Genomic DNA, 144,179 nt, shown 5'->3' with positions numbered 1-144,179 from the left:
CCCGTCTGTTATTGAGTACCTCAAAGTAATCTTCCCGTTACTGACTTCTTGCCTGGGGTGTCTGCAGCGCGATGCTTATTGCAACGTTGTCGTGGAAAAATCAATTAAACCTAGAAGGACAAACAGAACTTATTGTGGCTCATTATGTTGTGTTGTGCAGCTTGGGATGCGTTCACGACGGAGACGGTCCAGACGCTTTCCTCGCGGACCACCCCGGTGCAGAGGCGTGCCCATGGTCCGATGGGTACATCATGAGCTATGTAACGAACAAAGGCAATGAGCACCGTTTCTCCCAGTGCTGTGCGAAACAGATTAAGCATGTCGCTAAGTAAGTATGTATTAACCAACTATCCATAACGTTGCCACCATCGTTGTTTCAATAAGACATCATTCCATTGCACCGTGAGGTGGGATTTCTTGAAGCTCGTACTGGGGTTGCAAATCAAGAAAGAGAAGCACCGTTGGGGTCTATTAACACGATGCAACTTTCGTCGCGTGCAACTGGGTTGCTCAACTGGGTTGCAAAAGCTGCGGGACGGATTGGCCCATGAGTGATTCTTCTGGAAACCATCGGGCGGAACCTGTCCATCACTTCCTCCTCCTCCTCCTCCTTCGAGGGCGTCCAATGGCAACCAGAGCATCAAACCATTTTTTTTTTCGGTTAGGGCCCAGGCATAATAGTTCGGTTCCGGTTCAGCCACAGGAGGACACACATATCAGTTCCGCACCGGTTCAAGATGCTCGAAACCGGTTCTGAACCGGTTCACTGCGCAACGTATATGCTCTAAAATAAACGTCAGAGAAAGTCCCGAAAGCTTTATTTCTCTTCGCATGTCCTAGGGTAACAGTAAAGATATCCATATCCAAATGCCCTTTAACGAGATCTCCTTTTTATTTTACAATCGGTTCAGGTATGACCTTCCATATCCCTCCAACGTGCTGGCCGCAAAGCTATGACAAGAACGCGTCTACAGAAAAACGAAACTATAGAGCGCGGTTGTGCGACGTTGCTCCACCGTTGTGGGCGTCCAGTTATGCAGTTCCGCTTGTACTGGAGTCTCGTTTTGCAAAAAATGTCGCATGAACCGGTCACTTTTGGAACAGGTTAGACACTTAAGGTAGGCAAGATGAAAAACCGTGAGTCTCGAGCTCTCGATGCTTTGGAACCTGTTTTGAAGCGGCAACCGAAATTTTCTAAATCGGTTCGGTTCCGGTTCAGCTCCAAGATTGCGTCGGCCATTTCGGTTCGGGTCCGACAAAAATAACGGTTCTTTCGGAAGTTTTCGCTTCCGGTTCGGTTTGGTGCTCTGATAGTAACAGCTTAGAGCCATGGCGTCACGTCCCAGACGCAAAGTCCGGAGCCTAGCCGCGTGGGTTACGATGAGGACAGTAGCAGCATCGAGGTCCCTTGATGGTTCATGTAGAAATATTTCACGAGACTGTGTTTTTGAATAAATCATTGCAAACTCTTTAACAGTATTTTCAGTTCTCGCCCTCGTGCGCTCGGACAAAGATTACAATGACGCAACTTTTTCCCACCATGTCACTAGTCCGTTGGACACTACCATGCGGCGAGTTCCTGACCCTGTGAAAGGTGCTTACTCTCTGGAACTTCAATTACTCGCAAACCTTGCTGGAGAGAAGTTGCATCAAAAGTTGCATCGTGCGAATCAACCCTTATATGCGGTGCTAAACACATTTTGATGCCGAACTGTAGTATATCAACTTTGAGGCGAGAACACCCTCGTCATACACACACACACACACACACATATATATATATATATATATATATATGTATATATACGCTACAAAATTTAGGTTCGAACGACCAGGATGTTGAATATAGATAGGGGAGAAAAGACACCAGAGACTGAAGTAGGGAGTAGGGGAAAGTTATTTATTAAGCTGGCATTTAAACTAAGGGTCTGGGGAAGTCTACGTTTCGGCGGAAGCTCCGCCTTCTTCGGGACTGAGACGAAAATCCATGTACAAGGTCTTTTAAAAGGTTACGACACTTTTGTAACCTTTTAAAAGACCTTGTACATGGATTTTCGTCTCAGTCCCGAAGAAGGCGGAGCTTCCGCCAAAACGTAGACTTCCCCAGACCCTTAGTTTAAATGCCAGCTTAATAATTAACTTTCCCCTACTCCCTACTTCAGTCTCTGGTGTCTTTTCTCCCCTATATATATATATATGTTTGTAACTCAAACGTCGCCATGCCAGCACTGGACAGCTGTTTCGGCCTTGTTGGGCCTCATCAACAGTACGCAGGCAGGCAACGTTTGAGTGGATGGCGTCAGGAGGTCACGTAACACGTGATTCCTCCCGTCAGGGTGAGATAACTCACTCACTGAAAGCCCAGTGCAAAGCCAGTGAAGTATAAAATGAAAAAAAAAATAGCCGGAGCTCTTTGGCTGCACGTATAGCATATGTTTGTAACTCAAACGTCGCCATGCCAGTACTGGACAGCTGTTTCGGCCTTGTTGGGCCTCATCAACAGTACGCAGGCAGGCAACGTTTGAGTGGATGGCGTCAGAAGGTCACGTGGCACGTGATGCCTCCCGTCAGGGTGTCATAGGACACCTCTGAAAGCCCAGTGCAAAGCCAGTCAAATGTATAAGGAGGAAAAAAATTAGCAGGAGCTCTTTGGCTGCACGTATAGCATATGTTTGTAAGTCAAACGTCGCCATGCCAGTACTGGACAGCTGTTTCGGCCTTCTTGGGCCTCATCAGCAGTACGCAGGCAGGCAACGTTTGAGTGGATGGTGTCAGCTCCGGCTATTTTTTTCATTGTATATATATATATATATATATATATATATATATATATAAGTAAAATAATAAGACTTGGACTACAGATTGCAGGAACGTTAACAAAAACTAATTTATTTAATGGGCAATTTAACACATAGATTAAAAAAAGAATGGTCGACGTTTCGACAGTGGCACTGTCTTCGTCAGGACAAAAGAGGTACAAGGGTTGCATATTGCTTAAATAGGTTTCCTGGGTGACGTCACAATCGGTGCAAGTATGCCACGTGGAAGTTGTCTGAGTCATATTCTGGAACATTCATAGTAAGCATTCATTCATAGTGGCATACGTGCACCGATACTTTTACTTTAATTACTTTTTATCATTATTACTTTTATTCAACTTCGTAGCCGTCTGATATATTAACCTATTTGTTCTACATATATATATATACATATATATATATATATATATAGAACAAATAGGTTAATATATATATATATATATATATATATATAAAGAGGGGAAAAAGCCATTAAAAAAATAAGAAAATGACGCTAGACATGTTTGATATTCAAACTTACAGATTAAGATGGCTTCTATGGCTGCACGTAGAGAAACAGATACTCATAGAACGATGCAACAGCACCAGAGGACACGTGTTTCGCCGTGTTTGCGGCTCGTCAGCCCTGGGTAGCTGCGCATCGTTCGGGATTGGCAAACCAGGGGTCACTCAGCGAGCGACATACACCTGGGAGGGTGACTGAGCACTCCTCAATGCCACAGTGCAAGCCAGTGCATTATAAAGAGGGGGAAAAGCCATTAAAAAAATAAGAAAATGACGCTAGACATGTTTGAAATTCAAACTTACAGATTAAGATGGCTTCTATGGCTGCACGTAGAGAAACAGATACTCATAGAACGATGCGACAGCACCAGAGGACACGTGTTTCGCCGTGTTTGCGGCTCGTCAGCCCTGGGTAGCTGCGCATCGTTCGGGATTGGCAAACTAGGGGTCACTCAACGAGCGACATACACCTGGGAGGGTGACTGAGCACTCCTCAATGCCACAGTGCAAGCCAGTGAATTATAAAGAGGGGAAAAGGCCATTAAAAAAATAAGAAAATGACGCTAGACATGTTTGAAATTCAAACTTACAGATTAAGATGGCTTCTATGGCTGTGTAGGGTACAGAAGGCCCAGCAGACAAGGCTGAATGCGAACTGTTTAATGTGGCAGCCAGGCCACAACTGAGAGAATCGATGGTACGCGCGCTCAATAGAAATCATGCGCGAGATACGCGTCGTGACGAAACGTCCATGGCGGCGCTCGTCGTCCATTTCCGTCGGCTGCTACATGGCCCCCCCGCTAGTGGCAGCTTGAAGCTGTCGCCCACGTGACGTGTTTCTCGATGGGCTTCGGGCATGATGGGGAAGAGTTGGCTGATGCCGGGAAACCAAGCGTTGGAGGGAAACCGTTCCAGGCTGACGAATCAGTGGTGTAGGAGTCGACGGTGGCTAGATCCATGTAGGCCGGCTTCAATCTGTCGACGGCAACCACGTCCTCGCGGCCGTTGATAGAGATGCGTAAGTTCTTGCCCTGGCGGCCGAGGACGGGATGTGGACCGGAATAGGACGGCGTGAGCGACTTCCGCGCGGCGTCCGTGCGCAGGAAGACGTGCGTTGCGGATGACAGGTCTTGGGGGACATGGGCACGGCGGGAGGAGGAAGCGCGGGTGGCAACGGGTCGGAGTGTGCCGAAAAACTGATGAAGGCGGTCCAGGTTGAGGGATGGGGACGGGTCGGGAGAGGGTGGCACGAAGAAATCGGCTCGAAGACGCAGAGCACAGCCATACACAAGGTCAGCCGCACTGCACCCGATGTCGGTCTTGACGGCTGCGCGGATGCCGAGAAGCACCAAAGGCAGGTGTGGTGTACCCAATGCGCCCTATCTTTGTGGGCGACGAGGGCGGCCTTCAAGTGGCGATGAAGGCGTTCTACGAGGCCGTTAGATGCAGGGTGATAGGATGTCGTTCGAACGCGAGTTGTCCCGAGGATGTCGGTGAGGCCCTTGAATAAACGGCTCTCGAACTGTGGGCCCCGGACCGTAGTGACCTGAGACGGCACGCCGAACCGAGAGACCCATGAAGCGACGAAGGTGTTGGCGACTGTCTCGGCGGTGGCGTCTACCATGGGCGTGGCCTCGGGCCAACGCGTGAAGCGGTCGACAGCGGTTAGGATATAGCGGCAGCCATCAGATGGTGGGAGAGGGCCGACTATATCAAGATGTACGTTGTCGAAACGCGCGTCGGGAGGCTGGAACTTCCCGAGGGGGGCGGAGGTGTGGCGGTGGACCTTCGCACGCTGGCAGCGGTGACAGGAGCGAACCCAGGCGCGGACGTCTTGGTTGATCGAAGGCCACACGAAACGGTCCGCGACAAGCTTCTGAGTTGCCCGGATGCCAGGGTGCGCCGAGTCGTGTATAGAAGAAAAAACGATCCGGCGACACGTGACAGGGACGAAAGGCCTAGGTTAGGTTGTCGACGTGTCGCAACAGATGGTAACGGAAGTGCCGGGAATGGGGAGGTCTCGCAGCTTGAGGGAGGTGGTGTTAGCTGTGCGCAAGCGCTTCAGCTCTTCATCGTGGAGTTGGGCAGCAGCGAGGGCTTCGTGAGAAAAGCGCTGCGTGGTGGTAGAAAGGGCAGAAACTCGACTTAAGGCGTCGGCTGGAGCGTTTCCTTCCCCCGGTACATGCCTGATATCTGTGCACATTTCAGCAAGATAGGCGAGCTGACGAATCTTCCTTGGGGAATACCGGCTGCTGGCAGAGTGGAAAGCGTAGGTCAAGGGCTTGTGGTCGGTTAGGATGGAGAAATTGCGACCTTCCAGGAATAAACGGCTGTGCTCAGTCACCCTCCCAGGTGTATGTCGCTCGCTGAGTGACCCCTGGTTTGCCAATCCCGAACGATGCGCAGCTACCCAGGGCTGACGAGCCGCAAACACGACGAAACACATGTCCTCTGGTGCTGTCATATCGTTCTATGAGTATCTGTTTCTCTGCGTGCAGCCATAGAAGCCATCTTAATCTGTAAGTTTGAATTTCAAACATGTCTAGCGTCATTTTCTTATTTTTTTAATGGCCTTTTCCCCTCTTTATAATTCACTGGCTTGCACTGTGGCATTGAGGAGTGCTCAGTCACCCTCCCAGGTGTATGTCGCTCGCTGAGTGACCCCTGGTTTGCCAATCCCGAACGATGCGCAGCTACCCAGGGCTCACGAGCCGCAAACACGGCGAAACACGTGTCCTCTGGTGCTGTCGCATCGTTCTATGAGTATATATATATGTATATGCTGGAAGAAAGGGGTTCGGGCGACCGCGAAATTAAATGGGTACTAACAACATATATATATATATATATATGTATATACATATATGTATCTATGTTTACAAGTCCCAAACGTCGCCACACCAGCATTGGCCAGCTGTTTCGGCCTTATTAGGCCTTCATCAGCAATGCGTAGGTGGGCGACGTTTGAGCGAGTGGCGTCGGAAGGTCACGTGGAACGTGATGTCCTCCCGTCAGGGTGAGAACCTCACCTCTGAAAGCCCAGTGCGAAGCCAGCAAAGTATTAAGTGAAAAAAAGTAGCATAGGCTCTTTGGCTGCACGTTGAACATATGTTTATAAGTCCCAAACGTCGCCACACCAGCACTGGACAGCTGTTTCGCCCTTATTGGGCCTTCATCAGATATGCGTAGGTGGGCAACGTTTGAGCGAGTGGCGTCGGAAGGTTACGTGGAACGTGATGTCCTCCCGTCAGGGTGAGAAAATCACCTATGAAAGCCCAGTGCGAAGCCAGTAAAGTATTAAGTGAAAAATAAAATAGCATAGGCTCTTTGGCTGCACGTTGAACATATGTTTATAAGTCCCAAACGTCACCACACCAGCATTGGACAGCTGTTTCGGCCTTATTAGGCCTTCATAAGCAATGCGTAGGTGGGCGACGTTTGAGCGAGTGGCGTCGGAAGGTCACGTGGAACGTGATGTCCTCCCATCAGGGTGATAAACTCACCTCTGAAATCCCAGTGCGAAGCCAGTAAAGTATTAAGTGAAAAAAAAAATAGCATAGGCTCTTTGGCTGCACGTTGAACATATGTTTATAAGTCCCAAACGTCGCCACACCAGCATTGGACAGCTGTTTCGGCCTTATTGAGCCTTCATCAGCAATGCGTATATATATATATATATATATATATATATATACATGCATATATATATATATATATATATATGCATATATTTGCATATATATATATATATATATATACATGAATGTATAACTGAGTACAGATGGACGCGAAAACAAATACACTACAAGTAATGAAGAGACTTGGGAGGCCGTATAAGGGTTAAAAACACTTGCTACTTTTATTACATTAATAATTAAGGGGGCGCTAGGAATAGATTTACAGTTAGGGGTCGACGTCAACATATATATATATATATATATATATATATATATATATATATATATGACGTAACGACGAAGAGATCGAACTCACACTCATGCATGGGCAGGGATATTCATTAAACTGAAATTGCTTAGGGACGGATGTTCCTGTGTTCGTCTCTCTCTCTCTCTCTCACACACACACACACACACACACACACACACACACACATATATATATATATATATATATGTTTACAATTTGATCGTGCACTCCCAGCCAAAGACAGCTGTTTCGCTCTACCTGGAGCTCGTCAGCCTGGCGTAGGGAAGTGACACGATCTTGGGTCGGTACAACAGTGCGTCTCGGCGAGACGTTAATGTTCCACGGTGACGCCGCCACCTGTGGAGGCCGCAGTGCAAGCCCGCAAGTACATATAAAAAGTAAAAAAATAGCCGAAGCTCTGTAGCTGCACGTTGAGCATATGTTTACAATTTCATCGTGCACTCCCAGCCAAGGACAGCTGTTTCGCTCTACTTGGAGCTCGTCAGCCTGGCGTAGGGAAGTGACACGATCTTGGGTCGGCACAACAGTGCGTCTCGGCGAGACGTCAATGTTCCACGGTGACGACGCCACCAGTGGAGGCCGCAGTGCAAGCACGTATAAAAAGTAAAAAAAATACCCGAAGCTCTGTAGCTGCACGTTGAGCATATGTTTACAATTTGATCGTGCACTCCCAGCCAAGGACAGCTGTTTCGCTCTACTTGGAGCTCGTCAGCCTGGCGTAGGGAAGTGACACGATCTTGGGTCGGCACAACAGTGCGTCTCGGCGAGACGTCAATGTTCCACGGTGACGACGCCACCTGTGGAGGCCGCAGTGCAAGCCCGAAAGTACACATAAAAAGTAAAAAAATAGCCGAAGCTCTGTAGCTGCACGTTGAGCATATGATTACAATTTGATCGTGCACTCCCTGCCAAGGACAGCTGTTTCGCTCTACTTGGAGCTCGTCAGCCTGGCGTAGGGAAGTGACACCATCTTGGGTCGGCACAACAGTGCGTCTCGGCGAGACGTTAATGTTCCACGGTGACGACGCACCTGTGGAGGCCGCAGTGCAAGCCCGCAAGTACATATAAAAAATAAAAAAATAGCCGAAGCTCTGTAGCTGCACGTTGATCATATGTTTACAATTTCATCGTGCACTCCCAGCCAAGGACAGCTGTTTCGCTCTGCTTGGAGTTCGTCAGCCTTGCGTAGGGAAGTGACACGATCTTGGGTCGGCACAACAGTGGGTCTCGGCGAGACGTCAATGTTCCACGGTGACGACGCCACCAGTGGAGGCCGCAGTGCAAGCACATATAAAAAGTAAAAAAATAGCCGAAGCTCTGTAGCTGCACGTTGAGCATATGTTTACAACTTGATCGTTCACTCCCAGCCAAGGACAGCTGTTTCGCTCTACTTGGAGCTCGTCAGCCTGGCGTAGGGAAGTGACTCGATCTTGGGTCGGCACAACAGTGCGTCTCGGCGAGACGTTAATGTTCCACGGTGACGACGCTACCTGTGGAGGCCGCATTGCAAGCCCGCAAGTACACATAAAAAGTAAAAAAATAGCCGAAGCTCTGTAGCTGCACGTTGAGCATATGATTACAATTTGATCGTGCAGTCCCAGCCACGGACAGCTGTTTCGCTCTACTTGGAGCTCGTCAGCCTGGGGTAGGGAAATGACACGATCTTGGGTCGGCACAACAGTGCGTCTCGGCGAGACGTTAATGTTCCACGGTGACGACGCCACCTGTGGAGGTCGCAGTGCAAGCCCGCAAGTACATATAAAAAGTAAAAAATTAGCCGAAGCTCTGTAGCTGCACGTTGAGCATATGTTTACAATTTTATCGTGCACTCCCAGACAAGGACAGCTGTTTCGCTCTACTTGGAGCTCGTCAGCCTGGCGTAGGGAAGTGACACGATCTTGGGTCGGCACAACAGTGCGTCTCGGCGAGACGTCAGTGTTCCACGGTGACGACGCCACCAGTGGAGGCCGCAGTGCAAGCACATATAACAAGTAAAAAAGTAGCCGAAGCTCTGTAGCTGCACGTTGAGCATATGTTTACAATTTGATCGTGCACTCCCAGCCAAGGACAGCTGTTTCGCTCTACTTGGAGCTCGTCAGCCTGGCGTAGGGAAGTGACACGATCTTGGGTTGGCACAACAGTGCGTCTCGGCGAGACGTCAGTGTTCCACGGTGACGACGCCACCTGTGGAGGCCGCAGTGCAAGCCCGAAAGTACACATAAAAAGTAAAAAATAGCCGAAGCTCTGTAGCTGCACGTTGAGCATATGATTACAATTTGATCGTGCACTCCCTGCCAAGGACAGCTGTTTCGCTCTACTTGGAGCTCGTCAGCCTGGCGTAGGGAAGTGACACCATCTTGGGTCGGCACAACAGTGCGTCTCGGCGAGACGTTAATGTTCCACGGTGACGACGCACCTGTGGAGGCCGCAGTGCAAGCCCGCAAGTACATATAAAAAATAAAAAAATAGCCGAAGCACTGTAGCTGCACGTTGATCATATGTTTACAATTTCATCATGCACTCCCAGCCAAGGACAGCTGTTTCGCTCTGCTTGGAGTTCGTCAGCCTTGCGTAGGGAAGTGACACGATCTTGGGTCGGCACAACAGTGGGTCTCGGCGAGACGTCAATGTTCCACGGTGACGACGCCACCAGTGGAGGCCGCAGTGCAAGCACATATAAAAAGTAAAAAAATAGCCGAAGCTCTGTAGCTGCACGTTGAGCATATGTTTACAACTTGATCGTGCACTCCCAGCCAAGGACAGCTGTTTCGCTCTACTTGGAGCTCGTCAGCCTGGCGTAGGGAAGTGACACGATCTTGGGTCGGCACAACAGTGCGTCTCGGCGAGACGTTAATGTTCCACGGTGACGACGCCACCTGTGGAGGCCGCAGTGCAAGCCCGCAAGTACACATAAAAAGTAAAAAAATAGCCGAAGCTCTGTAGCTGCACGTTGAGCATATGATTACAATTTGATCGTGCAGTCCCAGCCACGGACAGCTGTTTCGCTCTACTTGGAGCTCGTCAGCCTGGGGTAGGGAAATGACACGATCTTGGGTCGGCACAACAGTGCGTCTCGGCGAGACGTCAGTGTTCCACGGTGACGACGCCACCAGTGGAGGCCGCAGTGCAAGCACATATAAAAAGTAAAAAAGTAGCCGAAGCTCTGTAGCTGCACGTTGAGCATATGTTTACAATTTGATCGTGCACTCCCAGCCAAGGACAGCTGTTTCGCTCTACTTGGAGCTCGTCAGCCTGGCGTAGGGAAGTGACACGATCTTGGGTCGGCACAACAGTGCGTCTCGGCGAGACGTTAATGTTCCACGGTGACGACGCCACCTGTGGAGGCCGCAGTGCAAGCCCGCAAGTACACATAAAAAGTAAAAAAATAGCCGAAGCTCTGTAGCTGCACGTTGAGCATATGATTACAATTTGATCGTGCACTCCCAGCCAAGGACAGCTGTTTCGCTCTACTTGGAGCTCGTCAGCCTGGCGTAGGGAAATGACACGATCTTGGGTCGGCACAACAGTGCGTCTCGGCGAGACGTTAATGTTCCACGGTGACGACGCCACCTGTGGAGGCCGCAGTGCAAGCCCGCAAGTACACATAAAAAGTAAAAAAATAGCCGAAGCTCTGTAGCTGCACGTTGAGCATATGATTACAATTTGATCGTGCACTCCCAGCCAAGGACAGCTGTTTCGCTCTACTTGGAGCTCGTCAGCCTGGCGTAGGGAAGTGACACGATCTTGGGTCGGCACAACAGTGCGTCTCGGCGAGACGTTAATGTTCCACGGTGACGACGCCACCTGTGGAGGCCGCAGTGCAAGCACGCAAGTACACATAAAAAGTAAAAAAATAGCCGAAGCTCTGTAGCTGCACGTTGAGCATATGATTACAATTTGATCGTGCACTCCCAGCCAAGGACAGCTGTTTCGCTCTACTTGGAGCTCGTCAGCCTGGCGTAGGGAAATGACACGATCTTGGGTCGGCACAACAGTGCGTCTCGGCGGGACGTTAATGTTCCACGGTGACGACGCCACCAGTGGAGGCCGCAGTGCAAGCACGTATAAAAAGTAAAAAAATAGCCGAAGCTCTGTAGCTGCACGTTGAGCATATGATTACAATTTGATCGTGCACTCCCAGCCAAGGACAGCTGTTTCGCTCTACTTGGCGCTCGTCAGCCTGGCGTAGGGAAGTGACACGATCTTGGGTCGGCGCAACAGTGCGTCTCGGCGAGACGTCAATGTTCCACGGTGACAACGAAACCTGTGGAGGCCGCAGTGCAAGCCAGCAAGTACATATAAAAAGTAAAAAAATAGCCGAAGCTCTGTAGCTGCACGTTGAGCATATGTTTACAATTTGATCGTACACTCCCAGCCAAGGACAGCTGTTCTTTAGAAAAAATCTTCCCGGAAACAACACCGCAAGCGATGTTGCCCCGACGACCGTTTTACGGGCCGCGCAATCCAAGACACGGCCCACCCGGGGGCGGACCGCGTTAGGACAGCTGTTTCGCTCTACTTGGAGCTCGTCAGCCTGGCGTAGGGAAGTGACACGATCTTGGGTCGGCACAACAGTGCGTCTCGGCGAGACGTCAATGTTCCACGGTGACGACGCCACCTGTGGAGGCCGCAGTGCAAGCCAGCAAGAACATATAAAAAGTAAAAAAATAGCCGAAGCTCTGTAGCTGCACGTTGAGCATATGTTTACAATTTGATCGTGCACTCCCAGCCAAGGACAGCTGTTTCGCTCTACTTGGAGCTCGTCAGCCTGGCGTAGGGAAGTGACACGATCTTGGGTCGGCACAACAGTGCGTCTCGGCGAGACGTTAATGTTCCACGGTGACTACGCCACCTGTGGAGGCCGCAGTGCAAGCCCGCAAGTACACATAAAAAGTAAAAAAAATAGCCGAAGCTCTGTAGCTGCACGTTGAGCATATGATTACAATTTGATCGTGCACTCCCAGCCAAGGACAGCTGTTTCGCTCTACTTGGAGCTCGTCAGCCTGGCGTAGGGAAGTGACACGATCTTGGGTCGGCACAACAGTGCGTCTCGGCGAGACGTCAATGTTCCACGGTGACGACGCAACCTGTGGAGGCCGCAGTGCAAGCCAGCAAGTACATATAAAAAGTAAAAAAAATAGCCGAAACTCTGTAGCTGCACGTTGAGCATATGTTTACACTTTGATCGTGCACTCCCAGCCAAGGACAGCTGTTTCGCTCTACTTGGAACTCGTCAGCATGGCGTAGGGAAGTGACACGATCTTGGGTCGGCACAACAGTGCGTCTCGGCGAGACGTCAATGTTCCACGGTGACGACGCCACCTGTGGAGGCCGCAGTGCAAGCCAGCAAGAACATATAAAAAGTAAAAAAATAGCCGAAGCTCTCTAGCTGCACGTTGACCATATGTTTACAATTTCATCGTGCACTCCCAGCCAAGGACAGCTGTTTCGCTCTAGTTGGAGCTCGTCAGCCTGGCGTAGGGAAGTGACACGATCTTGGGTCGGCACAACAGTGCGTCTCGGCGAGACGTTCATGTTCCACGGTGACGACGCCACCTGTGGAGGCCGCAGTGCAAGCCCGCAAGTACACATAAAAAGTAAAAAAATAGCCGAAGCTCTGTAGCTGCACGTTGAGCATATGATTACAATTTGATCGTGCACTCCGAGCCAAGGACAGCTGTTTCGCTCTACTTGGAGCTCGTCAGCCTGGCGTAGGGAAGTGACACGATCTTGGGTCGGCACAACAGTGCGTCTCGGCGAGACGTCAATGTTCCACGGTGACGACGCCACCAGTGGAGGCCGCAGTGCAAGCACATATAAAAAGTAAAAAAGAATAGCCGAAGCTCTGTAGCTGCACGTTGAGCATATGTTTGCAATTTGATCGTGCACTCCCAGCCAAGGACAGCTGTTTCGCTCTACTTGGAGCTCGTCAGCCTTTCGTAGGGAAGTACCTTTATTTTTTGTGGTCAACCACATTCGTTTATTTCAACTTATATATATATATGTGTGTGTGTGTGTGTGTGTGTGTGTCCCGTCCATATGGTTGGGGACTATGTTACTGCTGCGATTTCTTGTGCCTGGCTGCCACAATAATAAAATGGTGCTTTTTCAATGAACTAGCCCATTCATATGATTGGGCAATATTTTGATGGATTTTTGCTCGGATTTAATGGCGCTGTCAGCTTCACCTCCACGTCACCGCACAGACGTGGCGCGACACACAGAGGGAACTCAGTTGCAAGTACAGACGAACATAACATGAAAACATGTAAACAACCGACATTTAACATGTAAGATATATAAGATATAACATGTATAGCATGTATATAACATAACATAACATGTATATAACATAATATAACATGTATATAACATAAATATATATAACATGTATAAGATATATAAACATGTACAGCTTGGGACAAAAGTTTAGTGAATACCACTGCGGCGCTCTCTCCATTGCAGCGACCCCCTAGCAGCAAACAGGAGAGGACACACATACTATGAACTGCATGACGCCTTAATTTCATTGTGGTACGGTATCCAAACTGCTCCGTTTGGTGATTTCAACTATCCGAGCATTGACTGGTCCGCATGTCCGCCTTCTGTCACTTCCTCAGGCGAGGCCGGAAACTTTCTTGCACTGTGGGACGAGTTTAACCTAACTCGGATGGTGAGGTCGCCTGCGAGGACATACGGCGACAAACCCAGTGTGCTTGACCTTGTCTTGGTTTCAGACACGTCTAGAAGATCTGACATCGTGTATTTACCTGGACGGAGCGATCACGTCATAATGCATTTCTTCATAGATTACCCACACATTTCTCGCGCAAAATATTCAAAAAGTTTACGCAGTTACAAAAGGGCTGACTTTGACGCCATTGATCAGGAACTACTAGGTGTAGGCAGGGGCGGAACCTTACTAGCCCAACCTTGCTAGGTGTTGTCTATAAGCTTTCGACATTCTTAGAAGCGGGATTATTTGGACTGCCATGAATAGGCTCAAGGGCTCAAGAGCGAAGGATTGAGCCCTAATTCCCTGTACGCATTCTAAAGCTCTTTGTGCCAACTGGCTTAAAGAACGAGATTTGGCCGAGGTAGACCACACTTACGGACGACACAAACATGTAAGCCTCAACGCCCAGAAATCAACGAATGCAACAACTCAGGGAAAAGAGGCGCTGACGCCATTAATCGAACCTGGGTCTTCTGATTTCCGGTCAGATGGCTCATGGGAAACGGCGTGCTGGTGTGGTGTAGTGGTAGCATATGTGACAGGAAATCACAAGACCCAGGTTCGATTCCTGGTGTCAGCGCCGATTTTCCCTGAGTTGTTGCATTCGCCAACTGGCTGCCGTGCCTATTCATGTGATGTTCACTGGTTTCCTCCACGTACAACTCCGACTCGCCTGTATGTCTGTCTGACCTTGTCCAGCCACCTCCTATTGATTGCGTTTTGTTTTTAATTTTTGTTTTTCATTTTTGTTGATATTTGTATTGCGCCTGTAGTTCTCTTCACCCTTACCCTTTTCTCTTGTACCATGTGACTTGGTTTTTGATATATGCTTCACCACTTGTAATAGGTCCTCAAACCTGAAGAAGTGCAGCCTACTGCACGAAAGTCTTGTTTTGATGTACGAAGGGCGTTCAAGTCAAACCTCGACTTTCTGTCTCCTGAGTGTACAAATGTCTCGCGCTACTTCTTTTTCATCATTTTCACACGCGACAGGCCTCCGCGTTCACCACGTAGTGGTCCAAAGTTTGTGCAAAACAGAAGACACGTGCTAGACAAGGTGGCCGACAACGAGGAGAGCGCGCACACCGAACAGCGAATTGTCATGAAGTTTCGTGAATGAAGGCGTAAAGTCGAATTTCAGACGACTTTACGCCTTCATTCACGAAACTTCATGACAATTCCTAGAAGACTTCAGGCCCAGTATGGTCACGATACACTTAGCCGCAGCAAAGCGTTTGAGTGGTGGAAACGGTTCCGAGACGGCCGTACATCAGTGCAGGACGATCCCGGCCGGGCCTGCTCAATGCCCAGTGTCAGAGTTCCTGAGAACACCCAACTTGTGGAGCGCCTGATCCTCAAGGACCGACGGATAACATGTCTCGAACTGGCTCGAAAGATGGACCTTTCTGTGGGAACGTTGAACACTATTATTCATGGCCACCTCCAGTTTCGGAAAGCCGGGTCTCATCACCAAAGGAGTCCTCCTCCTATAGGACAATGCACGCTGGCATACCGAGCATGTCACGACACGCACCTTACAGGAACTTGGCTGGGAGTTGCTGCCACATCCCCCTTATAGTCCAGACCTCCCTCCCAGCGATTTCCATCTCTTCGTGCCACTGAAGGTCGTCCCTTGGGGGCCGCCACTTCAGCTGCGACGACCAGGTCAAGAATGCGGTCTGATCATGGCTGCTATACGCACCGGTAAGGATTTCTACGCTGCTGGCATTCAAGCCCTCGTGAAACGCTGGGACAAGTGCGTTAGTGCAGCTGGAGATTACGTTGAAAAAGAAAGGTAATTTCTCGCCTGTAAGTTCATTTTACTTTTGCGAAAAATGAAAAGTCCCGGTTTGTCTTGAACGCCCCTCGTATATAGTAAACAGTTGATGCTCTTAACCGTGCTTGTTATTTTCTTGACTTACTTAAACTACACATCAGTCGGCATCAAATGTCGTGGTGCGTCATAGAGAAGACTGGGCAGTCCCTCGAACTAGAACAAAATATGGTGACCAAAAATATCTGTACAAGCGCCTACGTTGTTAAATCGATGCAACATAGTCTCTAGCGATACCACACGAGAAATCCAGAGACTTATGTTTAGTAACTGATAATGAATAATAACGTATATTATGGATAAGTTTTTCCCGTGTATGTACTTGCTTTGCTTCATCCATTGGTGTCCCTATGTTATACTCAGAATTTTATTGTACGTAGGATGTAGGGAATTATGCACTCAAGAGCCATTTTTCTATGAGGTTATGACTGTCTACTGTCCACAAGGGGGCCCTGTGCCGTGTCAAGCTTGCATATGCAGCTTTTTCCACAGAGCCGACCCACATTCTAATATGCTCAATATGAATAAATAAATAAGATAAAAAAACCCTTTGCCAGCAGAAGTCCCTTAGTTTTCCCGGGATAAAATGCTACCCCTAAATTTACGCTCCAGTCCCAAATAATGTTGATAGCCTTCTGCGCCCGCATCTCCGCCCCCCCCCCCCCCTGTTCTACCCGAGACCAACAGATTAATGTCGTTGGCATACAAAAACAGGTCAACTCCCGGAGGCAGAGGCAAACTAACGACTCTATTTATAAAGATGTTCCATACCATGGGGCTAAGCGGGGACCCTTGCGGGCACCCGACTTCATTATCAATTACCATGTCCCGCGTATTCAACCTGAGGTCATGGGCCCTTTACTGTTTGTAATTCTCATCCATGACTTACCCAATTGTGTCTCCTCTTCTATCCGTCTTTATGCCGACGATTGCGTAGTGCATAGTCCAATTGCCAGCACGACTTATGCCAGCACACCATCCTGCAATCACTGACCTGTCATCCCTCGAAAATTAGTGCTCTAACTGGTCTATGAAATTTGCAAACACCTCAGAATCTCTCGTTCACATAAATCGTCATCTGTTATGTATAACATCAATGGTGAACGGCTTGAAACAATCTCCTCATACAAGTACCTTGGTGTGCACATAACATTTGACCTCACGTGGAAGACACACATTACTCATATTTCCAACGCTGCAAACTCATCTCTTGGCTTCATCAGGCGCACATTCCATCAGACACCTTCCAATATAAAGTTTCACTTGTACAGATCCCTCGTCCGACCCAAACTAGAATACTCTCAGTTTCTGTTTGGGATCCCACCTCTGACTACCTCATGAAATGCTTGAGTCAATCCAGAACCGAGCCGCCAGGTTTATTCTCTTTAACTACACCCGCACATCCAGCGTGATTCATAATTAAAGAGTATTTAAAACTACCACTGCTCTCTAATCGTCGCAAAGTTGCCCGCCTCACAATCTCCTTAAAGATGACCCGATTCTCTCGTCATACCTCTCATCCCTTATCTACATCTCCCAACGCATTGACCATTTTCGGAAAGTATATGTAAATACTGGTAACACCAAGTCGTTTTTTGATTCTTTCATCATGCGTACCGCTTCAGAATCCAACCAGCTCCCAAACGACATTGCGAACATCGACAGCTTGCCCGCATTCAGTGACGCCTTATCACGTTTATACATGCATTGTTGCACATACACTCTGTGTGTTCATGCACTTTGTGAAGATGCTCCTGGGCTCCTTTTTCTTGAGAGAACCGATGTTCTGAGGCTGGAACAACATAGAAGTGTCCTACAGCTGGCTAACCTTTTCAGTGACTTTCATCTTTCATCCTTTTTCTTCTTTGTACTATCTGTTTTTTTACGCGTGTTTTATGAAAAAAACTATTGTCGATTGTCATGTTATAACCGCCCATCCTCTCTTCAATGTCTCATGGCTCTGCGGGTCATGGCTCTCTTATAAAAAAAAAATACTGGGTGTTGGATAGAATAGCCGGTCGCCCGTTTCTTAATCGAGGTCCTCCTGATAGCTAGCAGGAGGGCGCTCCGATGCAAAAACACACAAATGCCGTGTTCCACAAAGTTTTGTCCCAAGCTGTACCTGTTAAATGTAATAAAACGTCAGAGAAAATGGCTATCGCTTATGCAAAGCTTGAGGTGAAATAGATCACTCCTTGAATGTTTGCGAAGTAACCGAAATGTGCCACGAACACTATTATATTCAGACCTCTAGGCAGTGAATACGATTACCCTTACTGCGCGAGAGTTTCTTTTTCTGGACGGGCCTAGAGCTTACGGACTTGTTCAGGAAATCTGTTTCATGTAAATGGATTCACATGGAGTGTTCTGTAACAAGTTGTTTTGATGTTAACAGTCTACACAGCCGTGAATGTCTGCATATGAACAATACGGGCAAAGAAACACCGGCAACGAACTACCTGCCTGGCACAAATACGTCTTTGAATGAGCTGTGTAGGACAACGTTTGCCCACATCGGTCCAGGATACTTTTTCGACTGGGTAAGGATTTATTCCAAGATATTTCCAGCAATATTGGAAATTCAGACGTACAGTAGCAATGGCCTGCAGAAATGTGTTTATAAATGAGGCAGCAACAATGCTTCATATTTCTCAAGATTTAAGAGTTAATTTCTCTGGTTACAACAAATTGATGACGATACATTAAACAAATGAATTTTGTAGATTAGGGTCGCCTGCGCAGCTGAATAAGTCCGCGTACAACACGTCGCTGAGTTCTGCGAGTCTCGCATACGCTCCCCGCCACAGCTGTACGCCTGCTATATAGTAGTAACAGTCAGTATAGTAAAGTACTGCTACAGTACTGGTACAGTGGTAACTGTTATGTCGTAGTAACACAGAGCGCGCTCGTCAGGCGCAGCTCAAGCTCTCTGTCAAACTCTTTTCACTTTTCTTTCAAACACCCTTAGCAGCCGGTGAGACTGCCCCCTTCTATGTCACATTTCAAACCAACAACTACTTTCAACGTCGTCATTGTCAATAGCACCAGTTCCCATGGCGTAGTGGTTAGGATGACTGTTTTCCATTGCCGAAATTGAACTTCCACGCGGGATCGAATCCCCTCACGTCGGCTGCGCTGTCTGGTGTTTTCCCTGGACTTTCCCCGGTTTTCCCTGGCGGACTTTTCGGACGAATGTCTGCACTGTTCCCCATGAAGTCGACCCTGGACGCATACCAATGCCCCGTCCATCCCACTCATTCCTGTTCTCTTCCACCTGTCCAGGTCTGTACGCCAGTCCTAGCCACAGGTACTTCACGCCGCTAACAGGGAATTTAAAAAAAAATCACTGTCAATAGCGCTTGTGATTTTTTGTGGCCTTGCCTGTGCCATGAATGAACTGCACGAAATTGTGATTCACCTACGGGCTAAGTCAGTCTCCGTTTCTACTTCCTCCTAGAGCATACTGGAATAACTTTGCCATGTCGCGAAGGCAAATGTGCCGACATCGACCTTCTCGCCCCTGAGGTCTCTCAGGCATACCCTTTTGACATAGAAAGCGTCGACGCTACTGACAGCTCTGCTAGCGTCAGCAGCGTTAGCAGGAAGCTGGTCCCGTCCATGTCCGTCGCTCCCGGCCGTCCCATCAGTGCCCAGGGTTACGACTGGACCTGACACAAATTTGAAGAAAGGGCACCGGTCGCCGTACACTACCAGGGCTACAACTTTTCAGCCCAACCTCAAGTAATCGACGGTGTGGACTGCCGATTACAACTTCCTCCTATCACATCCGCATATGGGAGCTATATGGACCTTAACCTTTTCTGGAACGACCAGGTTACCATAGACGCCCAAGCCACTCGTCTTAACCATAATGATGACGACCTGAAGGGACCCGCTAACGCCGACGACGTATGTAGTATATATCCAGAATTCCGGTGCCTAACGAATTGTCCCCCTGCCATTCAAGGGTACTCCATCCCATCCCCCTTAACATGCACGACAGAAGAGCGTCAACAATCGATCTTATCCCAAAAAGAGCTCCAAAATGAGCTTTGGTCTATGTTGGACGCTGGCGTTACTCAGCTTTCGATTTAGATTTTCGCCTGGCCAATCACCATAGCCCCTGTGGCGACCTCTCTGCTCCTGCCATAGACGACGATGACGCGCCTCTGCTGCCGCGCGGCAGTGCGCCAGCCAGCTAGTTCTACTGGCACCGTCCTAGCGTGAGGCCACAAACGTCTGCCCGCTGGGACATTCCATCGTCGCTAGTCAGGACTCATGTAGGGGAAACACTGCATCCTCTACACCCCAAAAGTGGACGGGACTTTTCGATTATGTAAGGACTGCAGGAGATGAACTTTCAGACTGACCTGTTTCCCTACGCGAGGCCCCTTTCTATCTTTGTCTCTCTGCTGCGTAAGAACTTTCAGTATCATAACCAATCCCACACTACCCCCAATTTACTGCTTTCAAAGAAGTCCCTACGATTCCGGCTGATGAACAATTAGGGATAGTCGGTTTGCTTGACCTGAGGAAGTCTTAAAACCCTGTGGAAGGAGAAATATACAGACAAAACATGAAACACAATTTCGACAGACGCATCAATCCCAGATACCTGATATTCGAAAAAGGGATGTTGTTCTTGTCCGGCAAGGGCTCATCTCACATTTGGGGGACCTTACGAAGACATCAAGACTATCAGACATGTGGGGGGGCATCAACACCTTTAACTACAAGGGGCCACGAGGAACCTTTATAGCAGCCGCTATTGGGAACGTGGTCCTTTACCGTCCCCGGAGGAACCGACAAGCTGAGGATCGTGTAGCGAACTATATCAGGCAACCAGGTGTGGGCTAGCGAAGAGGTAGAGGAAGAAGAGGAAGAGACAGACGAAGTGGTCTACGTTCTGAATGGGTGGAACAGTCCCCCCCCCCCCCCGGGGTTAGATAGTGTAGAGAGCAAACCCGAGTTGGTGTTATATCTACTACCACCTTTGGTGTAAAACTTGGAATGCAGGTTCACGCGGATGCACATAATCGCATGTTACATTGATCTGGAATAACCTCAGAAGGAGTACCGCAGGTCTTTTAATCCTGTTTGAAACGGTCCCAATGAAAATGCCTGCAAAATCTCATTGAACTCAACTGGGTAGCATTCAGACAAATACCATGGACACAGCCCACATACAGATTCGTCAGCCTATCATGATCGTACCATTCAGTGCGTCGTGACGTCGCGGGTAACGTAATCAGGCCCTGCGGTGACCGAGTCAAATTTCTACGCACGACACTCCTGCCACGGCACTCAGTGTCGCGTCCCCAGGTGTGCCTGCTTCGCACAAGTTCGGAAAACAGTTTAAATTATTTGGAAATGAATCGGTTTATTAGCCGAGTGTAACTTTTCGGTTGTATGGTCAGGAACATTTTCCCTCTCCCAGCTCGCGCAGCGTAGTGGTTAGGACTGTCGCCTTCCACGCCGCGACTGGTAGGTAACGAGGGTTCGAATCCCGACACCATCACTGTTGTCTGAGGTTCTCCTGTGCTTTCTGACAGATGTCCAAGAGGAATGTCGGCACAGTTCCCCCTGCAGTCGGTCCATGATGCACACTAACCCCTGTCCCCCACGTCTTCCTGCCGTCCACTCTCTACATGTCCACGTCTGTACGCGTGCTCATAACCACAGTTGCTTCGCGGTGGTAACACGGAATTAAATAATTGAACAACGCTTCTGTTGGGCAAAAACGTGAAAGAATAGTTTCGTTGTCCTGGCCACTGAGCATCCGGAATCACGCCGCTCTGTTTCGCTGTATGAAAAAAAAAAGCGCTGTGCACCACGGTTCTAACCATTTCTGAGGCATATGTAACAGTTTTAAATGCCGTCATACCCCTTTCCCCCTTTTTTTGTTGTTGATGGACGCTGTGGTCGGAAGCGCTTTGCAGTTATTTATAGCCTGGGTACACTTGCCAAATATGTCTTGCGAAAATACTTCAAAAGCCGGGAGACGACATAACTGGACAAAAAAGGAGAAAAACTACGACTTAACTTAACAAAATAACAAAGTTTACTCAGACGTTTCGTCTGTCATGCGACAGACATCATCACTGCAAGATGGGAGTATTGTTCGGGAAGGGGACCGCGGTTTTTGTTACAAACCGAGGGGCCACCACGTATGTGCAAAGACTCTAAAAGCTTTCTGGGCCCCCATCTTTGTAATATGTCTTACAAATTCTACCAATGATTTCGTTACCTCAGGCTAGGCCAATCGTTGGGTGTAAAGTACCGTGCCGCAGCCTCCCCGTAGGTACTGGGGGGCGATATGCCATTGGGACTGCAAGTGGCCTGGACGGAACACCCTGCCAGACGAACAACATGGTAAGTGGACGAGCAGAATTAGATTAGTGACACTTGTACAACTTGACCAAGCGTTATAGGCAGAACGTTGCAGAGTGCACATCTCAAGCGTAATGCGCTAGCGCATGTCAATAATATATCCAGCGCATTCTTACCAACTAGCGCCCAGCATGTATAGGACGGCAAAAGTAAATGTCGTCCTTGTAGATGTAACGTAGAGCTGAAGTTAAACGCTATACCGATACAGATTATTCATAAAAAGACTATAAGGGTCTATAGACATCCCGTTTTCACTTCTATCATCACTGCGCCGGAGGACGTTCTTGGCCATCTGTTGCTGAACCGTCGAATGACTATAATTACCTAAAATCGTGCTTTTTAATTATAAACGGTACGAAGTTGTCCCAAGGAGAACAACCGTTCCCTTCGGTCACGTGATATTGTTGCCGTTTGCAGAACAAAAATGCGTTCGATAGATCGTCCGCAAAAAATTCATGAAGTTACACCATTTTCTTCTTTATTTTGCTCATTGCGTAGCTTCGAAGACGCTTCTTTCCTTCACCCCAATGTGACAGGGTGAAAAAGCGCACTATCACTTCTTGCGTCCTAGAAAACGATAAAGAGAAAAAAAAAGGAACCCAAGATAAGGCCAGTTCCGATAGCGTCAACCTATACATTTGTTTTTGTTTTGCTTCTGAAAGTTAAAGCTTCGGAGCAGAGGCGGCACTCCGCCTCTTCCCCCTCTCACATTGGGGTGAAGGAATGACGGGTTTCCGAAGATGCGCAATCAACAACAAAAAATTTCGCGGATGATCTATCGAACGGATTTTTGTTCCGAAAACGGCTTCGATATCACGTGATCGAAGGGAACAGATGCTCTCATTGGTGTATCATATCATGTATCTTTGATAATTAAAAAGTTAATTATCGATTTTTAGGTAATTATTCACTCCACGGTTGCGCAACAGAGGGTCAAGAATGTCCGCAGGATAATTCAAGTGACAACCGGGTGTTTGTAGTCCTTATAGGTTTTTAAAGACAAATCTGTATCGAAAGAAAAAAGACACCCTGTATAGAGTAGGTATAACTGTAGAGTGATCTTTAATCGGAAGTACGCGGCTATGGCTGCAAATACCACTGTTGGTATGCTGTATTAGATCAACTGCCATCGCACAGTGTAACTTGGCGTTGTCAGGCCCCTAAGCCTTGTGTTCCTCCCTGTATGCCCTTTAAGGGCCCTTGGAGTATGTACATAAATAAACAAATAAGCATGTTTAATTGTCTCAGCTGCTACTAGGTTAGCAGCTGTAGATTCCTTCTCACATCAAGGCTGGCCAGGTATCGAAGTTAAAACAATGCCATTACTTGAGAAGACTTAATGCGAAGTGTCAAGCAATTTTTTTGTGACCTTTTGTGATCTTTCTGCATCACCATTTTTCACATGTCATCGCCAGCAACCGCAACCTTGGCGCTTGCACGGCGTTGGACCGTGGTTTTTCCGAATGGCTGGTGAATGAATGGCGAATGGTGGTGGAATGAACGGTGTTTCACTCCAGGCGTATTTAACCGAGTGAAGCAAATCGAGGTCTCGCGACGCAAGCCCTCTGTCGAAATCACCCTCTTGTTTTCTTCTTGAATGCTTTGTTGGTCGCGAGGACTGTGGACTGCGGTCATTAAATTTCAAGCAGCTGAAACGGTACACTTAAACCAGTTCTGGTACATTGCTACAAGATTCTTATAAGACACTCTCATGAGGTTGAAACTCATAGCATGAACCTTCGATGGCAATTGATCATCAAAATCTGAAACTCACATACAGTTATTTATGTTCAGTTCAAGAGCTATGACCCGAGAGTATCACACGAAAGCATTTTCCTTTCATCGGGGCTAATAAAACATACACAGGCATGAAATGGACCACCCATGTAGGCCAGTTCCATTCATTAACACGACCTTCGAACTGACGCGTATCACATCATACCGCTTATTTGTTCTGGGTAATGTTAACCTTCTCCTGTTAATGCCAGTGAATAGCTGGCGTATCGCAAGTCCGTATTACCCTCCATGAGTATCTGTGGACTACAGGTGCCATGGATTTTTCATGCTTTTTGTGGTAGAGTGTCACTCATGCAGATTAAACTCCTCACTCATTATTTGTTGTTCATCCCTCGTGCCGTGATTATACGACATATGTCTTTAAAGGGACAGTCACATCTGTTCAAGTCGATTTCAAAACTGCAGTGTCACTTCATTATTCGTGGACCACTGATCACGGTGTCGAAAATCCCACGCGAGAGAGCGGCGTAACTTCACTATTATTCGATGGATTGCGTGAATGCATTCACTACGCATGAATGTTGCTAACACAACGCAATGTGTAGTACGGGGAAGTGTAACTTCTTGGACTCTTCGAAGTGTGACGAAATAGACGCTGTTGAGCACGTCCTCTGTCAGTGTGCTGGTCATGAACGACTGAGGGCGGACTTGCGCGCTTCTATCACGAGGATCACGACCAGTCCATGTACCGTAAATGTTCTGTTGGGTGAATCAACCAACAAGGAGCTTGGGGATGGGAACGCTAGGACGCTTCCTCACGGATACAAGATGGGTTCCGCTAGGGATCCCGGATTTTGACGTTTCGAGACAGTGAGGTAGTCATCAAACTATTTCTGTAGGATTTCTATGAATACCTTACACGGGGGAGAAGGATTTCACCCTTCACTTCATTCCAAATGCACTAAAAAAGGTAGGATAGTAGATTTAGGAGGTATCTCAAAAGATAAACCCCTCCCCGAAATCCCCCTTGACCACGCCACTGTTTCAAGATGTCTCGCTCACCCTTACAAATCCGTTACAATTTCTCCATTGCTCTGTCTCTCACACCTTTTCTCCGAATCGCTCCCGTTATGATTTCTACGGAGCATATTTCGTTACATTTCCAATATGACATTTCCCCATATCTCTATATAAAAAGTTGTTGCGGCACGTGTAATTATTGTTTCTGTACATGGCTGATTGCGAAATGTTAATATCAGTTCTTACGTCAACAATTTCATGCTTTAATGAAACCTTATTTTCATTACCTATGCTACGATAAATGACACCTTGCTTTGACCGAATCGTCCCATTAGTCTATAGTTAAACAGATACAGGACAGTCGAAAAGGACCATGGTGTCAAGTTGTCCAACTCACAGGGAATGCGCAAGAGGCACGACCGTGCGGTCCCAAATAAATATGCTCTGTTGCATCCCTACAAGCAAAATGTGTCCCATTTCTGCAGAGAAATCATAAAGAGAGGCTAGAAGAAAAGCTAGGGGAGAGAGTGATGGGGGAGAGCAAAGGAGTTGTACGAGGGCAAGACCCTCTCCCAATGTCCAAGTCAGGGAGGCGTCATGATCGATATTTTGGATTCGGCCGGATTTGCCACAGCCTGGAGATCAGGTGCGTTCGCCGCAATGATATCCAATCCAATGCAAGTCGCTTTCGCTTCCGCTGGGCTCCGTGTGCGAAGTGTAGATGGGTAGAAATCCAGCGAACCGGTAGAGATGTAGGAAGGGAGTTGCCTCAGGACAGAAGCCGCCGATATTTCGAACAGAGACTGTTCTTCTTCTGGGCACCGTCCTCATCATTGGCATGGTATTTAAAGGGTTAGGTGTGACGTGTTTAAAGGTTCATGCGAATTGTGGGTCAACAGCCCGGAGGGAAGAAAGGGTCCGTACGGGCTTCTACGGCGGGAGTGAATGGCTGCTTTGTTAGAGTGTGGAGGGGATTATGTGAACGTAGTGATCTAGGCTACAGACCGGTTACAGAAAAATGGAAGGTTCACGAACACGTGGACGAAACGGGACAACAGGCAAGAATTCGCAAGCATAGCGAAAGATAAAGAGGTTAGTGGTTACGTGGGGAAAATTCCAGAACGAGCAAAGGTTTTTTTTAAATATATATGTGTAATACAAAGTTGTGGCATGCAATAAAGAGAGCAGAAAGCAGTGGCCATGCAGAACATAACAGATGATAGTGGATGTAGAAGGGAAGTGTGTCTGTTTTATCTGCCATCACCTGTGCGCTTGGATTCCCTAGGGAATGAGCATTGTACCTGATTGTACGGTTTAAACCTTGTGCTGCGACATGAAGGAATGGCGCACGGAACTCGTAGGAGCCACCGTTCGTAAGACGCTAGGCCTACCGTATCCATCATGGCGGCTCCCATGCTGAGATGTCCCTCTTCGCTGGCTTGGTTTCTAGTTATTATGCGAATTCTACGAATTTCTGCGTAATATTGCACTGTTGAGACCTCTTTATTAGGTGTACGAACCTTTCTTTATTGATTGATTTTATTGTTGAGATTGTCGCTCGCGATGGCGGAAGGCTTTTAATAAAGGGTGCTGTGCTCGTGAAATGCCTTTCAAGTCTATTGATATCGTAAAATTGCTAGCATGGTTCAACTGGTGGACAGCTAATATTCTTGTCTCTCGCTTCAGATATGCATACGCGGTGAATGCGTACTAGCTCCCGAATTCACTAAGAACAAGGAGGAGAATAAGAACAAGGAGCCGAATGTGAAAAAAACGAACTCCCGGAAGACAGCGCAAACGACACCTACCACAACAAGAGCGACAACTAGGGTGACACCTTCAACGCCACGAAGCCGTATTGTGACTTATTACCAGGGCGGCAAATGGCACACGATTAGTGTACCGTATTAATCGGGGTGCCCATGGATATCACACGCAATGGCATTGCCGAAAACGTGCAACATTCGATCACAGTCTAGGCCATGTGGTCGGCTGTAGCATTTATATATTTTTGCGCAATAAAACTATTACGATTACTTACACATCAGTGCCAGCAGTAAGACTACAAACACACCGACACCATAATGCAATAGTGAAACGCCCTTACTGGATTGGCTGCAATCGACAGTGGTAGAATCACTTCAACCAGGGTTGCAGAATGGGGTACCCTAATTCCGTTCCAATTCCCTTTCGAGGAATGGAGATTTGCTATGATACCATTCCTTTCAATTCCTCGGAATGAAAAGGTATTGTCAGTTCTCACTCGTGTAATGGCTTAGCAACTCAATTCCATTCCGTTAATTCCCTCAATAAAAGAAAAGGACCGGTAACCATACTCGCAAGACCAGCAGTGCTAGAGGAGATTGACATTACCAAGTACGGAAAAAGCACAAGGACAAGGTTATTTCACTCTTAACCGTGTGCAGGTGTGGCGCAAAGCGTGCGAGGTCAGAAACCAGCACGCTGAAACCAAAACTGCCTCCGGGGCACCCAGACCATTTCATTCCCATTCCTAGGACAGTTTCCGCCATTCCGTTCCAATTCTGTTTCAGGCTCTGCTAAATCTGGAATGACTCCGGAATCATTCCAACTCCGGAGTGGCAACTCCGCAATCCGGACTTCAACAAATCAGCCTCACATGATGGATATCAATCTGAACATCTCACTATATGTGCAGAAAAAAAGAAAAACAAGAGAGAGAATTTAGGGTGACGCACTCATATAATAATATAATATAAGGAAGATCAGAAGCATTAAATTTTACTGTAATCGTGCCAAGCTCACATGTACTGAAAGCAAATTTGTAGCACTTAATTCTAGGAGGTGGTACATACGATAATTTCCGGCAACAGCCATAGAGTACGTCCCTCACCCGCTCCTCCTGCGCTTCGTAGAACCGCCACATCATTTGTGCTGGGATTTCTGTGCCTCCTATTCTCTGCTGAGTTTTCATGACACTGTGAAAAAGAAAAATATGGTGACATGAAAATGAACATGACTGTTCTCTTTCCAGGACGAAACACAATAGATGGATAGAGGTGGGCACACTCAGTAAATTTGTTTCCGCGTTACAGCGGCAGACGTGCCACCAGCAGCTTATAATGAGGAGAAACAATGTGAATACTCCCGCCATTTTACCTCAAGCAGGCAAATAGCAAAAATCACGGGCTTATACGGGCTTCTCTTTTAACAATCACATATAAACAAAAAAAGCCTATGAGAGCAGGGGATAACTGTGGTCTACGCTTCGCAAAATAAACTTTGAGAATAAACTCCTCGGAATGAATCACTAAAAAATACACACACACACACACATATATATTGGATGGTGATGGGGTGGGCGATTCACCGCCGCTGAGGCGGTACACTGGTCTATTTCGCGTTGGGGGAGGATGAAGGGATCATGATGGGGCTTTCAAAGAGCCGTCGCCAGACCGGTGGAGCACAAGTACTCCGCCAGAAGACGAAGGCCCTGCGTCTGGTGGGTAGCATTCGACCACGGACCGAGGATCTTCGCTAGGTTGAACGGCCGCTTGTCAATGGGTTGCATAGAGAGTTCCATTAGGGCACGCTCGTGGTGGTATTGCCCACAAGCCAGGATGACGTGGCTGAGGTCGCCGTGCACCCCACAAGTGGGGCAGAGGGAAGACGAGGTGGAGCCGAGACGGTGTTGAAAGGCAGGTGGAAAGGCAACGTTGAGCCTCATGCGGTGGAAGAGAGCAGTTAAGGGGCGCGGTAGTCGCGGAGGAAGGACGAGAGAAAGCGTGGGGCCTACATCAGAGAGAAGGGAGTGAGCTATGTCGTGTTCCCACTGAGCCTGCATATTGGGACCGGTGAGTGTCGAGAGGAGGTGTCTTCGGTCGCCCGACGACATCATTATCGGGGAAAAAGTTGCGTGCTGATGGGCGTTCAATGCGGCTCTGTCTGCTTCTTCGTTGCCGCTGATACCGACATGTCCGGGGATCCACTGCAATACTACAGTGTGCAATGGTCGCCTTCTTGTAAGCATGCAGGATGTCAAACACAACAGGACCGAGGAGTCCACGTATCCCCAAGTTGGCCACACACTGGAGCGCAGGTTTTGAGTCTGTAAAGACGACCCAGGACTGAGCTGGACTGTCTGATATTTTTTGCATAGCAAATAGAATGGCGTAAAGCTCGGCACACGTAGACGATGTTCTGTGAGAAAGACGGTGACCACAGGAGACTGACTGAGATGGAATGACAAATGCCGAGGACGATCCACCCCGAGTAGATGACCCGTCAGTGAAAACTGACGTTGACGCCGTGTAGTTGTCGTTCATCATGCCCAGGGTAAGCTGCTTGGCGACACACGCGGCTGCATCCCTTTTCCTTCCATGCAGGCCAGGAACAGTTTGGCGTGTGACTGGGGTTGACAGAGACCATGGAGGGGCACTGGGAGCCACTGTCTTCACTACGAAACGCGGGTCGCTAGGCTTCAGCTGAGTCATCACCGAGCGGACCTTGCAGGGCTTGCGCCTCAAGATCTTCGATACGAGCGGGTGCCGCCGATGATGGGATAAAAGGCGGAGGAAAAGTCGGCAGGTCTCACCGTAGCGAAGAACCTCCAGCGGGGTGTCCCTCGCTTCAGCAATAACTGCTCGGGTCTCTGCTGCTCGGGGGACGCCGAGGCACACACGAAGGCTTCGCGCCAGGAGGCACTGCAGCTTATGATCTGAAGATGTCGGCAGGCCATTAAGCACCGGCAAACCATACGCGAGGGACCCTCGAGCCAAAGCCCTGTGGACGGCCAACAGAGAGCTCGTGTCACTTCCCCATCCCATGCCTGCCAAGCGGCGGATCACTGCAATCCAACGGTGGATCTTGATCTCCAAGCTTGCAATATGCCTCCGCCAAGAGAGCCTAGCATCAACAGTGAGACCGAGGAACCTATGGTGAGACACGTGCTTCAACGGTGTGCCAGCAACGGAAAGCTGGAAGGGTCTGATGTTCCGCCTTGTAAAAGGAAGTACTACTGTCTTTTCCGTCGATATGTCTAAGCCCGCCAGTGACAGGTACTGCTGGATAGCATCGAGAGCGAGTTGGAGGCGTCGCTGGAGGGCAGGACGGGATTTACCGCTGGTCCAGATACAAATGTCATCAGCATAGATGGAGATAGCCACTTTCCTACCGACGCAACCTCGAAGGCCAGCCATAACAATGCTAAATAAGATGGGGCTCAGAACACTCCCCTGGGGCACCCCATGGGTCAACTCGACAAAGTCTGTATCCCCCTGGCTTGTGCGGACGAGCAGTTCCCGTCCATGAAGGAAATCAGTAAGCCATGAGAGAGCTCTGAAAGGCAGGGTGGCATCAACAAGGCCATGGAGGACAGAAGCGTGGCTGACAGTATCGTACGCCCGCCTAACATCGAGAAAGGCAGCCAGCACAGTCTTCTTGCGCACCTTTGCGGCTTCCACAGAAGTGATTAAATCGAGTACCGAGTCTATTGCTGCTCTGTGCCGTCGAAAGCCTGACATTTCTTCCGGGAAGACGCGACGATGTTCAAACCACCACTTCGGTCTAGCCAGTACCATGCGCTCCATCAACTTCCCAAGGCAACTTGTCAGGCTCACTGGTCAAAAGGAGGAGAGCTGCGATGGTGGTTTGCCTGGCTTCAATAGCGGAATAACACGTGCGCGCTTCCAACTGTCGGGTACTTTCCCTGACCTCCATGATATATTAAATACCTTCAGCAGATACTTCACACATTTCTGATCAAGGCTGCGGAGAGCCCTATAGGTGACGTTATCCGGTCCAGGAGAGGACCGAACCCGAGACAGCAGCAGCGCGCTTCGGAACTCGGCCAGTGAGAAATCCAGATCCATGTCCGGGTCAGTGACTATGGGAGCAGCTTGAATCCGTTCAACTAAGGTAGTCACATAGGAAGAAAACCACGTTGTACTGCAGCCTTCGAAGGAGCGGCAATGGTGTTGCAGAAGGCCTGAGCCACCTCTGCTTCGGACTTTGAGGAGGACAGCGCAAGCGCACCTAAAGGATGCTGGTTCGTGGGAGGTTCGCTTAAAGCTCAGCTCCGCCGATTTTCGACTGCGACAGAATGGAGCCATGCTTGGGCTGTGCGTTCGTTTCCGCACAGGGAGCATACATGTGAAAAATTTTCACCCATTTGTTCGTAGTTTTTAAGAAAACAATTTTTAAATTTTCCTGGCACGGCGGTCCTGTGGTCAGCAAACCCTGACCAATCCCGGCTTCGTCCTGGCTTAGCCGCGCTCGTGGCTTGGCTAACGCCAAATCGTCGATGCGATGGCGGAGATCTATGGGCGAAGGTGAATGTTTTGGGTGTGTTCCCTGATAATTGCTGTCGTTAATAGCCTCAAAGGTAGTTTTGCCGGTCTTCTTTAACAAGCTTTACAGGACGGCCTCGTTGTGCAACGACGGCCGTCGTGAGCGGACATTCTGTGCCCGCACTGTGCTTCATGCTACCAACAAGACCTAACACCTAACGTGTGACGTACACTTACGCATTCTCAATAGCTTTGGCAGCGCACTATGCGCGGACTTGCTGCGCGTGCAGGAAGCACCACGAAAGCTATTGAGAACGAGAACGTGCTCGAAGACGAAGTATTCCTTATAAGAAACATGATAAAACGGTGCGGTGGTCCCCGATAGCTCGTGACAGCTGTTTCAGCACGATACAGCGGCCATGACGGAGTGTAAACACAAACTGGTTGCCAGGCAGAGCTGGCTAGGTGTGGCTATCCAATCCGCGCAGTTCCAAGTATGACGTCACAAGTGGAACCGCCGCCAGGTAGTTTTTCTCAAATTTCTCACGAAGGAGTATGGAAATTTGGAAAGCAATGTGCGTATATGAATGAAGTTGGGACCGCGGTTCTGAATATCACAACGTCTTCATACTTTCGGAACAGCTGCGGAGCTGCACTTTAAACTTCTTGCCACTCGCGAGATATTCGCAGGGCTGTCAAAAGAAGACAACGATCCGCAGAACTGCCTCCAGCCCTTACGATCAATCGCAGCCAGCTCCTTAGTGACTGCCTTGCACGCGCGGCGGGCTTCTTGGATGTCTTTGAGCAACCCAGTTCGACGAGCTGTGCGCTCGGCGCGTCGACGGTATGCCCGCAGCTGCTCAACCCTAGGGTTTGAGCCGAGATGTCCAGGAACGACTTTAACATACTTGCTTGATGAAGGAAGGGCCTCCTCGATGCATCCTGCCATCTCGTCTGCTGAGAGGTCAGGTCGGGTGCTGGTGGAACACAAGGCGCGAAAGGCTGGCCAATCCGTTATCGATACAACTTTATGCCGTTCTCTATGAAGAAATTTTTGAAAACCAATGAAAATGGGAAGATGGTCACTTCCCCGACCGTCCAGGCCAACCGCCCACGACAGGTACCTGGATACATCCTTTGAGCACAAAGAGAGGTCTAGACAGTCTGACCGAAAACCCCGGCCGAGGAACGTAGATGACCCATCATTGAGAAGATGCAGTCGCAGATCCTCTATAACGTCCGCCCAGATTTTGCCGCGGGTGTCAACCTTTCTGCTACCCCACAAGGGATGGTGAGCGTTGACATCACCAACAACAACAAACGGGGCTGGGAGACAGGCAAATATATCCCTAATACTGCGAGCTCTGACAGTAGCCGAATGGGGAATGTACAGGCTCACAACAGTCAATACGGTACGGCCCATGCGTACTTTACACTCAATGTAGTCAAATGGGACACGTCGGGAGTGAATTAGTGCCGAGGTCAGGTCATTTCTTACGCAGATGATGGTTCGAGACGGAGGTGTGTTGTCCAATGTGTAAGTGATATATCCACTAAGTCGAAAGTCTTGCGGGACATACGCTTCGCAAATAGCAAGTACTGGTGTCTGATGCCGAAGAACGAATGCTTTCAAGTCGGGTAGCTTATTCCGAAGGCCGCGCGCGTTCCACTGCAATATGACAGCAGATTTACACGCTTGCTGCATTGTGTGGCAAAAAGAGATCGTCCGCTGCCAGAAGAGCCCTGACTTCAGGCAACTGGGAAGCACCAGGGAAAGCGGCGACGACAGCCTTCAAAGCGACAAAAACCAGCGGCAACAGTGCGCTGAGCATGTCATCCCGGTTCTTAACCATAGAGCTTGAACGTCTCAGCTCGCTCGACACTGCAGGCCGCCGCAGAGACCTTTGCGGTTGATGGCTGGCTGCGTCAGCGTAGGAAACTTTTGGAGAAGCCGGCCGCAAATTATCTGTGTCCGCCTTCAAAGGGTGTGTTGAGTCGGTGGCAGACGCCGCTGTGCCGCGGCTGACCATTGGAGGGAATTGTCATGTAGGAAGTGTAACGCCCTGGGGGGCACGTGGGCACCTCGAAGACGGTTTAGCAGGCTTGGCGGGCTCAGCAGGCTTAGGCACGGGACGAGCAGGCGGGACGCGAGCGTCCGCTTGGTTTCTGTCGGAGCTGCCAGACTTGGGCAAAACGGCGTCCCGATAGCGCCGAGTGGCTATGTTTTGGATACACCGCGAGTCCGAAGCCACATGAGGGCCCCCGCAGTTTGCACACTTGGGTTGTCGCTTCACAGTGGAGTCCGTCTGCATGTGCGGCCCCGCACATATCTTGCTTGTGGTTGAACCCCGGCAGTTGCGAACAATGTGGCCAAACCGCTGGCACTTGAAGCACTGGACGGGATCCCCAACATACTCGCGCACAGCGTAGTCGGCGAAACCCAATGTCACACTGTGCGGCAGTTTGACGTTGGTCTTGAATGTAAGAATGACCGATCTGAGGGGGATGAGCTTATCCTGACCATCCTGCGTGGAGATACGTTGGACTTGCCGACGAGCCGACACCACCCCGAAGCCCTCTAGGTAGGAAGCAATTTCTTCGTCAGCATAAGGCAGAGGGACGTCGCTGATCTTCCCCATGTTCTCAACATAGGACTTGGCGATGCTCACTTGCACACCCACACCCGCGACAGTCACTAGGCCAAGCAATTTGGCAACAGCACCCTCAGATGATACGAACACACACATACTTCCGTCCTTATTGAATGTCCTTATCGATGTTTTCGTATAGGCTCCTGGGCAGCGGCGCAGATGTCACGCGCAACGACGTTTGGATTAGCGCGCCAGAAGGATGCCCCAGGAGACGTGGGTGTGAAGACGACCGGAATACCTTCCGAGCGCTTCTTCTTATATGTCACCAGGGTGAAGGGGTTGTCATCAAGGTTGTCCTCGTTCCTGTCGTTCATGTCCACGATAACTGTCTCCGAAGACCAGTCAGCAGGAGGGCAGTTGTCCTGGCGCTGCGAAGCATTCCCGTCATCACCCTCTTGGGAGCGACGGGCTATCGGCGACCGGCTGCGATGGGGCGGCGATGTATCCCGCCTTCCGCCAGCGGGAAGGGGATTCTAGGTCGCTGCCATACGGGGTAGAATACCCCGTCCCAGATAGTGCTCTGTGCTTGTATTTGAGGGAGCTGAAGAACAGACGTCCGTGTTGCACGAGAAAAAAGAAGACTATCTAAAAAATACACGGTGTAAATGTAAAGCCGTAAAAAACAACTTTAGTGATATAAAACTAGATTCAAACATTGAAAATAAATCGTCTCTGATTGATCGACAGGCACGGCAGCCCAAGAGCAGGAAAGGCTTTTGGCTCCCGCGTCTGAAAATATTTCCCCTGCAGGGTGTGGTTCTTTGTTTCGAGAGTACCGACTCTGAGCGAATAGCTTGCTATACTTTTCGTCGGCAATCGGGATTAGGTTTACATTGCGGTTAGAGCTTTGTTCTGCTGCCTGCCTGTCAAATTTGAGAATATCGAAGTTTGAATTCGTGTCGATGTCCCCATATAAGTTCCCGCCTGTCATATTCTCAGCATTGTCGCGGACATCTTTTACCGTCACGGCACGGCACATCGCCATTCTCCTACAGGGCTGTCTTGGTTGTTCTGAAATCGGCACCTTGTGGATGTGTTGTGTTTGTCCTTCTGTGTGCGTTCCGGCCTCAGAACCGTAGAATCGTGAAAACGGAACCTGCCTCTGTACTTTCCTGCGTGTATCATGCCGCCGCAGTGGCCAGCATAAGCAATGTTTTTCATTGACAGCCTATGTGCCGATAAATGCAGGAAACTGGTACAGTTAACACAAGTCTGGAGACACTTTAGAAATGCCTTGCTACAAATAAGCTGCATACTATTGTGAAGAAGCAGTTGTTTGTTCGTTTATAAAGAAAAAAAACTATTTTCTTTCTGATGAACAACTTAAGTCAGCAGAGGTTCCTTCATTTTCATTAACCAGCAGACACTAATGTCGATGTGTAACGCAGTAAGATTATAACTTCAGGAACATACACATTGGTTCACGCACCTCAACAACTATATGCCATGGAAGAGCTGTAAGATATGTATCTATAGTCATATGTATCTATACTACTTCAAGCACTTTGTTCTCACCGGTGTTTGAATACACTGGAGCCTTAGAATGCCATTTCCAAGGCCTCAAAAACCATGAAAATTCATTGTAAACTTTGTCCAAAGCGTGTTCCGTTCTTGAGTCCTCGCCACATCATCAGATTCATTCTTGTTCTATATGCCTTTCGGGAACGCAGACCCATGCTTTCCTTCTAACACCGGACAAAGAAAGCGCAGAAATGACGTATGTAGATGTCAGAAGGAAGCTCGTAACACACAACACTTTTTCATGTTTGGGCATGGTTTGGGTTTGATGCGCCCCCATTGTTAAAAAAAACCAAATGATGCGAAAAAGGTTTACATTCAGGCACACCCTAGAAAAATGCACGCAATTTTTTTCAGTGAAATATAAGAGAATCAGGTCACCTCTGGCTGGTTTTGGCTGAAATGGCCCAGATTGACAGTTACACAAGCAAACGTATGTCGACGTTGAAAAGGTTCAAGAAAACATATTTTAAAATGCTTCACTATGAGTATTTTGTTACGGGCTTCCTTAAAGGGACTTTGACCAGAAACTGTGGGAGCTCTTTCGTACTTGCAGTTGATAAAGCACCCAACAAGGACTCTCCATGCGAAAAATTTATGCATTAAAACCCCACGGTTTCTCTAAACCCGAATTTTAAAGATTCAACTTCATCCGAGGGCAGCACGCCTAGCGTCAAACAGAGAAAACATACGTTTATATAGAATATCCACCTCGGCCCACCATCAAGATGACGTCGACATGAGGGCCACTGGCAGCACTTAGAGCACTGCACGGGCCCGGGCCCCCGACCCGGCCCGGGCCCGACCCGGCCCGCGGGCCGGGCTGGGCTTGTTATTGGCTGTGTGCTCCGGGCCGGGCCGAGCCCGGGCCGACAAAATACGCCAGCACCACGGCCCCTGCCGGGCCCGGGCCGTTAAAATACGCCACCACCGCGAGGCCGGGCCGGGCCCGGGCCGACAAATATGTTCCCGAGAGTCAGGCCCGGCCGGGCCACGCAGCTAATTCCACACATTGGAGATGCATTAGTTCATATCATCATGCGCTTGCGTCATTCCTGTGCATATTTTGCAAAGACAAGCAAAGGGTACTGCATTATGCATATGATTCGACCCTCTAGAACAGTGTTTCCCAAAGTGTGGTCCGCGGACCCCTGGGGGTCCGCGAGAGTGTCCGTGGGGGTCCGCCGATCCGCGACCCTCTCTCACATTTCAGTAAGGATTTCAGTCCCCACAAACACGCGCTCGTACATGCTGCCCGATTTCCAAACACCCAGAACTTCCAAAATTGCTACAAGCATGCTTCAACGGCTAGCTTCTAATTTCTGATAGAAAAGTCCTGCAATGCACGGTTGTCCGCGTCATACACATACAAACAAGAAGAAACCAGTCCGGAATCGTTTAATTCTGAAGCTGTATCGAAAGCACGCAGCAGCTCACGAGGTTGCTGGTTATGCACTGGCTGTGACGGTGTGTGTGTGTGTGGGGGGGGGGGGGGTCCGTGAATTGGTTCTCAGCGCTTCCGGGGGTCCGTCACCGCCAAAAGTTTGGGAAACACTGCTCTAGAACATTCTCCAAGCCACGTTACATTGCTCCTCACTCCTCACATATTTCACAATCACTTTGGCAAAGCTTGGTGAGAGAGATAGGGACTGGGAGAAGCAGTTTCACAGCATGCTCTATCTCCGCAAAATCTTGACAGTGTAACGATAACGCCCCGTGCGTTCTGGATTTAATTTGGTCTCGTGCGGTTACGGTGTTAAACCGCCATCACTTGTATGTTTGTCTTCTCTCCTTATAAATTTACTTATAAATTTCTTTGATAATCGCCAGAAACGCGTACGTCGCGGCTGGAAATACTAGGCCGGGATCTACTCGCCGGGTCACCGGGCCGGGCCGGGCCGGGCTCTATTTGCTTAGACGCCGGGCCGGGCCGGGCTCTAGTCACTGGGTCACCGGGCCGGGCCGGGCCGCATAAAAATATGAAGGTCCGGGCCCGGGTCGGGCCGGGCCATTTTTCGATGCGCCCGGGCCGGGTCGGGCCCGGAAAAGTCGGCCCGTGCAGTGCTCTAGGCAGCACCCCCAATTGGCTCAAACGCGTCCCGTGGTGACGCAATACCCTATCCATATATGTTAATATGTTCTTACAGAGTCTCACAAGAAAAATATACCCTGCATATAACTAGGGTTCGTGGTTTTCGGCATTTTCCGAAAAACGCCGGAAAACACCCCCCGAATGATTTTTTTCAGATTCGGAATATTCCGAAAAATTCCGAATTTCTCGTATCCTGACAGCTGCCATTCCTGGAACGGCAAAGAGAAATCCCCTTGGAATCTCCCTTTGTCGACTATTTCTCAAGCGTGGCATTATCTTCGGGCTGTGCTCTTGTTTCGGTTTGCGTTTGTGTGCGTCGGTCGGTGTGTGTTTGTGCGGTCGGTGACCGCCTTTTGGCAGCAGACGTACTTAGTGACACACCTACCTTTAGTGAATTTACTATTCAGAACCTTTATGGTATGTTGTTGTCGGGTTAAAAAGAGATCACGAGTGTACGGAGCTCCCAAACAGTTTCAAAAGCCGATCGCTCATCCCCTGCCCTAGCCTTCTAGTTAATTTTTGTGCTTTTTCTATTCCTCTATCTACTCCCCTCCAGTTACTAGTTGGAGTGACCCCTGTTTCCGTTCCTGAGGCACTTCGAGGCACTTCACTGTATGAGGACTTATTCTTATTTGTTCTACGAGATGAATCTCGTATGGATGATATAAAGCGCGAGTTTTTCGAATATGCTGTATGCCCTTCCCCTCAGGTGGATATATCTGCTATTCAGTTTTGGACGACCCGTTCCAGCACATGGCCTTTGTTACCCCATTCTCCAAGGTCGAAAATAAAGTTGTTGTTTGGCCTTTGTTATCGCTGTGCGCCTCAAGCATACTGGCTATTCCTGTTTCTAGCACTAATGTTGAGCGCGCGTTCTCTAAACTGCGTGTTATTAATCGCAAGGAGCGAGCCGCTATGACAGATGCGAGCATGATGATGTACGCTTGCATCTATCACAACAAGAGGCAGTCTTCTTGTTTGCTGGTTTGGCACAGGCAATAAAAGACATTGGTAATGAAGCCATGAATCGATTCACTTCTTTTCGGTTCGTTGTCACTTCACGCGCAAAATAGGCTTTCCTTCATGCGAAATAAATAGATGCCCGTATTCGGGCATTTATTTTTTGGGCGGAATATAGATGCCGAAAAAATCCGATTTATAGTCCCCCATATAAATGCCGATAAACAGCCCCCGAATTGGGTTGAAAATAAATGCCGAAAACCACAAACCCTACATATAACACCTGCCCAGTAGGTTCTACGATGTTCTTTTCAATCCGTGCACGGCGTTCCATATGGTTCCATATCCGTTCAGCTATCACGGTTGCCATATTGCTTGCGAACTGCAAACTTGTGTGATTCCCAGCTCATTCTACTTTTTTCGGGTCATTGAGTTGTTTTGGGAGTTATTCGCCATATTGTGGACGTTTCACCGATCATTGGGGTGTACTGTTCTTGATCTGCTGCGAAGCAACGAATCGCAACGGCAGTCACTCGCCTCTGTCTGCTGCATCTCAAAGGAACATCGGGACCTGATGATGTACTGCAAATGCTGAAGTTGAATTCTTTGAACCTTCATCTAAAGAAACCAAGTGTGCTTTTGTGTGGTTCTGACGGAAGAGTAGTTTCAACAAGGTTAGTACATTTATTTTTCAGTTCCATGTCTACGGACTGAAAACCATGTAAGTGCATCCGATCATTCGCGTAGTTGTTGTGTAACGGGTATGCTTTCTTACGCATGCCACAGAGCCCTCCGCTTCTTCAACCCAGTTAGCTTTGTGTGATCCTTCTGACGGCTTCTTACTAGGCTATGCCGCTCTGAAGCATGAGATGACGAAGACTCGTGGTGGCTGCACCTCTGCTTTCGAAAGAGGAAACAGTCATTCCACACTGTGCTTTCTGGCTTTGTATCGAGTCTGACAAATCCGACATACTTGGACTGCCTTTTTCAAAGAAGTTTGAAATGTAAGTATGTTTATATTGGTTTCACATATCTCCACAGCATATTGTGTGTATATCTGTGATTGTGTGTATATTTGTGAAAAGGTTATACGCTCGTGACAAGAATGTACATATTAGATTGGTGGAAGGCTCCTTGAATAGGGAACCTAAGCGTTTTTGGTCCTTTGTTAAGGCCCACACATCAACCCACAAAAATGTCAACGCTCTAAAGTGTGGCAGTACCTTGTGTACTGACCCGGTTTCTGTTTCCAATCTGTTTGCTGATCACTTTGCCGCTTCCTTCATCAAAGAAAGATCTGGAGCCTGCTCTGGAAATTGTGATATCGTCGTATCTGATAGCATGTCGCGCAGCGATATTGTTGTTGACGAGGTACTAGTGGCGCTAAAAAAATTGAAATCTAAGATTACTTGTGGTATTGATGGCATACCTAGCTTTCTTGTGAAGGGTTGTGCCTATATCCTTGGTCCAGTTCTGTTGCATATATTTAACCTGTCACTTAGAACAGGTGTGTTTCCTGCTGTCTGGAAGCAGTCCGTCATTGTACCAGTGCTTAAAAGTGGTGACCCTACTGTTGTCAACAATTACCGGCCTATCTCATTATTATGTAACTTTTCAAAAGTTTTTGAGATTGTCATGCACGAACGATTTTATGCGTACTTTAGTAGAAGAATAGTGGAAACGCAGCATGGTTTTATGCGTGGAAGGTCTGTGGACACAAATCTGTGTTCTTTTTTAAATTATTCCTCACCTGCAGTTGTCAATGGTGGTCAGGTCGACGTTTTGTACTGCGATATGTCAAAAGGCTTTGACCGCGTGTCTCATGTGCGTCTCCTTCAGAAATTATCTCGCACTGGAGTTACAGACGGCTATTGCAAATGGATAAATGATTATTTAACGAATCGCACTAATTTTGTTCGCTTAGGCAATTGTTTGTCATCGGAATACAAGTCACTTTCTGGGGTTCCGCAGGGCTCTAATCTCGGCCCTTTATTCTTCTTAATATTTGTGAATGATTTGTCCTTGGTCGTTCAACACTCGCAGGTGCTACAGTATGCTGACAATGTTAAACTGTATCGGGTTATTTCCACAGTGGACGACTGTGAGCTACTCCAACGGGATGTTGATTCAGTAAATAACTGGTGCGAAAATAATTTTTTGTTACTTAACCCTGGGCAAAGACGAAGGTGTTGACGATAAGCAAAAAGAGAAAGCCCACGCATTTTTTCTTATGTTGTCGAAAACATTGATATCGAGCGTGTGCCCTCTGTTCGTGACCTTGGCGTCATAGTGGACAGCGCCCTTTCCTTCGGTCCACATGTGAACACCATTGTGAACAATGCTGTCAGGTCTCTGGGTGTTATAACGCGATTTACTCGTGGCTTTACTGACCCTCGGTGCTTGTTAGTGCTGTATATGAGCCATGTCAGGAGCAGACTCGAACATTGCAGTATTGTTTGGAACCGTTTGACTAAAACGCAGTCAGACCAAATTGAACGTGTACAACGTAAGCTGGTCACTACTGTTTATGACAGATATATTGGTAGGAGGTTATACTATGACTATGAGCGCATTCTTGATTATATAGGACTTCCGTTATTGTCGTGTCGAAGACGATGTATTGATTTGCGATTTTTGGAAAAACTAATTAACGGTGAAATCGACTGTCCCATGTTGTTATCATCCGTTAATTTTCTGTGTACAACAAGGACAAGGGCACGAAATTTGTTCTACATTAGTCATTCAAACGTTGCTTCTCCTTTGTCTCGGTTATTGAAAGTGTATAATGACTATGGTTCTGATCGTGCGACATTTCGATAGTATATCTTTCTCTTAATTTAGTTATCTCGGAATCTTTAATTAGCCAGCATTATGCATCTGTAGTTCCCTGTTGTATATAGAGTATGTATTGTGTTTCGTGCACCACACTAAAGGCCACGGCTGTTTGTGGGCACTTTAAATAAAATCAATCAATCAATCAATCAATCTCTGTACTCTTGATGCTATAGCATATCCAGCGTACATTATTATTGACCACCAAGCGTGGAAAACTCGACACCAGCCACACAATGCCAACAATTGTTTCTGCCTTTCCTTCAATATCTTATTTTTATCGTATCATGTTTTTGTTCAATTTACCAACCTACCAAGTATATCATTTTAGTATAATCGTCTGATTTTTAACTAGTCACAGTTTTACCATGGTTTTGGCGCACTGTGACCTGAGTTGCTTATGCGCAATTAAAATTGAATCATCATCATCATCTTCAACTGCCATTATGCAATTGAAATGCCAGGTCTCAGTTGGATACAATGATATGGCGAGATATATTTTTGCTTTCATTCTGGAATTGCTCATTTCAGAAGAATAGTGACTGTGAATTTTGTTTTCGCTTTCAGAAACGTTAAGAGTGCTAAAACCAAACACTTTTCTCTCAGAGCATCCCTTATGCACCTGCATTTCGGTTACAATCTGTATTACAAGAACGACAGACCACTCAACAGCGATGAACATTTGAAGATGAAAGTGCAGGAACGAAGACGCGTTAATCTGTGTGAAAGGTGCTTTCTATGTGTCTGAGTCGAGGACATAGGCCTCTAGCTAATTGCTGTCTTCTGTGAGCAGCAGCAGCATCGTCATCACCGCCGCCGTCCAATCATCGTCTTCATCGTGGCATTGCCCATCCACAAAAGTGATGGGCGCGAGAGAGGCCACGAGAGTTCATCGGCCAGCGTCGACGCATCACAATTTAATGAACTCTTTAATTCGGCCCTATACCAACCTAAAGCATTAATAAACGTCTATCTTGCCTTTGGCATCATGCCAGCTGATCCGTACCTTTATTCAACATCTGTCTTGGCCAAATGGGGACCTCATCTGGACGGCCACTTTGTCATCACCGCCTTTGTCATCACCGCTTTTGCCATCACCAGCGGCACCACGCCGTCTTCCCATTTTCGTGCCTGACACTTCAGAAGAAGTGAGAATGTCACGGAAACCTGGTGCGTTCCCGGGATGCTATACTACTGGGACCTACTCGCGATCGTGACAGGTGAAATATCTTCCGTCCTTAACCTCTGGATAAAAGTGAGACGAATTCACCGGCGAAAGTTTTCCGGCCGCACAGCGGATACTTAGCAACACCGTTCCGGACAAATAAATGAAGAAGAGTGGTCGGGCTGCCCTATGTCAATCGACACACGTCCCCATGCGCCACACAATGAGACAAAGGAGAGATGCTAGTAAAGTTAACAACAACAATTTAATTAACGCAACAATTTCTAACTAGAATTAAGAGAACACTATCAACAGCATGATAACATTTCTTCAAAGGGAAAAACAGACAACGGTCATATCGAAATCACAGGTCGGTTAGAGTCCTGGTACGTATAAGGAGGGAAATGGAATCAGAGTCTTAGCTGATTGGCGATTGATGATGGCAGTCTTCAGATGGTCCTCCTGGTGTGGCTGGCAGACAAAGTCCGAATCGATGATCACAACACACACTTCACTTCACCAAACGATATTGACGAACCATCGCAGAGGGAGTAAATGTTTTGAAAACTGAATTTGGGGGGGGGGGGGGGCTGGTGCTGAGACGTCCTACTTCTGGTCACATGTTTACCGACTGCCCCGAAACAGGGGTCCTCAAGAGTTTTATTCAGTGTCGCGTGGCTTTGACGTCTTTGTCAGTCGCCGACGTAGCATACCTCTGGCGCCTGACACGCACTCGCTACAATGCACTTTAATTGATCACAGAAGTGGAGGGGCACAACTGGTAAACAACGGAGGAGGAGGAAACCCCTAGGATCCACCGCAGACATTGGCTCTTAACTAGTTGCGGGTGTCCAAAAGGAAGCGGCTACATGTGTTTATCATACAGCTATGAGACTTCCGCAATCTCTTGTCACACAGGTAGAGGCTCATCAAAACCCTGTAACAGGTGGCGACGGCATAAGCCGTCAGTAACGGCTGGTACCAATTTACCCCGTCTACGTGCCTGCGTAAGCGCTTGTCACATCAAGACTGCGTATAATACTTCTATTGTACACAACCGTTCTCCGAGCAAACGGACCCATGTGTAGGCGACAATTTTAGCCACTTTGGCTCTGGCTGCGCCGGTCCGGCTCCCCGGGTGCCGTTAGAACATGAGAGAAATGCCGCCAAAAAAGGACAAAAGTGCCCGATTCCGCGACAGACAACTATGCTCCTTCTATCTACTAACCAGCTAAACTTTTTAGGGTCTTCTGTAAACTAATGGAGCACATCATATTTATTTATTATTCCAAAACCCAAGGGACCACTAGGGGTCATTACATGGGTAAACGATACAGCAAAACCTAAGAACGGCCCCTGCACACTATTAGTTTAGAAGGAGAACAACGAGAATAATAACAATAGTAATTCAAAGTAATAACGCTAATACACTGGCCACAGTAGACTGGCAAAGCAACCTATGTGACAACAAAGTTATTAATGAAACAAATGGGAAAGTAAATGCCTGCGGAAGGTTAGGGGATCTGCGATGTCAACAATGTTCTGTGGGAGTGAGTTCGACTCGGTTTCGGCGTGAGGTGTGAAAGAGTGTCTAAAGGACTCGGTACGAGAAATAGTACGTGATACTTTCTGACTGTCATCGGTGCGGTGAGAAATATACCGAGCCCGAATGATGTATAGCTGACTCAGGGATGTAGCGTAGAAGAACTTATGAAATAGGCATATCCGAAGGTACTTCCTCCTTAATGTCCAAGTGGGAAGACCTAAATTAAGTTTCGTTAAGGACGCACTTGATTGAATCGAATAGTCCGATAAGATGAAACGGACGCACCGGTTCTGGACTGACTCAACAAGTGTTTCCAAATACGACTGATGGGTATCCCATATCGAGGCTGCGTACTCCAAATGAGGTCGGACGTGAATGTTATATGCGATTATTTTAACATTTGTGGGCGCTTGTCTTACGTTACGTCGAAGGAAAGCAAGTGAGCAATCGTCCCTCTTACAGATGGCTAAGATATGGTCCTTCCATGAAAGGTTAGATGAAAAGGTAAGGCCCAGGCACTTGCATGATGCGGAAGGGAAGAGAAAATGATTGGAGATAGGGTAGGTACAAGTTACAGGTTGTGAGGAACGCCTGAAACGAACAAGTACGCACTTCGGCAATCTGAGTTCCATCTGCCAAACTCTCAACCATTCACCAATTAAGTTACGACCGCGTTGTAATATGATTTGATTTGATGTACTCGATATTGCTGGATACACCACACAGTCATCTGCGAAAAGCCGAACTTTTGAGGTAATGTTGGTGAGCAGGTCGTTAATGTATATGAGAAATAATAACGGGCTGAGAACGGTGACCTGGGGGGCGCCCAACGTGACAGAACAGAAGGATTATGAGGTACCGTTAACTATATCGTGGCTTGTTTATGGTGGGATAGGAACTGCTCGACCCAAGTTAAGAGAGATGGGAGAAGGTTTAAACCAGATAATTTATGAAGAAGACCCCTGTGAGATACTCTATCGAACGCCTTTTTGAGGTCGAGGTCTATCGCCACCCCGTTATCCAGGACAGTTTCTAGATCATGAGCGAAGCTGGCAAGTTGAGTCTCACAAGAGTATTTCTTACGGAAGCCATGTTGGTGCTGATAAAAGAAAGAATGGCCTTCCAAGAATGAAGAAAGATTAGAACAGATTTTGTGTTCAAGAATTTTGGAACGAACACCAGTCAAAGCAATGGGTCTGTAGTTCAATGGTACACCACGGTCCCCTCCTTTAAAAATCAGGACAATTCTCCCCAAGCGCGAGTCCAGAGGGATGATGCCGGGTAAGAGAGATTCCGAAAAGATAACTGCCAGAAACTCGGTAGATATCTATTTTGTACTTTTGAGTTTTTTGGGGGTTATACCGTCAAATACAGAAGCCGAAGATATTCTGAGACCGTCAATCATCATAGCGATCCCGTTTGATGGGATTGGGATTTCGTTCATTGGCGGTATGATAATTCCTTGAACGGGACGATTTTCACTGATATTACTCGAAGGCACAGTTGCGAAACTTTCGTTAAAGGTTTCACAGATGGCATTCTCGGGAAGGCTGTTGCCGTCGTCACCGCTTAACTGAATTTTTGAGTGGTAGCTGGATCGAATACGTTCCAAAACTTCCGTGGATTTTGTGTCGTCATTCTGGGTAGGGTGTCCGTCTAAAAGTCCCTTTTTGGTTTCTTAATCGCGAAGGATCATAGCTTTGCACATGCGCGGTATGCGGCTAGCGATCAGGGTTCGGGTCATAACGAATTCTGCGGAAAAGACGCTTCTTTAATTAACCGTCTAATTGATAGGCTGAACCACGATGCTGATGGATTGTGTGATATAGTGATCGATGGTACATGAGCAGTCACCAGGGCATTCAGAAGCGCCTTGAAAACTGACAGGCTTTACTCCGCTGTTCGGTGCATAGACCGTTCAGGGAATTCCGTTAAACACGAGGCCAATGTAACGTTAATGACGTCAAAGTTTGCTTTGTTGTACAACTTGATGACGTTACTTTTTTTTTTAGGTGGTGGATGTTCAGACTGCATTTCTGCACAAACAGTAAGATGGTCACTAACAGGACACGCTGACGTAAATACGGCATCGAAAAGTTCAGGGTCAGTCGTCAGAATGAGATCCAGAGAATTAACTTGTTGTGGCTATTCTTGTTGGAGATTGTACAGCCAGGCTTAAACAAAAAGTGGAGCATAAATCGAGGATGCCACGCTCTTCGCGACAAGAAGAGTGCAGAGAGGACCAGTCGATACCCGGGTAGTTAAAGTCACCAACCAGCACAATCTTGGAGTATCGCTGGGTGACCACGTCTAGAGCAATGTGCAAGAAGGAGCAAACATTTCCAAACTTTGGTGGCCGATCGCAAAGACCAATTAATAAACGTGAAAAGCGGCCCTGAACGCAAACCCACAGAAGTTCAAGATCAAGTGAAATGTTCACAATGTGAGACTATAAACAGTCTCTAACTGCCAGAAGGACACCCCCTCCTCGCCGGGAAATGCGATCATTTCTGTAGAATACAAAGCCGGGAACATTCGAAAGGAGTTCATTGTCCGTTACATCAGGGGTTAACCACGTTTCGCACAAAGCAAAGATATTGCTTTGAGATGACGTGATTTCATGACACAAGCTATCTCGCTTTGGGATAACACTCCTGACTTTAGAGACTAGAAATGATAACTTCGTGCGTTCCCTGGACCTAGTCGAGTAGTGCTATCTTTGCAATTCCTTGACTTGGGATAATGTCGGGTCGTACCTGTAGCATTTTTCATTTCTAATCAATTTATCATACTTGAGTTTGAAGGGGTCCCCCTTACACAAATGCCAAATGAGTACCTATAGAGAGCCAAATGTATTTTTATTGAGTCTATAGAAACTCAATCAAAAATCAGGTCCTAATGAGTTTCCTCCATAGAGCGTCAAAATAATTTCATATGATTTTCCCAATTGTATTTCTAATGAGGAATATCAAAAGATTATCTATTGACTTCCAATTGAAATGCAAAGGTCACGCGCTCCGTCGCTTGTACATAGTCTGACTCCATACTTGTCGATTACGCTATTTCTTTGCGATCCCATGAATAGATATACGCACGTGAAAACTAACTTTTCTACCGAGAAAAATTTCCATAAACACAGAGAGAGATAAAATCTGAGAACTTATGTTTTTGTGAGCTCCTGTTCTTTCTCTTTTTTTTTCTTTCTCTGTCGTCATAATTTTGAGCAATAAACAATTGGAGTCATGTAGCCAAATGTGCCGTCCACAAGGCAACACTTACTGGGCAGTTCTTTATATACTGTCAGAATGGGATGCACATCATGCCTGCGATTAGCAAGCGTCATTGACACAGTCAAATGTTGAAAGACAAGGTCAATGTGCACTGCTTAGGGAAAAGAAAGGGGGAAAGGAAGTCTCTTTTGTTGTGCATGACAATGCACTGCAATGAACTGCGATAATAAAATCAAAAATAGTTTTCAAACAGTTAATTCTAAACTAAAAAGTACTAAAAGACTTTTTATCGGAACTGAAAATATAAATATTTTTTACTATATTATAATTATTTTTGAGGGATACGCATGGGGATACGAAAGCCGTCCTGATCGGACGGCTGCATATGCGAGGCTGAATCAGTCCTCTCCGGCGCCATCTTTGTTTTGGTGTTTGGTGAGATTACTGATCTCGATTGTAAAAGGCTGGATCGCGGATTGGGGGCGCGAGCGTGAAGAAACCGGCCGCCATCTTACTGTACCCACAACAGTCGCCGCAGCGATCATGGCAATTTCTTGCAATTACGGTCGTACCAACCGTACTGGCAAGGTTACAGGGCCTAAATTTATACAGGTGAGTCACTCTTCATCAAGGAATAAATAGGCGTCCATTCTGTATATTTAGTTGACCATTATGAAGTGTTTTTTTTGCCCAAAACGAGCACTGGATGCAGGTTGCTTGATCGCTCTTCCGACGTTCAATCGAGCACACTTGCATTTTACCCGGCGGCAAATACAGTTTGAGTGCATGATATGCTTGAAAGAACATGTTACACTACACAGGTAGTGTTGTCATCAATATATGTGCAAGCACTCGAGCGCTTTTCTGCATGCATTGCCAGCATGGTACACGGTGTTCTCTGCGGAAGCAAGTTCCACATTCATTTCTTTGAATTACCTTCGCGCACAAGTTCGGTATTACGTCATAATGAGACCAAGATTGTCACCTTTTTTCATGTATTTGTATTGTTTTGTGCCTTGGTTTGATTTGTGACAAAGAATCCTACGTAACGGTGGTGTGGCGCGACTTGAATAACGCCTTTGTGTCTGAGCTGTATCGTCAGCTTGTTACGATAGTAATAATCTGTAGCGTGTCGTGCTATTTGTAGCAGTTTTTAAGGCAAAAGTGGTCTCTCAATACAGGTTTCGTCATGAGGGCTACCCAGTGAATAATCTGTGCAGTGTGATACGGCTGGGTGTACAGGTAAGTATCACGTTCCTCATCCACTGGTTTCTACTTTACAGGAAGGAACAACCTCAGTGCACGCACTGCGGTTAGCCTCTCTCAGTTTTACATATTTTCTTACATGCTCGCATCAGAAACACACCTTAGACTTTAGGCTCCTTCACCCAGCAATATAACAATTAGAGATTATAATTCTTTTTAGAAGAGTTCCCCATATTCTTTTTAGAATAGTTTTTAATCTTTTTAATTTTTAGAAGATACAGGGATTGTAAACCATGTTTTAAACTGATGTTTTAACATTTGTCCAATGCATTTATTAAACAACATATTCATTTTTAACTGGTTGCACCCAAACCAATGTTCTGATGTATTATTTCCTTTGTTGTTGATGCACCATAAAAATTGGAATAATCATCATCAATGCAGGTTACTTCACAGCTGCCTCGACATACTCAAGACATGGGTGCATAACCTGCGTAATGCCCACAAACTTAGACTACCACAGCACCTCCAGAAAGTAAAGGCATATGTGTCACATGGGATCTTTAAAGGCATTCACAGTATATAATACCTTGTATGAACTGTTGTAGATCTAAGCAGCCTCTACAGTACACTCTCAGAAATTAAAACTTGTCAGGGAACTGTGATAATTGTTTCAGTTAATACGCATGCACATAGATGCTATAAGAAGAAAATTATTTATTGTGAATGCACTTCTCTGGCTACTCATGTTGTTTACATCTACTGTTGATCACATTCATTTATCAGATATTATATTCTTATATATTATTATTATATTATCACATATTCGATCACATTAAATTTAAAATTTAGCATATATGAGAAAATATCAGGAGGGAAGTTGCTATTCATTGCTCATTCCAACCTAAAATTGAGTGCTACAAATTTAGAGAGCGTACCTGACCATTGTCATTCCTAAAATATATATTGCCATTGTAGCAAGGTCACAAAACAATAAATGTAGTCTTTTGCGACCTGCCTGCACGTTCATTGCATCCTGAAACGCATAAGTGCAAGAAATAAATCTTGAACTTGAATAAACTTGATGTTGTATAAACTTGACATAAAATGTTGAATAATATAATGAATGATATAAAATATTGAATAAACTTGAACTCGTATATTCTCTTTACTCATCATCAGTGATCTTCATTACAAAAGCATATCGTGTTAGACTTTTTTGTTCGCGTTTCACAGACTGGGTACACGAGGGCCAAAATGACAAAATCACAACTGTTTCAAGCTCCAAATAGTCCTGTTGCAACTTGAAGACCATATGTGGAGCTGCATTTTTTGGAACATGCTCCACATAACAAGCATGACAAAGTCAGCACTGGATAGCAGGACCCCGTCCCCAAGCAGCTTTTCTCACGCTGCAGTTGTATTCAACAAAAGCATGTGAGTGCTGGAGAAGGACATTCAGTTTGGCACAACCGCGCCTGCAAATAATCAGAACAAATAAAGGAAGAAGGAAACAAACATAGAACGGCTGTACTTAGTTCAAAAAGAGATAAGTCCTGCGTCTCAAGGAGGTGTTACCACTTTCTAAGTAACTTAATTGATTAAGCTTACATCACTACCTGATTAACTCTCCTAACGAGTGTGATCTAATTGCGTGAAGTAATTATTTGCGCTGCTTCGGTGTGTCCATATTTGCGAGGCAAAGCACCGCTGTCGTTTACTAAAAGGCTCTTTCTAAGGCGATGCTTGATATAAATCATACTAAACGCATGCACGGCTAAAACAACGGCTGTGATTCTACAGAACGATCTCTTTCTGCCATGCGAGTATATCTTTTCCCGGACCGTTCTTTATGGAACAATTTTTGTCCAGAACGCAGTACGGGATATTATATACATGGTTGTTGTTAACCTCAAGTCGTTTCTTATTGAAATACTGGCTGGGAAACGTGCTGTAGTACAATCCCCAGCGCTGCACTGCGATGACGGTCTAGTTTCGGAATGCAAAACATAACGTAATTAAGAATCGAATGGCGGGACAGCTGTGAAACACTGTTAGGATACATCAGTATACTGGCACCTTACAAAATTGTGTGATGACAAATAACGATCAATGCTAGCAGCGCAATAAATACTCACAATCTCTGTTGCCTCCCATTGTTTTCTATGGGCACACACAGCACTTTAGGGCCCACCAACATGGCGGCCCGAAGGCACGCCTCTCCCCCACGAGCCCCTCTCCCATGCGCGATCCAGCCTTTATACATAGAGATCAGTGGGTGAGATCGGTGGGCTCGCAGTTTGCATGGTTTGCACGTGAGAAAACTGTTCTTCGCACGCGTGCCGTTTCTCAGAATGTGTTCTATGAGATGGATTGCGAAGCAGCATTGGAATATTTTCCCGGTAAGGACTATAGTGGAACCCGGAGTAGGAGCAAGTCTTCTCACAGAATCGAAAAAATCAAGATGGCATCGAAAGCCAGCGCTGCCGTGACCTCGTTGCGGGCTGGAGAGAAGAAGAACCTGCGATTGCGGACCAAATTTCGGTGAGCTCATGTATGTGTGAATGAATTTCGTGTCTTGTCGTCGCCAGTATGGTCGCTCTAATAAAAGTAATCACTCTTCTTAGTTTTACAACGTAGAAGTCGACGTTGGGGGAACTGGGACGTGCCGCAACACGCTAGCAAGCAGTACCTGCTCGGAAAGAAGAGGACACAAGTTGCCGCGTCTTTTCTTTGGTGTGTGCGAGTGTGTGTCTATGTTGACATCAACGAAGGAACCTCTCTGACACTATTCGCACACTAAGGCGCACAGCAGCTAGCCAATTGAGTGTGAAATTTTAGGGTTTAACGAGGTCTGGTTTATTAATTAGCAGGTGTCGGCATATAATGATCACAGCCTAATTTCGTCCTTAATCGTATGCTTTTAAACTCGTGCAATGAGATCTGCCTTTTAACTCTGCAACCTTGCACGTTTTTCTCTATGTAACAGATCTGTTGTTTTCTTGCCTGGACGTGCGGCGTGTGTGCAGAAAAAGGAAAACCAGGAGTTGAAGTGCCAGCTGGACACATCGCAGAACACAATCTGTATGTGTTGTGGATGCAGCATACAACTGTAGCAACATGTAGTGCTTTTGAATCCTCACAGGTGCAGCCAGGATTGTGAGCACATTGTGGAGCTCTCCAGCCTAAAGTCCAGGACCAAGAATTTTCATTTCGTGTGACAAAGGTACATTACACCCATTAACATACTGAGTCTTAACCTGTTCTCGACATGTAGGTATTATAAAAGTTGTCAGGTATGGGATTGCAGTTTTGTAATTTAGCTATGTTATATGCGTGAGTTATACTGTGCTGTTTCTGCGTTGAAGAAATTTCTGATGAAACTGGTACACACTAAGTTCGGTGCCATACAGGAATTCGTGACTACCTGTGCACATGGTAGTCATGCACTAAGGTCACATACTGAGAATGTGACTACGGTCAAACCGTTGTGACCTTCAAAACCCTGCATACATCAGAAGCGCTCTACTTCAGGATGCTGCTTACAAATGGTGTTTAATTTTATGCGGTACTACAAATGCAGTTTTTGCAGGTGTAAGCAAATATTTTGTGTGAGGTAGTATAGACGTGGAAGCAAATCTTTTGTGTGAGATAGCATAGAACTGCCAGACAGCTACTTAATTAAAAATTAAATTAATTAGATTTACTGAACTACATTGATAAATCAAATTGGATCTTTTTCAGCTGTACCGAGATCAGCAGAATGTGAGGCAATTCTTGTTCATTGGACCACGTCACGAGTATTATTTATGGCGCGAATTTTCTTTTACAGTACCGAAAGCATGGCAAAACTGTGGAAGAAGTGCAGGTACTACACTACCAGTTCTTTTTGAGAGCCAAGTGCTTCGACAAAAATTTGCGCCTGATTGGTGTAACAGCTGGCTGCGGTCCAGATATGTAGCAATGCCGTTGGGAGTCAAACTGCGATCAGCTCGATCAAGCAGTCATTTCAAATTTTGGGAAATTTAATCACAACACAAGACTATTTGATATACGTGGAGGATGTGCCTCCATTTTGTGTACGTGTTCGACTGAGCCCAATTTTTCAGAATTTCTGAAAAATTGTCTTAGTTTAAACAAGGACTGCCTCCTTTATGCTATCATGGATTTGCCGAAAAAGTTTGAATGAGAAAATATTGATGAATTTTCATTTCACATCTAGTGGTTACATCTAGTGGTTCACATCTAGCTAAATAGCAAGTCTGCTTGGATGTAGAATCCACCTGCAAACACTGCATCAATGCTCTCATCATAGGTTTTAGATCAACCGCTGTACCCAAGGAAAATAACCCTGTTTTTTGCAGGTTTTGTATCCATGTTTGTGTTTCCATTTTAAATGCATGCAGTATGCAGCTCACTTTTTGTATTTTAGTTTCCTATAGCACCAAGAGTATATGTCTGTCATTTCTAGAACGTCATGTCTAGACTTGAGCTAATATTTGTGAATATAGGTTGCAATCATTGTCATTTTTATGTATGTACATGCCCTTTGTCTTTTCAGGAGAGACACGTGGAAGATACCCTTTTGCATCAGATACTCAACTGAAGAGGAGTCCCCCCCCCCCTTGTTGCTCTCAATGGAACCAAATGTAATATAAATAAAAAGCTTGTTCCTCATATGCCTGTTTTATGTGCTTGCATGCAACATTTATAGCGCTGAAAGCACACGACACGCCTCTAAAGGAATTCTAAAGAAAAGCGATAGAAACTCTCTCATTAGTAGCTCATTGGAGTTTCCATAGAATTACGGTGGCCAATATTCCGTAAGAACTCAGTAGGAACACGTCGGGATCTCATTAGAGTTTCTATAGACTCTCTATAGAGCATTTAACGTGTCTATAGAGTCAATACAATAGAGTTTTTTTAGAAAATCATTTCACATTTTTGTAAGGGCCTTTTTGGGACCTAGCGAAGGCGAGTAGGTGTTTCCACGACGAGCTAACCGCTCCAGAGAAATCTTCAGAAACACAAACTTTGCGGCGAGTTGCTCCCGCACCGCCGACATGGCGTCACCAGTCATCCTCAGGTACTCGGGTATACGCCTCTAGATTAGGTATCACTGCGCCCATCTACAACGTTGTAAGCTCACTGGCCGAGACTGTGTGCGCACTCCGATTGACCGAAAACGTTTTGAAATTGCATTTCGTACGCGGGCATGTGCGTGCAGCGTCCCAGCGGTCCTTTCAGCATAGTTTCAAAATAACACGTCTTGGCCGGCACGGTGTCCTCTTGTGTTTCGTGCTTCGGTGGTGTCAATGGACAGAACAGTTTGTACACATATGGAGAACAGATGTTCTGAGGCATAGAAGGGACAATGACATACAAGGCCTCAAGTTGCCTAAGAAATTAACGATGAAAGATGATAGTCACTGAAAAAGTTAGCCAACTGTAGGACTCGAACCCACATTTTCTGGATTACCGGTCCAGGGCTCTACCAATTGAGCTAAGCTAACACGCCTTCTCATCGACTTCCAGGGTGCGTCATCTGGGTAATCCAGAAGATGTGGGTTCGAGTCCTACAGCTGGTTAACCTTTTCAGTGACTTTTATCTTTCATTGTACAAATATGTTTGCGGGTTTATTCGTGCGGCAATGTTATTCTACGCGTGCGGTGCTGTTCTGGACACGACTATTATCCCCCGAACAGTCTATCAACTCCAGAACTAGAATGATTCGTGAGTTGGAGCGATTCGAGAGTGAAGAACACGTTCGTGCACCGTCTGATTTTGACAGCTGGATTACGTGCCAAAGACAGGGCGACGTGCCACACAAGCGCTTTCCGCTCTGCAAGCAGGGAAGCAAGATGCTCATGATCAAAGGGTACGCACTCATGAGATTGGCTCGGTATTAAGAATTGTACGGTGTGTCGTTGAACTCGCAAGTTTCATCCTCTTGCTAAACACGTCTCAACATTTCCAGTGACTAGGCGCAACCAAGGGGATGAAACTCGCGAGTTTCTCTGCGGACTAAGGATAGGCGCTGCAAGCTTTGCGCGTCGTCAAACGTCATGAAACGTCCGATTTTTTGCGTCGATCTTGCGTCGATTATGCGATTCTCAACCCTCACCATCCCATTGGGTCCTGAGGCCGCTCCCTCGGTATGCGGGTGCTGATTGGTCGATTTCGAAATTACAAAGCTTCCATCGCGCGCTCAAGCTGTCGGCGGCGCCGGAGCAGCGCGGCGTTAAGTTTCGGAACATTGTGGGTGCAGCAGCTAGGGACGCAAGCAAAGCATCTGTGCCGGTACCACTTTGGATGGTTTTTAGTGTCCTTGCCTTAATATGTTGTCGATATTGACTCTGAAAAATTCGGGGCCTCTTGGATACCAAGTCAATTGCGTGATAGATAACTGGAAGGCAGGTCTGCTTCGCTTGCTTGGTGCAACAACGATTCAAGAAGTATCAACACTACGTTTTTCCGCTACCCACTCGATGGCAGGTAATTCAGTTCCTATAGTATTCGGCCGCTTAGCATAGCATAGCACAACACCTGTGGCATACATGCAGCATTTCATTAAGTAGTGCAGCTCTCCTGTGCATTAAAAACATGGGCATCCGCGGTTCCCTTGCCTCAGTGTTGATAGACATCCTGTGCGCCCTGAAGTCCCTTCAAGATCGCTCCCACTACGTTGCCTTTCAGTGGGTTCCAGGGCATTGCGGAATAACTGGGAACCACGAGGCCGACGCTCCGCTGCCGCTGCACACCAACAACGACCTTCCATGCCCATTATACTCTCGAGAGGAGACAGAAGATCCCTCCTCAGGCATTTGTCCGATTCCTGGTCTACCCTACAGTGGCAACACGACATTCCACCTATGTCCTCTTTGGGGAATGTAGACCCAACGCTGTCATACCGACTGCCTGCAAAGCTTCCTCGTCCTCTGAAGTCACTCATCCACAGGCTACGTCTGAATGTGGCCTTCACTCCGTCCTATCGATACCAGCTAGGCTGTGAGGGTAGCCCTATGTGCAACCAGTGTGGCGTACTTGCCAACGTTGAGCACATACTCCTCCGCTGCCGGACCTATGTCAACAAGAGGCGTACACTGCAGTCGCAGCTTGCCACCCTTGGCTGCCGCCCCTTCAACTTGTCGACCATCCTCGGCCCTTGGGACACCGCGGCCGACTCCAGGGCGGCCTTACGTCACGTGGTTGACTTCTCTGAGGCGACAGGCCTAAAGGACTCCCTATGACCCCAGCAGCGCCCTCGGACACTCCCACCACCACGATCACGTCCAGCATCGTCATCGCCACTTCGATCATTCCCGTCATCTCTCATCGTCATCACTGATCATTGTCACCACTCATATTAGACCCCTAGCTATGGGGTAGCGTTCCACTCCTAGAGTGGAAAACCTCCCCACTTCATCATCACAATATATATGTTGTTGTTCATTAAGTATAATTTTTGGTTTCACGGTTCTGGTTCCTATTCTGATCTTTCTTGCTCCGGTATAAGCACTCAACTCGTATCTACTTCGGAAAAGTATCTGCATGGATGATCCACTCTGAGTGGTTGGAGCACTTTCATGTTTCGGCATAAGGGCTGCACAAGTTCCTCTGTGACGTGGCTACCAGAGGCTTGCACAAGCTGCAAAGGGATATTGACACGTTCTCAATCTGGGATCTGTGAACGTGTGTGCCTGTGCAGTCCATAGACTGTTGTTCTACTGGGAAGTCTTCCATATCAGCTATCAGTGAATGCAAAGTTGCTTCCGCATGTCACTCGAACTTCAGAAACACTGTTCATGCATCGTTCATGTTTCGTGCCTATAGCAGACCGCATTTGGTGCAGCTATAGCAGACCGCATATTTGTGATTTGGAAATACCTATCCCGAAAAATAAAGCACTTTGCGTAACAGAAATAGCCTACTCTTCCGCGTTTCGTCATTGATTTCACTCGACGCGAACGAAAATCGACAACCTCCCAGAACCGCCAAAGTGGGGGGAGGGAGAGAACAGATGAGAAAGGGAAAGCCTCGATAGCGTCACACATAACCGAAGGAGAAAAAAAAAAGAAAAGAAAAGCAAAAGGCTACTCAACTGTCGTCCAACGATTGGCCCGACGCTCTGGGTCACGTGAGCTTTCCCCAACAATAGAATTATCCCATCCCCCTCGTGGCTGAACTGACCATGGCTCACGCACTACACGCACCGAGCTGCAGTCGCTCCGTGCTTCCCCATGACGGAGAACAGCGAATCAGCTTGCGGAGCGCATCCTGACTCCTTATTCTCCGTCATGTGCAGCCCTGTAGACGGACACTTTAGTCACCCCGCTACAGCGCCGACTTCTCTTCGAAATGGGGCTGCAAATGCTAACGTATTAAAACATGACAGACATGAGTGTAGGATGTTACCAGCACGAGGAGCAATTATGGCCCTATTCTACACAGCAGAATACGAGTGCGTCATATCACGTGATGCACTCGGGGGTACCCCGATATTCTAGCGACAGAGTGCGGGGCTCTTTTGCTGTTGTTTTATTTGCAACACATTGTTCAGTGTCTTATGTTGGCACTCACACGTGGTGAGAATACGCAGTGCAAGCAGGCCATGCTTCCACGCAGCTCCTCAGTTCTGCTCTTTTCCTCAGCCTGACATAACCAGGGGAATGAACGTGTAGTATATTTCTATTGCTAGGAATAACTCACGTGGCATCTGACGTCATGCCAATCGTTGGGCCTCGGTAGAGTAGTTTTTTGCTTTGTTTTATTTTGTCTCCCTGGGTGACGGGTGAGGTAAAGCGACGCTGCCGAGGCGTTCTTTTTCCCTTTCCCCTCTGTTCTCTCCCCCGCTTTGGTGGTTCTGGATTTTCGTTCGCATCCAGTGAAATAAATAAAACGCGGAAGCGTTGGCTCTTTCTGTTGCACAAGGTGCTTTATTTTTCGAGATTGGTATTTCCAAATCACACATATGCAGTCTTCTGTATCTGCGCCAAACACAAACTTCACATGAACACTGTTTCTGAAGTTCGAGTAGCATGCCAAAGCAACTTCGCATTCACTGTTAGCTGATAAGTCTCACGTGGAAGATTTCACAGTAGATCAGAAAGTTTACTGCACAGGCACGCACATTCACAAATCCAGCATGACAGAAAACATGTCCATATCCCTTTGCTCCTTGTGTAGTGTCACATGTCAAGGCTGACCCGTCACAAAGGAACCTGTGCAACTGCTAAGCCGAAAGATGATGTTCCAACCACTCAGAGTGGCATATCCATTCTATTTCGTCCATGCAGATGCTTTTCTGAAGCAGATATGAGTTGAGCAGTACCTAGTTGACACCTGAGCAAGAAAGACCAGAACAAGGATCAGAAAACGTGAAAACTAAAAATTCTACCGGCCGAAATGTTGCGTATACGCCACAGGTGCGGTGCTGTGCTATGCTACGCTAAGCGGCAGAATGGAATAGGAACTGACTTACCTGCCATCGAGTGGAAAAACATAGTATTGATCCTTCTTGAATCGTTGTTGCGCCAAGCAAGCGAAGCAGACCTGCCTTCCACTTATCTATCACTGAATTTACTTGCAGAAGTATCCAAGAGGATTTGAGTTTTGCAGAGTCGGTATCGACGGGCACTAAAAACCATCCAAAGCGGTACCGGCAAAGATGCTTTGCGTGCGTCCCCGCTGCGCCACATTTCGAAACTTTACGGCGAGCTTCTGGAGCTTCTCCGGAACCCCAGACACGGCGGTGCCGGTTTACGCGCGTCACGAAAATGTTAAGATTTCAAACCGACCAATGAGCGCTCGCATACCAGGGGAGCGGCCGCAGGAGCCAATGCGATGCTCTCGGTAGAGAACTCGCGCTTCGACATAAAAATTTTGACGTTTCATGACGTTTGATGACGCGAAAGGCTCGCAGCGCCTCACTTTAGTCCGCAAGTGAACTCGCGAGTTTCATCCCCTTGACATAACCTAACGCGGCATATGATTGGCCTCCCTCCAGCACAACAAAATGGACGCGGAGATCCCACGTGGGTCGGTTCACGTGGGAAGGAAGCAACGAAGTAACCCCAAGCACAACATTGAGCACGTTAGTTACTCCTTGCCGGCAGGTGAGTGGACGAACGCTGCCCCCGTGATTTCTCCGTCCATTTTCCCCTCTCCTGCGCAGAAGTTCAACTTGTACAGAGAATGGGAGTCATACAGCCGCCTCGTGGAAGAGGAATGGTGAAGAACAAAACGACGAAAGAGGAGCTGAGCAGTCTGAAGCCAGCCTACAACGGCAAAAGTGTGTTATATAAACATCTAGTAACGACAGCTACGTTACATATCTCCACCAGAAAGCGAACCAGTTGAAGCCGTCTTGGCCGTAACCTGCATGTGGGGTCGTCGGTCTTTATCTGATCACCACCTGCTTATCCAGCTTGGGCCCCACATTCCTCTCACCGTGCCATGGAACGTGAGATATGGCCGGCGAGGCGAAGACCGAGGTCTATCAATAAGCTCCGCAGAGTGGTCCTGATAGCAGTGGGGTTCCTTGTATGGAGCCATGCGTCATCCGTGAACGGCTGAATCTTGTTCAAGGAACAGCTAGCAACCACTGGCTGCGTTACATCGTTTTTGACCGATTTCCTCCGCATTCAACACATTATTGAATGAATTAACAATGGATAGACTCACTACTACTAAACCAGCTTAATACGTGGCTTTCCGCTTCCGGAATAATTAACGGCCGGAAATCACAACGGCTTCAATGCTTTAATATGATTACAGTCACATCATTACAACCACCTATCACCCGTCAAGACAGTCAATGCGTTAATTTCTATTGTGTCACCGGATGCTCCAAAAAGTTCCTACACACAAGTGCATTGATTGCATTGAATTACAGCAATGCATTGTTCCTAGAAAGCGGGTGTGAAGACCGTTTTTAAAGCGGCTTCCTGTGATGGTCGTTACACACTTGGACCACTAACAGTGCATTTGCAATGCCGTTCCTCGAGTGTAAACGTGGGTTGCTCCGGTTGGTCTTTCATGTATGGCGGTGCATCCCTTTGATAATGATTTGGGCGCAGCACAGTTGGTGTCTCGATCGTGAGTTTTTCAGTTTTATATCGTTATATACAGTTATACAGTTATATGATGGCGAGTCGTTGATTGACCTTATCTCACGCTGCAGCAAATACGCTAATTGATGTGCCGATCGCAGACGGAATATCTGTCCACGATGCAGTTGTTTGTACATTTGTTTGTACATTGAACATGTCAGTTAACTGGGGGACAAATATTGAGACCAACAAATATCGTGATTTCAGCAGGGCAAGTGATACTGATGTTGTGGACATGCTGGAAGAATCTTTTGACCGATTTGTTGTGCTTTGTGAGGATACCGTAGTCTCTGTTGACAAAAGGTGGCTTTTCTTTAAGAATTTGGTCTTGGAGTGCATCGAAAACTTTGTGCCTTTGCGCACAGTGAAGTGGAAGAAGCGCAATCCTTGGGTAACGCGTGAGATTTTACAGTTGAAACGTAAAATAAATGGGATAGAAAGGTTCCATCCAGGGCACAAAGGCTCACTCCCGGTACTGCGTCAAAAATTGCGTTCACTACTACGCCGTTCTCGTTTCCATTTCTTTAATGTTACTATGCACAACTTTCTTAAAGACGGTTCTGGCGTCATCTGGTTAAAAAGGACAATAAGATTATAGAGATTAAACCCAATGGGGTGACAGTTGTCGACGGCGCGAGAATCGCGGATGAACTCAACGGGTGGTTTGCCTCTGTGTACACCAACGACGACTGTACAGAACAACCTTCTCTTCTACCTGCTTTGGTCTGAGCGATGTCGAAGTGTTCACAGAAGGTGTCTTAGATAGGCTCCTCCGGCTGGACACGAAGAAGGCGTGTGGTCCAGACGGGATACCAAATGCCTTTTTACAGCGGTATGGAGACAGGTGTTCAAAGTTTCTTCGTGTTATTTACCAATCCAGCTTAAGATCGGGTGAAATCCCGTCTGACTGGAAGGTAGCCAACGTGGTACCAATATTTAAAAGCGGTGATAAATCAAACGTTACTAACTATAGGCCGGTATCACTGCTAGGTACTAGTAGCAAAGTTGTGGAACATATTGTCTTCAAGCACATAATTAGCGTTTTGGAAGAAAGTGATTTCTTGGTGAAAGAGCAGCACGGCTTTAGGCGGGTTACTCGACAGTTACGCAACTTGTACACATAGTTCATGACTTTCCCTCTGTTGTAGACAAAGGTGGTCAAACGGACGTTGTGTTTTTAGATCTATCAAAGGCATTCGATAGAGTTTCGCACACTAAGCTGTTGTATAAATTGAAAAACACAACAAGTAATGATCGTATACTGCAAAGGTTTCACTCCTAGCTTACTAATCGTAAGCAGTTCGTGAGTGTTGGCGGAGCCCATTCGCATTCCTTGGCAGTTCTCTCCGGAGTACCACAGGGGTCCGTGCTTGGACCGCTGCTGTTTCTAATGTTTATAAATGACCTTTGCATCGACATTCCGGGAATCCAGTGTCGTTTCTTTGCTGATGATTGCATTTTGTATTCTAGTATAAACACTACGAACGACCAAGTCAAATTAAACAACTGTCTTCAATCTATTGTTAGGTGGTGCGAAATGTGGCAGATGGAGCTCAATGTGAAAAAGTGCGTGTTCATGTGTGTCGCAACGAACAAAACTTCGTTGTCATTTCCGTATAGCATTAACACTACTGTGTTGAGTAAAGTGGAGAACCAAAAATACCTTGGTGTATCAATAGCATCAAACCTAAGCTGGGCCGAGCATGTTGAACAAGTTGCTACCAAAGCATCCCGTAAACTTTGGTCACTGAGGAGGACTATGCGCCACTGTACGTCTGCAACGAAGCTGACGGCTTACACTACGTTAGTGCGGCCAATTTTAGAGTACGCGGATATTCTTTGGGATCCCTACGTACAGACGCATACTAACATGCTAGAATCTGTGCAGAAAAAAGCTGATCGATTTATATATAATGCATATGGTCAGCACACACCTTCGACTTCACTCTATCCTAAATCTGGTTTGCCAACCTTGGCTCAACGTAGGAAAATTCGGCGTCTCAAGTTTTTGCACGATATAGTTAGCTCGATATAGGTCTGTACCGACTGTCTGTCCTACTTTACTAGGATATAGGGCTCAAGTTCTGCGATTACTTAACTTACAATTCGAGCCGATCCACAAGACTGAAACATAGTAAATTAATCCGTGAGTTTCGTTGCAATAAAGATGTGTTTAAATTTTCTTTTTTCCTCGTACTGTACGAGAATGGTACAAATCGCCCTCTTGTCTTACTTCAGATGTTTAACACATGATATTTTGCACTGTGTATAGCCATGTGTTGTATGTGTTGTATGTAGTGTACTCACCTCATCTGCCATGGCCATCAAGAGATGGCCGGCAGTATCTTTCAAATAAATAAATAAATATTAAGAAGCATTGCATATTAAACGCAGTGTTCAAAGCTGCGGACTGATAGTGGGATTATTGTTGTATTGTAGTGCAAATTACGAATTGTTTACGTGTAAATTGTGCGCATGTGGCATATGCGGAATTTCATTCAACAGAGCGTCGTTCTTTTTGGGATAGTCAAGATAAATGAGCGTCATGTTCATAACCGGTAGAGGTTTCGCGGTGATATTAGCATATGTTACTGCACGTTTGCGGACGACACGAGAACTGTTTGAGATATAATAGACCGCAGCATGTTTTGTCTGCAGTCTGGGACTAGGTTGCCTTGCGGAACAAAAACCAGAAGTGATGACAGTGAGTTCTAGCTCTAGCTGCAAAACTCCGGTAAATAATGTCATGTTAAGTTAATGGAAATATTTTAACGGTGACTGCGAGTACGATAAGAAGATATGTGACAGCATTTGTTGAGTTTTAGATTGTGTTCGTTGTGTTAAGTACGAGTGAGTTCTCAGCTCTGACAGTATACGGGGTCGGATCATTGCTCTGAATGACCGTGACTCTACTGGTGTAGTACTTACCCCAGCTTTGAAATGTCTGCTCTTCTTTCTCCCCGGGTTTTCCATGTCTGCATTCACTTGCATGTAAAGGAGATGGTGAAAGGGTTGTGACCGGTAATTCACTGCATGTAGCAATCCACTATCCCGAGGCAGCGAACAACCGTGTCCTCTTGTTGCTCTTGTTGACCCGGTTGCGGCACATGCACGGATTTGGTGGGTGCGACATGGACACGGTCGTATAATAGCGTGAAAGTCAGCGGCTTGTATGACAATCGACTAAGAAGGTGAAGGACTCTCGGTACAGACAAGCTCCGACTTGAACATGGAATGTATTTCTCTGTGGTTCTGTGCCGTCCGTACCTCGGAGCGCGGTGCTTAACGACGGCGCTTGTCCCGCCACATTAACCGCCCTCCCTAGTTAGTAGGTGAAGTTTGGGAGTGAAATGTGTTCAGGACGGGTGCTCAACGAACCGCGACGCGCTGTTTCACAGGAATTGCGTGAGACGTAGAAGCGACTATTCTTTTCAGTCAACGTCGACCCCGTCTTGACCGCCATTAGTTCCTATGTAGGCCGGCTTCAAACAATGTATGCCAGCCGTTGATGTAGAACGTGAATTGTTGAGACATACCGTCGAGGACATGGTAGGGGCTGTTGTACGTGCTTGAAGCTATGGTGGTCTTCATGTACGTGGAATTTCGTCGACGAAGGCGGAGCAATCCGAATGTTGGTGAAAATCATTTTTTAGACGAGTTACATATTCCGCTGTGTCATATGTGTCACTGCAATTTATGTGCCTCCCACTGCATTCCCTCAAAAATATGGTTTCTCTACGTTAAGTCAGAATACCACAAAACTAATTTCTGGTTTTGAGTGTATGAAGCCGTCGTGTGCGAAATTTGCAATAAGCCTGGCAACGTTGCTCTCCGAAAGTCGGCCTCTCCGCAGCCGCTGACAGAATTCCAACGTTGCGTGAAGACAGAAGAAGCTTGCGTTCTTGTTACGATAGAGGCGCCATCTCTCGATGACTTCACGTACTCTTGGAGCATCCGGGAATCCGAACCTTTGGAGTTGTGTGGGGTCTGTCTCTTTTTTTTCCCTTCGTATTAGCGCCAGACAACAACTGTGGCTATGAGCGTCGTATCTGCGGACAGATGGAGAGAGGGAGGGGGCACAAAGGGGTTACTATACATCCTGGACCGACTTCAGGGAACTGACATCCGTCTAGAAGGTCTCCCGAAAAGCCCAGAAAAGCTTCAGACAGCACAGCCGATGGTGGGATTTCAACCCCGCCTTCCTTTCTACAGGACGACCTTAGAGTAAGCACCATTGACAGGATGCTTTTATCCCCTCTGTCGTGTTGCTTCGAAAATTCGTGGGATCGCGTAATGTTCACTGACAGCTTTTATATTTTGAGTACTGAGCCTGTTGTCTGAGCTGATTTATAAAATGATACACCACAAATAGCATCGCTAATACCCCTGTCACACGGGGAAACTGAATGTCATTCCCAACGAACGACATTCGTATGAATGACATTCGCAAAGGCTAGCCGTAGCTACACGGCAAAGAGAAATGACATTCCGTGCTGATGATAATGGCGATTCGTGAAACAGTTGGACAGCTTCATACGAGTGTGCATGCACTCAATCCTTATATACTTTTGCGTGCTTCTGAAAACTGCGTTCAACATCGCGCCTTCGAACCCGCGGTTTGCTTTGAGTCCGTGCTTTGCATGTCGTACAAGGCCGAAGCCAAGTCGGGTACGCTTCTGGACGGAGGAGGTCACCAAACAAAATGGCTGATCGCGCCGAGAACGATTTTGCGGCCGACTATGAACAATGCCACGCGCAACAGCTGATCTGTCTCGTGATCTGTCCACTGGGTCCGTTCTTTTTCCTCACGCGCAACAGCTGATACGGCTGGAACTACAGTGGGTGTAGGCGAAACTCCTGCCATGATGTCCGCCATAGCGCTGAGCATGGCGTCAGTGTTGACAGCGGACGAGAGTAGTTGGGTAGTATCGTGTCAACATTACTTTACCCCTGCTTTCCTCATCGCAGATGTCACCATTTTAACAAAAATTAATGACTGTAAATTTTTCGGTCGCATTTCTGTCGTTGTGAATGCTTGACGTTGTTGTTTCTCACTGCCTCACTACCGTCCAGGGTATGCAGTTCGTGCGAGGAGGAAGAGTGAATGAGTTCCTCGAACACATTCGCTAGGCGAATGTCAGTCGCGTGTAATGTCATTCTGCGTACCCGTGTAGCACTGAACAAATGACATTCTTTCGAGTGCCGTTCATTGGGAATGACATTCAGTTTCCCCGTGTGACAGGGGTATAACGCCCTTGCTCGTGCCCATCGGCGGATCGTCCTAACGGTCTTCCTGGACATTAAGCGCGCATATGATACCGTCTCGCACATCTCTGTGCTTCACGCCTTGCGGTTTTTTGGGTTATCTGGTCGACCCTTCAGCTGGCTCCACGATTTTCTTACGGACCGAACTGTCGCTGCCCCACATTCCACGGCCAAAGCCCTAAGCACCCTGTTCATCAAGGCGTTACCCCAAGGAAGCATTATCAGTCCTACACTCTTTAATGTCGTAATGGCAGGACTAAAATCAATAGTTCCTCGCAAGGTAGCATTCTTCGTGTACGCCGATGACGTTGCCCTTTCGACAGTCAGCAAGTCACGGCCAGCTATTCAGCTCCATTTGCAACAAGCCTTAAACAATGTCCATCTCTACCTTACGCGATTTGGAATGGACCTTTCGCCCGAAAAGTGCATCGAGCTCCCTTTCACTGACAAGTCTATCAGTAATTTTCCTCTTTGGGTGGGTGCAAAGAAGCTCGAGCCTATGCGTTCCCATCGCTTCCTTGGTGTGGTGCTGGGCTAGAACGTTCGCTGGGCTCGCCCTTGAAACCAAAGTCTAGCGATGGCCTCCCGCAATCCAACAGCTTTCTGGCTTCGGCTGGCGCTGTGATCAACGCTCCCTTCTAGCAGTTCACGCGGCTTTGGCGAGGGCGGCTGTACTTTACAGCCTTTCACAGGGTTTCTATAGCATCGTTAAATACCCTTCGCACCCTCTTCGCCCGAAGCCTTCGTCACTGCCATGGAGTTCCAAGGATGGCTGAAACACTGCAAGTCCTAGCTGAAGCTGGTGAGCTCCCGGTGGAGGTCCTCCGCGAGCGGGAAACGGCTCGACACTTCCTTCGTTTCCGTGCGCACATTCCCCGTTACCCACTCCTCAGGAAAATTGGATACCGCCCTGAAAGTGATTTCCATCGCATAGCACAGAGGACACGCCAAGCTCTCACTGGCTTCATACCTAAGGACGTCACACCGCCAAACGCCCTATGGTCTGTGCCTGTGCCACCCACCTTCCCACGCCTTCCGAACCTCCACAACCGCAGAGATAAGATTCCTACTCAAGGCCTTTCAGTCTCGTACACGCGAAGTTTTCTACCTCTGTCGCCACATACACCGACGGCGCATCTCGAAACGGCAAGTAAGCAAGTCTGAGAGGAGCTCGTCGGTCCGCGCTTCGACGCCTCGTAACTCCTCTGGCTACCCGCCAACGAACCGCTGACATGCTCCCAACCGCCATGCTGAGCGCAGTTGATCCACCGCTCACTTTCTGCATGCCTGCACACATCTCTCATCAAGGTGCCGCATTAGTTCATCGAATGCGCCTCGATGTGGCATTGAGAGAACAGTTGCGCAACCGCTTGAGATAAGTTGCCAGTCCACACTGCAGCCACTGCGGTGATGTTGAAGATTCGCACATTCTTCTCCCATGACCAGAATTCAGGGACACCTTCACTGATTCAGGTTCTGCCTGATAGCAGAAGAACATGTAAGAAAGCCAACTTGAAAGAAAAGTATGCGGCGAGGAGGAAGGAAGATGGAAAGAGACGTGGGCAGACGAGGAAGGGAATTTGTACATCAGATATCGCGCGCGGAGCCCGGCTATCAGCAGCAATTGTCCAGCGCAGAATGAAAACGTGATGAATCAGCTCTGATACGCTTTGCCAAACTTTTTTCGCTGTGCTGCTGCTCAGAATTGTGGGCTGCTGCTCGTAGCTGCTGCAACGGGGTGATTGCCACTTGTAAGGCTAGCCCTGGTCCATTTTTTGTTCTCTCTATGGGGTAAATGGATGCCTTCGACGATGACCAATGTGTGTCCTGGGGCGACTTCTGAGAGAAATGTGCCGGCGTATGTGTGACAGCGTCTGAGGAAAACCCCAGAAATTATCCTACATTATGCTGAAAAGAAATTATGCTCTATAAGCTAAGAAAGCGAATTCAGTAACTGCACCTCACTTCGGTACTTGCACCTTGTTACTCTATGATCACTGTTTTTTTTTTGATTGCGTGTTAGCGCCGCGAAGCAACTGTGGCTATGAGCGGCGTCCAGACGTGGACAGATGGAGTGAGGACAGCAGGAAGGAGTGGGGGACAGGGGGGTTAGTATGCGTCCTGGGCCGACTTCAGGGGGAACTGTGCAGATATTCGTCTGGAAAGTCTTCGGAAAACCCAGGGAAAACCTCAGACAGCACAGCCGGCGGTAGGATTCGAACCCACCACCTCCCAGTCTTTAGCACGACCTTGGCTACCACCAACGAGCGGACGCCTTAGCAAACTCGGCCATGCCGCTGGTTATGATCACTGTATCGTACGCTTCAGTTTGTTCTTGGCCTTCTCATGAGGACATTTCAATGTTTAATTCCAAATTTTGCGTCTTAGTCTCTTCCCGCGCCATCAAGAATGGTTGCCGGTTATCAACTCCCTCCCTTAGAGAAATAAAAATAAGAAAATAAACAAGCGGAAGACTGCTTATTTTCAGAACATCTAGATGTGAAAGCAGAGTCACGTTCGGCACAAAAAAGTGATTGGAAAACCCACACTTCCTAAATAATGTCGGGAATGCACGCTTACGTCACCTATATAGAGGCCTGCGACTGCTTCGAGCTTTCTTCTCGTTCGTTCTTTCATTTACTTCATGGCATCATCGACAATAGTAACAGCAGGCCTTCCAGTCTGATGCAAGGCACAAGCCTTTTCCATATCCTGGAGGTGTTGCTCAAATAGGCACTCGAATCAAATGCAAAAGGAAGAGAGATGCCCAAGCAGCACAGTGTACTCGAGTGCAATAGTTGTGGACGGCATATGTCTTATCAATGTCATTAGTGCGGCCGTTAATTATTTTGTAATCAATCTTCATAATTCCTGAAAACAAGCTGAGCGCGCAATTCCAAATTTGGAGAGCACAACCCTGAGAAGTCTACACAGTAAATCATTTTACACCTTTATTTGCTCAAACAAGGTGTATTCTTACAAAAACACCCTTTTCTATTCCACAAAGAGTGCAAAAAGTGCAGGTGTAATATCGACATACACCACGTCTGATCCAATGTGGATCATTAATGGTGTAAAGTGGGGTGTTGAAACAGGTGTTTTCCGTTGAATGCACCTTTTTTACACCCATTTGAATTGGGAGTATGGTGTTAAAAATGGTGTTTTATTTCGTGAGAGAAAAATTATGCTGGTTTCACAGCTCCGCTCAGCAAGTAATCACATTATAGACGATAACCTGAGTTAAAAACACAGGATTTGACATGGAGGGATGTTAGAAATTTAACTTATACCTGTGACTCGTTGCAAGCGTGGGTGTTAATTGCAAAAACACATTCCCGCCACCGTTACAACGTTTGCCGCCCCACCACATGTAACGAACGTACCCCAACAAATTTTATTTCAGTATATGATACATGGGACACGCCAATATAGGCTACTGAGGGTGCCCCATGTCTCTTTACGCCTCTGCACTCACGTTGGTCCCACAGTGTTAACAAGCTAACGAGGCCTGCCTGCGACGCATTGCACTCCGGTTTAGGTTCTACGATGAAACCACTGCTGGAAGTCTACCGCGTTCGCGGTGCTGCTTGCCATAGGAGCAAGAACGTCGAACTGTATGTCACGGCCAGTGGTGTCGGTATGCTGCCGCGGAAGCTCCTATTACACTATTTGCGAGGGAATATTTGCTAGCAAATAATTCCATCATAAAAGGTGTTTTCAATAGAATACTCCCATTTTAAGGGTGTTTTTGTTTTTAAACACCCATTATAACAGTGTTTTACTAGGAATACACTTAACTAAAGGGTGCATTAGAAAACACCCATCATTTCAGTGTAAAGGCAACACCAAAAAGGTGTACGCCATGGGACAAGCCATTTTCACCAAAAAAGTGTAAAAAAGTTTACTGTGTAGTAAGCAGGAATCGAAACAGTAACACTTCTCTGTGCCCTTAAAAAATGAGCGAAAATGCACTATTGTCGAGAGTTGCGCGAGTTCGGGCAGCCGCTCTTTCTATCACCCTCACTGTCACCGTTTGACGATACTGACATCACGCTGTTCCTCGAAACATGAGGCCCCCCGCTTCCTAGCGTCCTCGTTGTTTTTCTCTTGTTCAAATCTGATACAACGTAGACATTTATTGAGCAGCGGAATGGGTGATTGTGTTTTTGCTATCTGCGAGGTTTTTACAGTAATGCATTTGTAGTTTTATTGCGTGACGTTTATCACATCACATCGCGCACTGTGTTGTGCAGATCAAACGAGATAACGACGGAAAGAAAATCAAGTACGGCACGTTTTATGATAATCTAGACTGAGAAACAACATCGCTATTTCCCTCACTCGAGGGACAAAGCGGGTTGTTCCATGATTTCAGGTACAACCTGTTGTCAGTTGAGAAGTGGTGACACCGAGACAGGGAGAGGAGAAATTGCCGCAAAACCCGCATAGTGTTCAATTATGTTGTATGTTCGCACATTTTTTTACTAGAGTGCAAAAAGGCTCTGTGATTTCGGTTCTTGCATGGTAGGCCCCTCAGGGTTATGCTCTACATCTTAGCAATTACGCAGTCAACGTATTTCCACTAATTATAATGATTAATCGGGAACGTTAGTTAACGGCTGCGCTATTTGTTTATACGCCACCACCTTTGAATTGGTCGCGTCCAGCATAGATGTATTGAACGACTTTTGCGAAAAACAAAGTCATTCGCGGATTTCATCAAATTCATTCAGTCTTACTTCACGTACCCTGTATGCAGGGCATCCCAGCTAAATGTGACCGTATATTTTTTTTAAATATATCTATCACTTTTTCCGAGATGAAATCAATTGCGATATAGCGTATGCTGAAGGGCATTCCCTAGGAGGGCATTAGCAGACTCCTAAGGCGATGTCTTAATTCTTTCAATAAGTAACTTTTTAATTAGAAAAGCTACGAAGTTGTTCCAATGAGAAAATCTGATCTCTTCGGTCACCAGATACCAAAGCCGTTTTCAGAACAAAAGTCTGTTCGATATATCGTATGAAAAAAAATCGTGAACACTTTTTTTCTTTATTTTGTTCATTGTGCATCTTAGAAAAAGCGTCTTTCGTTGACCCCCGATGCGAGAGAGTCAAAGAGCACAGTGCCGACTCATGTGTCGAAGATTGGCTTTAACTTGCGGAAAGAAAACAAAAACAAACGTATCGGGTGACTCTATCTGCCCTTATCTTCAGCTGCATTTTCCGTTTTTTTTAAATCTTTTTCACGGACGCAAGAGGCGATAATGTGCTCTTTTATTCTCTCGTGTTGAGGGCGAAGAAAAGACGCTACTCTCTAGAGATGTGTAATAAATACAATAAAGAAAGAAATGGTGTTCCTTCACGATTTTTTTTTTGCGAACGATCTATCAACGATTTTTTGTTCTGAAAACGGCTTTGGTATTTGGTGACTGAAGAGGTCAGATGTTCTCATTGGAACAACTTCGTAGCATTCATAATTAAAAAGTTAATTATTGAAACTTAATTAAGACATTGCCTTAGGAGTCTCCTAATGCCTAACTAGAGAGCGTCCTTCAGCATATGATATATTGCAATTGATTTCATCTCGGAAAAAGTGATAAATATGCTTTTAAAAGATATGGTCACATTTAGCGTGGACACCATGTATATGACAATAAACACGCATGGTATTTTTAACATATTCATTATTTTGCTATTAGAACGACTTAACGCGTAAGGAGGTTACGGCCTTGCACAATGCTGCATGAGAACGAAAAATTTGGCGAGTTAGAGAATAAAGGAAGTTTAAGCCACATGTCCGGAATTTATGTTAAATGATTGAAATGCATCTACACTGCGAAAAGCATGCGTAGGAATTTCTTCACTTTAATTCCAATTACCATTATAGCGCGTCAAAGCTGACCCGCATAATTGGTTCCGTCGTCATATTGACCTCGAATGAAAATTTCGTGACTTGTGTCTTTACAGGAAACAAATGACTTTTAAGCCACAAGTTCGATATACATTACATTAAAAAATCTACATTAAAAAAAACATGCTTGTAACTTTGTGCATCCTATTTAGTTTTACCATTAGAGTGCGTCCAAGTTGGCTTTCACCAGGACTCCGTCATCACATCGATCTCGATGAATGAAAATTTGATGAGTTCCATCTTGACAGGGAACAAAGGACGTTTAAGCCACATGTTTGAAATTGATGGTAAATGATTGACAAGCATATACACTACAACAAACACGCGTGGCACTTTGTGCATTTCAGTTAGTTTCTCCATTATAGCGCGTTAAAGTGTATCCGCGTGACGATTCCGTGTCAGGTCGACCTCTATTAACGGAAATTTGATGAGTTCCGCCTTGACTAGGAACGAAGGACGTTTAATCCACATGTTTCAAATTTATGGTATATGATGGACAAGCATCTACACTACAACAAACACGCGTGGCACTTTGTGCAGTTCAATTAGTTTCTCCATTATAGCGCGTTAAAGTGTACCCGCGTGACGATTCCGTGTCAGGTCGACCTCTATCAATGAAAATTTGATGAGTTCCGCCTTGACAGCGAAGGAAGGACGTTTAAGCCACATATTTGAAATTGATGGTAAATGATGGACAAGCATCTACACTACAACAAACATGCGTGGCACTTTGTGCATTTCAATTAATTTCCCCATTATAGCGCGTTAAAGTGTGCCCGCGTGACGATTCCGTGTCAGGTCGACCTCTATCAATGAAAATTTGATGAGTTCCGCCTTGACAGCGAACGAAGGACGTTTAAGCCACATATTTGAAATTGACGGTAAATGATGGACAAGCATCTACACTACAACAAACATGCGTGGCACTTTGTGCATTTCAATTAATTTCCCCATTATAGCGCGTTAAAGTGTGCCCGCGTGACGATTCCGTGTCAGGTCGACCTCTATCAATGAAAATTTGATGAGTTCAGCCTTGATAGGGAACAAAGGACGTTTAAGCCACATGTTTGAAATTGATGATAAATGATTGACAGGCATCTACACTACAACAAACACGCGTGGCACTCTGTGCATTTCAATTAGCTTCGCCATTAGAGAGCGTTAAAGTGTACCCGCACGACGATTCCGTGTCAGGTCGACCTCTATCCATGAAAATTTGATGAGTTCCACCTTGACAGGGACAAGGACAGGGACAAGGACGTTTAAGCTACAGCTCTTTTCCATGAGATGTTTGCACTCGTTACACATCCAAAATTTATGGTAAATGTATCATGTATCAACGCTACAACAAACACGCGTGGTAATTCGTTCATCTCAAATACCCTTACCATTAGAGCGCGTTAAAGTTGACCCACATAATTGATTCCGTTGTCACAGACCTGGCGTTTACAGTCAAGAAACGGCGTTTATTCCACAAGTCCGAAATTTATTTTAAATGATTGACAATAATCTACATTACAACAAACGCGCGTGGTATTGTGCAAAACCGGGATTCCTGTAGCGGTGAAGTAACTGGGAGGGCAAGGGGAAGTCATCTGCTCTTCACATATTAACTGCACAGGCGATCGCACAGCATTAGGGCATCTAAATCAAACTGAACACCATGAAGTGTGGCATAGGTCCAGTACGGCATTATTAAGCCAAAACTCTGACGCTCTCGCCCTGCCGTTACTCTCATACTTACCTCTGTTTAACTACCTGTACAAAAAAGAGACCAGCTCCTGTGTCATAGTGGTTAGGGTGGCCGCTTTCCACGCCGAGACTGGGAGGTGACACGGGCTCGAATCCTGTCGCCGGCTGTGCTGTCTGAGGTTTTCCCTGGGTTTTCCGAAGACTTTCCAGAGGAATGTCGGCACAGTTCCCCCTGAAGTCGGCCTAGAACGCATACTAACCCCTCTGTCCCCCACTCCTTCCTGCTGTCCTCTCTCCATCTGTTCACGTCTGTACGCCGCTCATAGCCACAGTTCCTTCGCGGCGCTAACACAAAATTAAAAAAAAATACGAAAAAGAAGAAAAAAAAACGAGCAGAACGCGGATCGAACCACGGCCCGCGAAAGAAAACATCTTCACAACTAAACCAACGCTACCTGTACCTGCTCCCTGCAGGAATGAAGGTACAGGCGCTTCGCAAGCCACACCGAGCTTGTCAGTACTTCTTTTGTCATGGGAACAAAATTGCAACGTCCCACAACAGCGCACGAAGTTGCAAAGCGTACAAGACAAATTCAACTTTCATGTCCTACATGCGCATTTTCTAGAGAACCCACTGTTTTAGCCAAGTACAACAAAAATAGCAGACCAGTGCATTCTGCCATGAAGCCAACACGGCGCAAATAAGTCCTCTAGGAACAAAACTGCGACGCTCTTGCGCTTCCATTCCACTAGTACACCATCGATGGGCCTCTCACAGCAACACCCATGTGGGGGCTTTTCTTTCTAAAGCTCAGCGTCAACAGATATTCTAACAACACCAGGTGGAATGCATTGCTTCAATGGAGGGCAGCGAGTACGCCGGTCAAGCCAACTTTAAGAAACCGTGTCCCGGATTTCTGGGAATGACTGCGGAATTGCTTCAGACCAATTCAGACGCTACCAATCTTTCCGAGCCATGCTCTCCGGATCCCTCAACCTCTTCCTTGACGACATGGTAACTTTGCTGCAGCATGCGGTCGTTTTGCCTGGGCGGAAAGTAACTGCACTCTTAAAAATGAGCTGCACCGCATAGCGCGCTCCTAGCCAACCATCATCCCGAATGAAATCGGTCTCTCCCCCTATGTGTTGAACACGGGATGCGTACGCCTTTTTTGTACCGCTTATGCGGTATATAATTGGTACAAAAAAGGCGTAGTAACAAACGCATAGTGAAATTTGCTAATACATTTCGGAAATACAGTCGATCCGCTTTGCCTTACTGGTACATTTTGCACTCTCCCCCTATCACACCAATTGGAAGAAACTCGGGACACACTAGGAACCTTTCCGAACCACATTGATCGTGCATTTGAACCACAGCTCGACCTACGCTCGCTCACAATAGTCGAGTAGTTCGGTCCGTGTTCGAGTCCCGCTCACGAATTCTATGCCCGAAAACCAGCACCTTCCGGGGCAGTGCAAGGCTTCGGTGAACATTGTGACGCTAACGGTACTAATCGATAGTCCCCAATCATGTCGACGGGACAATGATGGGTTCGTCCGTTCCCTTATGTTCTTCCAAGGGTGTATGCCTTGACGCATAAGTGAAGGATCGCATGAAAGCGATTGCAGTTTTCATTGATAGGTATTACCTTACGTTGTGTCCTGTCTTCTCACATTATGTTTAGCATTACTGTGTTTTGCTTTGGTTATGTTGCCCCCCACCCCCACCCCCACCCATTATGTAATGCCCTCGGGTCTTTAAGGGTTCAATAAATGATGTGAAATTGTATAGTGAAGCAGACTTTCGAAATTGGTGAATGCGTTGAATTTGTCGAATTTTCAGCGTCTTCGAATGAAGCAATCGTGTACCCTCAGTTCCTGGAAGGAAGGTCAGACAGCGGTGCAAGAATATTGAAACTCAACGATGAACTCACTTTGCACCTTGAACAAAGGTCTGCGTTCGATAACCACCTACTTATAAGGACGATGGGGGAAGATAATACAGTCATCGAAAGGCTTGTATGTATTTTGGATTTTAATAACTTCCGCCTTGACAAATGGTATCCGTTTCATGTGGGTTTTCTACGCAGAGAGCCAGTTCAAGTGCAGTATTGACTTGATGACTTTAAGAAGTGTGTGTATTTTAACAAACGTAACATTTTTGGGAGCATCAAAACAACGCACCACAAAATAAAAATAGGATACCAAAGAAGAATATATTAATGAATAAGAAGAACATGACTATGGCCCAACAATAAAGCAATACAAGAATATACTCACGATTTTTCCTCGTAGCACATCTATATCGAATATCAGAAAATTGAACCGCCCTTTTCCAATCACTCATTGAGCGGTGATCACTGTTTCATGTAACATGCACTAAACCTCGAGAGGCCGCTTTCGATGTTGCGTATAAATATTTTCTATTGTTTTTGCGTACTCAAGACGTGCAACTATAGAGCAAGGAGAGGATCGACGATTCAGTTCTGCATGAGTCCCGCTTTTTCCTATCAATAAGAACACTTCGTAGATGGCACCCTACAAGCTGTAGTGAAGGGGGAACGTTGACGTAATGTATATCTACCCTAGGTGGATACGGCAGAGATCAACAACAAACTTTTCCAAGATCAACATCGCATGGCTTCGGCAGTAATCTCTGAAGAAGACGGACTCCATGTGGTATGTTTCTATTTCATATACCGTTTTCTGACGTATTTTCGCATAGAATTTGCGTACATATCTCTGCTTGCAAGAGTTGATGCACCGTACGCTCTCCGGATGCTGCGTTAATTCATGGGACGCGACTCAAAGCAGGTTTTAGCTCTATGTGGCATTAGCACGTTTGCGACAGGTTGAGTCTCAACTCCTCACACAACTGTCACATTCCTCACTTGGAAAACCTTAACTGCCTATATTGGAGTGGAAGTTGGAGTTGGACGAAGTAAAAATAACACGGAGACTGCCTACATTCTTCTTCTGTCTCCTGCCTTTTTCTTCACTGTCTAGACTAGTAATCTTTCGGAGCCGCACCGACGTTGTACTATGCTAGTTCCACTTCCGCTCTCTCGCAATGATCAAATTGCCTGGTCCGTGTTCAATTAATTCCAGCCACCAACTCCATATGGTGGAAGCCGCACCTTCCTAGACAATGCAAGGCTTCGGTAAACAACAACAACTTTATAGCGAGATGATGAATGGGGAGTTTCATCGCGAATGGCGATACTCTATACCCTCTATACTAATATATATATTGTTGGTGGCGATGCTGGAAATGAAATAACTAGCTCCTTCACACTAAGGATGGAAGTCCTATGATATCGAGAAAGGTGAAGGGAGTTCAAGGGCAGAGCGTTTGTGGGCTGGATGTGGCCAGGGTCAAGTAATTTTGTGACAGAGAGTGAGCGAGAGTCGAGCTCGTTAAAGGTCAGCTACGCCGATTTCCCGATGTGTTGAAACGGTTGTGATATTCAGAACGAGCACATCCAACTGCCCCCGAAACGCACCTTCGTTTCTCAATTTTGTCTTCCTATTACGAAAATTAATTCATCAAAGAAACCAAAACAAGCCATGGGCGCAGCCATTTTTGTGACGTAGATGGGATAAACCTGCTCCATCTACGTAGATAGAGAATCGTGCGTCTGATTGGATGAAAGCTGAGGCTTTCTCTGACTTCCCTAGCGTCTTCTCCCGTTTGCGAGGAAATCCAGTTATGGCCGCCGGCTACGATGAGCGTTTCGTCCGAGGTAATCCCGAGAACTATTGAACGATTGAAACAACAACCGCGAACTCACCTCAACATCATTTTCGGCGTGAAATTGTGATTATGTGCTCGAGAACTTCGCAGTTCAACCGTTCAGCTGCCATTCACGTCAACCCGTTTGCTGCTTTTACAACAAGTGCTGGAATGGGAGCGATTGAGCAACAACGCGAGACTTGGTGATTGTTTGAGAACATACCTGCAGAGGACTGGTCTTCAAAGAAAGAAGGCTGTATTTCTGCCCATGCACATCGTGCGATTGCCAGGCTTGTTACACGAGATACATATATTGTGCAGCATCATAGCGCGACTGCAATGAACGACGTAGGAATGTATCGTGACCACTCGAACTGCATTCGTTGAATCATTCGTCGGTTATATGAAAGTGCTCATTAGAGCTGCCCCGCACAAAAAGTGTTGGATGTAGTTTTGTAGTGTGTTGTTTATCTCGTAGAGCGCATCGCGGCATGTAGGTCGAGAGCCCTTATACGTATTTTTTGCATGTTTACTTGAGTGTGCGCATTGTTCTATACCACACAGGCCATATTTCATTCATAATAGTTTCGCAAATAAACACGTACGGGTTGATCTCATATTGCTTTTGAGTTAGGCATAGTGTCTTCAGATCAGGGTATGTGTATCCTGTTTGCTGGGCCCAACAGATGTTATTAAGGGTAGTGCAACATTTCCCACTTCTTGAACCATGCTAACATTGCCAGAATAAGGAACATTACACTGTGCTGTGTATTCTACACTCAGTTGTCTCGCGACGTAAACCCCCAATTATTATATTGGGTACTCCACATGTTCAACCAGTCAGCACTTCCCATATCCTATTTTTTTTAAAACATGTGCTTAAAATTGCACAACTGCCACTCAAGTAACTTTGCCACCAAATTAGTCAGTGACAAAAGGTATATGTACTTTATCACAAATTTAATAACCTTGGTAGAAATGGTTGATGGTGTCCTCTGCCTTGTACGGTGCACTTCATAGCAAAATACACAATAGTCCAAATGTTTTCCTTGTCCACAAATGCCCTGGCAAAGCTGAAAGACTCTTATCAAAATGGGGAAGCGGGCTTGCTTGTCCAGAGAAACAAATATGAAACTGCAGTGCTCAACGTAAATAACTGCATGCTCAACAACTAAGGCTGGTGATGCCGAAGACCTAATATTTCTAGGTTAAAGGGAACAAAGGAGAAAAGACCACTGCAGCGTATTAATGTTGTTTCAAAAGTCTAACACCACAAAATTTGTGAGAGTCAGTTAGTGTATTTAGTGATGTTGGTCACCTCCTGCACCAATTTTTAATAAGATTCAAATGTGTTGCTACCAACCAGGACCTAAGCCTGACCTATGATCTAATAATAATAATAGTATCTATCTATTACCTATATGGACCTTCACCACTAGGTTGGTCTAGGTTTCACACGTGGCTTCTAGTGAAATTCGAAGCTGCTCTGTAGAGCTGACAGGAGACTTGCAGAGTAGATAATTTTTTATTTATATTTTCCAAAGAACATGTAAAAAACAATGTGCTGTACGAACTGTATTCAAAGAAATACAAATATACTTTGTTTTAGCTATGTGCATATTAGCAGATTACAGATGACCGATGACACACAATGGGCGTCAAGGGTGAGAACATAAGAATGCTACCACTGCAGGCACTGTCCTGAAATTCTAAGTCACCATTTGTCAGAAAGCAATGACCACGCACAGCCTAAGGATCATATTGAGCCCCTTCCATTATTTTTATTAACAGCATGTTGGCTGCCATCCAGTCCATGAAAGTGACCCTTATCGTTGAAAGAACGGTTCAACAGCAAGCGAGCTGGTGATGGTGTCCATGATGGCGAGACCTGAAGAGGAGATACAAGAAGGGACATAAACACGCTATGTTGAGACATTGTGTATGTCCCTTCCTATCCCTCGTCTCAGGGTTTTTCGCTATGGACCTTCATGATGTTTCCTTCGGCAAACTTTACATATTTTTATGTAGAATTGTGAAGGTACAGCCAGGCGCTGTTAGCAAATCACACAGTACTTTTCTTGAATCAAGAATCCATGGAAGGTACACAGTCATCTTCAGCATTGCACACATCTATGGGACATGTTAATCACTTTGGAATGTCACAGACATGTCATGGGGGCTGGCACATGAGTAGTGGTGCTGAACAGACAACTATTTGTCATAGTTTTGGCATAAAAAGTAGTTTTGTCACCTGCATGTTGAGACAGATGTATCTGTACATACTTTGCCAGGACACAAATATATGAAGCAACAAATGTACCCTCTACCTTATTATGGTTCTAAGTCAACACTGCCAAGAATGTGGGAACACACTCTTGTACCACCTACACTCTTCAAAATGACCTTCACACACGACACATTGTAGGTCAACGAGACTCCAGAATGATGTCCTCTCCCTCCCCATTAGCTGAAAACATTTTTCTACAACCTTGCATAAGGGGAAGTTAGTACAAGAAATGCACACATTCCTTTTTTGAGCAAATCAGTATTCAGAGCGTTACCATACTGTGGTAGGCCTGCAGTGCATTACGTGGTACAGCACACACTGTAAAAAATTTCACCGTAGAACATGTCCCCCATTCTAATGACAGTCTTCTCCAGTTTTTCAAACTGCCATTTCCCATAGTGCTTTATGGTATGACACAGTATTTCTAAACCTTTATTGTAGTTTACTGGTTGTAGCAGAAAAAAGACACCACTGTTTCCGATCACAGGACGCAAGCCATAAGTGCTATACGGAAACAGTACATGCTGCTCTCTAGCAGTTGTTCGTGTTTGAACATGGTATGGTGCATGCAGGGTAAATTCCATGGTTAAAATATCCAAACGTGAACAACTGTTAGATTACATGATGTAGAATGCTCTATAGTACAGTAAAACCTCCAAAGTCGGACAACTCCCCATGATTTCATTGCACGGGCAGGCTCCCATTGAAACTACATGGGGACGAAATTCTCTATGTCGAACACCTCCCTATCTTGGAAGTAGGATAGGGTTTTCCCTGCAAAGTCGGAGAAAACCCTGGTCAAATTACCTCAATATCGGCCCATCTTTGCACCAAAAAATCCCAAAATGAGCCAGTGGCCTTGACTTTTGCCCCTTTTTTCCCCTATACTGGTCTCAGCATTTTGTTGCTTTAGTTTTTAGAGTAAAAAAAAAAAAACAAGTGCTGTCAGCCTACATTGTAATTCTTTATGTGAGCACTTGTCTTCAGTTTGTCTAGAGCCTTTGAACAAACACTGCACCAAAGCTATGAGAAGTGGGCTGACGCTTCAGAGACAAGTCCTTGCTGCTCGAAAAGCTCTAGAGGTAATGCCATTGAGTAGAATCTGAACGGAATTCAATATACTAAAATCAGTAATAATTATCAGTGAAGAGTGGGTAGAGGTACCACTACCAGGAACCACCACCAGGTACCACTAAGGACCTTAAATTGAAGAAGGGGGACATTTCTCACAGCTGTGATCTCTTCCATTTTTTGTTGCCGTCATATTCTGTAACTCTGACACCTCTATAAGTAGGAGACGCTTCGGCTGCACCGCGGGTGTCCAACATAGGAAGGTTTCACTGTATTTGTGTTCCGTGTCATGTGACCACAAACAATATATGCTTTTGCTCATGCTGCACAGCACAGGCAAATTGATTTGCATGTGAGGATAATAACATGAAACCCGAGGCGCGGAGGAAAAGGCATGACTTTACGGTCTCTGTGTCAGTTGTTTCATGTTGTAATTGCGTGCCAGCTGGCCTGTACCTGAGAATAGGTTTGATGCATTGTACACGCACCATAGACATGCAGTATGTGGTGTGTTGTGATAGTAATGCCAATTGAAGAATAATGCTCCAGGTGGACTGTTTCGGTACAATCTTGAACTATGCATACCAAGGGGTAGGGCATCTGCGTGACAGGTTTACCTGGAAGTAAGAACGTAAATGTTAGCTGAAGTCATTGAATAATTAACATTATCAATATACTGCTGCAGATGATACAAACAATAGCACACAAGATGCTCCAATATGCTCTGCAGGAATGTCTCTGTACTCACAATATTAGTACAGCAGCTACAGAAAGGCATAAAACAAGTTTTTGTATACATGAGACCACTTGAATTCAACAAAAGCTTCTGCTGCACTGCCAGAACACCACGGCAGACAGATTTACCTTACTTCACCTGAGAAAAAGTATGTACTGTTGCACACATGATGCTGTTTGAATGTCTTGAAAAACATAATTTATGACCGAAAGACATCAACTGGAAGATTTTGATTTACCTTAGTCAAAACTGAGAAAAAGTATGTGCTGTTGCACGCATGAAACTGCTTGAACTGCCCTTGAGCGCTCTGGAAGAACACCTTATTTGTGACCAAAATACAACAGCTGAGCCAGCACTGAATTTATACCTTACTCAAAATACACAAGATGTGCTGCCGTGCATATGATACGATGATACTGCTTAAATGTACTCTGAAAGCGCTGGCACCTCAGGCATGGTTGCTATAAGCTAGCGAGCAACAGCAAGGGTATACGAACACAAGAAGTCGAGCACAAGTGATGGAATGCACTTGATTAATCGGAAAATGAAATGTTTCAGTACCAGGTGTCACTGTTCCGTCAACAAAAACAGATGAACTTTGAAGGGGCGTCTGGTTGGCACTGGTGACAGCCTTCAGCTTGAACCCGAGACGGTGATAGTTGAGACGAGGAGTGCAAGCTTTTCGGTGGTGCCAGAATGCCTGCGAAATCATTTAACAAATAAGGCAATTCCAAATCTGTACCCGCTGGGGCGTAATCTCTAAAGGATGAAGCAGTAACTAACAGATAGCGTATTTTTCTCTTCTACGTGATGCAATTTGCACCGCATGACTGACTTGTCTAACATTACGCGTCTTACCTTTATCTGCTGCCCAGTCCTGCCCCTGCAATCTCCTGCTGCAGATAAGGTTGGCACAGCATCCCGGACGAAACATCTTCGGCTTCTTGTGAAAGAAGTTGCGCATTGCTTCCGTAACATTCGTATGAGCCAGATGAACTGATCAAATCGCTGCTTTCGAAGGTGGCACACAGTCGAAGTTGTAACCGATTGTTGCAGTCAATAGATTTCTCTTTCGCCTTTCGGAAAATTGTGGTTTGAAACACTGGAACTGCATGCTGAAGTGTTCTTGCAGACGGGAGCAAAATGCTCACGCATTCTCGGCACGCAGCACAGAACACGAACCACACCTGTACTGGCCTAGCAAATGCTTTGCAGTCGAAGGAGGCAAAACTCACGTTCCTCGTGGGTTTAGTGAAGTCCAGAAATATACTGGCTCCCTAATAGCGAACTGTTTATCACTTCCCCAATGTGAATCTGCGCAGCAGACGGCTCGGCAGAAGAAACTGGCCGGCTTGGCGGAAGAAACCAAGCCAAAAGTCATGACAAGCCGGAGCGCGGGCAGACCACGAATGTGTCGTCGACACAGGGTTTGCGGGCCACAAGACGGGATGTCAGTGAAACTAAAAATTCACTTTTTCGGAAAACCGCGAGGAGTTTGGGATAACTATTTTGCATACATAATCAGTGTTCCCTTATGAACACATCGTGTGAGTACCATTCCATTCTGTGACACTCGAAAATCGGCGTAGCTGAGCTTTAAATGATCCCTAGAGTACGGCTCTTGAAGGTTGGGAGCGTGCGCAATGGGGAAGAATGTGCTTTAGATCTTCTAGAGTACCTCAGTGACTGCAGTGGGGAGAGGCAACTTGTCTCAAGCGGTAGCGTCACAGCGCCGTAAAAGCTACATCGAGGCGCATTCGACGAACGCGATACCTTGACGACAGGTATGTCGGGGCGCGAGGGAAGTGAGCAGGGGGTCAACTCTGCTCTGCATGGCTGCGTGGGGGAGAATGTCAGCGGTCCATTGGCGGGAAGCCAAAGGAGTCACGAGGCGTCGAAGTACGGAAGGACGATCTCCTTTGAGCAGCGCAATACGCGTCCGTCACCGAGACGAGAGAGCTGCTTCTGCGACGCTGCCGGCCAGTGCATTCCGTTCGACACTGAAATGGGCTGAAACCCATTGGAGAACCAGCTGTGCCCTGCTTCGTGGCTTCGGTGAACATTGTGACGCTCATAGAGGAAATCAATACTTAATAAATAATAAATCAATAAATATATATTATATATTAATAAATATTATATTATAAATAAAAAATAAATAAATCACAGGCCGCTGCCACCTGTCCGAGTCCCCGTTGCATGGCCGCATGGCCGCCGACGTTTAAAATGCAGTTCCGACCGTATTTAGAAAAGATGATGCCATTTCGACGTTTTGAAAAAGGACACAAAACTGTTCACGAAACTAAATGTAGATGCTCACATAACCCACATCTTCTATTGCTTTATATGTCAATGCATGGCCAGGGAGCTCCAGTTCGGAGCCCACGAGCGTCGTCGTGTGGCCTTATTCTAGAGTGATGCCACACAAGGATGGGCGTGAATACTCGTTGACCCTTCTCCACTCGCAGCTCGCATCCATATTTGTAGCAGTTGAGCACCTTATCATCAAGATGAAAGTTATTGCTTGTTTGCACTATATTTCCTTTGTTTTAACGAACTAAGCCGTTAGTAGAAATGTGTAACTTCGTTCGCCGCAGCCTCGTTTTAATGCCTGTAAAGTTTACATTCACACAGTGGCGAAACGGATGACATATCAACGTAATGGCAGGCGGCAGATTTTCCGCTAAGCGGGTAGAGCCGACACTTGCACCAAAGCAAATACGCTTGTATCTTCCAACGTGTCGTTGATAGACGGCCCTGCACTGTCAGAAAAGGACTTCGCCACATAAATGTGCTGGAGTCAGCTATCCCTCAGAATGAACCTCGCCATTCCATTGCCTTGTGTAAGCGAGAGGGTGTACACATTTTTACGGCTATCACAGGAGAAACGCGAAGCATATGAAACATGCTACGCCCCAGGCGTTCAGCCTATCACTAGAGACAGGCACCATTCCGCCGGCGTCTACGAGGGTGGGGGGGTGGGGGGGGGGGGTAGGAGATTGCTATCTGTTTTGGCAATAACTTTGTTCATTTGCGGGGCGTTGTCAATTTGGGGACGGAATCTTTGTAATCCATATCGAGTTCGCCCAATTTCTCTCGTCAGTATTTAGCCCTGAATCAGGCATGTCATAGTTGTGATTTTGTAGAATGGCATCATCGGCGATGAGCTACGCATCCGCCCTCTGTTGACGATGGAACGCACTGCAGAAGGCCACGTTCCTCATGTACTCCACCGTGCGAAACCCTTGAGGTCTGAATCTGCCACGCACGACTACGGTAAGCGTAACGCTAAGCATGTACAAAAGAAAGAAAAAAGAATACTGAAGTTCATTACAAAACCTTGCACCTGTTTTCGCCTACACAGCGTGTTATTTGCAGGTGTCTCAATGGTTGGTTAAGCGTTCCAAGCAGCCTTGCAGCACCTTGTTTTCAGCAGCACCTTGTTTTCTTTGCTCGAACGAATGTGTCGCAAGCCGGCAGTGTTGACGTGTTGTGTCTGTGTGTAGTTCATAGTGTGTAGGGAAAATGATAATTCACTGCGCAGTGTACAGCAAAGAAGATTGGCATGAAATTGATTTTGTGCGTACGCTTGTCTTCACATACTTGCTCAATGCCGGCGCTTTTGAAGCACATACAGATATCAAAATGATCGAAATGTGCTCTTCTCGTTGCGCTTTCACTTTTTTGAAGCCATTAACTGGCTTCTCTCACGTACTGACTCGTTCGCAGCGCATGCGCAGCTTGCTTCCTCGATCATCTTTTGACCAACTTTACAGGACAAGGACTCTGTGTGAGTTTAAAAAACAGGAATCGGGCCTCGATTACACTATTTCCGGCCAGGCTTCTATTCACGTAAGCTGGCCCACTGTGGCTCGCGAATCCTTCCAGGTGGTTTGCAATCATGTATTACCAAAACGGCACTGAAATGACGCATATGTGTTCGTCGTTACTGCCTCTACTACCAGCATTGCTATTTATTATTGATGGTACTGCTCTTTCTCGCGCTAAGTAATACAATGGTCCAATTTCCCGCCAGGGTTCTCCTTTAATTATCAAATGTTAAGGAGCAGCAGCGGGCTGATCAGCTTTCAACTCTCGCTTTTCACACGCCGTGCGCGCTTTGTGCGCGCCCTTCATTGTGTCAAGTCCGGTCCTGCGGTGTCAAGCGCACAGCCCCGGTTGACTTCCCTCTCTCCACGCTGTGACTGATTTTCGCTCCGGTCACTGGCGGTGCTGCAGGTTGTGTGACGTCATGTGTGTGTGTGACGCTAGCTATGACATCCATTGCACTACGTGACGTAAACATAATAATTTGTGCTGTATTTCGAGGGACAACTATGACCATGAGCGTCATCACAGTGCTGTGGTCTGTGGATTAATTCCGCCCTCCAGAAGGTCCTTCAAGATGCGCCGAAATTTTTGCACACGGCGCACCACATTTAACATCCCTCGGAGAAGACTGTGTGCCTGAGCTTGAAATGGGAAGCCCCGGAAAAAAGCCCGGATATTTTTGGGGAAAACGATTTTTTCGTTTATTTCCTCGTCTACGGAAAAATTGCCCAAAATGTTCAGGCGACAAGATTCAAAATTATAAAATTTCGTGCCCTTGATGCGTTCCAACCCGCCCGCTCTAATCCGCGAATAACCACCAATTTATTGCCGCGTCTGTCCGTTCCAAGCGATCCCCGTCGCCTTCACATAATGTCGGCGTTCTGGTTGGAGTGGACGGGTTGTTCTAATTACCTATCGCTGGGTAGACAGCTGTCTTATGGGATGCTGTACCCTGCATTTATGCCTAGAGGATGAACACTGCTAAAGCTTCTAGCTCATTGCATGTGGTTTCGCTGACAACGCTACGACTCAGTTTTAAATCGAAAAGAGACGCTGTATTTGTTCTTTCTATGTCGTTCCAGCCTCTGAACATCATTTCTCTCTTGTTTAACAGTTGCCGCTTGCGTCAATCCCTTCGTATGAATGTATGTATGAGTGAGCAAAAATGTAAGAGTGAAAGGAGGATGAGTGAGAGAGAGTGGCTGGTTTGTCCCTTCAGATGACGCACCCTTGGAAGTCGCTGAGGAGGTGTGTTGGCTTAGCTCAATTGGCATATGTGCGTTCGAGTCCTACAGCTGGCTAACCTTTTCAGTGACTTTCTTCTTTCATCGCTGTAACCACGTTTGTTTCTATTTTGACAATTTTTTTCGGAAACAACCCGACAAAAAAGGCGGCTTTTTTCGAGCGATTCAAAATTTCGAGAAATTTTGCATCTCTAGTCTGAGCAGCTTGTAACCTTCCACCAAGTTGCCTCCTCGACCGAGTTTGAACCCGCAATTGCGCCGTCCTACCGCCGTCACGTCATTTCGTTTCTGCTGCGTCGTGCTGAAACCGTCAACACAGCAAGACCTCTCTGCTACAGCTATCGCTGTGATAGGAGCGTACGTCCCGCTTTTTCCTCAAAGCAAGAGCAATGACGGATCATTCGGCGCAATTGTTTGCTTCGAGCGCGTTATGCAATGAAGTTACGTCTTTCGACTGTAGAACAAATTCCGTGTTGTTCCGTGTGAAGAAATTACTGCGATAATGGTGCAACCTAGTCTACTTTCTCTTCCAACAGTTTTCATGCCTCGCTCAGACGACTCCACTCAGCAGCATGATCGCATCCTCATTGGTAAGCATAATGCTACGAAGTCCTCTGCGGTAACGCAGCACTGAAGAATGTACGACGCACTGCTAAATAACATTTTGCATCTCTCGTCTTCAAGTAACGTACAGTCTAATAAACGTCTAACACTAACATTACACGGCGGCGGCGGCGGCGCCAGAATGTATCTTTGAAGGGGTGGTCCCCTCCTGTCCCTGTCATTCCGAAACTATGGTGGCATTTTATTTTTCGTTGATCGCTCATCACAGTGTAACGAAAATATGTCTGAAAACACACACACAAAAAAAACGTCATATACCGTAACAGACCAATCATAGCACGTCTTTGATAAAGGTGAACCGTCTGAGAGGCGGTCATCCGGGAGGCTCGGAACAGAGGAGTTCGGAAGCCATCGTCTGCGGCTCAGTCAGCCACCCGCTCCGTTCCCTCTGAATGCCGTAGGGAAATACGTCACCCATAAGTCTTTGGCACACGTCTCTCCCATAGTTTGCAGCACCCACTTACTTAATACTTAAGCTTTTCCTTTTTTTTTTTTTGAGCAGAGAAAGTTGTCCAAACAGGCAGTCGAAGAATGTCAAACGTTGTGGTACTCATTTTATACACACTTTTCCGCAGGCGACTGTAACTTTAAGAGGATCTGGTGTGCGATGTGTAGGCGGTACCAACTCCTGTCAGTATGGGGAACTTGGTACACACTATGGAAAACAAAGGCGCAAAGGACCATACATTGAAGGAGTTCTTGCAATCCGCTGTCCAGTAAAAATAGAAGCGAGTGTCATGTATGTGATACCATTATACTGCGGGTGCACTCTTATGCGCGTCTCGTTGTCGCGTCTAGTGACGTTCAATGTGACATTCAATTCCGGGGCATTCGTGTCACCAGTTGTCGCTCCCAGGCAATAGGAGTAAGAGAGAGGCAAGCAATCTCGTCGTCGGTCACAACCAAACTGCCCACGATCTTTTAGTGATCGCGCCAAGTGCGCTACCGGCGCTCATGGTGACAGTGGCCAAACGCCCACTACAACATCTTACCTCTCGCGACTTGCCACCTAACAGGTAAATAATGACCTACTACTACGTTTTCTTCGTGCAGAAGGACGCAGCATCTCCAAAATCGAGCCGGAAGTACATGTAGTCATGGACTCTTTGTACTACAAGATGTTCAATTCCAATGATAACGCCATTTTTGCGTACTATGGAGCCGTTCTTAATTCCGTAAGTACACTTGTATTCTATTACATTTGCAACATCTAGTGTTGTCGATCAATTTGAAGGCACTGTATTTCATTAGTACTTTTTGCGATGTCCCCCTTGTGGTTCAATCTCCTTACTTTAACTGCTGAAATACTCGCCCAGGGTTGACGTACTCTACCTGTGTACTTTACTAATTTGTGGCAGGGACGACATCAGATCCGTTAAACAACACAGTCGTTCACACAACAGTATTTTAGTCAGTGAGTGAAGGGATTTGTAGCGTATTATCCGTTGCTATACTAATTAAGTCTATGCGTCCTCACTTGTCAATTCGTTGTCCGAGCGCTCACTATCATATCGTTTTATTTTCTGACTGTTGAAAACGAAAGTCGTTCGCCTTTTATACAGGGGAGGGTAACGGTAATGGTAAGGTAAACAGAAACGGTATATTGCCAAAATTGGAGGTGGTAACGGAAACGCATGCCATTGTCTTCCATTACCAGAAACGGAAACGAAAATTATCGTCGGGTTTTGAATTCGGGTAATGGCTATTGCTGATGTGCGATAATATTTCTTTGACTTTTCATTTTATTCTGGTACTGTGACGGCTTCATTCCCTGTACTGCTCAAATACTACACTGCAGCATGGAAGCAAAGCACAATATGGGATATCGAGGGTGCATCACTAGCGTCCTACTCGTGGCATTACCTATACCTACATGACACCTACCTACCTGCCTACCTATAACCTATGAGTATGACCTACCTTCCTACTGACTTACACAACATAGACTGCACGCACTCTACCCCATCATAGCACGAGGATGAGAGCATAAGACTTTTTTCTTTTTGTTTTTTACTTTCTTCATTTCGCCGTGGCTATGGAAGTATTGTTTACTATACTGAGAGCGTTCGCCTACGAATGCGACATTGGATGAAGGTTAGACCGTCTTGGGTTGCTGGACTCTGGAGTGACTGAATACAGAAGACTGACTCAAGACATGTTCCTACCCTTCTTCAAAAATGCTGCGCATCACAAAGGCGTAAAATTACTTGTGTAGTGTGTGCGCGTGACACCGAAGCAGCATTTGTCGAAAACAGGGTGCTGACATAGCCGGACTGGCTGTCCTCCCGCAGCTCTTTAACAGTCGTTCTATTACCGGAAACAATCATGGAAACACCGATGGCTCAGTCGGTAGCGTGTTCGCCTTCTGATCCCGATATCGCTCGTTCGAACCCAGCCGAGGACGCCAGCAACTGAGTGGCAGCGTACAAGTTGCTTAGACACGCCGTCTTCCGCGAGGGACATTAAATACGGGGTGTCGTGTGTTGAGCTTTCATCGCACGTTAAAGAACCCTCAGGTGGGCAAAAGCAATCCACAGACCGACCGCTGTGGCGTCGCTCACGATCTCAGTTGTCTCGCGACGTAAACCCCGAATTATTATTAATAATGGAAACGAATTGAAACGCTGGTATCAGAAACGGATGAAGGAAACGAAAGTATAGTAGTAACAATAATGGAAACGGTAACGAAAATACGTCCGTTATACTTCCCTACTTTTATATGAAACTTTACATCGCAAAGTGTTATAGATTTGGCGTTCGGCTCTTGTCCCCACGAAATTAGGGGACATGAACATAGCGCTCATACGACCTTTACACAAAAAGCCCTGGCTTAGCTCATGTATTTTCATGATTACACGCTTTTTTTTTTCAGATAAACCTCCGATATGAAACCATCCGAGACCTGAAAGTGACTATAAAGATCACTGGCTTCACTTTCAATAACAACGTAAGTACTCCCGAGCGATCCGAACGGATACCCCCCACAACTTTCTCACACATAAATCTCACGTCATCGGCATTAAGGACCCACATACCATTGTTGTCCATTACTTCGAACGTCCATCATCTTGGAATTGACAGAATCGACGTAGACGAGCGTGTAAACGTTCCGAGTAGATATTTTATATCGCCGCAATTATACTGCATTCATAAAGAAGCCTAGCTGTTCAGGCCACGAAAAACGAATTTCCCTGAATGGTCTCATGAATGTCGCAAACTATTTTTTTGATAACGAGCAACTAGGAATGCGTGAGGGGCGAAAATCTTGGAAGTGATGCACGATCAGTGATTTGTCCACGCCCAGACAACTACCCTGACATCCCCCTACACAGGGTGTCTCCTAAAACGTGTTGAATTATAATACGAGCTCTACGCCACCTGGAATCATGCGGTCAACGGCATTTGTTCTTATTACGTTTTTGACCCCACCTGATGTGAATGTTATGTATCCTTTTAATTATGTCATCAAGTTTAATTATGTAAATATTTTAGAACTCAACTCGCAGATTTGCCAAGTAAAGGTCACTTTTTTTTACTCAACCAACGCGAAGAAACTACCGAATTCACTCGAGTTCATGATAATTGAGAGTTATATTCACGAGCTATCGCATGGGAAAAACAGCCGAACACCATGCTTTTCGGAGCACCGGACCATAACGCACGATGAGTTCTGGAGCGCAATCGCTCTGAGTCCGACGAAAGGATGTTCTAATCTCAGCCCACAGTGTGATAGTAGAAAAAGCAACAGTTCCTGAAATTTGGAGATGGAAAGCATTATCCCCGCGAAAGTGGAACGCGATAAGCCATGTCTGTGCTATGTCTTTCTGCGACTCCGGGGTGGGCTGGGTTTTCAACCCCCTTTCGTCGGACTGAAAACGATGGTAGTACTGACTGGACACAGACTGCCGCCAGCGCACAACTAGCCTTAAACACGATTAATTAATTAATTACAGCTAATTGGCAACCCCACATTAATCAGCATCATCTAATGAGTCATCACACTAATTGGGGAACGTCTAACTCGTGTTCAGGCCAGCTGTGCGTTGGCGGCAACCTGTGTCCATACAAAAGAAAAAAAATGGATAGAGATAGAGTGGAGAGAAGGAGTTTAGTTGAAGATCAACGACGCCATCTTGAAGAAAGCGGCCCGGAAAGGCCGCTGACCATCGCCGGGGGATGGAGCACAGAGGCAGGTTGCAAAGCATCGCAGCTATGACCACAAGTTCCGGACATCCTGTGACGTCAGCTGTGACGTCATCATGACATGTCTGGGCAGGTTAGGACAGCTCTGGACATGCGAGGAGAAAAAACACTCGTAATACGAAGGCTGTGAAAGCTAGAATAAATATGTTAAGCATCAATAGCTAACAACGAAAATAATTAGTTACACAACAAATGAGCCCACCACAACAGGAGTGCAGAACGATGCGACTGCTCCAGCCGACAGCCAGGCAGAGAACTGAATCGTAATGCTTTTTGCTCCTGTATAAGGCCCCGCAGCTGCACACCCTAGCGGGTACTTGCTCAACTAATTTCATGGGAAAATTATTAAGAATCACGCCAGCGGTACTTCCGTTCTCATGGCAGAAGAAGATAGAAAATGGCGGGGATGCCCAGACAACGGCAACCAGCACCTGACGTGCACGGGCATGAAAATTGCAAACAAAGTGGGGACAAAGTTGGAGAAATAATTAGTTACACAACAAATCAACCCACCCCAACAGGAGCGCAGACTGATGTGACTGCTCCATCTGAGAGGCAGGCAGAAACTGAGCGGGCGCAGGGACTGCGGAGCAACCGAGCGGACGTCTGCTCTCCGCGACAGCCAGCGAGCAACTGACTGGGGCGACGCGCCGCGACAGCTACGCATGCGCGCGCGCTCTTAGCGCCCTCTGCGGCGACCACTTGCGACAGGCTAAGAGAAAAGAGCATTCCTGCGCCCCCTTCTTGTGTTGCTCATTGGTCGTGACGTCATCCCATTGTCCCAAGCCTACACTGTTTATTATTATTATTTTTTTACCCACGGTCGACACAACTGGACAAGCTCAATCTGCAATGAAGCCATGGCATGATGTCATCATGCACCTGCAGGGCTCAAGGATGCGTACGCTCTAGACAGGGGACCTATTATTTATTGAATCACTCTCCCAAGATTACTTCCTTAATTCTTCTATAACGATTGCATAGGAAACTATTGCGAATTCCAAAGTCTTACTAAATGAGACTTGCAAAAGAACAAAATATCCTAACACGTAACTCCATCAATGGCTAATAAGAGGACTAGGCGCTCAACAAATCAACACAGAGTACGGGTAACAAGGAGCACAGAACGATGCGTCTACTCCATCCGACAGCCAGACACGGAACTGAATCTTAATGCTTTTTCTCCTCTATAAAGTTATGCATCTGTCCCTCTTGCGGTTGATTTCTGAACTAATTTAATTGCAAAATTACTAAGAATAGCACTATTCCCATCCAGGGCAGCACTATCGACATCGTCAAGACAAGAATGTTCCTTGTCAAAAAAATTTTAAAAAAATACAAAGCGTCAACAAAGGAAAGCATGCATGCCGGGGCATGTCAGGACACGTCAGGACAAATCGTACGACTGCTGAGCAACAGAGGAAAACAAACACTTGAACAGAGTGAAAAAGAAACTCACCATCATTTTTAACGTTCACCACATTCCCTCATTGTAAATCCGTTCGTCACAAAATCCACCTCAATCGTCACACACCATTCACCAGTGACAAACCACACATCCGCACCCCATCAGAGGCAGACGGAACCCCACTGAAGCTACGCTCTTCCACTGACGGCCAACGCAATTGCTAGGAGCAGAATTAACGTGCCCAGACCCACCAGTGTCCAAGAGAGAAGTGAACCCTTGCGCCCCCTGCAGGCCGTTCTCATTGGTCGTGACGTCATCCTATTGTCGCAGGGCTACACTGTTTTTTTTCCACTAATGCTCCTCTAGACAAGGTCAACCTGAAACAATAGTGTCGTGGTATTACGTCATAATGCAGGTGGGTGGCTCAAGGATGCCTACGGTCTTGACAGGGGGCCTGTTATATATTGAATCACTATCCCAAGATTATTTCCTTTATTCTACTATAATGATTGCATAGGGAACTATTCCAGAAAAACACAATACATGAGAGGTGATTGTAGGAATTAAGCATTTCATTCCCAAAGTCTTACTAAATTAGACTTGCAAAAGAACAATATATCCTAACACCTTCAATGCCTACATACAACGAGCTAATCGAGACATGTCCATCCCTTCCAAGAGCCAGCCAGCAAACTCAATAATGTCGCTTTGTTCCTCGACTGGATGAAGCCATGCACCGTCCCCCATACGGTTACTCTCTGAACTAAATGAATCGCAAAATTATTAAGAATAGCACTACTCCCATTCAAGGCAGCACTATCGTCAAGAATGTTGCCTTGTCAAAAAGAAAAAAAAACTACATGTTGAAGGAAAACATGACAATACAGGTCAGGACATGTCAGCGCATGCTTGTCAGACAACAAGGGGGGAAAAAGCAAAGAGAAACACTTGAACAAAGCACAAAACCAACATCAAACTATTTCTAAGCACACGCACTCCTCATATTCAAAAACAGTGCTCATCATAAATCCGTCCAGGACAATACACACCATTTTTCTATTGCTACACTTTTTTCCAGTAACGGTCAATGCTTTGCAACAGACTGCGTGACATCATCACATCCTGTCTGAAGAAGACAGCGGCAGAGACAAAGACTCCTATTATTTATTGAATCGCAAAATTATTTCCTTTGTCCGATTCTTAATGACGTTCAGTTTTACAATAAAATTCAACAAAAAAAAGCACCATGCATATTAGCGATTTTCACCCCAAAGGCTCATCATGGTCATTAAAATCACAACACCAGTAAACTACCACTGCTCTTTTAAAATAATAAGTGAGACCACTCAACATCATCACCAGGCTTGTGTAATACATGACCCTTTCTATGCTCGTATACTCATTGTCTGAGGCTACACCTGCGAGCAAAAAGGCGTGAAAGCCGGGGGCAAAGTTCCATTCGCGCACGACAAAGCACAAGACAGAATGCCTATACGGGAACATGATGGCATTCCCACCATATTAATGATTTTCTATCTTGCATTGCAGTTTAGAAAAACTACTACTACAAGACTATAATTTTAGGAGCATATTAAAATTCTACTTTCTATGGAAACTATAATTGCCCTATTACTTGAATCGCTATTAATGAAGCGCTCCAATTTTTCCTCTCTTCCCATTTCAGCCTTGTCATGCAGTGAAGCCGACTCACGTCCAAAATCATTAATTTACACTGAGGGTGTCGTGCTTCAGGAATTCCTATCCTGCGCTGAGGTACCAGCATTTCTGCACGGATACCTATAACAGCTTACTTCTTCACCATACCAGCTCCTAACAACATCTAACAAACAAGCAGAGAAACTCTTAAGCAGAGAAACTTCTCAGCTGTACCATGATACTTTCTTCTGCGTAAAATCGGTGAAAAAGGAAAAGGGCAACACAGAATTGCGCGCACTTGTGCTTGACTTCAAAAACTGAAGCATATGCTGATAAACTAAGAAAAAGACACTCATGTCTGGTATCAGATAATGCTACATACACAACCGCATTGTTCCTTCGCAAAGAAAGCAGGGCACACAAATTCCTTTATGCGAGAAGGGAAAAGGCTTAAGACGGAGCGCTCAGGAATAATAGCAGAGTCACCGGACATCGCTACGCGGCTAACACAAGATAACAACAACAAGATAATAGCGGCGGATAAAATTGCAAGACTGCTAAACAAGCCCCAACATGCCATGATGACGTCGCAAACCAGGAAAAAAAGCACGCGCGCGCACAGCAGCTCAGGAATGCACAAGGAGAGGTGCTTTATTGGAATTTCTCCTCCACATTCAGATACCAACATTTCTGCACAAATACCTATAACAGCTTACTCCACCAACATATCGAGGAAAGCGAATACTGGCACTCAACATATAACAAAAAACAAACAAATTAAATGCTTATGAACTCTCCTTTGCCAAGCGGCATTCTTCTGCCCTACCTGGATGCTGACTGTTTCCCCTCATCTACATTCTGAGTAAAAGCAGTGAAAGGAGAAAAGAACCGCGAAATATTACACACATTTGTGCTGCAATAGCTGTAACTGCAAGAAACCGTAGCGCACGCTAATCAACTGAGAAAAAGACACCCATTTCTGCCACCAGATAATTATTGCATAATGCCACATACACAGCCGCATTGCCCTTGCGTAAAGAAAGCACAGGAGAGGGATACACAAATTTCTTTAAGTGAGCAGGGAAAAGGCTTAAGTCGAACCGCTCAGGAATAATCGGAGAATCACCGCTTATCGCAGCGAAACTCGACGGCTAGCACAACATGACACCAACAAGATACTAGCAACGGGTACAACTGCAACAAGTCCAGACATGCCATGATGTCGTCACAAATCAGGAAAAAAGCACACGCACGCACGCACAGAGCACAACGCATTAAACACGCGGAGCGCTCAGGAATAATCGTAGCGTTACTGGACACCACTACGAAGCGCAACGGCTAACACAAGACGACAACAATAAGATATTAGCGCAGGGTAAAAATTGTAGCAAGAAAGACGCTACTGAACAAGTCTAGACATGCGACATCGAAAGCGAAAACACTGGTGATCGGGGAAAAGGCCTAAGCCTGTGGCGGATCATCATAGAGCATACACAAGTTAATTTTTCTATTTCGCGTAAACTAAACGCGGTCTGCTTGGAAAACGACGCACAAATTTTCTCAGGGAGCAGATAAATATAGGAATTTCTACTCCGTGCTCAGATACCAGCATTTCTGCTCAAAAACCTGCAAGATTAAGCACTGCTTACTTCGTGAACATCTCGAACACCCAACAAAATTAATCAAACAAACAACCCCACTTCCACTGATAGAACACTATTCAGCTTTTACCAGGAGGCTTTCTTCTGCGTAGAAATTGAGAAAATAAGAAACGAGCAGCGAAAAATTACACGCACTTTTGCTCGCATAGCGGTAAGACAAAAAAATAATAATAATAACGAGGCACACGCTAATAAACCTTGACAAAGACACCCATAACGTAAAAACCCAAGACTAGGGGACAAAAAATGACAAACACAGACAGGGTCTCAAACACAGCTGAATGTTTACTTAACAGCACAGACATATAAGGGGTTCAAGTAGGTGAGGAGGAAGGGTGAGGAGAACGTAAGAATATCCCCAAAACCAACGGGACGGGAAGGTCAGGGAAGGCCTGCTGACACAGTTCCCAGCAGAGATAATGGACAGCGTTTCCTTCATAAGCCTTTTGTTGAGGTCACTTTCACTGGACATTACAAAGGTTTCATGCCATCTGGGCGCACAACCTCTACAGACTTGTAGGTGTTTTAACAGAAATGATCGCTGCGTAGAAGCATGGCACCGTTTTCTCCCTGGATGTATAGCGAACGTGCATTGCTTTCTGGTTTCTTTTTTGGTTCGCGCCGGCCGAGTGGCGATATCCTATTACATCCGGAACGAAGGCCTATCGTTTTGCGTTCGCATACACGTGTGTGTGCCGCCGTTCGACAATGGTAGGATAGTTATTGACCTGAGGAATAATATGGATTTATGTGGTTGTGAAAATAGACTTTATGTTTGTGACTGACAAAATGTGAGTATGTGTCTGTGTGTGTGTGCGCGCGCGCTCCCTTTTCTGAACCAGGAACATCACTTGACAAGTAAGTTCTTTGTGTGTGCCTTTTAGTGTGACACGAGTGATACATTTATGCACTATTGCGTGAAATAGTGGTTTAAAAAATAAGGGTAGTCGCGTTTGCATTGCTGTCTGTAGGATAGGCCGACAGCGTTCTTAATGGAATTGCCTCGCGAACCTGGTGAAGTCTTTGTTTTGGGCAGGCTATTTTATGAGAGCCGGTCCTGTTGCGATACATTTGATATGCTTTCCTGAAGCGGTGTGGTTTGTTTTTGTAGTGTGGTTCACGTCTTTAGCTCCAATTCTATCAGTAGAAATGAATAGGAGTGTTTGTTTGTTTGCTAGTGTGAGTCTGTCACGTTCATAGTGCTGTTCAAACTCTGTTTTCTTTGGAAAAAATCAGACTTTATGGTATTAAGTTGTCCGAGAAGAAGGGACTTTCCCTGCTTGCTTGCTTAAGATAAATTGTGCATTCTTTTTCAGTGCTTTCTACACGCAGGGGCAATACATTGAGTATTTAGCATTATGCAATAATTATCTGATAGCAGAAATGGGTGTCTTTGTCACAGTTTATTAGCGTGTGCCTCGTTATTTTATTTTTTTCTCTTATCGCTATGCGAGCAAAAGTGCGTGTAATTTTTCGCTGCTCCTTTCTTATTTTCTCTACTTTTACGCAGAAGAAAGCCTCCTGGTAAAAGCTGAATAATGCTCTACCAGTGGAAGTGGGGTTGTTTGATTGATTTTGTTGGGTGTTCGACATGTTCACGAAGTAAGCAGTGCTTAATCTTGCAGGTTTTTGAGCAGAAATGCTGGTATCTGATCACGGAGTAGAAATTCATATATTTCTCTGCTCCCTGAGAAAATTTGTGCGTCGTTTCCCAAGCAGACCGCGTTTAGTTTACGCGAAATAGAAAAAATGAACTCGTGTATGCTATATGATGATCCGCCACAGGCTTATGCATTATTCCTGAGCGCTCCCTGTGTTTAATGCGTTGTGCTCTGTGCGTGCGTGCGTGTGCTTTTTTCCTGATTTGTGACGACATCATGGCATGTCTGGACTTGTTGCAGTTTTACCCGTTGCTAGTATCTTGTTGGTGTTATGTTGTGCTAGCCGTCGAGTTCCGTTGCGATAAGCGGTGATTCTCCGGTTATTCCTGAGCGATTCGACTTAAGCCTTTTCCCTGCTCACTTAAGGAAATTTGTGTATCCCTGTCCTGTGCTTTCTTTACGCAAGGGCAATGCGGCTGTGTATGTGGCATTACGCAAGAATTATCTGGTGGCAGAAATGGGTGTCTTTTTCTCAGTTGATTAGCTTGCGCTACGGTTTCTTGCAGTTACAGCTATTGGAGCACAAATGCGTGTAATTTTTCGCGGTTATTTTCTCCTTTCACTGCTTTTACTCAGAATGTAGATGAGGGGAAACAGTCATCATCCAGGTAGGGCAGAAGAATGCCGCTTGGCAAAGGAGAGTTCATAAGCATTGTATTTGTTTGTTTGTTGTTATATGTTGAGTGCCAGTATTCGCTTTCCTCGACATGTCGGTGGAGTAAGCTGTTATAGGTATTTGTGCAGAAATGCTGGTATCTGAGTGTGGAAGAGAAATTCCAATAAAGCACCTCTCCCTGTGCATTCCTGAGCTACTGTGTGCGCGCGCGTGCTTTTTTTCCTGGTTTGCGACGTCATCATGGCATGTTGGGGCTTGTTTAGCAGTCTTGCAATTTTACTCCCCCCCCCCCCGCTATTATCTTGTTGTTGTTATCTTGTGTTAGCCGCGTAGCGATGTCCGGTGACTCTGCTATTATTCCTGAGCGCCCCGTCTTAAGACTTTTCGCTTCTCGCATAAAGGAATTTGTGTGCCCTTGTCCTGTGCATTCTTTAGGAAGGGACAATGCGGTTATGTATGTAGCATTATCTGATACCAGACATGAGTGTCTTTTTCTTAGTTTATCAGCATATGCTTCAGTTTTTGAAGTCAAGCACAAGTGCGCGCAATTCTGTGTTGCCCTTTTCCTTTTTCACCGATTTTACGCAGAAGAAAGTCTCACGGTACAGCTGACAAGAGGGTTTCTCTGCTTGTTTGTTAGATGTTGTTAGGAGCTCGGTATGTTGAAGAAGTAAGCCGTTATAGGTATCCGTGCAGAAATGCTGGTATGTCGGCGCAGGATAGGAATTCCTGAAGCACGACGCCCTCAGTGGAAATTAATGATTTTGGATGTGAGTCTGCTTCACTGCATGACAAGGCTGAAATGGGAAGAGAGGAAAAATTGGAGCGCTTCATTAATAGCGATCCAAGTAATAGGGCAATTATAGTTTCCATAGAAAGTAGAATTTTAATAGACTCCTAAAATTATAGTCTTGTAGTAGTAGTTTTTCGAAACTGCAATGCAAGATAGAAAATCATTACTATGGTGCAAATGCCATCATGTCCCCGTAAAGGCGTTTTGTCTTGTGCGAATTTCGGGGTTCAGTTTGCAAATATTTACATAAGTAAACTTACGATACATGACATTCACATCAGGAGGTGGTAAAAACCGAACAAGAACAAATGTCGTTGAGAGCATGATTCTACGTACCGTATTTTTTATTATTAATACTATTATTATTACTCAGTGACATGTTTTCTGGGACGCCCTGTATGTATAGCGACACACTCTCCCTTGATTTCATGTGCAATTCCCATGGGGGGCTCTTTCGCTTTGGAGCTGAAGGCCGACTCATGCTATCAAGTTATACTGCTTCCGATGAGGGATGGCGGCACCGTCGGAAATTGTTTCATTTCTTTTGCTCTCCTCCTCCACTCTGAAGGGACGGTCGCATTCGTTCCAGTCGATTTCGAAACTACAACGTCACGCAATTTTTCGCGGACCACTCACCGCGTTATCGGAAATCCCAGGCGAAATTATCGTATAATTCCACACAATAGATGACAAGAGCAGACACCGGATGTTGAGAATATGCAAGAATTGCTTCGCTGGCAAAACGAGAAAACGTCATTCTGTAACCGGGGGCCAATGATGGAACGCCTTTGAGAAAACGAATGCCGCTGGCGTGCTCGCGTCTCATCGAGCCACGGGGCGTCTGGATGGCGCCGTTCCTCCTCGGCGCGTCGCCCCTCACTGCTGCGCTTACGGAGTGACGTCATGTCGCTGGAGGTTCTGCAACCGCGGATGCATCACTGATATTTAAAATTCGCATAGCAAATATCTAAGCGCTTTTCGCACGAACAACAACAAAAAAAAAAAAGCCACGCAGATTGCTGGCCGATGCCGAATACAGCGGCATTTGTTTCAAAGATGTGTTCCCGGATGCGACCGTCCGTCTAAGAAAGTGATGTAATCGGCAGAAGCGTGGAGAACATGCTAGCAAACCACGAAACAATTTTTTTTATCTTGTTCCTTTTTTTTAAATTTTTGTTTGTATTTTTCATTTTTGTTTTTTAATAGTCTCATCTTGCTTCCGCTTTTTTCTTTTCTTTTTATTTATTTTCGTGTTTTTTTTAAATGGAGTAGCATGCCGACTTTGGTCTGGCAGACCTTTCCTTTGAATAAATATATATTCCCTCCCCCTAGTATTTTTACGCACGGGGATCTCGAAAACGGCAACAAGTTTTTCGAATTTGTTGATTGCAATCAATTCCTAGACTGTTAGTATAGGGAATGACATAATTTTGGCCCACAAATCGCGACCGTGCGTGCCGAGAGAAGCGATTTTGTTGCAACTCCCATGGACTCACTAGTATTGAAAATTTGACGGACTTTAATTCGCCAGAAGTCAATGGATCGCTGTACGCCTTCAACAAATATGTCATTCCCTAGGTAAGCTCGAGCGGAACACGCCTGTGCCTGCTTCGTGTAGAAGTTTACCGAGGTTTACGGGAACCCTGTGAACAAAAATTCGCCATAGACTTTCTTAAGAAGCGATTCCCTGGTGGTGTGTGGCGGCGCAATCGCCAGTGTCAAAAGCGTCTGGCGCGGTTAACAAATGTTCGTTGCAAACAACACACGTTGCGTAGCAAATGTTGACTTTGCCAAAAACTGCGACCTTCCAAATTGGCGTCCGGAGCCCGCCGAAAGCCTCATTCACCGACGGCTGTTTTCTTGTTTGTTTATTTACATTGCTCTTGACTGAAACAGTTGATGGAGGAGCTGTTACATTACAAGTTTAAAAGTAACATTTTTTTTTTCATAGGTGCATAATTTTATGGAAGTAATTCAGACTCGAGAACTTATGTATTTCTTGTGGTCGTTGAACAACATGGTCAATAAATTACGGTTAAGAAGAATTGTACGGGTGTATTTTCTCCTGAAACTGCACTATTATATAATGTGTTTTTCATTAAGCAAATGTGACCTATTTTGTTTCAGAACGCTTTTCAGTAGAAGTTTCTTTTCTGGCTTTTAAAACTTTCATTAAAGAAAGGATTCGAAAGATTCGAGATTCGTAAGGTACTTGGATTCGGATCCAGATCTAGATTCGGATTTGTAAAATGCATCATTCGTCCCATCTCTAGTTTAAACCGAACTTTTCAAGAGATGCTCTTATTCTTCAAAGTGGAGTAACGGTATAATTACTAACAAATGGGTTACGAAGTACTTCAATATGACGCGATACTTGTCTGTCAATCAAAGCCTCCTCTATGCATGCTGCGATCGCGAAATCATCAGTCTTCAAAATTCGTTTGGATGCACAAAATACGAAGCGTCGTTACATGATCGACTGTCTGTGTCTGTCTCATCACCAAGCCTAGCCCTGGCTGGCGGTAAATAATAACATTCCACTGTACAGCCCCTTTAATACAACAGAAAAAATGATAACGTTCTGACCCACGAAATAATTTCGAAATACGTCGCGGTTTTACGTCAAGTACTTTGTCTGTATACTTCAACTTTTGAAAAAAGCATGCCAGCCAGGCGTCTACCAGAATCTACACTCTAAGAAAAAAAGGAGTAATTTTGCTTCTTTTCGGGGCTAAATGCATTGCCGCAAAAAATGTCCATTTCACGAGTAAATGCACGCGAGCAAGTGAACGTTAGACAGAGTAGAGACTGCATTTCACGCTCTGTTCAAAGGGTCTCAGTACATAATTCGTGTGCACGCATGAAAATACTTTCAGTCAAACCTCCAACCGTGATATATCGAGTGATACAAAGCCTTGAGACATATATAGGGAACAATTTGCGAAGAAAGAGGCGCAAGCTATTTCTTGCTCTACGTGGGCGGAAGATTGCCGAGCTGGCTGACTTGTACAGCCAAACGTCATCAAATTGACCAACGCACCATATTTACGTTGACTGTTGCATTCGGGAGACCATTTTCGAAGTTCAGTGACGATTAGCAGTCCTTGGGAGTAAATGTCTGGGTTAAGGGATTAAAATGGGAGTAACTGCAATGTAGGGAACTGGAAGCTGCAATTAGCCCCTATTTTACTCCTTTTTTTTGGTGTGTACAAACAAATGTCAAATTTGGCGGTTCACGCGTGGTGGTCCCAGACACGCGAGGAACGTCCCTACTGCTTTCTCCTTTGCACTCCCCACCAACCCTTAGTGTCTGTTTCGTAGGGAATCTGTGTCAGCATTCTCAAATAATACATTGTGGAGCCACGATATCCCTATTATTTTGATACTCGGTGCAATTCAACGAAATAAAGGTTACCTATAAATCAGGTTCTTCTTTTTTTTTTTTTTTGTAATCCATCTCATCCTTCTTTCACCGTTTGTTGGTGTCTCTTTTTTTGCCATCTTTGTCTGTCTCATACTTATTTTACCGTTGTTCCTTTATTCCCTAATTATTTTCTTTTTGTATTTATTTATTTTATCTCATGCACTTTTATTTCTCTTTATTTATTTTTCTTTGCGGATAGCAAGCCGCCGTCCACTTTGACTGACCTTTTCTGCTTTTTTTCTTTGTCTTAATAAATATATCCCCCTCCCCCAGGTTCCCGCAGGTTCCCGCACTTATAATCTACGTTTCAGGGAACAAACATTTCGGGGTGAATGTTACGGTTAAAAGTGGTTTGAATTGATGATTGCAAGGGCCCGTGACTGGTGCAACTGTAGTTTAAAGTGCTTTAGCTATACTTATTTCAGGTGTTCGTTTATTACAGACCGCGGATGACAAGTACATTTCAACTTTCCAAAAGTACCACTACCAGAGTCATCTTATCGATATGCACGCCACTTTGAAAGATTTCACGTCGACTTACAGGACCGAACACTACGAGCTCTTTCAGAAAACGGACATGTTGGCACTAGTCACGGGGTACGTACCTTAGCCATGTTTTGAAAGAAAAAAAAAAGAAAGGAAGAAAAGCTGTGAGTAAAATCGAAACAGCTTACAACGTAATACAAACAAACGGTTCACCTATCGAATACTTTTTGTACTTATCTCACTAAAATTCTTAAACAAGCAAAGGAATCGAAGGTCGCGGCGTTTTCACGTATAAGCACTACGGTCCGAATATGACTCAGCCAACACCAAGCAAGCAGAGAAGCCTGCTCACCCATCGATGATGACGTAATGGCTCAGAGTCAGCCAGTCAGGACCCTGCTTCTAATGGCGGCAGCCAATCACGAACGTGATTTCGGCACTCGAAGCCATGTAGACGAGCCGCCGTCGTCTGCGTGCAGTGATTGAACGTCACTGCGGAGTAAATGGGAAAAACTTTAGAATCAAGCGCAAAACACTACCATATCGAGGGTAAAGAGGTAGCAAGCGAGCTGGTGGTATAGATCAATAAATTAAAGGGGTAGGGACACTTTCATAGATGTGGTTCATTACATCATGGACGCGTTGTACTGCACACCACAATACTGAAGAAAAAAGAATTATTCTTCCACGTGTCTTACTTAGCGAGATACGAGCCCTCGAACACACTCCCGAGCAAAGCGCCGACGTCAGAGAGTTCAGAGTTGCGTCTATTCCTATTGGCAGCCGGAAGCACGTGCCTTCTCGTGCCCTGCCCCACTGGCGGCGGCGCTCGCTGTGATGTCAGAGCCGCGAGAGTTTGGGCATTCGCGGTGCCCATTTTCTCCGCTTTTATTACTCTATTCGCTGTAAATCTTTCCATGTAGGTTCACACAGACGCAAAGAACCATCGCTTACGTTTATCTAAGATAACGTGGAATGACAAGCGGTTTGTAGCGGGGTAGTTGGTTGTAGAACATATTTGATTGCAAATGCAGCAAGAGACGCGGACAGGTTTTTTTTTTTTTTTTTGCATTGGGCAGTCCGGGCGCCGCCTTAATGTTCGTCTCTCTGAACATGCCTCATCTTTAGGCCGGGCTCCTTCATTGTAATGAGTGTTCTTGTACCCCGCAATTCAAGAACACTACAATAATAGAGAGGAGTCGGGAAAAAACTGTTCGGGAGATTATAGAGGCGCTTCACAACAGTTTACGCGGCAACAGTTGCATAAGTGTGCCTTCCATTGCCCTAACTCAGCCTGAAAGAGATTACCTTGTCTGTTAATGTTGCGCGTGTCATGCGGGGTGTTGGGTCACACGTGCAGATGCCTTTGTTATCAATCCATGTACCCCTCTTTGTTGCAAGTTCGTTTCAGGTTTTTACTGTGTTGCGATTGGTTGGATGTTCTCTTTTTTTGTATATAATGTTCTACTTCCATTAAACTTCTATTCTAGTTGCGAGTCTGCTGGTCTTCTGTCGTAATTGTTTAACCTACCTGTCCGCGTCTCTTGCTGCATTTGCAATCAAATAACGTGGGATGACCTGTCTCAACCCCTTTAAAAACCCGAGACTAGGGGACAAAAAGCGACCACACCTTGTCGGTGTTGCCGTTTTTTTTTTTTTTTGTTCCCTAGTCCCGGGTTTTTAACTTACGGATATTCCCATATCTTTCTCAAAAAAGGGTTGCGCATTTTGTGTGCAGTTTTAAGTCTGCAGGTTCAGAGTTAGGTGCAATCATTTTCGCGTTCTAGGGTTCGCAGAACGGCGAATTGCAGCAGTGTATAGCAGACGAATCCTGACTCTATCAGTACACGTAGCGAAGAAGGGAGATGAGGCAATAAGCGGGCCTTGTGTGGCGTGGACCGAGCTCGTTCCAACTATTTATTTATTTTCATGGAACTAAAGGAACGTAATGGGGTCGCCCAGGAGCATGGATTGACCGCACCTCTCCATTCCGAGCAAATGAAATGAATGGAATTGTCGCAAATTTCCGTACTTCCGAATGGAATGGGAAAGGAGTGGATGGCCCCATTCCGCAAACCTCCTTGACAGTATCATGGCCGCGGAAGCTCAGGGTAAGGATCGCGGAACCCTCACCTGAGTACCATTGGCTCCTGGCTATGTTGTTCCTTAAAGCGAGACTTCGGAAGGATTCGAAAAAAAAAAGACAAATAGGTGAGCATCATACCGAACACGGACCGCTCCCCTGATACCGAATACAACATTCGCATTTATTTAGTGCGTAAAGGATGACAATATCAAACCAAAACGCAAAGCGCACAGCGGTTCGCCGGAAGGAAGATACGGTGACGTCGTCTGCCACGAGGGCTTGCATTCTTCCATGCCGGATGATGTCAACAGCGTTACTTTCAGCGCCCTCTTGCTTCACAGAGGCGAAGCGCTCACTTCATAATAATTCGTTCGAATGAAATTTGCGCACTTTGGGAAAGCGATATTTCCTATGTTTGTTCGTGACACCCAAAGGGTTACTGCCGTGTCACAATCTTTGTGGTGATTTTATTGCGGAGTGTAAACACGAGAGGCGCAACACATTTCCCTTCTGCACATCTACATGGCGATACACCAAGCGTGACCAGGTGTCCATGAGCGTTCATCGTGTACACATAGCGTGAACATAACCAAAAATAACTGACGTCCTTGTTTCAGGAAGGATATGTGCTACATGGAAAAGGGACTCGTGTATTGTGCCCCCGGTGGTGAGTCATGTTAAGACGTACTTCTGTGTATAACACGATATGATGGAACAACTTCCACTGCCCTGATAATAGCCGGTGTCCTTGCGAACTGAACACTTTCGTCTGTAGACTCCCCAAGGAGTACGTTCAATATACCTCTCCCTGTTTGTAAACAAATGGCGTCGTAGTGTTCGACAGCGCCACCAGTTTGGTAGAGTTGAACTATGCTCGGAGCTATGGGGGCGAACAAGGATGCGCCCGAAAACCACGGTCTTGATGGGATTACGATGGTCCCTGAAACGGACGCGACCTCCGCTCGTACTTTTCTGTCAGTAGGAGGAAGTGAACATTTGTGGAACCCAGCCCTCCCCTTCCAATCTGTTTCGGTTTCTGTCTGTCTGCCAACGTCATGATGACATTTCTCGTGTAGAGGTTTATTGAGAAAGCAGCCTTTCATCGACATTGGCGCGATAGTAGTCTAGAGCAGGGGTCGGGAACCCGCGGCCCAGCTGCGCTACAGTTGCGGCCTGGCGCAGACCGAGAGCACGACAAAAATCCCGGCGTTTAGCTGGGTGAATTCCTACAGCAAAAGTGTGCTATCTGTGTTGCCTTTCCCGAGCTTAAAATTCACAAAAGGTGTTTGTCGTATTCTCTTACCATAAATTTGTGCGCGCAACAAGCAAGCTTTCGGTGCTAGTTGCCCTTGTGGAATGGTCAGCTTGTCATTCCACAGCGATTAATAATTTCAGCAGACTATTTAGACATACTTTAGAATGGGTTAAAATGTCATCTGTCGTTCCTGGAAAAAAAGTCAACGAGGGGGCGTGTGTGAAATATGGCCCTTGGAAGTGTGAAGGTTCCCGGCCCCTGGTCTAGAGTGAGGCAGATCCTCTTTCGTTCATTCGGTGGCGGCTCTGTTGTTAAAGGGACTGTCGTATCTGTCCGGGTAATTTCAGAAAGTAGACATTAGCACAGCTTCAGTCCTTATTTTCCTCTCTGGCAGTCGCAGGAAACATAGAACGCATGCGGTGCTACTGAGTGTTTTTTTTATCAGTTTGAAATTTTGCTATAAAAATACCTTTGTGAGCAACATTGATGTCGTTTTTGCAATTGAGATTCTAGTTATCCGCAATGCGGATATGCTCTCCAAGAAAGTATGGAACCATAAGTTGACCGATTACTAAAATTCATTACGGATACCCTTTCGAAGGAAGTAAATGAAGTAAATGGAAGGTCTAATTACGAAAACTCACTGCGGAGTTCCTCTCAAAGAAAGTATTGACGTAAAAAAAAGTATTGAAGCATTCAAAAGAAAGTATTGACTGACTATTAAAAGTCATCACGGAGGTCGTCTCCAAGAAAGTATGAAACCGCAAGTTGACGAATTACTAAAATTCATTACGGACATCCCCTCCGAGGAAGTATGGAACTACAAGTTGACTAATTATTAATATTCATTCAGCATTTCATGAAAGAGCGAGATTGCAGAATGGCGGCAATTCTCGTTGATAGACATTCAACAAGAAAAAATATATATAGAATCCGGAAACGCGCACCTGCGTTAAAATTCCTATACAGTAAACTCGAAAACACCCTTTTCTGGTAAAAAAAAAATGGTGCTTTGAAGGAAAAATACCCATTTTCATCCCAAAAGGATACTGGAAAGGTGTAAAAAAAAGGCGTTCTAGAAACTGTAGACAAAATACATCTATAATTACACCACAAGCCAGTGTTAAATAGCGTGTTATTACATCATTAACACCCATTTAACACACTTTTGACACCTATCATGGTGTGAACGCAAGAAATGCAAAAGGGTAAGAAAGGGTGCTTTAAGGTGGCAGGATAAAAAATTGTGTAATTTATCTCTGATGTCGTGCTGTCTGCACTGGTACTCTCAATTCAACAGGAAATTCGAGTTGAGTTTATGTGCTGTCACAAATACAATGGACAAAATAAATGTAACACTAAACTAAACATTAAGCACCGGTCAAAATATACTAGTACTTGAAACCTATCATGTTGCAAGTACCATGAAACTTTACCGAGATCTATGGTATACAAGTATGTGTGATTAGGGACGTTGGTTGATTTAGTGGCATAACAACCAGAGTAATCTAATGGCGCAAGCTGGTACACGAAGTATAACACAAAGACAGTCGTCAGAAATGCCGCCTACAATAGGACGTATAGTAAATGAAAGCAGCAATGAAAGCGGCCAAACAAAGACACCCTGTACATGCAGCGGCAGAGATGCGCTGCAGCATTCAATTACACCGTTTTGAAAGGTGTAAAACATGCAAAACACCCATTTGAAACAGTGTCAGAACGGCGTTTTAAAAAGGGTGTTTTATGTTAAAAACACCCTTTGTAAAGGTGTTTTTTGCACAATACTCCTTTCTAAAAGGGCGTTACAGCTTATACGGTTAAAAAAGGGTGCCAGCCATAGGACAAAAAGGTGTAAGCGGTTTATACCCAAAAAGGTGTTTTTGAATATACTGTGATACAGCCGAATTTTACTATGCAAATGAAACTGGAACCTCGCCGGCCAGCATCGCTTGCTGGACAGTGTTTGTAGCTGTTTTATGTCAGAGGGCCAATGGCTTTGGAGCGACAGTAATGATTGCAGTAGATGGTGATCTGCTGGCTAGGTCAACAGCTCTGCGGTCGAGATAAGCCTCCGTCGCCGAGTCGCACTTTTTCGGTTCTCGTTTGCATAGCGAAATCTTGCGACTGATATTTACCATGATAGGCAAGCCTGAGCGATGGGCAAGACATGTAAACAAACACAAACACGAAGTTTACATGTATTGCCCATCGCTCAGGCTTGCCTATCATGGCATTTATCCACCAGCTAGCCTGCATTTAGGCCATTCTGTCAATGACTGATATTTACCCCACTCGTTCCAGAATTTTTTTTAACATAGAGTGGCCTTCAACGAGGATTATCTCTACTTGTGCTATCTCGCTTTTGGCTGAATTTCCATAATTAGAGAAGGATAATAACGCAATTAAAAACATAGCACCCATGCTGCTCCAATAAGTTTATATATACGGGGTGTTTGCTCTAACGTGACCCCTGGTTTGCCAATATATATATATATATATATATATAAACGTAAAGAATAAGAAAGCACACTGTGTAGTTTGCTATAGCCAAGAATAATGCATCGGCGCTGCGAAATATTGGGAGTTTTACTGCACCGTATACGCTGTCGCCTTTGAGTACGTATGGGATAGCTTCGGTGGTTTTTGTGCACATATGCGCAAATGCATATGCAATGAAATGCAATACTGTCTGACTAATCACTGTTGTCAGTTTACGGAGCAATAAAGTGGACTTACCAGCTCCCGTGGCATAGTGGTTAAGACGATCGGTTTCCAAGCCGAAACTGGGTCGGTGATACGGGTTCGAATCCTGTCACCGGCTGTGCTGTCTGAGGTTCTTCCCTGGGTTTTCCGAAGACTTTCCAGACGAATGTCGGCGCAGTTCCCCCTGAAGTCGGCCCAGGACGCGTACTAACCCCTCTGTCCCCCCACTCCTTCCTGCTGTCCTCTGTCCGTGTGTCCACGTCTTTACGCCGCTAATAGCCGGAGTTGCTTCGCGGCGCTAGCACTAAATTTAAAAAAGTACATCAAATGAAGTTGGGATTTTTCTAAGACGTTTTAACGGCTTCTTCCGGCTGTCTGTCTTCTTTTTTTTTGTATTATCTCTATAGTTAGTGCAAAATTTTTTGGGGCGCGAAAGACAAGGACTGAAGGGAGCACACAGACACAAGCGTCCCTCACTACTGAAATGCATTGCAGGAAAAGAATGCATAAATACACAAACGGTATCAGGGGACAGTCTCCCTTCTCCCTTCAGTCCTTGTCTTTAGCGTCCCAAATAATTTAGCAGTGTGCTGTCTCACCAACTAGCCCAACTTTCTGCGCTTGTTCTGTAGTTACAATTATCTCCGACTTAAGTGACTTGAAACGAAGTGTCCTTCTGCATTCAAAGCTCCAACATTTGCCTCACGTTCCAGGAGTAGCTTATGTATCTGCCGCATGCACAAGCTTCCGGACGTCCTTACTTGAAGACAAGCCGTGGTCGTACGAGGCTGTTCGCAACATGGCGCACGAATTAGCCCACAAGTGAGTTATCGAACGTGAAATATGTTTACAATTAGTTTTCCATGCACCATTCTTAATGTCTTTCTCTTTTATTTTTATTTTTCTTTTTACGTCAAAGTAATTATAGAAAGAAAGGAGAGGCTGCAGGCAAGCTGGTATTGAGTCATGGTACGGGTGGACGGGGGTTCGGAGCATTTGTTGTCCGTCATTTTGTTCCGTGTCTCTCGGTCCGCTACCATGAGAGTAATTGTGGTTAAAGTCACCGTGGATCACTATTAAACTATTTGCTTAAACTTAAACTTATTAACCACTATTTAAACTAAAACGGTACCCAATCCTTTTCACGAGGAGGATTCAAACGAAATAAATAAATTACTTGTATTTACTGTGGGAAGAGAGCACCAAAAAACCTTTCACGAATTCCAGTGAGAACGATTCACTCAGACTCCCCGATGATGCATGAGCGGGCAACGCTGTATTGAATCGTGAACCTCACAATGTTCAAGCCAGGACGGAAAGGGTACTCGAGCTGTATTACTTAACCGCTTGCATTTCGTGAAAGGGTGCATCAAAAATATTTCGGCTCATGAAAGTTCCGAATACAACGCGATTTACTTGTAAGAAACGCTGCCGCAGCTGCAGGCCTCAGGATTCCACGTCCAGGCTGACACGAGTCCTTTATTGCACTTTCTGAAGTTGCACTGGCCGGGCAAGCTCTGAACTGCGCGCTCCAGGAGTCTCACCTTCTCTTTTTCTTTCTTCATTTCATTTCTTTCTTTTTTCTTGTCTCTTTCTTCTTTCTTTATTTTTCTTTTTTCTTATTTCTTTATTTTTATTTTCTGTTTTTATTTTTATTTTTCTCGTCTTTCTTTTTTTTGTTTTTGTTTTCTTCCTTTTTTTATGGAGTCTCACGTTTTTACCTCTTTCTCCTTTTCTTTTTATTTATTTTTCGTCGTCTTTAATGGAATAGCATGCCGACCTTCGTCTGGCACACCTATCCTTTGAATAAATATATACCCCCCCCCCCCATCCCAAGGCTGCCACTTCTGTCCTGTGACTTCACAACCGCAGTATGCATGATTCGCTGCAAAAAAAAAAAAAGGAAAAAAAAAACCTCTGCTCTCGATATAGCGACGTACTATATGTATACTTGTTCGCTACTATTCATTCTAGGATATCAAACAGGAAAATAAACGTTCTGAAATCGGTATCTGTTTGGCGATGGTACGTTGCGGTGGTTCTTTTACCATCATTGCGTACGTCTACGAATACAGAGTACGTGAAGTATGTATATCGGCATCGGCGTGTCGTGTGTGGAAAGGACCAAATACCAATGGGATGGATACTTCGCTCACACTTTTTGTCACCACCGGACGGCGAGAGGTGGAGCAACCCAAACTAAAACGTATTTTACGAGTGCTTTGAAGTAGTTTGTCAGGTTGTTTGCGCTATCCTTTTGTGCATTTGCAGTACAGTATTTTGAGCCGTAAGTACCAATGATGCCAGGTGGTTGGTACCTTGATATAAGTACAGTTTCCTGGTACTTTGTCCACCACTGAGCGGCACCAGTTGACTTCACTTTCGACGACAAATTCTGGTGTCGTGTATCGATATTACCTTCGAGACCAATAATTCCCACTGTAAGTATGGATAGTTCAGTCCCAATACGAAACAGGAATTTCTAAACTGAAAACTGTTCAGCACCGTTCGTTGTCGCTTCTAGAATAACAAATTCAGAAACTTCCCTTCCCCTATGGAGTACCTCAAAGCAATCGCGCCGTACTGACTACTTGTGTGGTGTGTCTGCAGCACGATGCTTATTGCAACAAAGTGAAAAACCGGGCGTGTTGGTGTTGATCTTGCATGACGAACTAGCCCTGGGAACGGGACAGAGCAAAGAGACGACAGGACAGGTGCTAGACTTCCAACAAAATAATTTGTTGGCAACATAGTACAGTCTTTAAATATCACACTCAGATGGTTAACACGTCATCCACACACTCGTCATCCTTATCCTTGTCCCACATTTTTAGGAATTTTACTTCATTATCAAACAAAGTGGTCAAGGAGCATGACTCACACACTGTTGCTCATTTTTCCTTATTTCGAATACCTTTATTATTTCTCTGGTACGCTGATCACAAGGACGACCTTTTATCCTCGTCTCCGGGAATCTTGGAGAACGGCCACACGTGTTACAATGCACCGACAAGTGACCAGACGGGGTACCCCTTAGGCTAGCAGCATGCTCCCTTAGCCTGTCCTGTCGTCTCTTCTCTCTGTCCCGTTCTCAGTGCTAGTTCGTCAAGCTTATTGCAACGTTGTTGTGGAAGAGTCAGTGACACCTAGAATGGCAAACACAACTTATTTTAAGGCATGTTGTGCAGCTTGGGATGCGTTCATGATGGCGAAGGTCGAGACGTCAGCATCTCGAGCCACCCCGGTGCCAAGGCGTGCCCATGGACGGATGGTTACATCATGAGCTATGTACAGAACAGCACCAACGAGTTCCGCTTCTCTAATTGCTGTGCGAACCAGATTAAGCATGTCGCTCAGTAAGTATATGTATTAACCAACTCCCAATAACGTACGAATGCAAAAATATTCCACAGGCCGGGACTAGCATAACGAGAAAAAAGCGATACAATTAGACCGGCTTAAGAACATAATGATTTACTTTAACAGACCTTCCTTCCCCCTATGCAGGAGACATCATCTGTTTGGACACACACAAGACAATGACACGTTATCACATCGTGTCAGACATGTCACGCATGTGCCATTCTCTTGTGTGTGCCCACACTGATGATATCTCCTGCATAGGGACGAAACATCTGTTAAAGTAAATTGTTATGATGTTACGTTAAGGCGGTGTAATTGCGTCGTTTTCTTCTCGCCATACCGATGACGTTGCCACGATGTTGTCTTGATTCCATTGCACCGTGACGCGGGATTTCATGGTTCAAGTTTGTACTGGCCTACTTTGGTTGTAAATCAAGAAAGAAAAAGAAGCACAGTTGGCATCTATCCGTCCGGCGCAACTTGCAACTGAGTTGTGCCGTGTGAGCAGGGTTGCACAACCCGGTTGCAAGACTTGCAGGACGAATAGCGCCATCGAGCGATTCTTCCTCGCAACATTCAGCCGGAACCTGTCTATCACTACGCTGCTCTTCCGAGACCGCCCAATGGCAATGTCTGGGTTGTCGTGGCGTCACTTCCGAGAAGCAAGTTCCGCAGCATATCAGGGCGCGAGTTACGATGACAGTAGTTCCTTGGTGGTTCATGGAAACTATTTCACGAGATTGTGTTCTTAAATGCTTCATTGCAAACTGCTAACAGTATTTTCGGTTCCTCTCTTGATGCTCTTGGACAAGTATGATGACGGTGATGACACTTTCTCCCACAATCTCACGAACGCTAAGATGTTGCGACTTCATCATCGTGTCAAACACAGGGGTGACATAAACTCGCAATTTCTGTAACTACCCTCAAGCGGGATTCCGTTCACAGAGCCGCCATTTTGTCCTGGTTACACGTCATATTGATGTCACATGCCGTTTACATGTCGTTCTACCGCTTGACGACATATTCCCGTCGACATACAGCCAAGTGATTAAGGGACTTTGTCAGAGTAAGCTATACGGTGCTTCTTCCCTGACATTGAAATTTAAGTAGATCGCACCGACTGAGTGTGTCATAATGCTGGATCATCATTGCCTCTTTGGAAGTGGTGAGCAGCCTCATGTACGTAACTGCGCGTTTTATGCAAGGTTATTGGATAAAAATAATGACCGAGACCGATGGATTTCCAAAACGATGCACAGAAACAGTAACTGCTTTCTTAACAAACGATTTGGCCAGCAATTACGGGCGCGGCCTTCATTAAGGCCACGTGCACTGTGACGTGTGACCAGGATCTGTCCAGAAAGCATTGCGTTCGCTCAGCAGGCTTTCGTCTGTGGAGCAATAGATTGGCAGACACCCTTGCGGTGTGAAAGGAGCTTACTATCTGCAACTTCAATTACTCGCAACCGTTGCTGAAGTGAAGTTGCCGGAAAAGCGGCATCGTGTGGGTTAACCCTTATATGCAGTGCTAAAGGTACTTCGATGTGGACCTGTAGGAGAACAACTCTGATTATTCCAGGCGAGGACACGCTCGTCGTACACATCCCGTTGACGTCTTTAAGGGCTATGTTGCTGCTGCATGTTCTATTGTCAGGCTGAGACAAAGACCAATGGTGTGTTTTTGAGTGAAATAGCGCACTCGTATGAGTGGGCGATATTTCATGGATTCTTGTTCGGATTTAAAGGGACTGTCCGCCTCACCACAACGTCACCGCACAGGGGTGGCGCGACACACAGACGGAGTTCAGTTCCATGCGCGTCCCCGTCTTCTGCGCATAGTGCTTGATATGCTCCGAAGTTTGCGTCGCCTTCACACAACATAGACCACTCCAGCTACGCTGACCTCCATCGCTATGATGTGGCGTATGCTGTGCTGGTAGCAGCGCCGTCTTGGTGTGGTGATATGAAACTGAAGCAGACACAGGAAGGGTGATGAACAATTTTGGGTGAGATAGGCTATTGAAATGCATAGGGGCATGAATGGGCGATAAAAACCTCACTAACACTTCAATATGAATATGTAAAACACTTGGATGCTGTCGTAGTCTGTTATGTCGTTTTTTTTTATTCAGTTCCTTTGTCATGCGGTCTGCAGTACATTCTTCAAACAAAACGCTGTGCAAATGTACCCCTTCTAGGGGAAGGAATATGGTAAGCTGGCGAATCATTTAAGGACGTGTTCTGGATGCCAGCCACAGTTCAGGAAATGTTTTGTTTCAAAGTAGTAAGTTAGGGGGATATGCTTATTACGAAAAAAAAAAGGCAGACAAAAAGGAAAGGTAAGTTAGGGGTTCTGCTGTATCAATAGGCTTTACCCATAAAACAAGCATGTAATAGCTCTACTAGTGTGGTTTCTGTGTTGCTAACTGAAAAAATCCAGTAGTTCGTTGAAAGCTAGAAGAAGAACAGGCTGTCGGGGGAGGGGTTGCTTGCTTTGTCTAATGAGAACGTTCTAATTGATTGTGTCTGTCTTTGGCTCCCACTATAGGTCGTGCGTGCAGTCCAAAGCAGCACAATGTACTGAAAGTCGAGTTCAGTACGGGTGAACTGGTAGATGGAAGGCCTTGAACAGACGCGTATAACTCGAGAACATTGATAAGACACATACCGTCCACCCCTATTGCATTCGACCTTCAGTACATTGTGCTGCTTGGGATGTTGTACATAAGCGCGTACTTGGCTGATTAAAACTGAGTTTGTCAGTCAGTGGCCTTCGTGTTCATCTCGTTCTTTTTGTGTCCACTGCACTGGGTGGACTGTTATCGCTTTTAAAATGTACGACCAAACAGCCAAGTTTTATCGCTTTTTAGTTTCATTTGTACACGACAATAGCGCCTGTAATAAAAAGACAGACAAAATAGCTGTCGCCTCTGCGAAGCTTGAGGTGAAATAGAACGTCTCTTGCATTTTTTCCAGCGTCATCGAAATGGGCAGTGAACGATATTATATACTCACCCTCTAGGTGATTAAGACAATTAACCTTTGTACGCGTGAGGAAGTCTCACTAGACATTCATCGAGCTTACGAAGTTGCTGAGGAAGTCTTTTCCACGTAAAGGGATACACGTGGACTGTTCTGTAACGAAGTGTGTTGACGTTAACAGGCTACCCACCCGTGGATGTCTGCGCACGAACAACACGAAGTACGCAATGCCAACAACAAAGTACCTGCCTGGTACAAATGTGACTTTGGATGAGCTGTGTAGGAAAGCGTTTCCCTACGGCACTAAGGGATTCATTTTCGACAGGGTAAGCACTTATTCCCACATATCTCCACCAATAATGGAAATATAGACGTACACGACCAGATAAAACTGTACGGAACACTAGAGTGGTGCATATAGTCATATAAGTGACACAGTTGCTGCAAACAGGCGCAGGTAGACTTACAAACATGTGACCGGGTACTCAGGGTTGTTAAGTAACTTAGTAAAAGTGTCTGAGTTCGTGTACTTAGATACTTTTTGTGTATCTTGAAGAAACGTTAGACACATTTTCGAACACGCACTTCTAACTGTAACTTAATTACTTTTTTCAGTATCTTGTACCTGTTTTTTTGAGTATTTTTTGAGTAAAAACGACGAAACACCGTCGCCAAGCAGGAGGTGGCGCGAAGGGTGCGCCGTCACTAGGGATCCTCCATGCGCGTGAGAAGCAGCAGAAACCCGTCGAGGCTCCTTAGCCGACACTAGGCACGAGCTCCACGCCTCCTCGGCCTTGCTGCACGTGCTCACGCCCTCGCACCCGCAAGTGACATTCCTTGTTCCTCGCCACTGTCTTCGCAGCCTTGAACTGAAATGTCTCCGCTGTGAGTCGAAGACGAAGCTTCTCAGATTCTCACCTGTCCCTGTCTCGGTTACCCCAAGTGTACGCGTTCCTTCAATGCTTTGCATGCAATTACGTACGATTACCCAAGAAGGGATGCCTCAGTGGCTCTATAGTGACACCTAGTATGAGCTAAAGGCGAAAGACATGGTCTGCGTACAGAATTGCAAAAAGTAACTCCACCCGTACTCGCATACTTTTCCAAGGTATTTATAACTGTATATCAGTATTTTTTCCTGTCAATAACTCCAACTATAACTTAATTACTTTTGAAGCTGAGTATCTGTAACTGTAAGTTAGTTACTTTTGAAAGTAACTTTAACCACCCTGCGGGCACTCTGAGTAAGTGTATCCACTCCCGTTCGCCGCTAGGGCGTCGCTGAGATGAAGAAATACGTCGCTCTGGTGTTCCGTAAACTCTTGTCGGGATCTCTACAGTGGCACTGGCTTGTAGGATTGTGTTCATAAAACAGGCAGCACAGTGCTTCATGTTTATCAAGATTTAAATATTTGTTTGTCTATTTGCACAAACAAACGAATTTTATAAATTAGGATTGCCTGCGCAGCTAGATGCCTTCGCGTACAACACGTCACTGAGTTCAATGAGTCCCGTATACATTCCCCGTCGCGGCTGTACACCTGCTATATATGGTAGTAACTGCTCCGACGAACTGGTCCTGTATGCGCTTGGCAGGCATTCCTCACGTAACGTTTCTTTCGAGCAACCCCAGCGGCCCCTTCTAGCCTTTGTCAAGTTTCAGAACAACGACGACTTCCACGTTGTAACTGTAAACCGCACCGGCTCCCGTGCCATATTGGTTAGAGCGGGCGCTTTCGACGCCGAGACTGGGAGCCGAAACAGCACAGCATCTTGTCCCAATATTCTTCCAATACTGGCAATAGAGGTAACAATATTGGTCCAATCTTGGACCGAGATTGGGCGGGCACTGCCAATATTAGACAAATATTGGGCCTAGACGTTGTGCTGCTTCGGTTTCGTTCGAAGACCCACGCACCGGCTATGCTGCCTGCAGTTTTCCCGCGGTTTTCCGGCTGTGTCTTCAGACGAATGTCGGCACAGTTCCCCTGAAGTCGGCCCAGAATGCATATTATCCCCTTGTCCCCACCGCTTAGTGTAGTTGTCTCAGCATATGCGTACATCTGTACGCCCCCTCATAGTTACAGCTGCTTCGCCGTGCTAACACCAAACTACTAAATATATATATATATATATATATATATATATATATATATATATAGATTAGAAGCTTAGGAGGGCGGTTGACCACGAGAATGAAATAAGCAGGAAAAATCAGAAGACGATCAGAAACTCCCCTTTGTGTTTTCCTGTAAGCTCTTTGTCGTCTTCTGATTTTTCCTGCTTATATATATATATATATATATATATATATGAATGTATAACTGAGTACAGATGGACGCGAAAACAAATAGACTACAAGTAATGAAGAGACTTGGGAGGCCGTATAAGGGTTAAAAACACTTGCTACTTTTATTACATTAATAATTAAGGGGGCGCTAGGAATAGATTTACAGTTAGGGGTCGACGTTTCGGCAGTCAGCGCTGCCTTCAACAGAACTAAACTTGGAAATAGGTGACAAGGGCTTATATACAAGGGAAAGTGGGAAAATGAGAGGGGAACAGTGCACGTGGAGCGGAGTTGGTTATGTTGCAGGAGCGTTGTTGCTAATGGTCCATTGAGCACTTGCAGGAGCGTTGGCTGTCTTCCAGGAGAGTACTCCTTGGTCGTCTGATAAACCTGAAAAGATAAGAGAGATACGGCAGAAAGAACGAAAGAGGGTCGGGGGACTTGGTCTAGGAGCTAAGGCTGCGAACTGTAGACAATACGCCGGGGTCTTCGTTTATCGTGGACTGGAATTTGTGGATTAGGAATGATTCACGCTGTTGCCTGCTACGGTCTGAGGGGAAACCAGATTGTAAGATGTACACGTGGATGTCCTTGAATGAGTGGCCGGTTTGATTGAAATGACGCGACACAGGGAGATTTGGTTTCTTTGTAATATCGGACCTGTGATTATTAAAACGAATTCGGAATGATGTTGTAGTTTGGCCGATATATTGTGCTTTGCATGCGTTGCATTCCAATAGATATACTACGTTGGATGAGTTGCAGTCAGAAGTAGTTTTGATTTTTACTTGGAAGTTGCTGTTGGAAGTTGCTTGGAAGTTACTGCAAACAGCAACTTCCAAGTAAAAATCAAAACTACTTCTGACTGCAACTCATCCAACGTAGTATATCTATTGGAATGCAACGCATGCAAAGCACAATATATCGGCCAAACTACAACATCATTCCGAATTCGTTTTAATAATCACAGGTCCGATATTACAAAGAAACCAAATCTCCCTGTGTCGCGTCATTTCAATCAAACCGGCCACTCATTCAAGGACATCCACGTGTACATCTTACAATCTGGTTTCCCCTCAGACCGTAGCAGGCAACAGCGTGAATCATTCCTAATCCACAAATTCCAGTCCACGATAAACGAAGACCCCGGCGTATTGTCTACAGTTCGCAGCCTTAGCTCCTAGACCAAGTCCCCCGACCCTCTTTCGTTCTTTCTGCCGTATCTCTCTTATCTTTTCAGGTTTATCAGACGACCAAGGAGTACTCTCCTGGAAGACAGCCAACGCTCCTGCAAGTGCTCAATGGACCATTAGCAACAACGCTCCTGCAACATCACCAACTCCGCTCCACGTGCACTGTTCCCCTCTCATTTTCCCCCTTTCCCTTGTATATAAGCCCTTGTCACCTATTTCCAAGTTTAGTTCTGTTGAAGGCAGCGCTGACTGCCGAAACGTCGACCCCTAACTGTAAATCTATTCCTAGCGCCCCCTTAATTATTAATGTAATAAAAGTAGCAAGTGTTTTTAACCCTTATACGGCCTCCCAAGTCTCTTCATTACTTGTAGTCTATATATATATATATATATATATATATATATATATAAATAAAGAGGGGGGAAAAGCCTCTTTATAATTCACTGGCTTGCACTGTGGCATTGAGGAGTGCTCAGTCACCCTCCCAGGTGTATATCGCTCGCTGAGTGACCCCTGGTGTGCCAATCCCGAACGATGCGCAGCTACCCAGGGCCGACGAGCCGCAAACACGGCGAAACACGTGTCCTCTGGTGCTGTCGCATCGTTCAATGAGTATCTATATACATATATATATATAGTTGAAATAAATGGGAGACAGAAGACGAAAGTAGGGGAAGTAACAAAAAAGGGGTTTATTAAAACTTAAAAATCATAAAAGTTAGGGAGGATGTCTACGTTACGGCGGAAGCTCCGCCTTCTACGGGACAAAAGAGCTAAATGTGGCCACGAGGCTGATAAGGGGCTTGAGAATGACGTGGTCGGTTGGGGGAAATTCCTGCCACCTGGCGGTTGTCAATTGGGGAAATTCCAGAGCGTTTTCGTGTCAGGTCCAGGAGTGGGGTCATCGTCCTTGTGGGTCAGTGGGGATTTTGATCTGGCTGAAACGAGAAAAGGCAACAGGGTCTTATCTAGGTTGTTAGACTTCTTATTGTTGACAGCATGCCAGGGTCCTCGTTAATGGCCGATCGGAATTTGTAAATTAGGTAAGATTCCCGTTGTTACTTCCCCTACTTTCGTCTTCTGTCTCCCATTTATTTGAACTATAATTACGTAGTCGTCCGATCCAACTTTTCAAGATATATATATATATATATATATATATATATATGCTGCATCGTTCCATGAGTATATATATATATATATATATATATACTCATGGAACGATGCAGCAGCAGCAGAGGACACATGTTTCGCCGTGTTTGCGGCTCGTCGGCCCTGGGTAGCTGCGCATCGTTCCGAATTGGCAAACCAGGGGTCACTCAGCGAGCGATATACACCTGGGAGGGTGACTGAGCACTCCTCAATGCCACAGTGCAAGCCAGTGAATTATAATGCGGGGAAAAAGCCATTAAAGGAACAAATAAATGATACCAGACGTGTTTGTAATTCAAACTTACAGATTAACATGGCTTCTATGGCTGCACGCAGAAAAACAGATACTCATGGAACGATGCAGCAGCACCAGAGGACACGTGTTTCGCCGTGTTTGCGGCTCGTCGGCCCTGGGTAGCTGCGCATCGTTCCGAATTGGCAAACCAGGGGTCACTCAGCGAGCGATATACACCTGGGAGGGTGACTGAGCACTCCTCAATGCCACAGTGCAAGCCAGTGAATTATAATGCAGGGAAAAAAGCCATTAAAGGAACAAATAAATGATACTAGACGTGTTTGTAATTCAAACTTACAGATTAACATGGCTTCTATGGCTGCACGCAGAAACGCGCAGCTACCGTGGGCCGACGAGCCGCAAACACGGCGAAACACGTGTCCTCTGGTGCTGCTGCATCGTTCCATGAGTATCTGTTTTTCTGCGTGCAGCCATAGAAGCCATGTTAATCTGTAAGTTTGAATTACAAACACGTCTAGTATGATTTATTTGTTCCTTTAATGGCTTTTTTCCCTGCATTATAATTCACTGGCTTGCACTGTGGCATTGAGTAGTGCTCCGTCACCCTCCCAGGTGTATATCGCTCGCTGAGTGACCCCTGGTTTGCCAATTCGGAACGATGCGCAGCTACCCAGGGCCGACGAGCCGCAAACACGGCGAAACACGTGTCCTCTGGTGCTGCTGCATCGTACCATGAGTATCTGTTTTTCTGCGTGCAGCCATAGAAGCCATGTTAATCTGTAAGTTTGAATTACAAACACGTCTAGTATCATTTATTTGTTCCTTTAATGGCTTTTTTCCCTGCATTATATATATGTATATATCTTGAAAAGTTGGAGTTGGATCGGACGGCTACGTAATTATAGTTGAAATAAATGGGAGACAGAAGACGAAAGTAGGGGAAGTAACAAAAAAGGGGTTTATTAAAACTTAAAAATCATAAAAGTTAGGGAGGATGTCTACGTTACGGCGGAAGCTCCGCCTTCTTCGGGACAAAAGAGCTAAATGTGGCCACGAGGCTGATAAGGGGCTTGAGAATGACGTGGTCGGTTGGGGGAAATTCCCGCCACCTGGCGGTTGTCAATTGGGGAAATTCCAGAGCGTTTTTGTGTCAGGTCCAGGAGTGGGGTCATCGTCCTTGTGGGACCCCTTTTTTGTTACTTCCCCTACTTTCGTCTTCTGTCTCCCATTTATTTCAACTATATATATATATATATATATATCACGTTGTACTTGACAGGTCAGAACCATTGAACACGCGCACTCATCATGCTCTGACATCAGAGCATCCGCCATTCCCATTGGTAGTAGTAAGCACGTAGCCTCTGTTGCGTTTCCTCCATAGCGGAGACTGCAGCCCTGACGTCAGACCCGCCTGAGTTGCGGTATTTGCGGTGTCGGTTTTCTACATCTCTATTACCACCTTTGCTGTGACACTTCGGAAGCAAGTTCACATCGATGCATATAATTGCATGGAAAATCAATCCGGAATAACTTGAGACGCAGCACGGAAGCTCCTTTAACCCTGTTAGATTGCCCCATCGAAAATGCTTGGAAGACCTCAATGAACTCAATTGAATAACAGTGGTTTATCCAGAATCTGAAGGGGGATCGGAATGCGGTGGGGGTTCATTATTACAGTTACGTCATTACAGCTTAACGTATCGTTACCGTCATATTTATCAAACCCAAATCGCGAGGGCGCCCCTCGTAAGGGGCACAGCGGTGAAAAAGTTAGGGGGTGTCACTGAACATTTGGGAGGTGTTATGGGGTGTGGGGGTCTGAATAAATCAATACTGGGTAGCATTCAGATAAATACCATGAACACGGCCCATGAATATGCGTGAGCTAATCATGAGCATTCAGTGCGTGGCGACATCGTGCATGACGTGAACGGGCACCACGGTGACAGAGTCAAGTTTCGCCGCACGACACTCCTGCCACGGCTCTGTGTGTCACGTCGCCAGGCGCAACTGCTCCCCGCAAGTCAGGGAAACAGTCTAAGTTATCTGCTAACGAATCGGTTTATTTGCCGGTGCTTGAAACTTCCTCTGTATGTTGAGGAACATTTCCCTCATCCAACTGACGTGGCGTAGTGTCTAGGATAATCGCCTTCCTCGAGGAGACTGGGAGGTGATGCAGGTTGGAATCCTGGCACCAGCAATGTTTTCTGAAGTTCCCCTGGGTTTTCCCGGCAGCTGTTCCAGATCTGCACAGTTCCTACGGTGCATACTAAGCCGCCGTCCACCACACCTTCCTGTCATCCTCCCTCAGCCAGTCCAGGTCTGTACGCGTCCTCATCGCCGCAGTTGCTTCGCGGAGCTAACACGGAATTAAAGAACGCAATTGCACTTCTGTAGGGCAAAAACATCTAAGAATAGTTTCGCTGTCCTTTTAAGGGCACCGAGCATCCGTATTGATGTCGTTCTTTTTCAGTTCATCAAGACCAAGTACAGTGCACCACGGTTCTCACCAGAGATGGGACGAATCCAGAATTTTACGATCCGAATCCAGGAAGGTTCTGCGAATCCACGAAACTTACGAATCTCGAATATTTTCTTTAAAAACAGCTTAAAACGCTAAGAAAAAAAAAACTCCAACTGAAAAGTGTGTATAGACGAAAATTGGTCTCCGACTTAACAAAATAACACGGCTTACTCAGACGTTTCGTCCGTCCTGCGACGGACATCATCAGTGCCACACTGAATGAGTGTTTAAAGCAGAATATGATACACATGTTTAAAGAAAAAAAATACAATAACATTATAGTTCAGCTTCGGGAGAAAATATACCCACATAGTTCATTTGTTCAACATATTGTTCATCGACTACAAGACATACATAAATTCTCGAGCCTGAATTATTGCCATAAAGCTGAAGCAACAGTCAAAAGCTAAAGCAACAGTCAAAAGCAAAATCATATTAGTTTTGAACTTGTCATGAGAGTTCCTGTTTTAATCTTTCAGTCCAGAGCAAAGCAAACAAACAAGAAAATACGCGTCGGCCAATGAAGGTTTCGACGGTCTCCGGAGGCGCCAATTTGAAAAAGAAAGGAACAAACATGATTGGTGGATTCGAAAGATTCGATTCGCCGTTTTGGGAACTAGGGATTCGGATTGGCGAATCTCGAACCCCTGCCTAGGATTCGTGGATTCGCGGATTCGGTTGGCACATATTCCTGGTTCTGACCATTGCTGATGCAAACATGACCGTTAGCAATGCGGCCATACCTGCTTCCTTTCTTTTTTTCTTTTTGATGGGCGGTATGGTGTCCCTCACAGTTATTTATTGCCTGGGTACTCTTGCCGGTCACTTATTATAGGTACTACCAATGATTTTGTTACCACAGAGTATACCACGCCCAGGGTGTAAAGTACCGTGCCGGAGCCCCGCATCTGTTAGGTCGGGAAGTTACACTTGGTGGGCGACCGGCCTGGACGGGACACCCTGTGGGAAGGTACAACAAGGTACTTACAACAAGGTAAGTGGACGAACAGAACTACATTAATGACACTTCTACAGGTTGACTCCGCGCAGTAGGCAGCATGTTGGGAGTTGTATCGGAGTTGACATTGGGTGCGTTAAGTAGGCGCCCCTCTTTTTGCGCACTGATATCGGGGGTATGATACACCCTGAGCGACCACAGAACGGCATGGAACAACTTTGGAGGGATACACAGTAGATCATTTTACATCGTTTTTAAGCACGTGCTTGTCCTGTGGCGCACTCCTTTTTTACACCGTGAAATGTGGGTGTTTTCTGCAACATCCTTTAATTAGGTGTATTCACCATAAAACACTCTTGAAGTTGGAGTTTAAAAACAAGAACACATTAAGAGAGGAGTATTCTGTTGAAAACACCCTTTAGAATGATGTTTTTTTGTGTGTGCAAATACTCTCTCTCGTATATAACTAACGTGATGCAAGCTCCCGCGGCAGCATGCCGAGCCATGCTGCCCGATGTTTTTGCTTGTCTGGTAACCACACTGGATACGGCACAGTTCGAGCCGTGCTTCCAACGCACGACCTAAACCGGAGCGCAGTGCGTCACACGCACCCCTCGTAGTCCTAGCAACACTGTGAGTGAGTGAATGAGTGAGCTAAAAAAAAGAGAGAAAGAGAGAGATGGAAGCAACACTGGTAGGACGCAGTAAGGGAAGTGGTGAAGGTCGCAGCATCGTAACGCCGTCCGTGCTCGTGATATGAGCGGCGTACGATGCTGCGATCTTCAGACGATGACAGCAATGAGCCCGGACACTCTCGGTAGCGTATATCGGAAATACAATGCAATATAGTGAAATACAATTTGGTGGGGTACGTTCGTTAAGCTTAGTGCGGCAGAACTCGTCTGTAACGGTGACGGGAATGTGTCTTTGGAATGTGTCTTTGGAACATGTGCGCCTGCAACGAGTCAAAGATATCAGCTAACTTCCTGACATCCATGCTTGTCAAATATTGTGTTTTAAACTTAAGTTGTCGGCTATAATGTAATTACCTAATGAGCGGAGTTGTCAAACCAATATACCATTTCTTTCACAAATTAAAACGCCATTTTCAACACGATATTCCGAGTTCAAATGGGGTGTAGAAAGGGTCTATAGAACGTAAACACCTTTTTGGACACCTCTGTTTACACTCTTAATGATCGCCATGGGATAAAATGTGGGGTATATCGATGTTATTCCTTTACTGCTGCTCTTTTTACACCTTTGCTTCAATCTGCGGTATAGAAAATGGCGTTTTCATCACAATAGACCTGTTTTGAACGAATAAGGGTGTAAAATGATATACGGTGCACAGTGCTCGCTCGCTGATGCCGCTTCTTGTTGTCTGCTAATGCGGTGCACAGACGGAGGACACGTTGGCTTAGTCCGAAGCGATAGTAATGTTGGAAGAGATGACTGCAGCTCTGAAGACATCTCCTTACCGTATATTCACACGAGCGCCTTTTCTGACTGCGCAGCGACTGAAGGAGGAGAAGGAGGTATCAGCGTAATCACGCAATCATCCAACCATTTGGTCGCGGGCGGAGCTTATCGCACAGCAGAATCTATGAAGCGCCCACGTTTTTATTGTATTTTTGGAGAGATATCAGAGAGCCTTGTGCAACATCACTGCGTTCAGCAGCTCCGTCCGTCAGAAAGAAGCACACGGATAGTTTGTTCGCAGGGTACAGAATCTGACGACTGACGCGCAGAAAGAGGACGAAGCGAAAAAGAAAGCCACCCTCTGTTGCCAATATTACAAGCTCTATTGTTTTTGATCTAATACACCAAGTAGAGCAACACCCGATCTTGTTGAAGCTTGCCGATGACCAAAACCGAAATGTACCAAGGAAACATGCCATGTGGGAAAAGATCGCTCTTGAAATAGAAAAGAGACACCCGGATGTCCCCATATCCACGGTGCAGTCGTTGTATCAGTTGCTGTTAATTAACAATAACGAGTTGGCAGCATTCGCCTTCCAAACCAAAAGGTCGCTAGCAGTTTGGTTTAAAAACGACAAATGTGTGAGCAGTATCGCACGCCGGGTAAGACAAAGAGGGGCAAAATTTTATCCCCAAGCCGGCCACTGTCGGGTCACGCATAATCATAGTTGTCTGGCATCATAAATTAACCATGTAATGGTATAATATTTTAGGGCTGTCATTACACAAGCCTACATGGTAGCACCCCGGGGTCATCAGTGCATTCGCGGGAGGCCACTGTGTGCATACATCGTGTTCTGACAAGCACCAACGAGAACGATCAGTTGTAATAAAGGCAGTCAGTTTTCCGCGGTTTCACTATTCTTACGTGTTTCCCATTCATCGCGGCCACACAGTTTAGGAACTGCCACAACGCTTTAGAGTAACGTGCTTTACCCCTGGATAAAGCTATAGTGCTGAAGATGCAACGCTTACGTGATGGCGTCTCGCTTTGTCATGACATTATTTCATAATTAGTCACTAGGGGAGCTTTCTATATAACGCGATATGCAAAAAGTGCCAATTCGTGAATTTCGTTTTGTTCCATAATTTTATACGTATGTATGGGACGGTAACGTACCTCCACCAAAAAAAGAGAAAAAGAAAAGAAACAGGAAAGATCATAAGGATTGTTTGAGTGGGTGTGAACTCTGCCTCGCTATGCCACCGGTATACGCGATGAACGTTTTACTGGGAATGAGTAGTAGACACAAAAACATGGCCTGTCCAACGCCTAAAGCAATGGGGCCAATGAAACGCAGGAATTGGAAGCTACCAAAGCTAGCCAAGCTCGCCAAAAAGAAAGAAAGTAAGACGGATGGAGGATAGAGGATGAAGGGTGGAGACGCGTTGAGGGTGCATGAGTTCGTCGGGGAGAGCAAATTATTAGATGGGCCGTTGAGCAAGACCTCCCTTCTGCAGAAAGAGGACAAGGTTTCTTGCTTTAGCAGAGCGTGCGGCAGAGGGACCATCACAGACACACACACACACACAATTGACACAAAAAGGTGCACGCTCCACTCTGTCCTCCAATCAGAAGTGAGAGCCTTATCAGTCACGGCAATGATTGGCGCAGAACCTGCTATACGGTGAAGCTGTTTTTACTGTGTTCGAAAGGTGCGACCTTTACGCCACAGCAGTCTCTGCTTTACACCACACTCAACACCGTCAGACTGCTGCGGAGTCACGGTAAAAAATGACGACGCACAGCTTTCACAGTACTCTCTCCTACACTCTTTCCCGCTCACTCTTATTTACGAACGTTTTATGCATCTAGAGGGATGTTTAAGCGCACATAATTCGAACGAACCTGTTGCAGACGGGTTAGGGAAAGACGATCACTGGCCAGTATACTGTCCCGCATATTGGCCTCTATACTCTCCTTCTGCGCTTTGCTATGCGGAGCAGAATGTATTTAAAAGTGGCCGCATCCATTCTCAAAACCTTGCGGTAGACAAATGGGTCCTCGTGTGGTAGCTCCCGTAGAAGGCTATTTTGCAGACCGTACTTCCTCAGCACCCATTCATTCGTCCATAGCTTCTTTAACCGCTTTTTTTCGTGGCAGCATTCACTATCGTCAATAAGAAAAGCGAGGCACAAATTTTCGCTTTCTTTCGTCCATTGTGTACCAAGCGTCGTGCACATAAAATTAATGCTGCAACGTTCAACCGCAGCGCGAACGTTATCCCCGGCTTCCCCAGCATCTGAGCCGACAGCACATTGGATCACTGTGCCCAAGCAGCACAATGTACTGAAAGTCGAGTGCAACAGGGGTGGACGGTATGTGTCTTATCAATGTTCCTTAGTTTCAGGAGTCTGTTCAAGGCCTTCCACCTACCCGTCCACCCCTATTGCACTCGGCTTTCAGTACATTGTGCTGCTTGGGTGTGTAGGCATTCCAAAAGGGCGTAGCCTCAACGCCTTATCATTTACCCCTCTCGCTCCTTCAGTCGCTGCGCCGTCAGAAAACACGCTCGTGTGAATACACGGTAACATGATGAAATAGAAGAGGTGGAAATTTGTAGCAGGCGTCACAGAAGCTGTTTACAGTGAAGATGGCAGCATGGCGTAAAGATCTCTGCATTACAGCACTGCATTTCCCGCGAATAATCGTCGATATCCATGTCGAAGTTGTCCACTAACAAAAAGCATGATAACAGTTATGAAAATATTACAGTTTACCGTAGTCGGATCATTGGGCAACATAGAAAGTCCGTACTTTGCTTTCGAGCATGCACTTTGAAGGTTGTCCCTGCAGCCGCTCAAGAGGAAGTATGCCACGGAACATCACAAGCACCCGGGCGCTTGTCGTCTGCTTCTACGCACCGAAACGAAACGGGAGCATGAAAAGCAGTTCAGAGTCTCGCACTCCCGGGTGCGCGAGTGGTGTTTGTGTCGCGCTAAGTCAGTGGTGTCCGAAACACTCGCGCTCGGGAGCGCCTACTTAACGCACCAAATGTTTGCTGTTTTCACTTTCGAATGTTGCAAAGTACACATCTCAACCGTAGCACACCTTAGTAATGAATCTAGGACATTCTTACGAACTAGCGCCGAGTACATAGGACGGCAAAAGTAAATTCCGTCTTTGTAGGTGTAATGTATAGGTGACGTTAACCGGTAGGACGCGTAACGTGTATGAGAGACCCGGCAGAACACAATGACAGTGTCGTCCGCCACGCTACTAGAACGACCTTTACTTTTACGTCGAATGTAAATTATCTGTATCATGTGTCTCTGTCAAGCATCCACCTGTCCTCTTGCACTGCACGCCACCCTTTTTTTGGCCCATTCGACCAGTTCTTGTTAAGAACCTGTACACAGGGTGTTAGTCGGGGCCAACACACCCGAACGGCCTGAAGCTTCCGTAGCTTCGTTTAACCTGTGGCAGGTCATGAAAAACCTCCGATTTGTTGTTAGACATCTGATGTCGAGTAGACATCAGCATATCGAGCCACATCAGGATGCGCGCGGGCATGCACTTACCCTCAGCACATTATCTCAGAGACGGTACATACAGGGTGTCCCAGAAAACGTGTCATTGAATTATAATAAAAAAACTACACCACCTAGAATCATGCGGTCAACGGAATTTGTTCTTACTAGGCTTTTGCCACCTCCTGATGTGAATGTCGTGTAACGTAAGTTTAATTATGTAAGTCTTTGCGAACTGAAGTCGGAAATTTGACAAGTAAATGTCTTTTTTATTTACCCCACAAATGTGAAGAGCGTGTCTAATTTACTCAAATTAATGATAATTGACAGGAATATTCAGGGGGTATCCCATCAGAAAAAATTAGCCGAACATCATGCTCTACGGAGGTAGCGCGCGACAAATTTTTCAGCGCAATCCTTGTCAATCCGACGAAAGGAGGTTGGAAACACAGCCCACACCTGCAACGTAGAAAGAGATAACAGAGGTACGGCTTAGCGCGTCCGACTTTCGCTGGGATCGCACTTTCCCTCTCCCAATTTCAGGAACTGTCACTTTTTCTACTATCACTCTGTGGGCTGGGTTTCGAACCTCCTTTCGTCGGACTGAGAGCGATTGCGCTCAAAAAGTCGTCGCGCGTTATGGTTCGGTGCTACGAAAAGCATGATGTTCGGCTATTTTTTCAAATGGGATAGCTCATGAATATCACTGTCAATTATCATGAACTTCAGTGAATCCGGCACGCTCTTCATATTGGTGGGGTAAAAAAAGTGACCCTTACTTGGCAAATTTCCGAGTTCAGATCGCAAACATTTACACAATTAAACTTACGAAACGTGACATTCACATCAGGAGTTGGCAAAAATCTAGTAAGAACAAATGCCGTTGACCGCATGAATCTAGGTCGCGTAGTTTTTTTATTATAATTCAATGACACGTTTTCTGGGACACCCTGTATATAGTATGGGTGAAACTGTATTATCACCTTTGACCGGAAGTACGAGGCTGTGGCTGCGAATCCCACTGTTGGTGCCCTGTATTAGATCGTCATTGTGTTGTCAATTGTCGTTGAAGAATGTAACTTGGCGTTGTGAGGGCTGTATGTCTTGTGTTCATTCGCATATATGTTTAATTGCCTCAGCTCCTAATAGCCCTTGCAGAGTCCTTCTCAGGTTAAGGCTGGTGAGGTGTCGGAATTAAAAGCATGCGATTTCTTGAGAAGACTTAATGCGAACCGTCAATTAATTTTTTTGTGACAGCCTTCCCTGGACCGCCATTTTACGCCACCAACCCCCGGAACGTGCGTGGAATAGGACCGTGGTTTTTGCGGAGTACTGAACAGTTATGTTGTGCAACAAGCAAATCTTGGTCTCCCGATGCGCGCCCCTGAATTTTGACAAATGCACGCCCCTGAAAAATGCGCGCCCCTGAAATCACCCTGATATTTTATTCGTTGTTGGTCCTCGCTTCCGCGAGAATTGTGGCCGCCGGTCATTTCATTTCAAGCAGCTGAAACGGTGAACACTTAACGGTTAACGCATTAGCCGCATAACACTTAACCGGATTCTGGTGCATTCTTACAAGGTACTGTCATGAGGCGTATCTTTGACGGCTATCAAAGTTTCACAGCCCTTTAAGGCCCACCATACTGCGGCTGCCTGAACTTCTGCTGATCTGCACTTTGTGTTTTCTCTTTTATTCGATGGAACACGTGACAAGAACAGACGACGCATGTGTAGAAAAATTCCCTCTAAAAAAACAAAAAAAAAACAAGTGCGAACGTCACCCAGTAAGAACCAATCGGGGCGCGACCCTGAGAAAGAAAGTCCTTCGTTGGCGGAAGGCTTTTAATAAATGGTGCTGTGCATGTAAAATATCTTTCAGGTCGATTTATTTCGTTACATTGGTAGCGTAGCTCAACAACAACAACTTTGTTTTGGCTTTGGAGAGTACACCTTAGTACACATTCCCAAGCAGCACACAATATTGGGCCCATATTGGCTGGTCATTGGCGATACGGGTCCAATATGGGACCCGTATAGCCAAGCTTTACCTCTCGCCAAGATTTTCTCCATATTGGCTAAAAATGGGCAATATTGGGAAAATCCTGGCAATATGGGCCCCATATTGCCCACTTTTAGCCAATATTGGGAAAATGCCTGCGATATAGGTCCCATATTGCCCGCGTACACCCCATATTGACTGAAAATACAGAAAATGGTACGTACCCGTGTTGCAATGCCCGAGCAGCACGGGAAGATTGAACGTTGAAGCGTGTGAAATACCCAATTCAGACAATCGTTACATCCAACAACTTCCCGCAGATGATTAACGTTGTTCGAAACCGTCAACGTACTTGGCAATGCCAATGTAACGTCCGCTAGAATTCGACAACTTAACATTCCATGGTCTGGAAATAGCCGCCATCTTCCTTCGCGATGCCAATGCCAATCGGTCGAGCCGACTGAGAGCGAGCGGGTTGTTTGAGCGAAATCACGTCCTTCGCGTCCTACAGCTAATGCGCATGCGCGACAGTTCGAACTGACGTTTCATGGGGCTAAAATGTCGCTGGTTGCTGTAATGATAACGGAATTGCGGCAGGTCAAGTAAAAAACACAATGTTTGATAGGAAGGGATGGGTCTTCTGTAAAATTAGGTGCTTGCAAGTTGCTGCGAGCAGTGTGAATTGCTCTGGCGTATGTCCGTCACCGTCACGAAAGTGTTTCGCTCCTTTGTTATCTCTCGGAGCGGGTTGGAAAATTTTACTTCACAGAATATTGTGATCCCAATGAAGGCCTCTGAGGGATCTTTCGCATTGGCAGTTCTGTGGGACTGCTTGTGTCCTTCAGCGAGGCGGGCGTAGTTCTTCGTTTTTCTTTTTTTTTTTGAGATGCCGTGTTTTTTGTTTTTGCAATTATGAGCAACGTGGATCAATTACATCCGTAGAAATAAAAATGTAAAGAGCAGAGAAAAGTATTATCTGTGGTGGATAATATACAGGATAATTCTTTATTATTATTTATTATTACTTTATATTGGCAATATTGGCGCAAAATGGGCTTGCCAATATGGGCAGCCCATATTGGTCCAGTATGGCGCCTGGTTGCACTCCCCATATTGGTTCAATATTGGCAGCCCACATTGGGCCAATATTGGTAATCTTGCAAATCCATATGGGTCCAATATTGAACCAATATTGGCGTGCTGCTTGGGTTGGTAGCGCAGATCAAATAGTGCACAACTAACATATACTTGTCTACCGCTTCAGATATGCATACGCGGTGAATGTGTAGAGCCACCCGCAACGACAAAGAAGTAGGACGAAAAGAAGAAAAAGGCGAATACGGAAGAAACTAAGAACCTGAAGGCACCGAAGAAGTCGAAGAAGCTGTAGCATTTATATATTTGCTCGCAATAAAATTAGTTCGATAACTTATATATAGGCACCAGCTGTAAGTTCGGGAACACACAACATAATACAGTACTGAAACGCCATTACTAGATTGGCTGCCAGTCGACGGTGATTAGATACTATATCACATCAACAAATCATGCACACATGATGGGTATCACCCTGTATATGTCACTATGTATGAAAAAAATAGAAACAACGAGAGAGAGAGAGATAATTAAGGGCGATCCGCTCATTTGCAATCTAGGCTTTTAGTGTAAGGAAGATGATAACCTTTATATTTTAGTGTAACCATACCGGGCTCCCATGTACTAAAAGAAAATTTCTAGCAGCTAATTCTAGGACATGACACGTGCAAGAACGCTCGACGGCGCTCATGCAGTGCGGGCCTGAGCCACTCTGCGTACGCTTCATAGGACCGCCACATAATTTGTGCTGGGGCTCCTGTGCCCTCCTGAGTTTGCATGACAGTGTGAAACGGAAAAACACGGCCACCTGAAAATGAACGTGACAGTTCTCTTCCTAGGAGGAAACGCAATAGGTGGATAGAGGTGTGGCACACTCAGTAAATTTGTTCCTGCGTCGCACCTGGAGACGTGCCATCAGCAGCTTGTAATGAGGGAAGACAATGCGAGTACTCCCACCATTTTACGCGTATCCTGAAGAAGCACTCAATTTCTACACGCAAATAGCAAAAACTACGCGGATATTTACATACTGCGTGTTGTGTCTGTCCTTTCGTGTGCCCTAGTCTCAGGGTTTTACGTTATGCATCATCTTCACCAGCTCGCTTGCTTCTTAGCCATTTTTTTTCATTGTCATATAAAGGCTGTTCTTCTATCCTTTTCATACTGAAAGGAAAAGACTACGAGAGCAGCACTGATGCCAGTTATCCAGGCGGGTTATAAAGCCAGGCGGACACCATGTTGGAAAGTGCTGTGCGGAAACTGGATGAGAATTTCCCTATGATTCATTAACTTTCTAATTATATGTTTTTGAACAAAAAAGCGATACAGGAGAATCAGTGGTAACCGTCATTTGGATTCACCCTTTTTTTTCTCGAAAAATTCTGAAACTAGCACATACATCGATATGTAAATCGACAAATATTCATATGCAATCGAGCCGAACGAGAACCACGCACTCCTCGAGAACCACGCACGACACGACTTTCCGATTATCTGAGCCGGAAAGTGGTGGTGGTGTGGTGGTACAACTAAAAGAACTCCCCCGCTGTCGGCCTCACAATTCACAGAAGTCCGCAAAACCACGACCAACGCTCTGGGGGAATGTGCGTCCTGGGCCGACTTCCAGGGGATATGGGCGGTCATATGTCCGACAATGTCTGAGGGAAACCAAGGAAAACGGAAAGCGGTCTGTTTGGTCATCAGATGAGAACGTACTCCAGTCACCTCCACCGCTACAGCTTACGTGGCACTCCGCGGCGAACGCCCGTCGCTTTTCTTCTTCTCGAGAAATGCCTGGTTTCGGTTTTGGATCGCTTACATAGAAAAATTTAGCTATGTATATTTCAGAGTACGTGCTATTTTCAGGGAACTTAAAAAGATGATGGAATCAAGATATGAATTGTTCCAGTGCTGGTATCTCTCATTCCCTCGAAGAGCTCTAACTAGTAAGTTACTGACTGGATTTTAGGTAACTTGTCGTGTAATTACCTTTATGTGAAAAACGCGTCTAGGTAGCTCACACAGTTTTATTAGACGTGTAGACAGATTAATATCATGTAGACGTTTAAAAATTCCAGACCGGTAATGAAATGTGTCCGTTTGCTTTTCATGCCTCTGCATAGCTGACCTTGTAAACTGCTAGATTGATTGCTTACAGGGCACTGTTCATGTAGCTCAGTGCTCTACCTTTTGCACCATATCTATCTCTTTAACGTGACTTTTGTCATTGTATTCATGAATAGATTTCCCCGCATGTAATGCAATTCCTGAGTAGTCTGGCAATCACTTATGATAATTTATCGTATGATGCTAAAAGAATGTGAAGCAAACAGCTCAAGCATGATTTTTCGCTCGGAAATCCTCACCTTACTCCTACACTGACCGTAAGTGTGTCTAGTTCCTAAAATAGTTGTTTAAACAAGTACGCGACTTCACTTCGTCCCGTCATGTCTCTGAAAAAGGTGAAGAAAAGGAAAGCGCAAATTGCGCTTTCGCTGTTGTGGCCTTCTCAGGAGGCCCGACAACGCGGGGCGACCTCCCATTCGTGCACGCGTAGGATTTCCTACTTTGATTGGATACCCCATCTGCATCACCGTATCATGTCTCATAAAAGGTGTGTAGCCACCTGCATAATAATTATTTATGGCAACGTACGAGCAACTCAGCACGCGACCTTGTGACGGTGCGAGCTCGGTCCTCGCGCTATCTGCATTCCTGCTCTAGCCATCGACAAGTACAGGCCAAATAAAACCACGTTTCTGCATGTAGTATAACCGTCCAGTCCCAGGCAGCACAATGTACTGAAAGTCGAGTGCAATAGGGGTGGACGGGTAGGTGGAAGGCCTTGAACACACTCCTGAAACTAAAGAACATTGATAACACACATACCGTCCACCCCTATTGCACTCGACTTTCAGTACATTGTGCTGCTTGGGGTCTTTGAGCGCCTCACGTGAAAGGAAAGAAAGCGCAAGTTGTACTTTGCCTGGTCTCTCCTTCCCAAGAGGCGACCTTCCCATTCGAGTCGGCGGACGATTTCCTACGATGACTGCCTATCGCTTCGCTAATTGCGCTTTCTTTCGCGCATAAATCGCGAACGACGCAACGAATAAATCCCGCTCCCTTTTATTGGTATAGCACTGCAGGAAACACCATTAAGCGGCACCCTTGAGGGGACGAGTCCATATTACTGCCGCGAATCAACAGTGGCTATGAGCGCTGTACAGACGTTGGCAGGTGGCGAGACGACAGCGGGAAGGAGTGGGGGGCAAGGGAAGTTTAGTATACGTCCTGAGTCGACTAGAGGGGTAACTGTGTCGGTATTCGTCTGGAAAATCTGCCGGAAAGCCCCAGACAGAACATCCGGTATGAGGATTCGAACCCGCTTCACCCACACCCGCTTCTAGGCGCGGAAAGCGGGAATCCTAACCACTATAACATGGGAGCTGGAAAGAGTGTTGAGCCTTCCCTAGAGGCTATTGCGCGTTCGAGCTTCTGTGTTGTTGCTCGTGCTTAGAACTCGGGCAGTGAGGATATGCATCCTGTGACTCAGTTTTGAAGAAAGGATGATTCGTTGTTGTTCAAGGAACTTGTCTTCGTTGGCGTACACGTATGCTATCTAGAAACAGTCATCTTCCCCACATTAGTTGGTGACCCGGACGGAGCGCTACAACTCTGAGCAATCTCGTGGCAGACAGCAATGCATAACCCCGAGCAGCGAACACAGCCCACATCGCTACAATGGCGGCAGTCTCCCTGAAACCCCATTATTTTGGCCGGCGAACCCAGCACTTTGGTTCGCACTGATAGAAGCACAGTTTGCGACGTGGGACGTCACCGTGCAAGTGACAACATTTCAGTACGCCACGTCATTGCAGGCTTATCACTGAGTGAAGCAGCCGAGGTGCGCGATATTATTATCTCGCCACCTACACATAAGTCGAATAACAAGTTAGAGGAAATGTTGGTGCAACGCACAACACTTTTCGAGGAATGAATGCTGCAACAGTTGCTCACAGCGGATGATTTGGCGACTAGAAGCTAATACAACTTTTGGGTCGAATGCGGCAATTGCTGGGTGAGATGCCGGCCGGACATGCGATGAGACGACGGCCTCTGTCAATCCGCTCTGTCCCCAAGACCCCATCGTCAGATCCACATAAACATGTTGATCAAGCAATCTCTCCCCTACCGAGCACCCCAATGCAACCTCTTCTATGATATACAACCGACGGACATCGGAGGCCGTTGACCTCCAACTGGAGAACACGTCTTCCAATCATATGGCAGGAGCATTAATGGAAGGATCGGCCTTATTTTTCTGTCGTAGAACGAAGCACAAAGTCTCCATTCCACACACAGGAGCAGAAGTTATCGCAATACCCGCAACGTCTATGCAGCGTCGGGCAGAGAATATTGTCCAATGTTTACAAGCTGTAAATGGATTTTCAGTTCTCATATATGGTCATCGTTCCTTGACTGTGGACCTAGGCTTGAGACGCGCCCATTTCGTTGGGTCTTTCTGGTAGTGCAATTCAATGTGCAATACTCAGAGTCGAGTCTCTTCCGAACTTTGGTCTCATGGTGGACTTGGACTTGCGTGCACGAACTCTTCGTGATCCGACAACCAGTTTCTCAGTGCTTGCAACTGAGTCATGTACAAATGTGATGAGCCCAGCGCTTTCTCTACCGCTCAAGAACGAGGCAATGGAAAAGAAATGCACAAGCGATATTCTGCCCTTACAGCATCTCTATGCACGAGCCATGCGGCAAAACATTCAGTAACACGTCACATCATCACTTCGGGACCTCCGGTACATCATCGTCGAAGGAGAATGGCTCCCGAGGGACATAAAGTAGAAAGAAAAGAGTTCGAACGTAGCTGGAACTGGAAATCGTGCGCCTCTCTTCTAGTATGTGGTCAACTCAACTGGACCTGGTGCCCAAGGCGACACCTGGGAACTGGCGCCCCTGTGGCGACTACCGTGCATTATACCAAATACCTCAACCCGACAGGTATCCCATACCTCACTTTAGATGCAGATTTCAGATTTTATTTATGAACAGGTCAGATTATTCAGGTCAGGTATTCAGAGGTCAAAGCCTGTAAATGCAATTCATCTGCCCGTAGCCACACTGCGTGGAGAATCTTTGTTTTCCAAGATGAACTTCATAAAAGCATATTACCAAAGTCTAGTAAAAGAGGAGGACATTCCAAAAACGGCAGCTACGCCCCGTGGGTTACTTGAGTACACAAGGATGACATTCGGTCTGAAAAACGCTTCCCAATCATTTCAAGTGATTAATGGATGAAGTCACACGAAGTCTACCCTTTGTATATGTATACATTGACAACCTTTTCAGTGACTTCCATCTTTCAACGTGTTACTGTCCAGCGAAACGTTTGACGAACACGAGAGTCATATGCATCAAGTGTTTCGTCGCCAACAGGACTACGAAGGACTAGTTATTAATTCCGAGAAATGTGAATTTGTCGCCAAGGAAATGGACTTTCTGGGCTAAGGATCAACTCTGAAGGACTGCAGCCTCTTCCTGACAAAGTGGAAGCTATTGATACCTTTCCGGAACCTAGAACCAATCGCACTTTGCGACAGTTCCTTCGTTTAGTTAATTCTCACCGGTGGCATATTCCCCCACTGTTCCCATATATTGCAGACGTTGAATGCGCGACTTTCTTCACGTAAAGCGACAAATGCAGAACTGAAGTGGTTTGAGGAAGCCCGTACAGGGCGCTTCAGCGCATCAAAGAAACGATCGATACTGTCTCTCCCTTGACGCATCTCCAACCCAATGCACCCATTCGACTCGTAGTCGACGCATGAGACGTTGGGATCGATGCAGCCTCGCAACAGTGTCCAGGCGGTATGTTGAGGCCACTAGCATTTTACTAGAGGCGCACTGTGTTCTGGGACAGAACTGCCTGCCATCTATCTCTGTGTGAGACATTTTCGTTAATTCTTGGAAGGACGACAGTTTCATGTCCTAACAGTTCACAAGTCACTCACGTTTGCCAACATGACTGAAACCGATTGTCTTACGCCACGAGAGATTCGCCATCTATCACTTGAGTTGGAATTTACCACAGATGTTCGGCACACCAAGGGGAATGCCAACGCAGTTGTAGACGCTTTGTCTAGGGCGCACATCGACGTAGTTACAACATGCAGGACTCAGATTACCAATTTTGATTAAATGACTTGTGTCCAGCAACGAACAGCAACAGCGTTTAAAAGATAACCCTGCATCATTGGTACTTCAGGATGTGCAGCTGCATATAGCAATAGGCTACTTATTTGTGGCACATCAACAGGAATTCCGCGATCGTTGGTACCTTCTTCATTTCGACGCATTTTGTCATCACACAATTAGCCATTGCACAGTTTGTCTCTCCCAGAAATCAATGTAACCCGAAAACTAAGAGCCGCTCGGTACATTGATGATGTACTCGCTTGGGATGAATCGAGACGTGAGGACATGGGCTCGTATGTGTCGTCAGTGCTAGCGAACAAAGGTGCATTGACATATGGTTTCACCGCCGTGGACATTCTTGGTTCCTGACGGACGTCTCACTGACGAGCATATTGATTTAGTGGGATCACTTCCCCAATCAAAAGAATATCGTTATATCCTGACGTGACAGATTTTCAAGATGACCGGAAGCTACACCTGTTAGAGACATTTCAGCTTAGGTAGTAGCACAAACATTTCGTGCGGCTTCGATTTCTCGGTACGGTACACCACCCCAGGTTATAACGGACAAAGGACATCAATTTCAAGCGAACCTTTTTCGAAGCTTTCTTTCTTTATGTGGGATGCACCGCCATTTAAATACATCAGTCACCACATACGTGTGGCGATCCGTCACTGTGGACAGAGGTACGCCCTCTTGTGCTCCTGGGAATGCGTACTACGCAGAAGAAAGATCTCGAGTGCAGTAGTGCAGAACTTCTATATGGAACAACACTAAGGCTGCCTGGACAATTTGTAGCACCTAAAAACAATCAAGTTCCCAATCCCCAGGAGTATGTTTATGTACGACTGAGAGACATTATGAGTAATCTACGGCCACCATCAACACGTGTTCAGCAAATCCACGATGTGCACATATGTGATGATATCCGGCCATGTGCTCCACCTTACTCCATTGACGCCAACCATTGACCATTTGGTGTACATCATAGCGAGTGGCGTAGCCAGACTATGGTGGGCTAGCAGGACTGGTGTGCTTACCGCCGTATTCAGTACATGGAATGCGTGATGCCCCGGTTTCGAGGCCAAGCTCCTGAGCTCCAGCGCTCGCTGTGAACCAAGCGGGTTCTTGTTGAACTAGTCCAACATGTCCCGTGTGTGGTATGGTTGACAATATTTATAGTGAATATATTTAGACCATCACAACGTTGGTTTGCGTACTGACCGTTTACTAGCATCCACAGTGGTGTGACCAAACCAGGTGGCATTTGCTAACGTCACGTCTGCCTAGCCGACGATCCAGGCTGCAAGCGAAAGATATCGGAATGTCGCGAAGCACGTGGCCACATGTCTTATCTTCGTTGTGTGATGACAGACGGGGCGAAAAACAAAATAAAGAGTGATTGCTGCTTCCGAGAGCTCGCCGCCTTGACGGTTTCTTTGTCTTCACTTTTTCTTTTCAACCTGGGGTGCTAGACTCGTCGTTTCTTGAAACACGAAGAAAGTTCAAGAAATGGGAGGGAGCGCAACCACTGGATGCTTTCCGTGGCCCACGTGAGCGCTCCTGATTGTCAATCAACTCTCAGGTAAAGGCTACCGAGACGCGCGCACTTTGAAATATTTTCATGACGTCAAAATGACGTTTTGGCTGCCCGGGAGGATGGTGTCTTTGCAGATTTCACCAATGTAAACAATTCGGGAGATATGAGGAAAGACAGCCGTGTGACAGTTTCTCTGGCCCACGTGACGGCCCGTGTTGTCAATAAAACCAAAGTACAACGAAAGGGAAAATGCAGCTTTTGGCAGAAGTTCCGTGACGTCAAAATGACGTTACGCAACATTTTTTTTCTACCGAGAAAAGTTCAAGAAAAGATAGTGGCGAACTTCGAAGTTTGTTAGAAAGAGTTGCGGCCGCTTTTATTGCCGTGATTTACTACTGCGCCTCTGAGCCCACACTTATCATGAGTATCGTTTGAAATGCCAAACGACGGTTTTTGCCAGTTTTACCGACTGTCGAAGAACGCTGTTCGTTCGCTGTGTGACCATCTGCGCAGAGCCTACACTATCAGAAGAGAACTTCACTGCATAGCATGTTGTGCGCCGACTACAGACACGGACGATATGCTTATCGCTTCCGATTTGAAGAGAGAGGCGACACTGGCATTTTTATAGCAATTATTGCATATCCAAATTGCTATACGCTCCCTCGCTCTTTGAATCAGAAGGGGGTAATCCTATAATTCGTCTCTATGGTTTATGGATGACGTGCTATGCGGTGAAGTTCTGTTCTGAGATTGTAGGATCCACGCAAGATGCGCTTCTCGTCATGGATAATGATATCACTGCGCACAAGATTGTTGTGTTCTTCACGTATGACGTTGTACTTCCCTTGGCCGCAGGTTCCGTGACAAAAATGGGATTTTCCATTGAGACGCGGAGGAGGACAACAGCTTTCCTTCTGATTAACAGATGCATCCTAAATATAAAATGCACACAACAGAAACATGAACACTGCATGTGCAGGGCGTTGGAAAGCGTCGGTGCTCTTCTATGCAGCGGAGCAGCACCTCGAAATGAGCGCTTGCAAGTGCACGGACCCAGGGTTTTTCGGGCACGCGACTTTTCCGTCCCATTTACGATGAAGTGGTTGTGTCGTCGCAGGGCGGGCACTAGTCTGTTTATATGTGCTCAAACTTACACAGGGTCATTCTGAAAAAGAAGCCAGCAGATACATAGAGAAAGGAAATAGGAAACAAATAGTTTTCAACCGAAGCGTTGCTGTGTTCACTGATCCCAAATACACGTATAGCACGACGATACAGCGGGTGTGTCATGTAATGTGGCACGAAACAGAGGCTTAAAATTCTACTTGGGTGTGTCACTGGCGCTTGTCATCGACTAACTTTTGGTGTGACTTGCGCGCACTTTTCGATTTTCAGTGGCGAGAAATATTCTGAACAGATCTCTGAAATGTGCCAAGTCAGCGCAACTTTTTTAATGTCGTTTGTTTTTCGTCTTTCTTTGTGTTTTTCCTTGTCTGTAACAGAAAGGGCATTTCGTTTGCTCAACCAATTTCAACACAAAACACATTACCCTTCAGCAATAAAAATAGCTGAGGAGAATTTTCTTTGCGCAAAAGCTCGACGGCGTTAATAGTAGTAAGTACTGACCACGTTTATCCGGAAACGCACATCTTCGTCTGGACGCCATTAATTAGCAATTAGAGCTAATTGGGACCCCCCACATTAATCAGCACCCTCCAAGGAGCCATCACACTAATTGGGGAACGTCTATCTCGTGTCCAGACCAGTTGTGCGTTTCCGGATAATCGTGGTCATAAAAAATAAAAAAAATAGGCAAAAAATAAAATAAAAATATAGAAATAGAGTGGAGAGGAACACTTTATTCGAAAATCAACGATGCCGCGGCGAAGAAGCCGCTCCGCAACACCCGAGTGACCAGTGCCCGCCATGTTGGTAGTTGGCACCCAGCAGTTGCAGAGATCGACGACAGGTGGCCACTTAGTTGCAAGGCATCACACCAGATGGCACCACCATCATAGCTCTAGACGAGAAAGACAGAGAACAAGATACTAGCAGCAGGTAAAAATGGCAGCACTGCTAAACAAGTCTAGGCATGCGAGAGCAAAGGTCTAACTGCTACTGCTAAAACAGCACGGAGAAAACAGTACACATCGGGGAAAAAGGCTTACGGGGGCGATCGCTTAGGCCTAACCACAGCGTCACAACACTATGCAGCTAACGCAAGGCGGGAACCACTGGGGACACACATCGCTAAACATGCGTCAACACGAACAAAAGGCTTGCTCACCGCAAAACAAGTCTAAACATGCGAGAAAAGGCTTAACACGAGCGCGGTCGAATCACTCGTTGGTCGCCGCTAAGCACGTCAAACATGCGAGAGAAGGAGCGCGTCAAATCACTCACCTTTTCCCCCGTGGCGACTGCTCAATAGCCAGGCAGAAACTGAGCGAGCGCGGACCACCCGAGCATACGTCTGCTCTCCGCGACAGGCAGCCAGAAACTGAGCTAGCGCGGGGAGCGCACGTCTGCTTTCCGCGACAGCCAGAAAGAAACTGACTGAGGCGCCGCGCCGCTGCAGCTATGGATGCGCGCGCGCTCCTATCGCCCTCTGCGCCGCCCGCGGGTGTTTTCGGTTTCGACTCTCCGCTGCACGCGCGCTCCTAGCGGCGACGGGTGGCTTCTGAGTTTCAGTTTCACTCTCCTTTCTTTGCGCGTGCGCGTTTATCTGTATAGAGGCAGCACGCACCGCGCTCGCGTCATCACTACGTGAAGATATACAGCTACCCCTCGTTACAAAATTGTTCCCGCACCCACGCTTCTTGGGCAGAAGTGGAGAAGGAATGTTTCAACAGCGAAGGTCCCCGCAACGACCTCGTCATCACTGCTTTTTGCTACTTGATAGACAAGGTATGCTTTGGCAACATAGGAGAGATCTCGCCGGGTCCGCTGCAGGAGATGGTGCGTCGGATCTACGCCCATTACAAGAACGTCTGCATAACAGTTCCGGACGAACCCCTGGGACTGATGAGCGAATTTGTGAGTCTGGCCAACGCAGAATTCAACTACATCGCTGCAGACATCGTGGACCTTCTCGCTCGTGCCATCGCTCATATTAAGCACGCCCTGCGGAATCAGCGACATTTGCAAGCAGTCTACATCATCAACTTTGTCATTGATTTACTGAAATACCGCTTTGACGAGACTCTGTGTTTTCTTTCACTGCACCAGCACGATGACGGAATGGTCATTCTTTTCATACACCCATTCCGCTACCACACTGCCACGATGACCCGTGCTTCTCTTGTCTGCGCGCGCGAGAGAGAAGCATATCTCGACTAGAATTTTTATTCTCGATTACATGCGCGCGCAGCTCTTTGTTCCAAGGTTACTCGATGCCTGACGTCGACGGTCTCGGGCTCACTTCCGGGTTTTCCGGTGCTGCACAAAGAGGGAGTACTATCGTAATGCGATACGCGTCAAAACACCAGTAAAGCTTACCGTATTTGCAGCTCCCATAAGGGAAGGAGTGTACGGCATCCACGAGATAGCGTTTGTCGTCGTAGGGGACCAAGCTCTTCTTGAGTCTCGAAATGGTGTACATCGTTTGCTTTATACTCTGGATGGTGCACTGCTTCTGAGAGACCATCTTTTCATTGAACAGAGAATCTCGGTACACATCGTGCAATAAGTGTTTCCTCACCACGTCTTTCTTAACTCCTTTCGCTTTCGCGATCTGTTTGTGTGTCCCAGCCAAGAGAATGCTGTACATTTTGGCTCGGATGGTTACGACTTCCTGAATAACTCCGCCCCCGTCTCGTCTTTGAAGTACCCCATCTGATTCGCGTGCTCGTTGTTTAAAAGTGGGTGGTCCACTGGATAGGAGGACAGGTCTAAGTCGTCCTCAATTTTCATCACCTGCTCTTCCAGGCTTTCACACGTGAGGGAAAAAATTATGCTGTCCGTGTCGCTATAGATCAATTGCACTGGACATGTCAAGCGAGAAAACAGCGACTCATAGATGAAGCTGTACATTCAGACTTTGGATATCTCAAGAATGGCAAAGCCCACGTAAAGGGGGTGCGTGCATTTGATGCGGCGTTGTTTGATCTCATACAAGATGCACTTGTCACTCAGAATGTGAAAATGCTGACTGTCGACGGAGCTAGCTTTTCGGAGCGCGCTTTCTTTGTCGTAGGCTATAGTGTACCTTTCCATGCGTCTCACATTTTGTATCGACTTACCGAACGTACTGTTCGACATGGTTTTGTACAGAAGTCGCTCGAATTTCGTGCTCGCGGCATTCCTCAACGCGACGTTTTTCTGCACGAAGGTTCGCAAAAAGTTGTCTTGGTGGAACGAGAGAATGCTGTGAACACGTTTTATTTTCATGCCCAACCTCACGTACAGAGCGAGCAATGCATAATGAACGACGTAGCGTTCTTTGTCGTAGCACGTCAGCAAGAGTTTCGTTGTGGAAGGGGCGTTCAGCGCCAACGCATCTTTCAGGTGTCGCTGGTAGGGGGACAGTTCGTTCTCGTCCACGCACCTGTGTTCGGGTGCTAGGGGGAAATCCCTGGTGAGCGCGTGCAGTTCTTTATGACAAGTCTACCACGTAGACGTAACCCACTTCCGAATTGTGAGGAATGTCGAGAAAATCAATCTGGCTCCACCTCGAAGGATCGACCCACTCAAAACCACCTGTCGGGAGATGGAAAGTCATCGCGTACGGGTACAAACTGTTCACGTCGAGGTACTGGATAAAAGTCTTTTCTCGGTGGGGATCGTAATCGTCGCACCCCTCGTGATTAGCCCGACAGTATCTGTGGAAGCCGTTACAAATGCCTCCCCTGATTCCCTTCTCGATCGTTTCGTACATCTCGCGATCGCTCATGAGCTTCAGAGCGCTGCTCCACGCGTAACTGGCGAGGGACACAGTGCGTAGGATATCTAACCTATCCGTCTCTAGCGCAATCTTTCTGAAATACAGTACGACGTCGCAGAGCTGACAGGCGTCGAGCGCGAAGTAGAGACGCGTGTAACCACCGAGGTTCTTACATTCGAACAATTCAAAAATGTCGAGGGCGTACTGATAGTCCTCGTCCGTGATCTCTTGCTCGTATTGGTCGTCCAATTGTACGCTTCGAAACTGTCGATGAAGGTGTACGGATAAATGCCTTTCCTGAGGAGGCGTCGGAAACGGTCACCATACATTTTACGGGCAGAATGAAACTCGCTTTCGCCACCGCTGGCAAGCAAGGTTTCCACCAAGTTCGACAAGGACAGGTTGAAAAACTGCGTGGTATCGCGGAAATGGAGATCGCCAATGTTGAACCCTCTTATCTTTTCTGAGCTCGAAGCTAAGATCCACGGCTCGCCCAGATTTAGAACGTGCAGGTGGCGGAGAAGGGAGCTCAAATCGTACTGCAGGTTGTGCACGCACACGACGAGTTCTTTGGGGTTACGACACGTAACGTTACACGTATCACACAGCGTCGCGACAAAATTCGAAGAACCGGGCTCTACGAAGCGGGTGTGGTCGTGATGCGATACCTTCCGCGTATGTCGGTTAAATTTGATTCCACAAAATTCGCAGTGCGTAGCGCTCGTGTGCCGAAAGTGATCTTCCATACTCATGACCAATGGCGCGGGACAACTGTTCAACCTATCGATTTGATCGCTAAATCGCTTGAGCGAGAGCAAGCATTTCTCTGCCGCGTTGGGTCCCAAATAGCC

General features: G+C 46.2%; 1 protein-coding gene, 1 long non-coding RNA gene and 1 other non-coding gene across 3 annotated transcripts; all 3 read left to right on the top strand.

Annotated features, from left to right (window-relative positions):
* The first annotated feature begins 14,516 nt into the window (after positions 1-14,516).
* Trnas-gga (transfer RNA serine (anticodon GGA)) lies at positions 14,517-14,587 on the top strand. Its single transcript has one exon. It is a non-coding gene; the product is annotated as a tRNA-Ser (tRNA).
* A 7,551-nt stretch (positions 14,588-22,138) lies between these two features.
* LOC135365913 (uncharacterized) lies at positions 22,139-27,030 on the top strand. Its single transcript, XR_010414006.1, has 2 exons — positions 22,139-22,213; positions 26,675-27,030. It is a non-coding gene; the product is annotated as an uncharacterized LOC135365913 (long non-coding RNA).
* A 41,364-nt stretch (positions 27,031-68,394) lies between these two features.
* Positions 68,395-131,031, top strand: LOC135365911 (venom metalloproteinase antarease-like TserMP_B). The gene is made up of 14 exons (XM_064598579.1): positions 68,395-68,468; positions 74,283-74,458; positions 75,029-75,118; positions 83,413-83,542; positions 85,878-85,931; positions 87,019-87,140; positions 88,838-88,912; positions 101,830-101,984; positions 104,577-104,626; positions 108,631-108,739; positions 111,106-111,273; positions 114,447-114,591; positions 122,547-122,678; positions 130,862-131,031. The coding sequence occupies exons 2-14, from the start codon at positions 74,426-74,428 to the stop codon at positions 130,910-130,912; spliced, it is 1,314 nt and encodes a 437-aa protein (XP_064454649.1). The 5' UTR covers positions 68,395-68,468; positions 74,283-74,425; the 3' UTR covers positions 130,913-131,031.
* The last annotated feature ends 13,148 nt before the right edge of the window (positions 131,032-144,179 follow it).

This window comes from Ornithodoros turicata, chromosome 8 (genome assembly GCF_037126465.1).
Source record: "Ornithodoros turicata isolate Travis chromosome 8, ASM3712646v1, whole genome shotgun sequence".
Lineage (NCBI taxonomy): Eukaryota > Metazoa > Arthropoda > Arachnida > Ixodida > Argasidae > Ornithodoros > Ornithodoros turicata.
The sequence above is the reverse complement of the archived record's forward strand: the minus strand, read 5'-3'. Positions and strand labels throughout refer to the sequence as shown.

What these genes read in the sequence shown, in the direction of transcription:
- LOC135365911 (XM_064598579.1), top strand. Translation starts at nt 74,426, where the DNA reads ATGGGGGAAGATAATACAGTCATCGAAAGGCTT. An exon ending in AGGGATTCATTTTCGACAGG is followed by an intron (nt 114,592 to 122,546) that starts GTAAGCACTTAT and finishes TTGTTACCACAG; the next exon opens with AGTATACCACGCCCAGGGTG. An exon ending in AACAAGGTACTTACAACAAG is followed by an intron (nt 122,679 to 130,861) that starts GTAAGTGGACGA and finishes CTACCGCTTCAG; the next exon opens with ATATGCATACGCGGTGAATG.